The 144,179-nt window shown below is 41.8% G+C and overlaps 1 protein-coding gene across 3 annotated transcripts; it reads left to right on the top strand.

Annotated features, from left to right (window-relative positions):
- Positions 1–32,613: 32,613 nt before the first annotated feature.
- SNX10 (sorting nexin 10) lies at positions 32,614–108,515 on the top strand. 3 transcript variants are annotated; one of them, XM_046670425.1, is made up of 7 exons: positions 32,614–32,929; positions 81,278–81,324; positions 95,171–95,257; positions 98,672–98,772; positions 99,197–99,295; positions 106,057–106,269; positions 106,724–108,515. In XM_046670425.1, exons 2-7 carry the CDS (start codon positions 81,301–81,303, stop codon positions 106,803–106,805), a joined length of 606 nt encoding a protein of 201 aa, XP_046526381.1. In that variant the 5' UTR covers positions 32,614–32,929; positions 81,278–81,300; the 3' UTR covers positions 106,806–108,515. The 3 variants fall into 3 exon arrangements, with proteins under 3 accessions (XP_046526381.1, XP_046526380.1, XP_046526382.1); XM_046670424.1 differs by having other exon boundaries at positions 32,616–32,881; XM_046670426.1 differs by lacking the exon at positions 32,614–32,929 and adding an exon at positions 33,031–33,082.
- Positions 108,516–144,179: the final 35,664 nt, after the last annotated feature.

Genomic DNA, 144,179 nt, shown 5'->3' on the forward strand with positions numbered 1-144,179 from the left:
CTTAATGCAGCCATTTGAAAAGAATTTTGCTGAAGAAACTGGGAAATGTTATGGATACATTGCTAATATAGAACTATACCTACATAGTATTACACTATTTATATATATGTAATACTAAGTAACATGCAATAAAGGAGAAAAAGGGCATGCATAAAATGTTAGTTGTGATTGTCACTTGGAGGTGAGATTATAGGAGAATTTTTTGGTGGGGCAGGTAGAGTAAGAGGTGGTTCCTCATAGGAGAGCTTAATTAGTAGGTTTGGGAGTTAAAAATCCTTGCTGTGTCACTTGATAACTATATAATTTTTGGCAAGTTAGTTAACCTTTACCTCTCTATGCTATAGTTTCTTCATCTATGAAATGAGGATAACGTTAATAATGTTAGTGCCGACTTCACAAGATTGCTGGGAAGATTAAATGAAAAAATGTGGGTAATATATTTAGCACCAGGGCCTGTCATATAGTAAACAAGCAACAAGCTAATAACTATATTCGCTTCGCTGTGCTTTCTGCATTGCACATATCACTTTCATAATAAAAAGAAACAAAATACAAATTGACGTTCCCCTGCCCACTAAACCACCACGATGGCAAATCATAGACAACTGAGAGAATAATGTCAGTGACAAATCAAACGTATAAATATCAAAGTATTAGCAGATACATAACACTACAGCACCTCTACTCATGACTGCATTTTTAAAACTTTCCAGTGATTTTTATTTCATTGCAAGATAGGGACCACATAGACAACTGAGTACTTGAGTTCATGACTGTCTATTTGAGTTTGAGACTGGATTTGTGGTAAGAATGGGGGTATGATATTACAGTATGGTGCTCCCTAGAGTGGAGGGGAACATAATCTGTACAACTAAGCATGTCAGTGAAAAAATGGCAGGGTAAAGGGGCTGGTCCAGTGGCACAGCGGTTAGGTGCACACGTTCCGCTTTGTTGGCCTGGGGTTTGCTGGTCCAGATCCTGGGTGTGGACATGGCACTGCTGGGCAAGCCATGCTGTGGCAGGCATCCCATGTATAAAGTAGAGGAAGATGGGCACAGATGTTAGCTCAGGGCCAGTCTTCTTCAGCAAAAAAAAGAGGAGGATTGGCAACAGATGTTAGCTCAGGGCTAATCTTTCTCAAAAAAAAAAAGGTGGGGTAGGGATGGGGCTGGTGTTATTAATAGGCATTTCTACATGATGGGGCAATCTTTAGAGAAGGTCTTGGAGGGAGTGGGAGTTAAGGCCAGTTCTTGACACAGAGGTAAGTCAAGAGACGCAAGGACTAGGTGAGCCAACGTTGATAGCCTCTTCTAATTATGCTGATACTGGGGCCAGCTCCAGCTCCAGGTACAGAGTCCTGCTTTGCAAGGTCAATTGGTGTGCCCCAATGGCATCATGAAGCCGTGGGTGGTCACTGGACTAACCCAAGAACATGTCTTTTAGGCCAACCCTGGACTTCTAAAAGTAGACAAAATGTTATTAGGCCTGCATCCACAGCAATGAAAACAGAAGCTGCCTGCTATTGATTCAATTCAGAGCTCCTTTGTGCTCCGAGACCGAGGCTTTTAACAGTTCTATTAATTTAAACAAACACTAACAAAGCCTTACTCCTGAGAGTGGTCAAAGAAATGCAACTGAAACAAGACAGAATTTCACAACTATGAAATTGACCAAGATTTTGAAATGCTGTTGTGGTTACAAAGAATCCGGTATATGTACTCATTACTGTTCATTTTGGAAAGCGGGATCATTTCTTTGGATTAATTTGGTAAAATGTATTATGATCTAAAAATGACGTTGTTATTGAAACCAGTAATATCTCTTTGGAGAAATTCCTCATAGGGAAATGATTCCCAAAAAGAAAAAGCTAAATGCACCTGATGTTTATGGTAGTATAAAATTGAAGGGTTGAAAACAATCTGAATGCGCAACAATAAGAAACTGCTAAATAAAGACAGTGTGTCAAGTTGATAAACGAGTATACAGTCATTAAAAATGAAAATTATAAAAAAAATAGGTGCTGACAAGTAGTAACAATAAAAAAGGAGACCAAATGGTAAGTATGCTATAAGCACACCTGTCACAGTGCCTGCCCGCGGGAGGTGCTTCACCCCTGTTTGTTGCTTGTGTACTGGTCCTGTAGTGAGTAGTGTTCCAGGGGCTGGAAAGTCTGGGTTTGGATCTCTGTGTCTCATGACCCAGCTGAGAGACCTTGGTCAACTTTTTATCTATCTTTTCCTCAATTTCATCATCTGTAAATTAAATACCTTATTGTTTTCAGAATATGTAATACTCGGAGAAAGACTTAAAAACCTCATGCAAAAAGATTCTGAAAGCTGGATTTAGGGCACTATTCTGAGCACTGGGAGGCTTGACCAGGCCATTGCGCCAAAACCTCTAGGAAATGAGCTGGGGGGCCTTGGGCACAGTGAGTTAGTGATGGAACTGAGATCAGAATTTAGGCTAGGGCTTGGAGTCACCTCCAGGCTTGACCTTCACACTACCAGACATCTCTCCTCATAGCCATATATTAATTAAACAATGAAGGCATAAAACATTCTATGGAAACCGTTGCCAGATTTTCTTTCACTGACTTAATTTTTTTAAAAAAAGAACTCTTTGTCTCAGAGAATACATAACGACTTTATATTGTCATCGTATACTTTTAAGCTCACTTAATGTCATCTACATCCATGACAAGAGGTTCCAGTGTCTACTTCTGCCGTCACCATGGGAACATGGAAAAACACAAACATAATTGAGAGAAAAATCTCCAGAAAACTGGATTTAATATGAAATAAAAAAAGATAAGCTTGACAAAGTCAATAGCTATTAGCAGAAACAGCTTTACGGTGAGAGCAAAGTGGAAACTCAGCATTTACAGTATGTTATTCAAAGCAAAGCTGGAGGGATTGGTCCCGTGGCTGAGTGGTTAAATGCCCACGCTCCACTTCGGTGGCCCAGGGTTTTGGCAGTTCGGATCGTGGGCGCAGGACCTAGCACCGCTCATCAAGCCGTGCTGAGGCTGTGTCCCACACAGCAGAGCCAGAAGGACCTACCACTAGAATATATAGCTATGGACTGGGGGGCTTTGGGGAGAAGAACAAGGAGGAGGAGGAGGAGGTCGGGGGAAGAGGAGGAGAAGGAGAAAAGATTGGCAACAGATATTAGCTCAGGTGCCAATCTTAAAAAAAAAAGTTTCAAAAAAAGCAAAGCTGGAAAAGTCGTGCTTGGAAGCATTTCTAACAGAACTATTTCTTTCATTTCCAAAGGTAATTTTTATTCATTAAAAAAAGAAAAAAATTGCAGAAATTAAAAAAAATTCACTATGCGAATATTTTTATATTCAATCTTTTTCATGCATACTTTTTAAAATCTTAGAATCAATCATATTAGAAACAAACTCAGCTGTGCAAGAACTAGAACTTTTAAAATTCTTCTATGTAATTGAACTTAATGTTTTTTTCAAACCCCCTTCCATCTAGGAGTAGAAATTAATTCTCAGTCAATGGAATGTCACTCTCCTTTCTCTGCCCAGGGTTGAGGAGGGAAGAGAAGGCTGGTGCCTAGTCTGAGTTCATTTTCATCTATCCCCACTGGGTTCTTCAACTTTTGAATCCTAAAATTTTTCTCTTCCCCTGAGAAAATGACTATCACATACTAAACAGGGAGAGGGCAAATTGTTCTAGGAAATGTGGGGGACCCTTCCTTAATATCTCACAAATCTAATTACACTTTTTTTGGCTGCAAATTATTCCATCATATGGACATTACAATTTATTTAACTACCTCTATCATTGCGCATTTTAATGGGAATTTTTATTTGCTTCTTCAGGACAAATTCCTTCCAGAGAGATTGCAGCATCATGTGGTACGCACATTTTTAAGGATTCTGAAACATAATGTCAAATTATCTTTGTAAAGATTGCAGGAATTTACATGTCCATCAACCACATGAATTCCTATTTATTTGTAAATTCCACACAATATGGTTTTGTTCTTTCAAAATTGAGATAAATCATAAAATTGATACACGTTAATTAAAAAAATTAAACAGTACCAAAGTCCAATAGTAGAAAGTGAAAACCCTGCTTCTACCAACTCCACTCTCCACTGTTTTGTCAATATCTTTCCAGGAATTTTTCAGATAGTAAAGTACAGATAGATAGATGGTAGATGGACAGAGAAAAGAGAGAAAGATATTAATGTATACAAGTAATGTAACACAAGATACACATATTTTTTAAAGACAAAAAATAAGAACATATAAATTTTTATAACCTTTTTTACCTAAAATATTATAAATAGTGATTCATTCAATAAATATTTATTGAATATCTACCATGTGCCAAATATCATTTTATATACTAGATATTTTTCCATGTCAAAAATATAAACCCATAGAATCATTTTAATGGGTCACAGTATTCCATTTTATAATACACCATAAGTAATTAGCCAATCCTCTATTATTATCATTTAAAGCCACATTTAATCCTTCTACAACCATCTTTATGTACTTGGATTATTTTCTTAAGCAAAATTTCCAGAAAGGGAAATGCTGAAGGAAAGGACACGCACATTAAAAATTTTAATACATAGTCCCAGATTGATCCCCCAAAAAGACGGCTAATTTCCCCAATAGGGTATGAGAATTCTTGTTTCTCAACATCTTTACTAAAATTAGTACTCTTTGTCTTTTTAATTTTTGCAATCAGATAGTCAAACAAACAAACAAAAACCCCAACTCGTTATTTTGTTTTGGTTTTAATTAGTATGTACTTCTACATGCAATTGAGAGAGCCCATGAAACTTGTGAGCAGAGAAAGACTTTGCTCATCAACGTGAGGGCTGGAGTTGAGGGAGGAGACCCAGAGACAGGGAGACCAGGTGAGAAGTACTCAGGTCAGAAGCAGGCTGTGAAGGTGGCATGGGAGCTTCCAAGGCAGTCAGAATCCGGTTAAGGTCATTTGGACAAAATCTCAGGGCAATGTGGTCTGATGTGGTTATAACCAAGATAGGTCAAACTTAATCATTCGTATTGTTCTTTAAGAAAGAATTCGCAAAAAGGGATGCTGTGCATGGTGAATTTGGGTGCATTTAATCAGCTCTATGGAGGGGAGAGGGAACCGGGCCCTGATGCTCATGAATGAATGAATGATCTGCCCCTGTGTACCTTGGGGTGGAGGTGGATATTTCATTCAACTCTATCATGACCTAGATTTTGTTTTTAATTCAGCAGAATAATTTTTTTCCCCTGAAGAAAATCAGGCTCATGGTTAAAAAAAAAGAAAATCAAACATTGCTAGTATTTATACAGTGGAAAGCACATATCCTGTCTCCAGATTGCCAGAGTTCGAGACCGATTTCCTTCCTTTCTTGGTCTGATAACACTGATAATACTTCACATATTTTTTAGTGATTACTGTGTTCCGGAAACTAAATTCCCTACATATGTTAACTCGTTTAAACCCCTCGCAACTCTCTGAATATGTTCTGTTTATGATCCTTCTTTTTCAGACAAGAACGTTGTATCTCAGGGAAGTTCAACAGCTTGCCTAAGATTGCACAATTTCTGAGCAGCGGAGATAGAATTCAAACCCAGACTGTCCGGCTTCCCAGCGAGTTTGCTTAACCTAATCACATTGCTTTAAGTCCTTCTTCCGGTAGCATGTTGGAAATTTCTGGACACAAAGAGACAAGGGCCGGTCAAAGGGCTTTGCGTTATTCCCTATCACAGGTGATGCTAAGCAGATTTCATCCACCTGGCCCATGAGCTTGTGTGGCCCCCTGAGTGGTAGGGGTGGACCCAAGCAGTTTCTCCTCAGCTGCCCACTATTACCATTTCTTGTATGTCCCTCCTGAGATATATAAGAATAGGGATGTTATAACTTTTAACCAAGTGGTTAAAAATTCACCTTGGAAGTCATTCTTTTCCAGTTCATAATTAACTCATTCTTTTTTATCAGCTGATATTCCATTTCTTTCTTTACCAATTTCCTGGTAATGGACATTTAGATTGTTTCTAAACAATGCTGCAATGAATATCTTTCCATATAAGTCCTTTGCATAAGTGAAAGCCACGCTATATTCCTAGTAATGAAATTGTCATATCAAAGGGTATAAGCAGGGGCCGGCCCTGTGGCCGAGTGGTTAAATTCAAGGGCTCTACTTGAGCGGCCCAGGGTTTCACCAGTTTGGATCCTGGGTGCAGACATGTCACTGCTCATCAAGCCATGCTGAGGCAGTGTCCCACATGCCACAACTAGAAGGACCCAGAACTAAAATATACAACCATGTACCGGGAGGATTTGGGGAGAAAAAGCAGGAAGAAAAAAAAAAGAAGAAGATTGGCAACAGTTGTTAGCTCAGGTGCCAATATTAAAAAAAAAAAGTTTCCTTTATAAAAAAAAAAGGGTATATGCATTTTAAAGTTTAATAGATTGTCCTTGATTGCCCTTCAAGGTACAACATCTGCATTCCCACCAAAAATGTATGGGAGCATCCTCTTCGTAGGTTAAACAAATATACCTTCAGTCTGACACTCCCTAACCTGCCACAACCCAGGCACCAATTCCGTTCTTCCAGGCACCCTTTGGTCAGTGATTCTGCCCCCCAGGCAGAAAAGGAATACAGTGGATAGAGGACATGACTATCCCGCTCACTGGAAAGTTATGTCCACTCCACTGTAAAATTCACAAACTGACACGATCGTGGTTAACCGAAGTCTGTCTGCTTAACTCTGGGGTATAGACAAAGGCAAATTTCTAGAGCCACAAGTCTGTGCCTGAGACCCCAAAATGCTGTGAGCACACCAAGGCACTGTTCACCACAGATGAGGACTTACACTTTCAAGGATAAATTTTAAAGCTGACATTGACCAAGGGTGTGTGGAGGTAGAACACATAGAGCCTTATAGATCAGTGATGGGACTTTGGCTTTTACTCTGTGGCAAGAAACTATTGAAGGTAAGGGAGCCCCAGTAATAACTGAGATTGAATTTCTCACCAACCTGGTGGGATGAGGACTCAAAAACAATTAGACTGATTCAGAAAAAATTAAGAAATGCAATATTTTGTGCATAATCTTTTTATCTACTTATTTTTTTAACTTATTTTTAAAAATTTCTTTATAGCATTTATGCTTCAGCACTTTTTTAATACTTTTATTGGTGTGGAAGATTAGCTCTGAGCTAACATCTGCAGCCAATCTTCCTCTTTATTTATTCTTTTCCTCCCCAAAGCTCCAGTACATAGTTGCATATCCTGGTTGTATGTCCTTCTAGTTCTTCTCTGTGGGATGCTGACACAGCATGGCTTAATGAGCCATGTGTAGCTCCATACCCAGGATCCAAACTGGTGAACCCTGGGCTGCCCAAGAAGAGCGCACAAACTTAACTAGTACGCCAGCTGGCCCGCCCCTGTGCATAGTCTTTTAGCAAGAATACTGCAGATACTGTGTATTTCTGACTGCATCACATCAGAAGGTCACCTTATTTTGTTTGTTTGTTCCCTTGATTCTGTTTACACAGGATCTAGCTGTGTGACCTTGAGTGAGTTTCTTAAACTTTCCATGATTCAATATTCTCATTAAGAAAATGGGGAAAATAATAGTTGTTTTATGAAAATTAAATAAGTGAATACAATGCCTGGTATGTAGTGTTTGCTGTTATTATTATTATTCTCTATTTAAGTAAGTATAATTTTTATTGTTTCCAAAATGTTAATTTTTGGCTTGACAGCTGAAGCTTTACATTTACACAGTGGTTTACCACTCACAAACTTCTTCAGCACGCATGACTTCATTTTCTCTAGACGGGTCTTTGAGGTGGGCAGATAAGAACTTCTTATTCCTGTTTTAAAGATGGGACAACCGAAACTCAGAGAGGTGTCTTTTTTTAATCTGTCCAGAAGAATTAATTTGTATTTTAAGAGAATTAGTGCACCTGTGAAAGGCTTAACAGATGACATTTTACTACTATTTTACATTTATATTATCCATATTATATTTTATTACTATTATTGCATTTTATTGCATATTATATATTACTTATTATTGTTGTTGTTAATATTATTTTTTTAACTAGATGAGGGGTACATGAAAGCTCATATACTTTTTGTACGTTTGAACATTTCCCTGCTTTTTTTTTGTTGAGGAAGATTAGCCCTGGGCTAACATCTACTCCCAATCCTCTTCTTTTTGCTGAGGAAGACTAGCCCTGAGCTAACATCTGTGCCCATCTTCCTCTGCTTTATATATGGGACGCCTGCCACAGCATGGCTTGACAATTGGTGTGCAGGTCTGCACCTGGGATCCAAACCAGCGAACCCCGGGGCCGCTGAAGTGGAACATGCGAACTTACCCTTTCTGCCAGCAGGTGGCCCCTAATATTATTGTTATAAAGAAATAGCACTGCGGCTGCCCAGTGGCTGAGTGGTTAAGCTCACGCGCTCGGCTTTGGCGGCCCGGGGTTTTGCTGGATCAGATCCTGGGCGCGGACATGGCCCTGCTCGTCAGGCCACGCTGAGGCGGCATCCCACATGCCACAACTAGAAGGATCCACAACTAAAATATACAACTATGTACTGGGGGGATTTGGGGAGAAGAAGAAAGGGGAAAAAAAAGAAGATTGGCAACAGTTGTTAGCTCAGGTGCCAATCTTTCAAAAAAACCAAAAAGAAACAGCGTTGCTTAGGCTGGCAGCTCCAGTCCTGCTTCAGGTCATTTAAAATCCAGTGCAGGGAATTAAAACAGGCGACTTAATTCCATCTATAGTAATGAGTCTTATTTGTACCTGCCTTAGAGTGAAAAAGAAATGAAATCTTGGTCATGCAAAGAAACAGTCTCTCTAGAACTCGGAATTTTGCTTCACCGCAGTTGGCTTCTTTTGGTTCTGGGTTTCATCTTCCCGAGCGCTGCTCTGAGGAGCAGGCGGCCACCAGCAGCAAAGTTCACCGTCAGTCCTTCCGATTTGCTTGTGAGCTAACAAGGGAACAATTCTAATTCTGTTTCCAGTCATAAGACGAAGAGAAAACTCTCATTTCTCACCAATCTGGACCATATATGCCCTTGAAATTGAGAGAGCTGGTCATCACAACTGTTTCACGTCATGATGGTAACGAGTGAAAAAGCACCAGCAGCCTCTAACCTAGGAACAGGTTGTGTTGTAGTAGTTCGTTGATCAGCCAGTTGTTTGGAACTAGGACCAGAATTGTTGTCTCTTTACCTAGAAGAAATGCATGAGACAGACTATACTACTGGGACTTGGAAGAGATGGTAGAAAAATTCCCAACTACCCCTCTTTGATCCTGTGTGTATATTAATAATATCCGTGACTGCTGCTGAAGGAGTTATAATGTATGTTGTAGAGTACATACTACTGGGCGCTTACTGTTGCCCCAATAGTTCCTATCAAACCTTGAGTCCTGAGTCTCTTGGGAATCTCCCAGACCCCCCAATACCTTGTGAATTATCTTAAACCTCTCTGATTTCCCCCTTGGGCCCTAGACTCTGGGTTTCATGAACCAGTTGAGATGCTTCCTAAGTCCTGAGTATGTGTACAGAGTAGACAGAAGGGAACAAAAAAGAAGGGCAGACTAGAATAACCTTTGTGGTATTGAACTGGAATTGAAGGTATTAATGTATCTATGATTTTTAATATATACAGATATATTAGAAATAGATATAGTTCTAAGTGTTTGTGTATACCTACATATATTTCCCGGATCTGTCCACAGAGAGAGACTCGGAGTTAAGACACTCCAGAATCAATGAGCACACCTACCACGCAGGTCTTCATTTCTAAAGTAACTAAATGCCATTCTCCCCGAAAAGGAATCAGGGCTCCTTGAGAAATGACTGATTCCAGGGCTGTGGCAGACAAACAGCAAATGAGTCTGGAACATCTTATTGTGCCAAAAAGTAAGGAAGTGCTCAAACAATTATGGGGTCATGTGAAAAGGTCATAGGAACCAGTATTAAGGGGTTCCCACTGTCAAAGAATTTGTGCTATAAAAATAAATAGTTTTGATTTATATAAGCCACTGTATCAGATTATTATCTACTGAATAGAACAAGAATCCATGAGTCCATTGTGATAAAAATAAATGCATATACAAATGGTGGAAAAAGTAAAGCTTTGCCTTTCAGTAGTATGCCAACAAATAAATGTACAAGGAATGACAGAATTAGAAAATCACCAACTGGTAATCACTATGATACTAATTAATGATTCAGACAAGAATCATCAATAAATCCTAAGATTTATGGGTGAAAGTTGGATTAGGAACAGGTTATTTATATAGTCTAAAGTATCTCTTCACAAATAGTCACTGATTACTTATTAATTAACAGTATAAAATACTTACTAATTAACTTTACAGTGGGAAAACATGGGAGACAAGTGATAAAAGTTAACATCACCAGTAATGGGACAAGTCAACATTATGTAGTCTCTGAGATGTTACATTCAGAAGAATACAGCATCACTTGTGTGTCTTTTTGCCAACGATGCGTAGGTTGAATCTAATCATGAAGAATCATCAGGCAAACCCAAATTTTGGCACAATATACAAAGCAATCAGAATGTTCTTTTAAAAAATGTCAAGGTTGTGAAAGTCATGAAAGACAGACAAATTGTTCCAAATTGAAAAGACTAAAGAGACACAACGACTAAGTGCGGTTTCAACATTGGATTGAATCCTGGACTTATAAAGGACATTATTGGGACCATCAACGAAATTTGTAAGATTTTTTTATTTTTCTTTTTGCTCCCAAAGTCCCCCGGGATATAGTTGTGTATTTTTAGTTGTGGGTCCTTCCAGTTGTGGCATGTGGGATGCCACCTCAGTGTGGCTTGATGAGCGGTGCCATGTCCATGCCCAGGATTCGAACCCACGAAACCCTGGGCTGCTGCAGCAGAGCACAAACTTAACCACTCGGCCACGGGGCCGGCCCCCATCATCAATGAAATTTGAATGGGGGTCTATGGATAGATGGAAATACAACATCTATGTTAATTTATTTTGTTGGTTGTATGTGGTTACGTAGGAGACTGTGTCTTTCTGAAGTATTAATATTAAGCTGAAATATTAAGAGGTAATTGAACTTCCCGTCTGCAACTTGTTCTCAAATTGTTCAGAAAAATCTGTATGTAATACAAAGAGAATAATCAGGCAAATATGATCAAATGTTAACAATTGGGGAATCTGGGTAAAGGATATATGGGAGTTCTTGGTGGTGTACTTGCAACTTTTCTATAAGCTGCAGTAACTTAAAAACAAAAAGTTAAGATAATGTTTAAAAAAAACTCACACCATGCCTACAAGAAAATTTTACTAAGCTTTCAAGGAACAGATAATTACAATTTAATACAAGTTTCCAAAGAATACAAAAGGAAAAAACACTCCTCATTCATTCTATGATGCTAATGCAGCCTTGATACCTAACCTAGATATGACAGTGCAAGAAGGGAAAACTACGGACAATCTCATGCACAAATGTAAGTGTGAAACCCTAAACAAAATATTAGTAAACTGAATCCAGCAATGTGTAGAAAAGATAATACACCGTAACTAAGTCAAGTTTAGCCCTGGAATACGTTTCACCTAACATTAAAGGTTTTATAAGTGTAATTCGTTACATTAAAAGCTTAAAGAAGAAAAATGATATATTTTCAATAGTTGTAGAAAAAGCATTCAGGAAAAAAAACCATTGGCAAGTCAGGAATAGAGAGGAATTTCTTTAACCAAATAAAAAATATCTACAAAATCCTACAGTCAGAATCATTCTTAGTAATAAAACATTAGAAATTTTCTCCCTAAAAATCAGGAACAAGAAAAAGATGCTCACTATTATCACTTCTACATTGTCCTAGGGGTTTTAGCCAGCGCAGTAAGACAGGGAAGGAAGGAGGGGACGGAGGGAGCGGGGGAAGGAGAGAGGGAAGACAGACTAGCGTTAGGAGTGAAAAGAAACAAATGGGTTTTACTCACAGATGATATAAATGTTTACACAGAAAATCCAAGATTCTTCAGACAAATTATAATTAATGAGGTCAGTAAGATGGCTAGATATAAAGTCAATTAAAAAAATCAATTATATTTAGCTATATCAGCCATAAATAAACAATTTCCAAAATGATACCATTAACAATAGCAAAATGGAGACCATAGCAAAAAATTTAATAAAAGACATATAAGGGATTAAAGAAGACCCAAATAAACACAGAGATAGCCATGTTCCTGGATAGGAAGATATTGTCTTAAAGATGTGGTTTAAGAACATAAACTCTGGATCCAGATTGCCCTTGGCTCTGGCACTTAGTAGCAAGCAAGTTACTTAAACTCTCCATATCTCCGTTCCCTTGTCTCTAAAGTGGAGGTGATAATGGCACTTACGTCACAGGGCTGTTAAGAGGACTACTATACATTAAATAGTGCCTACGAGAAGTTTAGAACAGTGCCTACAGTGAAGGAAAGCTGTTTTGGACCACATGGTAATTTCCGGATTGGAAGCCATGCATATTGGAAGAACGAAATAACATCTGGGTCCCCTAAGCAATGCGCAGCCACCATTTTTCAGTTTTTATGTGAGAGACTGAAATACACTTCTCTCTTGTTTAAGACACTCTGATTTGGGGTTTTCTGTCCCTTGTCACTGAAGTTAATCCCAATTAATACACAGTTAACCCAACAGCTATTGCCAAGCCCTTGTCTCTCAACCATTTACGACTAGGCATGGACTTTCCCAGCCTCTCCGAGGGCCCAAAGAGGGAGCCCACGGGACCCAGTTTGGGCCAATAGGCTGTAAGAGGAGTCTGCAGAGGGCTTCTGGGAAAATCCCCCCTCTCCAGTCACATGGAGAGCAGCAGGAAGAGAGACTCTGTGTCGCGGCAGTCACTCACTCCCTTCCTAGTTTGGGTTTCCACAGGATTAGACTCTGAAACAAGGATTTGAGCATCAGCAGTTTATTTGGGAGATGTTCCCAGGAAACATTGGTAGGATAGTGGGGGAAGCTAGAACGGGAAGGGCAAGAAGCCAATAAAAGATGAGTTATCAAGCAAGTTCCCAGCATGGATAACTGAGCCATAATGCCACTGGGGAGCAAGGTAGAACGTAACGTGAAAGTGACCTTCCCCTCCCTAGAGACAAGGGAACAGGATTTACTCACCAACTCCCATCAGCTATTGCTTGATGCTGCTCCAGGAGGTTCCAGCGGCCAGAGAGAGCCCTCAGGCAGGCAGTGTGTATTGTGGGGAAGGTGGGTTTCTCACAGTTTGAGGTTGAGCCTGCGTTCATGAAAATGGTACCTGCCATGGGGATGTGAACGGAGTACTGACACCATCTGCTACAGCCATCTTGCTCCCCATGTTGAAATGGATGTGACAGGATGTGATGCTGGGAGCTGTTACAGCCAACTCACAGCCGTGATGGGAAGGTAGAAAGAATTCAGAGATGCAGACCCTGAACTTTGGTATCAAAGAGACTCTGAACCCAAAGAGCAAGGCTGTACCTCAGGACTTCCGGTCGTGTGAGAAAAAGAAACTCCTTTGTATTAAAAGCACTGTTGGTTGGGCTGAATGCATTCTTAATAGTCATACTTCTTTCTCTGGGTGTTTCACTCAGGGACACTTAGCTTAATCTCACTGGGGTTAGGATTTTTGAAACCAAAGCCAGGAGACTCAATGTTATTTCTGATTTTTTCTTTTTCTTTCTTTCTTTCTTCTTTTTTCTTTGGAAGATTGACCCTAAGCTAACATCTGTTGCCAATCTTCCTCTTTTTTTTCTCCCCAAAGCCCCAGTATGTAGTTGTATATCCTAGTTGTATGTCTTTCTAGCTCTTCTATGTGGGATTCTCCCACAGCATGGCTTGATGAGTGGTGCCACGTCAGCACCCAGGATCCAAACCAGTGAACCCTGGGCCACTGAAGCAGAGCACACGAACTTAACCACTATGCTATCAGACAAGCCACTGATTTTTTCTTGAATGAGGAAAAAGGAAAACACTATGAATGGGGAAGGGGTGGGGACAGGGAAAGGAAGATTATAAGATAGTATTTTAAAAATTTTATCCTGGCGCAGTGGCTCATTATGGCTAGAGTGGAGGGTGTGCAGGCCAGGCCCTGCATCTTGGTTAATTCCCCAGGCCCAGCTCTCACCTTAGCGTGTCTCCTCTTGTCCCTGGCAATTCTCTTCCCAACTACTAGGTAGAGACCTGAGAATTGACCAGAACATCCAGGATTCAAAATAAGTCTGAAAAAGTCCAAAAACAACCTAAGGATATAAGTTGCTTCCCTGAGTATAAATGTTGGGTTTAAACTGCTGTGGAGAAAAATCTCACTCGATGTTGGAGTGTGGAAAGAGACCACTGTGGTCAGAAGGAAAGAGTGCTACATACTGGGGAGAAATTGTACCGCCCTGCTCTTCCTCCTCCCTGACCCTGCCTTGGCGTCTTGTGTTTCCTTGTCAGGATTAACCCTGTGTGTGCCCAGGCTCAGTCCTTCCTGAACTTCCTCTTTTAACAACCGCTGCTTTGCTGACTGGTAGAAATTAACCTCAGCCTTAATAGGATCCTGTTCACTCAGTTCTTCTCGTTCTGTCCCACAATACTGTGTCCATGTGGCCACTGTGTTCAGCTGAGCTATAACTTCCTTCTGCCGTTCTAGGTACTATCTTCAGTAGATTGTTCTGTCTTGAACATTTTTTTTCCCATCTTTGGAACTTATCACCACTCCGGAATCTTAGGGGAAGGAGAATGACAATGTCAGACTTTTGGCTGGGTTTACTCCTGTTACCTTCCCAGCCACCCTGAGAAGATGTCGTTCTACCCATTGTGGGATCGCTAATGGGGATAGTATTTGAGGGGTCCAAGAGGGATTGAAAGACGAGGGTGCCTTTGAGAAGTCATGTGACGGAAAGAAAAGATTCCCCAGATGGAAGGTATGTGAGTCCTCCAAGAAGGGCCAGCAAAGGGGCTGGCCTGGTGGCTTAGTGGTTAAGTTCACACTCTCTGCTTTGGTGGCCCCCAGTTCATGGGTTCAGTCCCAGATGCAGACCTACAAACCGCTTGTCAAGCCATATTGTGGTAGTGTCCTACATACAAAATAGAGGAAGTTTGGCACAGATGTTAGCTCAGGGCCAATCTTCCTCACAAAAAGAAGAAGAAGAAGGGCCAGCAAAGGTTTGTTCTGCCTGGTAGAAAAAAATTGGGGGGCCCCCGAGCAAGGATGCACAAGGTCAAAATCTTTACATGAGTTTGTATTTGGGTCCCAGACCCCCTTCCGGACTGCAGGCTGGGTAGTTTGTCTTGGCTACATGCCACCCCTCTTTCTCAGCCCTGTGTGAAAGGATTAGGTAGCTGCATGTCATTTTCTAGCAGGCCCAGGGCCCTGGGAGCCCTGTGGGGTTGGTGGTACCCTTAGAAGGCTGACCTTTGGCAAATGACCTCTGGGCTTCACCAAAGATTTCTCTTCTCCCCATAAGGCGTGAAAGTGGCAGAACCCTGACTCTGAAACAGTCGGTGGCTTGGTAGTAACTAGGACAGACTGTTATCTGATGACCCAAGGCCTCCCTGGTGCCTTGGCACTACATGACACCCCAGGACCTTTGCCCAACCGCAGCGGAGGTAGCCCCAGGAATAACTAGGATTGAATTTCCCACAAGCCAGGTGAAATGGGGAACCAGAGCCGGATGGTTGGTGTAAAGAAAGTCAAGATATTTCTTGCACACCTGAGTTTGTAGAGTGACATTAACATGGGTTACTTATAAAGAAAGAAATTAAAGCTCAGAGAGGTTAAATAACAAGTCCAAGACTACAGCTAATCGGCAGCAGAGCTAAACATTGAATCACATCCCAGGCTTTTCCCACCTTAAGTTGCTACCTCTCAGGCATTATGAGAACAATATTCTTCTTTTCTGAAATTACTGCCAAGCAAACCACTTACAGTTAACCATGACTGCCCATTTTGCTTTCTAAGTACTTCTCAAAACTTTCCATGTTCTCCACATCCACTGCCAACACCCTAGGCCAGTTACCATCATCTCCTGCCTAAACGTCTGTAATAGCTTCCTAACTGGTCTCCCTACATTCATTCTTCTTCCCACTCCCGTCCCCGTTCCAAATACTATCTATAATGATCTTCTCAATACAGAAGCTGATGATATTCCTGTCCTACCTAAAACCCCTCACTGGCTTCATGATGTTTTAGGATGTAGCCCGAAATCCCTAACCTGGTTGCACATCTCTGCATTGCATATTCTATAACCACTTTTGCAGCTTCATCTCCTGCCATTATCCTCAGCCCTGTCCTTCAGCCACAGGGCCTTTGCACATGCTGTTCCAAATGACTGAAACATTCTCCTGCATTCTTTCCCTACTCTTCCAGATCTCGTGTCAAATCTCATTTTCTCAGTGAAATCTTCCTTGATTCCCCCAGATAAGGTCTCTTGGTTTTTACTTTCATCACATTCAGTACTTTTTCTTCATAGCACTTAACACAGATTATACTTAAAATTAATTTTTGTGGTTGTTAAATTAACATCTCTCTTATTAGATTGTTAGCTCCATGAGGAAAGGGACAATATGTAGGGGACAAACTAACTGTGGACCGACACATAGTAGGTGCTTATTAAATACCTATTGAATGAATGAACACACTTTTTTTTTTTGAGGAAGATTAGCCCTGAGCTAGAATCTGCCTCCAAATCCTCCTCTTGTTGCTGAGGAAGACTGGCCCTGAGCTAACATCCGTGCCCATCTTCCTCTACTTTATACGTGGGACGCTTGCCACAGCATGGCTTCCCAAGCGGTGCGTAGGTCTGCACCCAGGATCTGAACCGGCAAACCCCGGGGTGCTGAAGCAGAACGTGTGAACTTAACCGCTGTGCCACTGGGCCGGCCTGAATGAACACACTTTAAGAAGATAAATACAAACCAAAGCAAGGGCAAAGGAGAGTGTTATGATCATCTATGGTTCTGGGTTTACTCTGATGGCCTTTCTTACCCAGAGGGAATTGCGGAGAACAAAGAAAGACATTTCAATATTGTTTTAAAAGTAAGTATGTGCGGAGGTGATGTTTTGTAACTGGGGTATCGATATACAGTTGAAGTACATTCATTTCTGCACAGGAAAAATACTCCAGGACTCTATGACTGGCTTCATCTGGTCTACACTAATTTCCAGGAAAAGTGAATCATGAACAGTGAGACTGAAGAAAGAGACGTCTTCCAAATGAGCCACTGGGACAGGGCAGACAGCGATTAACTTCTTCTCCTTGCTGCCTCACACAATTAAATGCTACTTGTATTGATTACCAAAGGAACCGAACGTTTCTATTGCTACTTTTATTTTCTCTCAACTGGAAACTGAAACAGGCTCTCTGGATAGTAAAACTTTAAAAAGTTCCAGAACCAAGCTATAATCTCTTTAGGGCTTGACCAAGGTGTACCTGAGAAAGAAAAGAAGAGACTTGTTCTTTGAACGACTCGTATCTTAGGCTTGATGCAAAAATATGGGCTGTTTGTTTTCTTCTCATAAGATTTGTGGGTTTTTTTTTTTTCAAGATGCCCTTTGCTTTGTGGCATAGATATTAGAGGAAAAACTCACATATCCTATCTCTCTTCTCCACATGATTCTGTTATTTCGTTGGAGATGTATTTCTATGGGAAAAAAAGGTTACCCTTATGTGTTAAAAATGTACCCAGGATTTGTTTTAATCAGGTGTGGAAAGACAACAGACATGGATGTGATTGTCACGAAGAAAGAAGTTTATCCTCACAGATCCCTAGCTAAAGGAGGCACACCACGTCACGCCACACGGGGAAGGACCAGGGATGGTCAGGAAGCAGAAGAGTGGGAGAGGGCAGAGCATGGCCCAGCACTTTATTGGGATTCTCTTGGGAAGGAATGGGAGCGGCAGGGTAGGTACACTGAGTAAACTTAGGATGCGACATTTTGAACAATTTCAGCAGGCTCTGGGCTCTGCGGGTGGTCCCTAGTTGTCTGGCGCCTGGCCCTGGGGTGATTTAGGGCAGGGGGAACACTGGCTTGGATTGTGAGAGTTTAATAAAGGAGATGGTTGGGGGTGCAGGCTCTGGATTGGTTGGTTTGTATATTAAAGGTGTGCTTGAAAGGAAGTGGTTTGCTATTTCTAGGAATTAGCTGGCCCTGGGAGGGACAGTCTCTCCAGGGTCAAGGCCCCGAATGCCAGAGCGTCAGGAACACAGAAAGTAAGAAAATATAGTCAATAAACCTTACAGTCAATTGGGGCTTGCATGGCAGAGTTTCTTCAGTGTTCCTGGGTTTGCGTCCTCCTTTTTTTCCTTTCCTCCCTTCATCCCCGCCCCCTTCCATTCTAATGACTATTGAGGACCTATTGCCTGTGAGCCAGGCAATGTGTCTGGCACTACAGAAGTCTACAGGCATAGTCCTGCCCTCAGGAAGCTCACAGCCTGATGGGGAAGGTGGACATCAGCCTTGTGGGGGTGTTGGAACTTCAGGGATCTTTTCACACTTGCTTTCAACGTTTTTCTCTCTGCTTTCTGGTGTTGTGATGTCTACCACTAACATTTCCTGTCCTCTTTGCTTTCTGGGCTACCAGATAGTCAAGAATTGCAGTAAATAAAAGAAGAAGAGGTCTGACTGAGTTTTAAAGATGTCCCTACCTTTGACGTGGTGGGCTTTAGTAATGGGGCTTGTACGTCCTTTATGATAATCATGGAACTTTATTGCAGACAACTGTGCTGGCCAGAATCCTCTAGGTGAGCAGGAGTGTTGTTCCTTTCTATTTTATCTTGTCTGAAAATGTGTGACACTTTATTCTCCAAAGATGTCAAACAAATGAGCTATTACAGAGGCAAAGTAACAGATAACAGGGAATACCTATATTTCCCCCTATTTCACATTTATGTACTTTGACCACTCCCATGGCAGGTGATAGATAGTTCTAGGATAAAGTAAGATGGTATACAAGAACTCCTGGCACATGGGACACCAATTCATGGCAACTGTTTTTAGAGCCAGTGCATTTTCTCAGCAACATCTGATCTTACTGTGGGCCAGACCTGTGGCTGCCTCAAGAACCCTGATCTTTTTTTTTTTTTGTGGGTAGTAAACTCTCTTAGTCTCCATGTATCTCAAATTTTGACCTCATTGTGGAAAGATAACTTAGCTGGGTAAAAAATTCTAGGTTGTCAGTTGTTTTTCCTAAGCATTTCTGGTATCTGTTGCTGCTGCTGAGAAGTCTGTGGCCTGTGTAAGTCATTCCTACAATCTGCTTTTTCTCTCTGGTAGCTTCATAGATTTTTTTTATCCCTGATGTTCTGGAATATCACTGTTATGAGTCTAAGCATAGGTTTATTTTTATTTTTCCTTCTTGGATTTTAGAATGAGTTTTCTATTTGAGTAAAACCTCTGGTTCCTTTTTAGCCTGTCATGGAGGCAGGTATTAGGTTGTAGGGAGGGTATTTAGAGGCCTTTAGTAACACCTGAGATTGATTTTCCCACTAACCTAGTGCAGTGGGGTTTAGAGTCTGATTTATTTGCATAAACAAAATAAAGAAATGAGTCATTTCTTTAACAAATGAGATTGTGGTTGCCACTTTATACCTACTATATGTGCCTTATTTAAGAAAACAAAAATGAAATGGTAATTTATATACCTTTTATAAACTGCCTTTTTCACTACTTCTTTCTACCCTTACATATTTTCTCTTGCTTTTGTTAGCTTCATCTTGTTCATTGTTCAGATTAGCTGCTCCTTCATTTCTCCCATTTTCTCTTTATCTGATTGTCTTTGTTTCCTCAGTGAACTTACTTGTGAGCACTCTAATTTTGTCCTGTGGAGGGAAGCTGGAGAGTGTGCTCCTTCAGGCCTGTCTGTTGCCATGGAAACAGAGACCAGGTGCTACGGGGAGAAGGTTTGTCAGATAGTGCTAGTGCCCGCCAAGGCACTGAGAGGAAATCATGGGTCATGGGGTGTAAGCTCACAGGAAACAACTCTGAAGCTGTCAAGTTGTCTGAGTTCCTGAAATGCTCCTCAAAGCCTGACTGTATTGAGGAAGGGGCCAGGCTGTCTTCTGTGCAGTGACATAGCAGTGGGAAGGTCTGTCTCATGCACTGGAGAGCAACATCTGGGCTGGGTCACATGACAGGAAAGAGACAAAGGCTCTCTCCCAGTTTGGGGCCATCACAGCAACCAATGGGAACTTCCTTGAAGTAACTTGATGGGTGGTCAACAACAATATGTGATTTTTGGAGCCATAGAGGAAGACTATGATGATTCCATGTGGTGACTGAGGCTGATGGGTTTATAGACACACATGAGGACCTCTTTGGGGGTTTCCAAAGATAACTGGGAGAGGTGTCTGGGGAGAGGGAAATTGAGGTTCTACTCTCAAGCAGGTGACAATTCAAAGCCTTATGATTTGGTTGTTAATATGGATGTACCATTTTTTATACTTCCAGATGGAGCTCCTTTGGAGGCCTTCATCTGAGGTTATTTTAAACCCTCATCTGTAGCACATCTATACAAACTAATTACCCAAGAATTTGAGACAAGAGACCTTTGCTAAGGGTATATGTGATGGCCACTCAGAAGAAATAGAACGGATCCCCACCCAAAATTTGGGATGTTGAGGCTGATGATGTCACACATACCCCACAAGGGCATGAAAAGGTGTATGACTCACTAGGGAGAGTAGGGGGCCTGACAAGCAAGTCTGAAGATAGCTTGAGAGAGGAGGGAAAACAGACTGGCATGAAGGTATTATGATGTTTGGGGGTCAGGCCAGGTGAGGATTCTATGTGTGTTTGAACTTCCTGATGATGCCAAAGCAGGGAGCACCAGACTTTCTTATCAGCTTGCCCATATGTGGGACACAAGTGGAAGAGGGAAGTGTGAAACTTAAAACCTGTCAGAAAACATTAAAAAAACAAAAAGAAGAGGCAAGGTCAGCATTATGGCAGAGGGAGCTCTTCCCTTAGTCTCTCCCCCTTAAGATACAATGAAAAGGACATTTTTAAACTAACAGAGAACAATCACACAACACAATAGATACCTGAGAGATTCACACAGCCATATATCTGGCGGTGGGGGTGCTCAATGCCCCCAGGTAGCAGTGGAAGGAGGTAAGGGGATCTCATCTCCCTCCCGAGTGGCAGCAATCTAGGGAGCCAGACCTCATGTGGCAGCTGGCATGTGACACTGAGAGGAGAAGGGGAGAAAGGCAGCCTTCCATGGGAATGCTCCACACAGAGGTGGCTAGCAGTCGTGGGGGCATCCACAGTAAACCAAGCAGCCCAGGCAGGCAGACAGTGAGTGCAGAGTCGGGGCATGCAGGATTGTGCATGCAAAAGAAAGCACCCCTCCCTCCCTCCTGCCTGGCACACCAGCTCCACCAGTTGGCCAGAGCGCCTGTGCCCACGTGTGTAAAGCAGCAGCAGCCAGGGGGCAAACACAGACGGGCCCTGTTGGCACAGCTTCCAACAGACAGGCACATCTGCTAGGGGGTGTAGAGGGCTCAGAAAACACAGTTCCTGCCCCACCCCCAGTGGTGGCAGGTGAAATCTGTTAGCAGATACTACCACTTTATGATGGCAAAAGGCTGCCCCAACAAATAGCATGAAGAGGTATATTAACACTCTAGATGAGAAGGAAAATGACAAGTACCCAGAAATCAATCCTGAAGTCACAGAAATTTACAATCTAAATGACAGAGAATTCAAAATAGTTATCATAAAGAAACTTGAGTTACAAGAAAACTCAGAAAGACAATTTAATGCTTTCAGAAACAAAATCAATGAACAGAGGGAATTCTTCACAAAAGAGATTGAAACCATAAGAAAGAAAACCCAATCAGAACTGTTGGAGATGAAAAACACAATGAATGAGATAAAGAAAAATCTGGAGTTCTTAAACAACAAAGCTGATATTATGGAGGACAGAATCATAATTTAGAGGACAGACACAGAAATGCTACAGATGGAGGAGGAGAGAGAACTAAGACTAAAAAGAAATGAAGAAATTCTCTGAGAAATATCTGACTCAATTAGGAAATGTAACAGAAGGATTATGAGTATTCCAGGGGGAGAAGCAAGGGAGAAAGGAGGAGAGAGCTTGTTCAAAGAAATAATAGCTGAGAACTTCCTAAACCTGGAGAAGGAGCTGGAAGTACATGTAAATGAAGCAAATAGAACTGCTAACTACATCAAGATAAAAAGACCTTCTCCAAGACCTGTATTAGTAAAACTGGTGAAAGTCAATGACAAAGAAAAAATACTAAGGGCAGCAAGGCAGAAGAAAATAACCTACAAAGGAACTCCTATCAGGCTTTCAGAGGATTTCTCAGCAGAAATATTACAGGCTAGGGGAGGAATGATATATTAAAAATTCTGAAAGCCAGAAACTTTCAGCCAAGAATACTCTATCCAGTGAAAATATCCTTCTGGTATGATGGAGAAATAAAAACTTTCCCAGATAAACAAAAGCTGAGGGAGTTCATCAACACAAGACCACGCCCCTCTTCCCAAGAAATGATCAAGAAGGCCCTCATACCTGAAAAAAAGGAAAAAGGTTTACAAAACCTTGAGCAAGGAGATAAAAAGACAGACAAAATCAGAAAATTGCAGCTCTTTATCAGAACAGCTCAGCAAACAGTTATAACATTAAAGGTAAAGGGAAGGAAAGCATCAAAAATAACTATAATTACTTTATTTTAGTCACAAACTCACCACACAAGACAGAGTAAGTTGTGACAATAATAACTTGGTTGGGGAAGAGGAAAGGGATGGGAACTGCTTGGACTAAGGAAGTAAGAGGCTGTCAGAAAGTGGGCTATCTAATCTACAAGATCTTTTATACAAACCTCATGGTAACCACTAAACAAAAAATCAGAACAGAGACACAATTGATAAATAAAGAAAAATGAGAAAGCCATCATAGAAGAACACCAAACCGAACTGGCAATTGGAAATACGTGGGACGAGAAACAAGAGAAATACAGAACCATTGGAAAATGAATGATAAAATGGCAGTATAAAGCCCTCATATATCCATAATTACCCTAAATGTAAATGGATTGAATTCTCCAATCAAAAGACAGTAAGTGGCTGGATGGATTAAAAGATGAGACCCAACAATATGCTGCCTCTAGGAAACACATCTCAGCTCTAAAGACAAACACAGGCTCAGAGTGAAGGATTGGAAGATGATACTCCAAGCTAACGGCAAATAAAGGAAAGCAGGTATTGCCATCTGTATTTTCCACTGATGCTTGTCAGTACATTTGAGAGGCAGTGAAAAGGAAATCACCAAAGACTGAAGCAATGAAAACATACTGTCATGAAAGGGCATCCAGAACCACTGTTAGGTCCACCAGAACCACAGATTTAACTTGAGTTGTTAATCCAGGGTGCATTAGGGTGTAAGGGGAAGACATCTCACACAGTGGAGTGCAGTTTGGCATGTGACCCTCCCTGGGGACCTAGTCCCTGAGAATTACCAAAGTGCTTCAGCCAGGAGCCAACAGTTTCCCATTCCCAAGAGGGAATCCTGGGAAGAACCTGTATAAGGAGCATGAAGAGTTTACAGGAGGGAGATTATACTATATACAGTGGTCTCTTGGCTGGGCAGGGGCTGAGCTACAAGACCCTATGTGTGAAGGGAATCAGATCAGACTCTTTGTTTGCCTCTCTGCATCCATTCTCCATATGTGCCTGTGTGAACACTAGCCAGATCAAGAAATAGAATATCTCATGCCCCTTCCAGTCACAACCTCCCACTGCCGTGACTAATAATGCTACAGATGACTCTTGCCTATTTCGTATTTTATGTACTCTTTTGTGTTTGGCTTCTTTTGCTGAACATTATGCTATAAGAGTCCTGCATGTTGTTGTGCTGAGCAATAGGTGCATCACTCAGTGTAGTATGAATACACCATGATTTATTTGTTGCTCCTGATGTTGATGATCTTTTGGATTGTTGACAGTTTGGGGATGTTATGAATAGTGTTGTTAAGGACATTCCTATACATATCTAGTAAACACATGTGCATTTAGGTTGGACATACCTCCAGGAGTGCCTTTAAGGTATGTGTAGGTTCAGCTTCAGTGGATAATACCAAAGGATTTTCCAAAGTGGGTTATGAGAGTTCCAGTTGCTCTACATCCTCAGTAAACTTAGCATTGTTAGTCTTATTGTGGTTGGCAGTTTTAATGTATGTTTCTTTGATAACTAATAAGGCTGAACACCTTGTTAAATGTCTACACGTTTATTATTCATTAGAATATCATCTTCTGGGAAGTTCAAGACTTTGCTCATTTTTCTTTTGGGTTATCTGGTTTTTAAAACACTGATTTTAAGGAGTTGTTTATATATTCTGGATACAAGTCCTTTGTCAGATTTATACATTGCAAATATCTTCTCCTACTCTGGTTAATTTTTTCACTCTCTTAATTATGTTCTTTGATGAACAGAACTTCTTAATTTTAATGTAGTCCAATTTATCAAATTTTTCTTGATGATTAATTCTTTTTATGCCCTGTTTTTCTTTTAAAGATTGGCACCTGAGCTAACAACTGTTGCCAATATTTTTTTTTCCCCGCTTTTTCTCCTCCAATACCCCCAGTACATAGTTGTATATTTTAGTTGTGGGTCCTTCTAGTTGTGGCGTGTGGGACGTCACCTCAGCATGGCCTGAGGAGCGGTGCCATGTCTGCGCCCAGGATCCAAACTGGTGAAACCACAGGCTGCCGAAACAGAGCACGCAAACTTAACCACTTGGCCACGGGGCCGGCCCCTATGCCCTGTTTTAAGTTCAACAAATAGCATCCTAAATACTCATGCAGAAGCTTACTAGTTTTACCCTTTGCATTTAAGTCTATGATGCATCTTGAAATTATAGTTCTGTATGGTGTGATGTTAATTTGTTAATTTTATTAAATATGTATATATATATTCCCCAAACATTTATAGGCCCTGGGCAGAGAGTAAAATGGAGAATACATATCATATCTCTAAATATTTACAAGTTATAAATCAAGCTGACAAACTGTTAAATGAAATATAATCTATTCTTTTACCTTGACAGATCTACCTTCTCAATGTCAAAATTGAAAAATATGTTCATAGTCATGTCTTTATGTGATTGACATTTAATAAAATATCAAAGATGACTAAATGTAATATTATTGCACATGTCTGGGTGTTCTCTTGATAGACTGGTGATGTTTGCATGAGGGATAAAATAAATACTTTCATAATTCATAAATTATTAAATATTTCATAGTTATTTTTCTTGTTTATTTTAGCTAAATCATTAATTTTATTATTATAATGAAGATTTTTCACATCATTTGTCTTCTATCGACAGTAATGCTCTAAAGAACAAAAAATAAGATATAACTATAATCAAAATGAACAAAATTTGAATATATTTTTATCAGAAGTTTCAGGTGTTTTTCGAAAGTTATTCTTCTAAAACATTCAATATCACTTATTCAAATTAAAAAGCAAAAATAAATTATATTTAATAAAGAAAAATCTGCTAATTAAATTATTTCCATAAGCTGACAATTTTTAATTTGACTTTTTGAAAAATTAATGAAATATTATTTAATATTTTCATACAAACAAAATTCTTTGCAATTCTAACGTTCAGTGCCAATTTAGTTGCGAGTATAAACAATCACTATCACATATCACCCACGTTATGTGTAAACCCACACAGACAGAATTTAATGGCTGTTTGAATTGTGTAATATTGCAAAACGTTCTAAGCTGCCACGAGCAGTTGCTGCAAATGCTTTACCAGTTCCTGGTGCCTCCAAAACATGATTTGAAACATAAAGAGGCAAGAAAATGGATGCCTGGTACCACTGAGAAATGATACTCTGTTATACAAGAATTTGTTGCATTCCTGCCTTCTGAAAGGCAGGATTTGAGAGGTAATTTGTCTTGTCGGGTCCCCAAGCTTTGCTGCTGCTCATTTCTTCACTCGGCAGGAGTAAGTCTATGATGTTGGCAGTGACATACCCCCAAATCTCACTGCACTGGCCTTTGTCCGCTGAAATGTGTTATATGCTAAATTGTAACACATTGAAAACTATCCATGTGGTCAAGTTACCTTATTTTGTATAGACCTCAGAATAAAACTGGACCTCAGTCCCACAGTAAAATGACCAGTTATTACACATAAAGAGCACGTCTTCCAGGACCGCAGAGCGTGACTGTGCAGGTGATACCCTGAACACTCTAGGGGGCATTAATCACAAGGGAGTAAGTTTTTACATTTTTTAATGAAAATTTTCCAGCAGATGATGGGAAATTATCTGGAAGAAAGGGAGCCTTTGAAAAATTCTCACAAAGCTGTTACACGGGCCAGCACCAGTGCTGGGTCTTTCTTCTCCAGGTAACATGTGTTACAAGTTTGAGGCTGTCCCTCTTGACTATATATTCACAGACAGAAATATATGCACATTTATAAACGGAACAAGATTTGTAAGTTTAAACCTCTTTTATATAAATAGTAGCACATTATATTATTTTCTATTTTGCTTTTTCACTTAATATGTCTTGAAACTCTTTTGATGTCGGTGCACATAGACATACCTCATTCTTTTCTTTGATGCATAGTATATTCCACGCTGTCGCTGTGCAGTAGATTATTTAAACATTCCCTTATTGGTGGACACTGAGCTTGCTTCCAGGTTTTGGCTGTCACAAACAACGCTGCAGTGCCCATCCTTGTACACACCTATTCTCAGTCACATGTGTGAGCTTTTCTGTAGGAGAGATGCTGAGAAGTGGCATTGTTGGCCTACAGGGTATGCACAATTTTAGTTTGCTAGGACACTGCCAACTTGTTCTCCAAAACTGTTTTTCCAATTTATACTCTCATGAGCAGAGCATGAAAATACCTGTTGTCAAATGTGATACTCTCAACTGAAAATTTTTGACTAAGCTAACAGTTGAAAAATGGATTCTCCTTTTACAGTTTATTAGCTGTTGGTACTTCGTCTTTCGTGAATTGTCCAGGTCGTTAGTGCTTGTCTCTTACTTTGTTTACATATTTTTGAATGCACTCTATAATATTTGAAAGGTTCAGAAGTGTGTAGAGTGAAAAGTAATCTTGCTCCCCATCTTGCGCCTCCCCTGTCTCCATTTCTCCTCACCAAAGTGTATCCTTTCAGAGATACTTCATACTATACACAAGCTGGTTATTTAACAAAATTTATGCCTGTACATGTTTATTCACAGAAAATTGTATCAGTATAAGCATGTCCTCTTCTGCAAGAGTTGTCACTATGAGATTTGAATGTTAGGCGACCATTTATTTATTCAGGAAAGATGAAATGTGCCTTAGCGACAATAATGTCTGAGTAATATTTACGAAGCTTGCTCTTACTCTGCTGCAGCACTGGGCTAACTTATTTGTATACGTTCTCTCCTAACTCCCATCCTGCTGGGTAGGTATTATTTCACAGATAAGAAAACTGAGGCTTGGAGAATGAAATGAGTTGCCCAAGGTCATCTGGCTGTTAAGCAGAAGCTTTGGGATTAGACTGCAGCTTTTGGCTCTGGAGCCTTAACCACTGCACTCTACTACCTCCACATGGCTGTCGACTGTAACGCACCCAGGATCCAGAATTAGTACGAAGTGCATAAGCATGTATATAAAATAAAGGCTACAGCACATGCAGAGCAGGAACCCCCAGCTGCCCCATCCAAGGGGATAGCTTCTCCATCGGCCTTTCATTCTTTGGTTGACTGTTGGTGCTACTTAGACCATCCAGCGATTTATATCAAAGGCTTAGAAATTAGATGACTTGGGACTGGACTTATGTTCAAGACATGCTCAGTAATGCTAAGCTTTGATTGTTTTTGGTCAGTTTTAACCAACCAATTTATTATTTTTAGTTTGTAATAATAAAATAAAATTTGCCATTGAAACCAATGCTTTGAAAATGCAGTGTTTGATGATGTGAAGCTTTTTTGGGTATTTTCTTTCCTTTTTTTTTTTGTACAGAATGAAGCTATTTTGATAGAGCAGAATAATGAACAGGACATAACCACAGCATGCATCCCATGGGTGGGTCCCGTGGAGTACTGGGCAAGGTGCCCGCCTCTCCACTTGGTGTGTGCTCTAGTCACTTGTAAAAAAATAGGGGGAAAAAAATCTATTGGTCTCTGCCCCCAGTTCTTGGCACAGAGCTCCTGAAAGCCTTGTAATTTCCTAAGTGTTATGAACACTAGGAGAGCTTCTGTTCTGCTATTTGGTCTCGATTTAGAGCACCTAAATCTCTAGGAATTTCCAAGATCCTGGGTGCAATCCCTACTGAGGAGACATTTGGTGGGCTCCTGGAGAGCTTCAGGATGGAGGCTGGTCGCCAGAAATACCAAGCCATGATTAGAAGCTTGAAACTTTCCACTTCATGCTCTGTCCTCCAGGAAGGGGAGGGACTGGAGACTGAATAACAATCGCCCATGTCTGTGTGAGCAAGCTTCCATAAGAACCCTGAAACGAGGGGCTCAGAGAGCTGCTGAGTCTGTGAACACATCTACATGCTGAGAGTGTGGCACAGCCCAATGTCATAGGGACAGAAGCTCCTGTACTTGGGACCCTTCCAGACCTCGCCTTATGTACCTCTTCATCTGTATACTTTATCATATCCTTTATTATATAATAAGTCAGTAAACGTAAGTGTTTCCCTGAGTTTTGTGAGCCATTCTAGCAAATTATTAAACCCAAGGAGGGGATCATGAGAACTCTGACCTATAGCTGGTGGGTCAGAAGTACAGGTGACAACCTGGATCTCGTGATTGGTGCCTGAACAGTGCAGTCTTGTGGGAGTGAACACTTAGCCTGTGGGTCTGATGCTAATTCCAGGTAGATAGTGTCAGAATTGAATTGAGTCATAGGACACCCAGCTGGTGTTGCAATTACTTGATGTGTGGGAAACCACCACGTCTGGTGTCAGAAGTGTTGTGAGCGTGGTAGCAGTGTGAGAGTAAAGCAGAAAGACAGGAGTTTTTTCTGATACAGTTGTGTAAAGACGAGTGCACACACAGCACGTCATAGGGCGATAATTCTCATTATAGACAGCTGAGCACTTGTAAATATCGGTCTTCTTATCTGCTTTTCTATTTGCGATAAAGCATGAGGATGTGCTACTTTAGTGCTTCATCTTTGAAACAAAAATTTCAACTTCTCCTCTTTTAAACTCCTGAATAGTTTAAATCGAAGAAAATCTTAAACTGTTTGCAGACTGTTACTATTTACAAGTACTTCTCTAAGTAAATTAGGATTTTCTCAATGTTGAGCAATCAAATAGAGGAATAAATTAGATGTTAGCCTGATAGGACCTTCTAACAATCATTCACAAACCCCTGATTTCAAACGTTGGTGTTCAACAAAGCAGTTTCTGGTGGGCATGGATTTCTTTCTGAAAAACAAATGTTACAAAATCAAATTCTTCAAATAAATGTACACTGATAAAATACCGTTTTTCTCTATTTTATAAATGGGGTTCATTTGAAGAAAGGATCCCATCGTTAAAAACATGCGAAAACCACTAAATTGGATCACTGTAGAGAGTCTGTTGCAGGATTCTGAGAGAATTGAGAATTTGGACAGGAGATTGGAAAGCAGAAGGTGAGTAACACCAAGATCTGACCACGATGAAAGGTATGAGACTCGGATTTGAGTGGACCAGGGGAATGGAGCAGGTCAGAGGCAGTGCCGAGGTGAGCAGGTTTGGGGTGTTAACTGAGAGACCAGGAGTCCACTAACAGAAACAAGGAAGATGGAGGGGTGGGTAGATGGATGAGAAGTCTCAACCCCTTTATGTTACAAATAGGTAATCAGCCTCAAAACTTTTTCTAGTCTTTTTTTGGGAGGGGTGCATAAGAGAGGTATTTTGAAAAGCACATTAGATTTGATAGTCGAGTGGTTATTTTTATCCACCTTGATCTGCATGTGTTCACAATATTGAAAAAAGATTATGATTGTAAGATCAGAAATCAAAAATCCAATTTACTTGTCATTTGTTTATAGTTTTTTGCTTACATCCCATTATTGGTGGGGTGATGAATGATAAAAACCATCTTCCGTACATTATGAATATCTACCACGACAGTGTTTCTCAAGAAGGCAGGACCATTTATGTAAATTTAGAGAGTTTTTAATGTAGTGTTGCATAGTATAGTATCAGTTAATTACAATATCTGAATATCAAGTCAGGCAACTTCCATTTTCACCGTCTGTGGATTTACTGTCTGCAATTTCCCCAGGAGATGGAGGAGGGGCTTGGTGTCTCCTTACTGACTTTTGAGTTAGAGGCAAGGGGTGGAGGTGGCATTCCTTAATATGACTAACTAAGGGCACTTAGCCTGGAGACGGAAGAGATTAGAGAAGAGGATCAAGTTATAATCACAGTTATAATAAAAGAGCTGTAATAAAAAATAAAATTTATTGAGCACTTACTGTGTACCCAGCACAGTTGCAAGAGTTTTGCCTGGATTATTTCATTTAACCCCCGCAACAACCCTATGGGACTGGGTTGCTATTATTATTACCCCCCTTTTTTAAGATGGGAAAATGAGGCCCAGAAAGTTTATTTTCTCAGGATCACACAGTGGGAGATGCTAAAGCTAGGGTTTGACCCTAGTTAACCTGACCCTAGAAACCACCTTTGAGGCAGGATCTGTCTAGGTAAAAGAATTTCTTCTTGAAAGCAATTTTATGGTGATTTTATCAGCAGGCTAGGGTTTCTTAAGCACCAGAGAGTCTCAGGTTTTTACCTGTCCACTGATGGTATAAGAAAAATGTCAACTTAAAAAGTGTGGCGATCACTTAGCTTAGCTCCATGCCTTCAGGTTGCGCGCTACAATTCTGAAAACCAGAAACACATCCAGCTGCTACCCCGCTGGGCTGGATTAAAACAACCCATTATTACTTAATTCTACTCTGAATTCTTTTCACAGCCTTCCTTTCTGTTAGGGCCATACTTCTAACAGACACTTAAATGACCTCCGATAGACTACCCAAAGGTCTTTTGCTGCTCTATCCACAGTTGTAAGGTCATGCTCTTAATACATTCAGAAAGTTTTTAATTTTGCAGAATCTCTTAGGATCTTAGACACAGGCTGCATTTTATCTTCCAGTCAATGCTTTTCTTTGTGGAGCATAAGGACAAGCATTTTGAAAAATACATTTTAATTTGATTTTCAAAAGTGATCATGTTTACATTCACTTGTGTTATGACTTGGGTGCAATTTTAGGAAATTAAGTACCAGTGATTCAAGATTCAGTGATGTTGGGGCGGCCTGGTGGCGCAGTGGTTAAGTGCACACTTTCCGCTTCCGCAGCCTGGAGTTCGCAGGTTCAGATCCCTGGTGCAGACATGGCACTGCTTGGCAAGCCATGCTGTGGTAGGCATCCCACATATAAAGTAGAGGAAGATGGGCATGGATGTTAGTTCAGGGCCAGCCTTCCTCAGCAAAAAGAGGAGGATAGGGAGCAGATATTAGCTCAGGGCTAATCTTCCTAAAAAAAAAAAAAAGATTCAGTGATGCAAGTTCAGGATCCAAGATGTTAAAACACAACATTGTAGAGTTAGAAGTTTCGTTATGCAAAGCCAATTTAGGTGTGGAGGATAGACGGGCACATTTTCAGTTAGGCTTGGAGTGGCCCTGAATGGTAACTGGCAGCCTGGCTGTGTCTAATGGGAAAATTCATCCTTGAAAAATGAAAAATTAGGCTACGCTTGTTATTCTGTCATGTAATCACCCATTAGCAGTTTAAGTGATTGTTGCAGTTTTCCGGACTGTTAAAAAGGAGACAACAGGCCAAAAATGGAATCACCCAACAGAGACTTAATACTCAACTACAGTTTCTGCCTCTCCCAGGAATGGAAGCTCAAACCAGTCAATCCGGAATTACCTGGTCAGCACCAGTGAGGTCCTCTTCCTGATAGACCCCTGCCATCCCCTAAAGGAAAGTGACCTTGCCACGACCAATCCGAAATTTGCTAGTGTAACTTCCTTGTCCCGCTTCTTTGGACTATAAAAGTCTTTCATTTTGTACAGCTTCTCGGAGCTCCTGCTATCTGCTAGGTGAGATGCTGCCTCATTCATGAATCATTGAATAAGCCAAAAAGATCTTTGAAATTTACTCAGTTGAATTTTGTTTTTTAACAACGCAAACAGCTGGGTCAGACCCAGCTCAAGGTGCCATTTGGGAAATGGATTCCTGATTCAGGCCCCTTGGCAGATCTCATACCTTTTCCCTAAAAGTTTTATTATGAAAGATTTCAAATATACAGAAAAGTTGAATTTTTCAGTGCCCATCCATATGCCCACCACCTACATTCTACCATCCTCGTTTATCACAAAGTCGGGCCAGCGCTCCCTCCCTTCAGCAATCCTCCCCATAACTAAGGGGGCGGGGTTAGCAAGCTCAAGGTGGCTTTCAAGGGCTGATTCCAAAGGGTGCCGCTTGCACATCTTAGCTCGGCGACTGGACACGTGCGGCTACTTCCCCTCCAGCCCGATCTGCGGCCGCGGGAGGCTGTATCCGGGTTCCGGAGCGCCCCGGCGCCCCCCAGCGGCCGGCTGCGGGGCCGCCTCGGCTTCCTTGGGCGGAGGGCTGGCGCGGCCAGGGACGCGGGGCCGCACCTGTGCTGGTGGCTGCGGCGGCGGCAGCGGGAGGCCGGGCGACCTGCTGGGCGCGGGCGCGGGCGCGGGACCGTGACGTGCGCGAGGAGCGCGGGGCTGCGCTCGGGGGCGCTCCTGGGCGCTCGCCGCCGCGCCTTTGAGTCAGCAAACTCCGCCGCCCGCCTGCGCGCTGGCCGTGAGCTGCTCGGCTCTGCCCGGAGGAGTCGCCCGTAAGTGACAGGAGACCGGCTGGGGAGGCCTTCTCCGCGCCGCCGGGGGTGAGGACCGCGACCGGGGGGCGAGCCGGCCGCCCTTTCCTTTCCAGGGGCACGGGGCCCTTCCCGCTGCGCCCAGCTGCCGCTCCCTGCGAGCTGGGAAGAGGTTTGCGTCTCCCGGGAGCGGAGCCGGGAGCTGCCTCCTTTGCAGCCGAGGTGTGCGGGGGAGGACGAAATGGTTGGTTTGCTTGCCAGGGGAGGGCATGGAACATATTGATCCAGGGGGGTCACGGCTAAAGAGACACCCCGGGGAGAGGGTGGGGCAGAGATGGAACCCTGGATGCCGGAAAAGGTGCTGTGGCACCTTACGCGAGGCCGGGTATGGGCGGGTATGTTTTTTATTCATGAAAGGGTAGCTTTGAGTTTAGAAATCGGGAGGGGTGGGCAGGGGTTTTTCGTGGAATTGTGCGATTGAGGGAAAAGGCCCAAGAGAAAATCCACGTTGAGGGATTACCAGGTTTGGTACCACGTGAAAGCAACAGCCTGATTGCCAGTTCTGATGAATCATACATGCGGGTTGTTGAGGGGCATGGCCACGGGGACGTAGAGCATGCTTGAAAGGAAGGGCGTCTATTTCTACAAGAGGCGTTTTCCTGTAAGAATAATGGAATTAGCAATTTAGAGCAGGAAGGAGGCCTTCCCGTGATCCTGTAGGACAGGGAAACTGAGGCCCTGGAGGGCAGTTATTCACCCAGACGGGAGCAGAAGGAACGCCTCGATTCTGGTGGGCTGCTGACTGCTGCTGCAGAGTTCTCCCCACCGCCGGGGACGGGCGGCCGGTGTAGACTCTCTCCTCTACGCTGGGCCGGGGGGTGAGGTGGGTTGGCTCCTCAGTCCCACGGCGGAGGTGAGGAGAGGTGAAGGCTCCAGCCTCCTCGTCCATCGCTTCCGATGATACCTATTCCTAAGGCTTTTTCTTTTTTTCTTTTTAAGGAATGGTAGATTTAAGATTGACTAATGGGGCTATTTGGAATATACAAAAATAAAATACTTGTAAGGACATGAAGATGTGAAGTAACGTGATTAGCACTGGCTTGTGTTTAACTGATCGTCCTGTTTCTTCTGCTAGCCCGTTGCATTCTCACTTCCGACCTTACTATTACACTAGTAAGGAGATGGATGTTGAAAGAATGGGGACTTGCTCATCATCAGGGTTCTCTTGACTGGCAGCCTGCTTCTCTCCCGACCACTGTGGGTTGTGGTACCAACTTCCTCTTCTTTTACTTCTTGGAAGGCCTCCTGGAGCTTGGTATCCGAAAAATAGCAATAAACACCTTCATTCTTTTCCAAATAAAAGTGTATTAATTAAAGACTAACGTTTGTGTTCTCCTACAGCAATTTTCCGTGACTTTGGAGCACTCTTGATATCTTTTCTCAGCCCTAGGGTCTCTACTTTCATTTTAAAGGGTTCACTTTGTTAGTTATGCTATTGTGGGAAATGGCTTCTTTTTCCTTTTGGTGTCTGGGCTGTGGTTTAACTACCACTGGTGAAGGGCTTAGAATTGGTTGGCCCAGGGTCCAGCCTTTTCAGACTTTCATTTCTAAGAGTGGCAAAGAAGGGCTTTTGGCCAAAGTTGTGGTTGACCTCCATGGAGAATACCCCAAATTTTGGACTGTTATCACCGACCTCTTTCTTTCTCTTGGTAGTCTAGTAGGTATGAATCAGCTTTTCTGTTCTCTCAGCCCTGTTCAAATAAGAGACTGTACGAGGTAGTGGTTACAACTGGTTTCAGACTCCTGGCAGTTGAAATCTTGGCACCTAGGAACTATCAGGAGGGCACTTAACCTCTCTAAGTCTGATTTATCCTTTATTGAGAAATTAAAAAGGTAGTGAAAATCCTTGTCTCCCAGAATTGGTAATAATAGCTGACATTTATTGAACACTTATTATGCACTTGGCATTGTGAAAAGAGTTTTTATGTGGCTGTCTCAATCCTCACAGCTAACTGATGAAGCAGATCCTATTTACATCTGGGAAAACTAAGGCATCAAGATATTTGTGACTTCTCTAAACTCTCACCTGAAAATTTTAACCACCCAGCAAATGTGTCTCAGATTTCTGTCATAGCTAATAGTTATTTAGGGCTTAGTGTGTGTCAGGCCCTATTTCAAGGACCCTAGGGATATTAACAATCCTTGAGATAGGTCCTGTTTTTATCCCCCACCCCATTTTTTTTTTAAATGAAGAAACTGAGGCATAGAGCGTAAGTCAGACAAGTAGTAAATGATGGAGCCAAGATTTGCACTAGGCAGCCCGGCTCTGGAGTGAGTGCTGTCTGCCACTCCCCCATGGAGGTATATAAAGGGCACAGCCAGGCCTCCATCAAGGGCGACTCTGAATTGGCACTTTCGTTTGTTTCTCCCTGAGTAGCCACTCCCTCCTCCCAGTCTCTGCAGAGGGGATGCTTTTAGTTCTGTAAATGATGCAGCTTTGCTTAAGGTTTTGTGATTCTGTATACGTTTCTGTTGTATTCTCTGTTATTTTTAAAAGCTTGCGGTAGCTCTCAGTGGTCTTGACCTTGGGAATACAGAGGTGGGCTTTAGGGAGCCTGTGAACCCCCTGACAATGTATGATTTCATTCTTGTGCAAAAGAGCGTTTTTCCTGGGGGAGAGAATCCACAGCTTACTTTAGATTCTTAAGGGGTCACCGATAGTGGAAAGAGAGGTCGGTAATGACTGTTCTATTCCAGTAATCTCATTTTACAAATGAGGCAACTGAAGCCCAGTGGAGAGGCAGAAGAACTTAATTTGAACTACAGAGCTAATTAGAAGTCGAAAGAGGACTAAAATACAGGTCTTCTGACTTCCAGTCTCACATTCTTTCCATCATACCCCAGTATTTCCCTTTAGAATAAATGGTGCCAAGTGAATAAGTTATGAAATGCCAGAAGACTCTCGACTCTCCCACTAGGCTGCCACAGTGTGTGAGAGACCAGCAAAGCTTCCTGGACATGGCTGTCAAACGACAACATCCTTTGGCATGTCATCTTGTTCGCGGAACCACTTTACTATGATTTAGGATCATAATCCACAACTCTGGAATATATGAGCCAGGAGGATAAAAAGTGGGGAGAAGATGAGGAAAGATTCAGAACATGCGTTAGTTGAGGCACAAGAGGGGCATTCTGGCCTCTTGGTAGAATTGTAGTGTTGGAAAGTTTTTGCCGAGAGATTTGTAAATTCAAACAAAATTCCATGAAGTCTGAACTTTCTTGTGTAGTGTGCGAATCACTGGGCAGTACGCTTCCTGGCCGATGGTTGATGCTCCAGTGACTACAGAAGACTAATAGGTTATGAGACCTTTAGTAGTTTAGGCAGCCTTTTAACTTCCACTTAATTTTTACAAACTGATACCGTTTACCTAGAAAAACAGATTTGTACTAATAGGCAATACATTTTGAAATGTATTGTTCAGTCTGACATGAAAATATGTCACGTAGGACTGGGAACAGAAGTCCAGAAATGGTTGCATTGTAAAGATAGGAACTGAGTGTACGATAAAACTGACCGTGGTCAAGTGTGGGGACAGTTGGCTGTCCATTCAGGAAAAAATGAGGTCTATGCCTCACACCATTCACAAAAGTAAATTCTATTTAGATTAAAGATTAAATGTCAAAACCAAAATTACAGATATTAAAATATATACATATATAAGATGTTTTTGAAAAATAACTCTGGAGTAGGAAAGACCTCACCAGGTTTAGTGAAACTCAGAAAACCTAAAGGAAAATAGTGACTGAACTTCATGAAACATTATATTTCTATAAGGAAAAAGATGCCACACACAAACTTAAAAGGCAGATGGCAAAGTAGTAAAACAAATAGTTGCAATATTTATAATAGACATGAACTCTTAGGAATCAATAGGAAAAAAAATAATCCAATGGAAATATGGGCAAAGGCTGTCAATAGGTAATATATGTATATAAAAATGCTTAACCTCATTAATAATCTGATAACCATGGATTAAAAACATCTATGCAACTATTTTGGCTTAGGTTGATAACATTCAGTATTGGTGAGGGTGTGAGAAAGTAGCTTGTCACCAGATACTTTCGGGGGGAGTATAATTGGTACAACATTTTGGGAAGGCACTTTGGCAGTATTTATAACATTCAAAAATTTGCATTCTTTCTGATGCATCAGTTCCATTTCTAGGACTTTGTCCCTCAAAAATACTTGCCTACTTGAACAAAGGAGGAAGTTGCTATAAATGAACTGATATGGAGAATGTCTATAATATATTAGGAAATGAAAGCAAAATGCAGAGCAGTGGGTATAGCATGATCTTATTTTCTGAAAGAAAAAAAAAAAGAGTCTGGAAGGATGTGCCGCTACCTGTATTACCTTTGGGGGGTGGAATTAGAAGGGGAATGATAGCATGGAGGATTTCACCATTAGATTCCTATTTTTTTTAAACTTTTAAATTTTGAAATAATTTTAAACTTACAAAAAAAGTGCCAAAACAATAAATCTTTTATTTTTTCAAGATAATGAGTAGCTAGTACTGAAAAAAAGCAATACTTAAGAATGCCTGTGATAAAAAAAAATGACATAAAATGACTTGAAGTGTTAACAGGGCCGTCCTGCCTCCTGGTGTGGAGGACCCAGTCCTCTGGATTTCCAGGCGACTTTTCTCAGCCATGCTTTCCTAGTTGTTCCAAAGATTTGCCCCAGCCTCCATTCTTGAAGGCAAGAATAGTATATAGCAAGAAAATCGCTCAGTTCAGAAGTTCATTTACCCTGTATTATGTGGTCATTAAGCGTTTAAAAAAATATCAGCATTCATCTCTCAGTTTTGTTTCCTGAATGTAGCGCAAAACTAGTTCTGTTACCCTTTCCTTGGTATTTTCTCAGCATACCCCGCCCCAGGAAATGTCTAATTTGGGCTTTCTGGCTTTGACAGTCCAGGTCTCATATTATCCACCTGTGCAGTTAAAAACTGCACTTAAGAAATATATTCCGTGGTTTAAACCACTAATTCCTTGATGCACATGTCCACAGCCCTCTCCTGTGAGCTTTAGGTTTATACATTTAACGTGGAATTTGACTGTAGCTCCTTGGATGTGTCCCAGACATTTAAATTAACTTGCCCAACGTTGTTGATCATCCTCTCCCCAGTTTTGTAGGGTCTACCACTTAGACAGTTTAGGGGCCCTCTTTAAGAAAAAGAACACAGCATTGTGAATGCAAAGTGAGGTGAGGACCACAGGGGCCGTCTGGGCAGATGCGGGCTTGGAAACTTGAGCTTCTTTGGCTTCTTGGTCATTCCTCCTCTGCTCCCCACTCTCCCTCCCAACAGCTTCTCCTCCAGCCTTCCCTATCTGAATATATTCTTACTGCCATCCACTCATTTGTCCGGGTCAGAAACCTGGGAGCCCTTTCTCGTCTTCATCCACACCTGAGCCATCTCAAGGTTGTGGTTGATTGTCCCATTCTGTCCGCCTGCCAACTCCCCATTAACTCAGGCTGCTGTAAGGCGCTTTCGTGTTAGCTTCGGATCAAGTCTCTCGTCCCGCTTTGCTCCCCTGCAGCCCGATTTCCCAAAGGCGGCCAGAGCAATCTTTTAAAGAACGTAAATTGGAGCATGTCGCTCCCTCGGTTTGCTCAGCCCTGCCATGTGGACTGGATTGTCGCTATACACTGCTGAGACTGATGCTATGGCCGTGAGTGGGGTGGGTAGGAGAGGGTCAGAGTGGGGTTCACATGCACGAGCATGACCTTCTGGGGACCAGTTTCAAAGCACTGGGGGTGTGTCTGGGGGAGGCACAGCCGCATTGTCCACTGCCGCTTGGTTGTTTCAGTCCTAGTTTGTCGCCTTTCACTGGTACAACTCAGATGCCCTGTAAGACCTGCAAAGTGCAAGCAAAATGGGGGTGGCTGTCCCTTCCTTCTTTGCTTTTCAATGTGGTGTTTAGATATTAAATAGTAAAATCAGACTATGTTTTACTAGTTTTGGGGAAGAAAGACACATTCTCTTTTAACCCAGGTGTCATCTGGGGGCCTCCTCTTCGTTAGAGAACTAATTAACCTTGGTGAGAACCGACAGGCCCATGGCCCGGGGAATTCCTCGCCCTCCCAGGTTCTTTGCTAATTCCCCAGGGAGTGGCAGGGGAGGGTTCTTTCTCTTTCACCGTGGTGTCAGCCCTGACATAGTGATGGGGTAACCCCCTCACTGCTGGAGAGATCCACCCCACCACGTGCTTGCTGGATCGGTGGACTTTGCTAGGTTGGTGGAGAAGTCCCTGTGCGGGGCTCCTGACCTTCCACCGGCTCCTGGGTCTCTCTCTTCTCCTCTCAGCCCTGCCCCTCCCCCCTCCTCACTTTCCCCTGAGAGCCACGTGAGCCAGAGTCTTTTCCCTCTATGGCTGTGGATACTCCACCCTTCCTCTCTCAAACTTAGAAACCCAGGGCATTCAAAGTGTGGAGCAGAACAAGGGGCTTTACATGTGGGGAGTCTATGGTCCTTAGAAATTATAAATACAAACACACAAAAAAGAATTTTCTGTTACGTGATAGTTATCTTCCCTTTCTCACAGCAGCCCTTCTTAATGTGGAGTGGCATTTGGAGGAGCTGGGGAGAAGGCAGTTGTTCCCCCAGCACCCCAGGTGGCCGCCTGGGTTGGGGGGTGGTGTTACCATACTCTGGGTTCTGGCGTCTCAGAGTGGGAGACACGGAGCCTTTGTATCAGCCGTCTATGGATGATCAGACTCTGAGAGTCTAGGCTCCTTCTGCCCAAACGCACATGAAAATTCTTACACCAGGAAATCAATTTAATGATGCCAAGGAAGGGCAGACCGGATGCCGGCTTTTTCTAGTTGACTCATTTCCCTGACAGTTGGGAAACCTTGAAAAACTGTGACCTTTGTTTTGAGAAGTTTGCCAAACTGAGTCTGTCGACAGACGCCTGTCACGTGCCCTTGGCTTACAGACAGTACTTCGGGCAAATAGTTTAAGGAATTTTGGCATTTTACTCCCTTGTAAAAGGACTTTCTGTATGTCTTATCTTAGCCTTCTTGGATCCAGGCCAGGCACTGGACATCCACGGGTAAATGATTTGCCCCAGGGAATGGCCAAGGTGTGCGTTTTACATGTGTGGGCTAAATTTCGGAGCATATAGGTTTAAAATCTTCCACTCCTGTAAAGGTTACTATCCCTTCTGACAAAACAGACTTGAAGAGAAAAATCTTTTTAAAGGAATCTGTGATCATGAGGAAGAGACCTCAGCATTTTCCCCTTGGGTGTCTTGGAAAAGTCTAGGGCAGATAGTGAATGGTGACAGCAACTGACACACTGCACTCCAGGCCCATGCCTCCACGTTCCCTCATGTGGTCTTCACAGCAGATTTATGAGGTAGGAAGTTATCCTCTTTTTACAGATCAGGCAACTGAGGCACAGAGAGGTTAAATAATTTCCCTCGGCACAGGGCAGAATAAGAGTTCCCAGCCAGGCTGTTTGGTATTGAACAACTATACTGCTTTTCCCATTCTCTTCCTGCTCCTTTTAGGGGGACACTCCTCGCCCCAAAGTGAAATCCCCCTTCTTGCTGGTCCTCAGGTTACTCTCCAGTCTTCATGTCTGGACTGATGTCTCCTTGGGCAGATTGGAACTGGACCAGTAGATCACAATTTGTGGTGCTGCTGTTCTCGAGAATAACTGAAATTGCCTCCTTGGCGGCAATTCTTTGTGACAGAGGCGGCAAGCTTGGTGGAAAGGTTGTTATTTCCAGTGTGTTGCAAGGCTTTTCCTTTTTGAAAAAGAATTTATCCCTCAGCTTAGAAGAGGAACATTTAATGCCGACTTTTGTCTCTAATTTGCGTACCTGTACCCTTTTCTTATCTCAGCCCCCAAATGTTCTCCAAATGTGTGGAGACTGGTCCGTGTGGATGTCCTACATTATCCCAGCTTCTTCCTAATTGAACTCACCTGCTTTCTCTCTTACCTCTAAAAACAGGCCCCCCCCACATTCCAACTTCCTCGTTCTGCTGGTGACCTGGGTCTTCCAGTCACCTGGCCAGTGAGTCACCCTTGGTTCCCTTTTCCCCATCATGCCCTGTTTCCAAATTTTTCTCATTATATATATATTTTTTATTTTATTTTATTTATTTTTGAGATTTTATTTTATTTTTTCCTTTTTCTCCCCAAAGCCCCCCCGGTACATAGTTGTATATTCTTTGTTGTGGGTCCTTCTAGTTGTGGCATGTTGGGACACTGCCTCAGCGTGGTTTGATGAGCAGTGCCATGTCCGCGCCCAGGACTCGAGCCAACGAAACACTGGACCGCCTGCAGAGGAGTGCGAGAACTTAACCACACGGCCACGGGGCCAGCCCCTCTCATTATATATATTTTAAATAGACTTGATTTTTTAGAGCAGTTTCACAGCAAAATTGAGGGAAAGTACAGAGAGCTTATACACTGCCTGCCTCCCCTCCCCTATGATCAACCTCGGCATCGGAATGGCACATGTGTTCTTACAGTCCATGAATCTATGCTGGCACTGATTATCACCCAAAGTCCACACTTTACATTGAGGTTCGCTCATGGTGTTGTACACTCTATGGGTTTTGGCAAATGTGTGACGTGTCCACCATTACAGTATCATACAGAATAATTTCACTGCTTCCAGAATCCTCTGGGCTCTGTTTCTCTATTGCCCTGCCCACCTTGAGTGATCTCTGCTGCTGGCTGGTGCTTCCCAGCAGGCCCCTGATGAAGCTCCCTGCCTGTGATTTCTCTCCCTGTCACTCCATCCTCCACCCCATTCCCAGATGAGTCACTGCCATCATGTCAGGCTTCCACTTAGGACATTCCTGCCTTCTAACAGGATAGAAGTCTGTATTTCTCCTCTCTTCATTCAGGGACTTCCCCATCTTAGAATGCCCATCAGAGCCTTTCCACACTTACCTCCTTGTGATATTTTGCCAGCGCAGGCCCTTCACTCCTGGGGGGCTGGACTCCTAGAGCTCCCCAAAGTGGTACTTCTTCTTAACTACCCCAGGCTGGCCCTGTTTTCTCTGCTTGTCCTAATGCAAGCATTGAGGCCTTGTCAAGTCCTACCTTCTCCCTGAAGCCTCTCCCTCTCTGTTCTCTTCCTTCCTGTGGCCCTGTCATCTGCTCTTTCTTTTGGCACATACAGTGAGCTTTGCTTTACAAGTGAACTGTTTCATATCCATGTCTGGGCATCTTTGGGTCTTAGAACTCAGGGAATGTTTCTTAACCATTAAAAAAATACCCCTCGTCAGCACCAAACTCAGAACTATCACACAGTAGGCTCTCAGTGATTACTTATTGAATTGAATTGTCGTTGTCCTCTAGTTATTATTAGGGTGTTTTTTTAATAGCTAATGACCCTACAGAGGTCTGTCATGTGAACGCACTACACTTCTCTCAGTATTACCTCCTTTCGGAGGATGAGAAAGTCGTTTCCAGATGTTTGGCTGTTGGCTTTTCCCAGGTTCGTATACAGGCAGAACTCCACTCATTGCTGTGTTTTAAGCATTTATATCTAAGGAGGTAGCTTGGATGCTGTGTTAGATGTAGAGGGTACTGTGTGGTGAGTAAGAGTGTGGGCTTTCCTGAGTCTGGCTACATGGGTTCGGGTCCCAGCTCCTTCACTTACTAGCTGCATGACTTCGGGCACTATTTCCTTATTTTTTAAATTGGGGTAATAATACTTGGCTTGGGGTTTATCAAGGATTAGATGAGATAATTCATGTTACAAACTTTGCACAGTGTCTAGCACATAGTTAATGTTATTTTTAGTTTGATGGCTATTTTTGATTATTAATGGCGTAGCTTTAACCTTAGTCCCCAATCTCATTCTCTACAGTCTAGTGGAGTTTGGTCAGGAGGAAGGCTAGAAGACAAGAGAGGAAGACCTGTGGCCTTCAAGACATTCCACTCTGGGCTGTTGCTGGCTAAAAGCATTCCCAAGGCGAATGATTCACCATGAGCGAGAGGAGGTGGGCTGGCAGGAGAAGCAGGGCCCTTGTTCTTGTGCCCGTCCTCCCAGCCCACATGGCTGGGCTGCTTAGAAGCTTGCTGGTGATGCAGAAATGGAGAAAATTAGCTGGGACTAATTCAGTCAAATTTAATTGACCCAATATTTGTTGGGCACTTCCTATCTGCCAGACACTCTGCTAAGTGCTAGGATTACAAAGCGTGAATGACTTGGACAAGGTCCTTGCCCTCATGGGACTTTTGAGAGGACAGACAATAAACAAGAAAATAGGTTAATAGGTAAGGTAATGCAGACTGTGATAGATTGTAAGGAGGAAGTAAAAGGGTAGAGCTTTGCTGAGGCAGTTTGCTTTAGTGGGTGGTCAGGGAAGGCACCCCTGAGGAGGTGGCATTTAAACCAAGACCTTCAGGATGGGAAGGAGCCACGTTGGTGGGTTGAGTGGGGGAGATGAGGGGAGCATCAGAGGGAACAAGAGGCACAAAGACCCTGAGGTGGGAATTTCAGAACTGACCTGGTTAGGGTGACGGGACATAGAGAGTGTGCAGAAGAATTGCAACAAGGGGTTGGTTGGAGAACCAAGGGAGTGTGGTTTATAGGGGTTGTTCAAAGACAGAGCCTCTCCTCTAGAACAGTGGGTTTCAAAAACTTTCTATCATCAATACACTCTACGGGGCATGTGTGGTGTGCTCCTGGGGTGGGGCTCTTGTGGGTGGGTGATGGGGAAGGCTGGGGTCTGTGTGATTTGAAAAGAGCCCTCCGTAATTTGGATATACCTCACCTTCTCCCCCTCCCCAAATTGTGAAGTGCTGCTCTTCATGATCCACTCAGCAGCCTTGGGGTCTGGAACACTGTCATCTCTTACTTTTCAATTACATTATGCAGTGTTACATAGGCGCACTGTAGGAACATGGAATTCTGTCAGTTGGTGAGAACATTGGCGTGGGCGTTTGAGGATGAGTCACTGTTTGACTGGATCACTGAGTGACCCACTTAAATAAAGAAATACTGTTTTTTGAATAGAAAATTTATTATTCACATTCCTTTGAATTTATTTAGAAATGACTTTGGAGATGTCCTTTGAGATTTTAATGCATTTGGATGTTGTCCTTTTTTTTTTTTAATAAGGATTGGCACCTGAGCTAACATCTGTTGCCAATCTATTTTTTTCTTCTTCTTCTTTTTCATCTCCCTGAATCCTCCCAGTATATAGTTGTATATTCTGGTTGTAGGTCCTTCTGGTTGTGCTATGTGGGATGCTCATCAGCATGGCTTGATGAATGATGCCATGTCTGTGCCCAGGATCTGAACTGGCGAAACCCTGGGCCACCCACCGAAGTGGAGCATTCGAATTTAATCATTCGGCTATGGGGGTGGCCTCAAATGTTGTCCTTTTGTTGAGAGGCAGTGTAGGGGAGAGGAGGGAACAACTTCTGGCATTCTGGAGTCCTCAGTTTGAGTCTGGACCAAACTGTGTGGCTTTGGGTAGCGTTTAACCTCTCTGGGTATTGGTGTCCTCTTCTGTAAAATAAGGCAAATGAGTCCTGTGCTGTGTGCCTCACTGACTGTCATGGGACAGTGCTTTATAAACTGTGGAGTATCAGAAAATGAAAGTTACTTTAAAAAGATTAAATTTTTTTGTATACATTATGGCCAATAACACATTGTGGCCAAGATGTAATTCATGACCATAGAAGAGACCTTTTCACTGCTCATAGATAACTAGTCTCTAGGATATTCCAAAGGAAAATATTTTTATGATTTTGCAATAAGAATGGGCTTTCTAAGTATGGTGCAAAACCTGGAAGCTATGAGGAAAAGATTGATAAAATTCATTACCTAAAAATAATCAGCATAGCAAAACCCCCTTAAGCAAAACAAAAGACAGATTACAAACTGGAAAAATACATTTGTACTTCATGTTATGTATTAAGGGTTAATTTCCCTAATGCATAAAGAACTCCTACAAATCAATAAGGAAAAGAACAAGAACTTTATAGGAAAATGGTCAAAGGATATGAACAGACAATCCATATAAAATAAATTAATGGCTCTTAAACATATGAAAAATACTTGACCTCACACAAAATTTTTAAAATACCAATTAAATGACACTGAAATACACCACATTTCACCTATCTGGGATTAGCAAAGATAAAATTTTTGAAAACCGTCCACATTAGGGAGGATGTGGGAAAACAGAACTCATGCACACGCACTTGGGGAATGTGTATTAGTTCCCTTTGGGGGGTATCTTGTCAATATCTGTCCTAGTTAATAATTCACATGGACTTCAGATCCTAGGCGCAGACATGACACCACTTGTCAGGCCACCTTGAGGCGGCGTCCCACATCCACAAGTAGAAGGACCTGCAACTAAGATATACAACTATGTACGGGGGGGTTGGGAAGATAAAGCAGAAAAAAAAAAATTCACATGGGCTTGCTTGACTCAGAAATTCCACTTATAGAAATTTATCCTTGAGATAAATCCACAGATATTCACTGAACACTTTATAATAGCAAGAGAGTGTCTATCAGTGGGGGCTGGCGAAATGCATTATGCTGTATCTATACAGTAGAATAGTATGCAGCCACAAAAAGAGAACAAGCACAGGGAAAGAGGGAGAGTTTTTATTCCACACTCTTGTATTTTTTACATTTTGAAATAAGTGTTAAATTTTAAAAATTAATAAAAATAAGGGCTGGCCCCGTGGTGTCATGGTTAAGTCAGGCATGCTCCACTTTGGTGGCCTGGATTTGTGGGTTTGGATCCTGGGCATGGACCTATACTACCCATCAAGCCATGATGTGGTGGCATCCCACATACAAAATAGGGGAAGATTGGTACAGATGTTAGCTCAGGGCTAATCTTCCTCAAGCAAAAAAAGAAAGATTGGTGGCAGATGTTAGAGCGAATCTTTCTCACAAAAAACAACCAAACAAACAAAATTAATAAAAATAAAATACCAAGCAAAAAATAGAAAATAAAATAGTCACTGAAGTAGGGATTGAACCCAGTGCCATAGATTCATTAGCATTGTGTTTGATTCTCATGTTATTAAACATCTTTATGTGTTCACCATGTGCTATCACTATCACAGTTTGGGGCTCTGTAAAGCAGAGGCACTTTCCTTCAAAGAATTCTTGGTCAGTTTGGGGACACAAGACTAATGTGCACTACAATCAGAGGCCAGTGGAAGGGCCATATAATCAAGCATTTAGGGGCTGGTGCGGCTGAAATACGATGGGGATTCAGTTCCATACTTGTCAGGGGAACGCCGTGTTCAAGGTTTATGTAGAGAGATTGTGGTGGGTAGAATAATGGCACCCAAAGATGTCCACGTCCTAATTCCTGGAATGTGTGGATATATTTCCTTGCGTGGCAAAAGGGACTTTGCAGATGCGATTCAGTTAAGGGCCCTGAGATGGGGCGATTATCCTGGGTTATCTAGGTGAGCCCAGTCTAATGACGTGGGCTTTAAAAGCAGACAGCCCTTCCTGGTGATGGTCAGAGGGAGATGGGACCACAGAAGAAGGTCAGAGAGATGATATGTTGCTGGTTTTGAAGGTGGAGAAAGGGGCCATGAGCAAGGAAGGCAGGCGGCCTCTAGAAGCTGGAAAAGGCAAGGAAACCGATTCTCCCCAGAGCCCCCAGAAGGAGCACTGCCCTACAGATGCCTTGACTTTAGCCCAGAGAGATCTGTGTTGGATTTCTGACTATAGAACTGTAAGATAATACGTTTGTGTGGTTTTAAGCAACTAAGTTGTTGGCAGTTTGTTGCAGCAGCAATAGGAAATGAATACAAAGATGAAGTAGAAGTAACCCCGAAGCCTTGCTCTTGTGGGCTTTCTAATCTAGGAGGGGAGAGAAGACAACCTAGCGGTCATCACGCCGAGTGAATGTGGAAGGTGGCACGGAGATTTGCAAGGGGCTGGCCTTTCGGGGGTCAGGGGAGACTCAGGGGGAGGCGGCAGTCTGAGCTGTGCTCTGAGAGGCAGTGCAGCTCGCTGGTTGGGAGCAGGGCTCTGGTGCTGACGGTGGGTTTGAATCTTGGCTCTGCCGCTTACTAGCTGTGCGGGCCTTGAGAAAGCCACTTAATTTCTCTGTGCCTCAGTTTTCTATTCTGTAAAGTGGGGCTACTAATAATGCCTCCTCAAAGGGCTGTTGTGTAGAGTAAATAAGTTACTGTGTGTAAAGGGCTTGGAGTAGTTCCCGACCATCCTCGGGGCTGTGGGAGCGTTTGCTGTTGACATGTTGCCCTAATGGATGGGTAAGGCAGAGGGAGGCAGGGGAAGGTGGTGGGGCATCTGGGGACAGCAGCCTGCTGCCAGGAGAGAAGGAGGAGGGCTCTCACTTGAGTGGTGGGAGCACTGGGGGGTGGAGAGCAGAAAATATGGCTCTTTAGGAGTGTGGAGCCAGATGATGCTGGCCTGGGAAGCTGGACTGAAGAGTATCCACTTAGTGCCCTAGAGGATTCAGCAGGTAAGATGACAATACATACAGTAAGGGCACTGGTCAGGTTTCTTTATGTGGGGAGGTGGGTTTAGTTTCTGAGCCCTGACTCCGGAACCTTCTTCCCACGTGCCTTGTCTTCCCTATCCCCTCACCCTGAGCACCCTGACCTCTAGCCAAGATGCTTACTCCTCATTCTCCCTCTGTGCTCCCTGTGCCACCCTGCAGGTGAATTTGGATTCAGGGGCCACCGCCTAGTACCTTATCAGTACTAGGTCATCAGGGCTCAATATCCCTAGAGAGAGAACACTCTGGTGTCTATAGCTGGCTCTCCCGTGTGGACACTCATAGTTACCTGCTTCTTCAAAGCCAGTTTTTGGCCTCTTCTGTGTCCCTGCAGAGAGAAGAGCAGAAACCTTGACTGTGTGGCTCTGGCGGCTAGGCTGATGGCTAGGCCTGGAGGTGAACCTGGCCTGTCCCTCTTGTCTTTCAGAAGCCAGCTCCTTTCTGGCCTTGGCCACATGGGGCCTGTGGCCTCTCAATATGGGCGGCTGGTTCTTGAGCAGATGAGCTACCAGCATCTTCTGGGTTCTTGGAGAGAAAGATCCTGAGATGGGGGCCCTTTAAGCAGAAAGGGAATCTGGATTTTCCAGACCAGCTGCCTCTTCCCTCTGCTTTTTGGAAATCCCTCGTCCCTGTCAGCTGCTCAGATTCCTCTTGCTGAATCTGGGATGTCCCGGGCCTTTCAGGGTTCTGTCCCTGAAATAGGGGACCCCCAGCCAGCCTTCCTTTCTCCCCACACCCCCAAGAGCTTTCTGCTCCTGCCTCTCCTCTTACTTCTGCTTGTATGCCCTAACAATTTAGATGATGGAGCGTCAGTCTTTCAAGGCCTCTTCTCTGCTACGTTATCTGAAAGGGAAATTGTGCAAAGAGACAGGTAGGTGATAACGAGTGGATTTATTATGGTTGTAGGAGAAAATGCCCTGGCCTGTTTGTCCTTGAGCAAGTCATCACCTCCATTAAGTGTCTCTTTTCAGCTGTGAAGGAGAGATCACAACACTTTCCCTGCCTCAGAGGGTTGTTGTGACTAGGATATCATTCATTCATTCATTTATCCATTCATTCATTCATCCATTACATACTCACTGAGTACCTACATACGGGCAGGTACTGTGCCAAGCTACCAGTAAAAACTAGTGATGAAACAGACACCGTGCCTGCCCTGCTCTTGTGGGGACAGATAACAAAAGCTTCTGTGATGACAGCTTGCGGGTTCATGGTAATGTCTGTGACAGGGCCGAGTTCTGATTTTAAATGGTGGCCTTTGGTTTGCCAGGACAAAGGCCTCCCCGGGATGCAGCAGCCTGGCTCTCGGTCTCCTTGGTTCTGGGATGTGGGTGGGCAGATCTGAGAGCACTTTGCTTTTCCTGTCCCTTAATCACATGGTGGGGGTCCTCTTTCCTCTGCCAGGGCTCACCGCTGGCGTCTGGGTGGGGTTGTGCAGGCACCTGGTCTTCCCATGAGCGCTTTCTCAGAATGAGGCCGGGAGGAGTCACTCTCCCGGCAGGTGAGCCTGGCCCCCAGGTGTGCACCCTGGACGTGAGGCTGCTTCACAGTCCTGCGCACAGGAGAGGAACTCGGGCTGTTGCAGCAAATGACAGAAGCTTTGGTCCCCGTCGACTTGATTATAGTTACCAGGAGGAGTAACTGGAGATTGAGGACTGTTGTGAAGAAGTTTGAGTTGCCTAAAATTATATGCAGAGGAAGCTCAAGATGCCAGTGGTGGTGTGTGAGTCTGGCTTTGAATTCACTTCGTTCAAGGTATAGCCCACCCATAAGCCTTAAGATTTTCACATCAAGACTCATGCAGGGCCCTTGAGATCACTGTGGTGGCTTAATGCCCCTTCCTTTCCCTGTGCCATTTTAAAGCTGAGGAAACAGACACTGCGAGCTCTACCCCACGTGGTAGCTGAGTTGGGAACAGAACATCATTTTCTTCTTTTATACACTATGCTGCCTCTCTCAGGAAAGGGCCGAATATTTCCATTAAAATCTTACATGTAGCTCACACATAGGAATTAAGATGTAGAAGTTGACTGGTAAAAGGTGCAAGCAGCTGGGGGGGTGTGTGTGTATGTAGAAGAGGCATGAAGGGCATCTGTGTTTGCAGCATTTGAGGGATCCTGGAATTTCTCTCTCAGTCCTTTCTTTACGGCTAGTAAGAAAACCACTTAGCAGGTACCTGATCATTTTTAAAAAATTTTTATTTTATTGTGGTAAGAACACTTAACATGAGGTCTGCCCTCTTGAACAAAATTTTAAGTCTGCAATCCAGTATTCACTATCGGTACCATGTTGTACAGCACATCTCTCGAATTTATTCGTCTGGTAGACGCTTGATCTTGTTAGAACCTGTAAACTGACGTCTTTCCTCCCCAAGGCTCTTGTTTCACCTGAAGCACTTTTCTTGGTTAAGAGGTTGCTTAACTGGGCTTTTCACAATTGTTCTGCCAGCCTGGGGGGACCTGCTATCTCTGGGACTCTCTGAAAAGAATATTCGGAGGAATTATATACCTGTAAAGACTGCATGTTAGAAAAGGGTTAAATATTTAGGCCTTACATGAATTTTGGGCTCTGCCCAATCAATGTGGCTAAGTTTGTTTTCTCCCCTTCTTTCCTGAATATTTGTGTATCAAAACCCCACCTCCGGCTTGTCTCCACCTTCTCTCTCCTTTTAAAGCTCATTGTCCACTTGGGGCATAAAAATAGAGAACACTGCGAAATCGAGCCTGTCATTAGACTGATGATCAAATCCTGAACCCTTAAGAACCTCAATTTTTGACAGGTAGCAAATACAATTTTCTTTTTAAAAAGTTATTTCCTTTTTGTCTTGTTAGACCAAGATAGCTTGCCTATGGATATGTTTTCAAAAGATAGTTCACTCTCGTGAAGGACTTGATGCTTCTACTGGATTAATGTTTTATATTCTGAATGAGTATAATGTGGGATGGTGCTGTATGGCTTGTTTATTTTTTTATTTTTTTGTTTTTGGAGGAAGATTAGCCCTGAGCTAACATCTGCTGCCAATTGTCCTCTTTTTGCTGAGGAAGATTGGCCCTGAGCTAACATCTGCTGCCAATCGTCCTCTTTTTGCTGAGGAAGATTGGCCCTGAGCTAACATCTGCTGCCAATCTTCCTCTTTTTGCTGAGGAAGACTGGCCCTGAGCTAACATCCATGCCCATCTTCCTCTGCTTTATATGTGGGACACCTACCACAGCATGGCGTGCCAAGCGGTGCCATGTCCGCACCCGGGATCTGGGCCCGTGAAACCCGGGCCGCTGGAGTGGAACAGGTGCACTTAACTACCGCGCCACCGGCCAGCCCAGCTTTATGGTTTGTTTAAAATACATTGAAACCCTTGGCCTTTTCCTGGGACAGTGACGTGTGAAGAAGGGCTGAGATTTAATAACTATTTTTTGTTGTGTAGTTTCCTTTATTTCCAGTTACTTTCAGTTTCGTAGTTGAGTGTTAAGAAAATAGCCTGTGAACAGCACGTGATTCTGCCTAAAGTATTTTAAGAAAAAAGATATTCGAGGAGGGGGTTAGAAAGCGGATTAAAATAGCAGGAAAATCATCAAAACAGACATAGCCATATACAGTGGAAAGAGTCGACCCAAATGAATCAGAAAAGTGATTTATTATGAAGAATGTGTGAATTGGGTTGATGAAGAGCCCACGCTGCCCCTCCATCAAAGGCGACGATGCTGCTGTGTCTCAGCACGGCGAGGTTTGTACTTGCGATCCTCTTCCGGTTCCGAGGACCTTTGGCCAATAAAGCTGTTGGCTGTCAGGGCCTGATACCGCCCCGGACTTACATGGAGCCTGTTGGACTGGGCTGAGCTCGCTTCTGAACCATCTGCATTTGCTCTGCAGTTCTTGTTTTGTTTTTCTGCTAATGTAAATCCTGCTTCAGAAATTAAGTGTTGGGGCTCGGCCCCGTGGCCCAGTGGTTAAAGTTCCACGTGCTCTGCTTCAGCGGCCAGGGTTCACGTGTTTGGATCCTGGGTGTGGACCTACTCCACTCATCAGCCATGCCGTGGAGACGTCTCACATACAAAGTACAGGAAGAGTGGCACAGATGTTAGCTCAGGGCTAATCTTCACCATTTAAAAAAATAATTTTGTTTTTGACTGATCAGAACTGAATAAAAATACAACCTGATGTGTTTGCTAAGGGTGGGAGGAACATCAAACAGTGCTGGAGAGAGGAAGTTGGGCATTTGCTGCTCCCGGCCTGGTTTCCTTTGCTAGGAATTGATTGTTCCTGATTTAGTAAAAGAGTTATAAAGATGACTGTGGGGTTTGTGTTTATTTTATATATTTATATTTGTTTTATGTATCTACATATTTATTTTATCTGTATTTTCAAATCACAAAAGTAATATATTTAAAAAAATAGAAAAAAATACAAGTTGTTAATGTCCAGGAGTGTATAAGTAAAAAAAGGAAGTCCCCCTACCCCACCCCAGTCGCATTCACTTTGGCATGTATCCTTCTGGAGTCTCTTTCTCTGCACCTCCAAGCATAAGTGTATACACATATATGTACACACTTCAACAGCAGAACCACACTATCTACTGTTGTGCAATTTGTTGTTTCCACTTTGTGTATCATGGACATCCATCCATTTCAGCCCTTATGGATTTCACTTCTGTTTTGAACAACTACAAGGTGTTCCATGAATGTGTCTTACTTTATTTAATGATTCCCTTATGAGTGGGTCTTTGGGTTGTCTCTGCTTTTTCAGTTATAAACACGGCTGCAGCGAGCAGCCTCACCCATGTGGCTTTGCACCTGGGTGCTGGTCTTTCTCAAGGGTCCCTTCCTGGAAGTAGTGATGCTGGGTCAAAGGGTGTGTGAGTTCTAGACTTTGTGGTTAGTGACCCCGTATTCTGGTCAGGGTTGAAGTGTGAACACTGGCCTGACTCAGAGGGAATCAGTCTTGTAGCTGTTTTCTGTTTCTGCACAGCAGCAGTGCAGCACACGCCAGAGCCCGTGTCTAGACAGGGCGGGTTCCTGCGCACAATGATCCTCCCAGCTCTCTCACCCTTTTCACACTTATGGAGGTAACAGTTTTTAAATCTAGGCTTTTGCTTCAATCCAGAGGTATTCACAGAGAACTTGAATATGTCAAGTCTGCTCCTGGAATAAAGCCAGTCTGGGTTTCCTTCCCGCCCCCTAGCCACCTGCACTTGTTTTCCTTCTTGGTATTCTGTTAATCTTTGGACTTGAAATCGCTAACAAGATCACAAGAGTAGCTTTCTTTGAAAAAGACTCCCACTGGCTTGTTTAATATGGTCGGTTTTGTGACTCCTTCCCCCGAGCCCTTTCCTGCCCAGAGCACCTTGGCTCAGGTCCCTTTCCAGGTGTACTGCAGACCCTGGATTCAGCACTGACAGCTTAAAGGTTTTGTTGAGGCAGGAAATGAACCCCTCCCAGGAGGTAGTGAGTGAGACCGGCTGACCGCTGGGCACCCTCTGACTTCATTGTCCACCACTTCTCTGTGTTTAGCAACAACTTGTGTTAAGGGGCTGAACAAGCCACTTAAGTTTTTCAGCTCTGCTTTACCAAGTGGTTTCCATACTGGGCTCTGACACGTCTTAGGGGAGGGGCTGTTTTTGTCCTATGCATTGCTCATGTCACTCTCCCTCCTCCTCATCTCCCATCTCCTCTCCACCCTCCCCCCCACGGCAGACGTCACTAATTGATCCATCTTGCCCCTTTCCCACAGAGTGGACAAGGCCTCGAGATCTTTCTTAAGCTCTCCAGGCAGCAGGTACTACCAGATTAGAGCTGGTACAACTGTGGGCCTAGTAAAACTTTCGAGGGCCACACTTGAGAAAGAGGGCGAAGAATGCAGAGTGGTACAGATTTGTGGCATTCTTGGATTACTAAAATTTAAAAAAGAAGGTTTGGCGTCTTGTACAGGATTGCTGACTTTTTCCTTTTATGTAAAAGACATAAAAACCTCCCCAAAACCTATCAGACACAATCCCTGTCATTTTATAAAGAGAATATTTTGATACCCCCAAAGTAAGAAAGGCATAATCTAAGAATAAAGGAGAATCCTTTAAATTCAAAGATTTGGGGTTTATAAGAAGTTCAGTGCATTGTTTTCTTTTTCCCATTTTGCTGTGGACCATTAAAAACTTGGTCATGGACCTAAGTGCCATTTAGAGACCCCTGTTGTGAATTTCAGACTGCTAGAGGTTTTTTCCTGCATATTTTGGGGGTCCTACGGAGCACAAAGTTAATTCAGGTGATAGTGCTTAGTAGTGTTGATGATGTGTACTTGAATGAACATTTTCTTTTACTATTTCCACATAATAGTACCAGTGGGTCATTTTGCAGAATAACAAAAAAGGTTTATACAACTCTGAGCATTAAATAGAAATCTGTTCTCGTAGTGACTCACCTGCTCTCTCTTCATTCATTCATTCCAGTTATTTGGTGCCTGTCTGCTGTGATGTGCCGGGCACTGGGGCGCAGCAGTGAACTAGGCAGAGTCTCTCTCCTCTCGGGGCTCACATTGCAGGGAAAAAATACATATAAACAAGTAAATAATGTAGATGCAGGCTGTGTTAAGTGCCATAAAGAAAATAAAACAGTGGAATTGGAAAGCGAATGACTTCCAGGAGGAAACTTTAGTTAAGGTATTAGAACAAAGATAATTTTGGTGATATTTGAGTTGAGTACACAGCCAGAAAAGATCTAGGGAAAAACATTCTCGAAAGAGGGAATAGCCAGTGCAGAGGCCCTGGGATGGAATGAAGTTGGTGTGTATGAGATGGAGAGAAGGCCAGGGTGGCACAGCATAAAGAAGAGGAGAGTGGAAGGCGGTGAAGCAGGAAGGCAGTCTGGGACCAGACCACTCGGGGCTTCTAAGTCATGGCAGGGACCTGGAGTTTGTTCTTATTGCAGTGGGAAGCCATGGGAGGGTCTAATGCATGAGAGGTGTTTGATCTGAATTTTGCACTGAGGCCGTCCCTCTCAGTGTATGGAGAATGGAGTGTCTGGGGCAAGAATGGAAAGTTATTTGAGAGGCTATGTCAGCAGTCTCCTGAGAGACGATGGTGCCCAGAACTAGGGTTTACCAGCACAGATGGTGAGGAGATCTGGGGTGATTAGGACATGGTGCGAACAGGATGTGTATCTCTATCCAGCTCCTGCCATGGTGCCTGAAGAGAGTGGGTGCTCGATAAATACTTGTTAAAGGGAAGAATGAAAAAGTTAGTTGGTCTAGAAGGGAACAGGGGACTACCTTGTTCATAAAAATGGAATTTGTAAAATTTCCTCCTAATTATAATTTTTTTGACTCTCCCTCATGTAGGTTGGAGTTTCTCTTGAGGTTTATACACTGGTCCTCTAAGTACCCCACAAATTCATGTCCTTTGAAATAATCTTGAAGCAACCTAAATGTTCAACAATCGAGGAAAACTAACATCTACTCAGTGGAATGCAATGACCTATTATCTAGAAACAGACTGATGTTTTCGTTGTAATGAAAACTGAAGAAAAGAAGATATAGGCCTGTGGAAACACTTATGATTATAGTGATAAAAAATATACACATAAGGGGCTGGCCCAGTGGCGTAGTGGTTAAGTTCATACTCTCCACTTTGGCGGCCCAGGATTCGCTGGTTCGGATCCTGGGCGCAGACCTACACACTGCCTATCAGGCCATGCTGTGGCAGGCGTCCCACATATAAAATAGAGGAAGATGGGTGCAGGTGTTAGCTCAGGGCCAATCTTCCTCAGCAAAAAGAGGAAGATTGGTGGCAGATGTTAGCTCAGGGCTAATCTTCCTCAAAAATGAAAAATACGTATGAGGGGGCTGGCCTGGTGGTGTAGTGGTTATGTTTGTGTGCTCTGCTTCGGCGGCCCAGAGTTCGTAGGTTCGGATCCTGGGCGCAGACCTAGACTGATCATCAAGCCACGCTGTAGGGGCGTCCCACATAAAATAGAGGAGGATTGGCACAGATATTAGCTCAGCAAGTCTTCCTTGAGCAAAAAAAAAAAGGAAGATTGGCAACAGATGTTAGCTCAGGGCCAGTCTTCCTCACACACACAAATATTTCTATGTACACACATGAGAAAAAGACAGCAAAGAAAAATACCAAAATTGTGATAATGATTGTTTATAGTGGTAGATTATGGATAGGCTGACCAGAAATAATTTATCATTTAAACCATGACACTTTTGAGTGCTCTTAAAGTGTGTATGTGTGTGCATGTGCACGTCCGTGTGTGCTATTAATAATTACAGTGTGACAACAAATATAAACCAGAACTGTCCTGAGCAACCCAGGCTATATGGTCACCCTAGTGACAAATAAAAATGGCAAGCAATAGCATATATTGGAGTATATGAGGAAGCCATTTAGTGTAAACCTAATTCGGCCTGACCTTGCCTTTCCAAAAGGACCTGACCGTGGCCATTGAGCATGCACTGTATATCTGCTTTAGATATTCCCTATGGCAAGAACAAAGACCCTTGAGATAAAGGTGCAACTTCCCTCCCCCTCCCAACGTTGGCATTCCCTTAAGGATTAAGCATCTTTCCTTAGGCTAGGAACTGATTGCTGCACTCACCTGTGACCACCCAGCTCGAGACAATAGACTTGCCTCCTGCTACGCCCTCCCAGACAGCAGACCCACTACCTGCTGTGTCCATCAAGTGCTGTGCCGACAGGGCAATCTTGTGACTATTGTGGGAGGGACATTTCAATCATATGTGAAACGTCCTGTATGGGGGTATATAATCACTCTGTATACCTCACTTCTTTGGTGCCCTTTCTTCCTTTGGGAAGAAAGGCCCCGGCCATGGTCCTCAGATTTTAGCTCAGAATAAACTCTCCCAAATTTTCATTTATAGATTGGTTATGGATTATTTTCGTTGACACTAGTTATGGGTGATAATTTCACTTTTCTGTTTTTCAAACTTCCTGAATTTTAAATTAAAAAATGTGTAAATTATTTTGCTTTAGAATATTTACCTTTTGAGGTCAGACAACATTTCTTTGGGCTCTTTCACGTAGTACTTAGGTCTCTCCTGCTTAGGTCTTTGCCCTTGACCGTGAGCAATGACCGTGTTGGTCTCCTTCAAGCTGAGAGGTCATCATTCCCCGCCCCCTAGATTCTCAAGAAGGAAGAAACTAGAATAGAATAGCACGTAGAGATTCTAAGATGACTGTGACTGATGAGATTAGGATCCTGGTAGGTTCCAAATGACCTAAGGCCTTGTTTAAATTACTACTTGAGAGGCCTGTTCTCCTTTTCCTTTCTCAAAGCAGTATTAGCGTTAAAGGTTAGTTTTTGAGATCTGCCTTTTAATTTTTTTCTACTGAAGTTTTCTGAATAGAAATTTATATTTGACTGACTTGTGTATGACCTCACAGTATTGAGGTGTAAAGATGGCAATTTATTGGCTCACACTTGCAGTACTATTGACGTGGGCTCGGCGAGCCGAGGAGTCGAAAGAAAGATTTCTTGGACTCTCAAGGTCTGGTAGCAGTGCTCCTTTATTCAGAATAGCATGGGGACAGGACTCATGGGCAGTGAAGAGCTGCAGCATGGGGAAAGGACCCATGGGCAGTAAGAGCTGTAAACATGGGTTGAAGGTAGGGCTAAATTTAAGGCATAGGTATGTGAGTTATCTCTTTACAAGACAAAGGAAAGATTATGTTAAAAAGTCATTAAAATGGTATCAGTGTAGGTGGGGTGTGGTTATTGGGTGGTCCTATAACTTTAAATAAGAATCAGATCGGATCAGGTCAGGACATCCTATGCTTCCCCAGAGGATGATATAGAATCAGTATGTAGGGCAGGACGCCTTGAGCTTTTCTCCCTGGGGCAGCCTTGATCCTCATCACTACGAAACAAAATTAGAGAGAGATTTGAAAAAATCTGTTATGTCAGGGCCAGCCCCATGGCATAGAGGTTAGGTGTGGTGTACTTTGCCTCCATAGCCTGGGTTCACGGGTTCTGATCCCAGGTGTGGACCTATACCACTCATCAGCCATGCTGTGGGGGTGTCCCACATACGACATAAAGTAAGATTGGCAACAAACGTTAGCTCAGAGCAAATCCTCCTCACCAACCCCCCCCCCCCAAAAGTGTTATGTATAATCTTTTCAAACTAAAACTGTATCAAAAATAAATGCCAAGAGGTCAGGGTGCTGATATTTATCTCCACGAACTGTGGGGGATGTTGTTACTGACTAGTTAACAGTAAGACCTTGAACAAATCAATTATTCCTTTGCTTGTAGCTTTTCCACCTTCACATGCAAGAAAACTAAATACCTTGGTTAAGAAAACAGTGAACAGGCTCCTCCAACTGTTCACTACCTTGTAAAAGATGGAGGTACTTTAAATATCAAACAAGGCAGGCCTATGGCCCTGGACCAGGTAACAGGAAGCCGTGTATCTGATCCTATCTTTTCTCTGGAGTCTAACTTTTCACTGCTCCTTCTGATACCATCTCAACACAAGGTTGACATAAGGGAAGCCATATTGTAGGAAAAAAACCATATTGTAACTTTGAATGACCTCTGATTAACTAACCCAGCTGGGTATGCACCCTCCAGGAGATATGCAAGCTCTGTAGATTTTATGGCTTCCCCCGGCTGCAATAAGTTGATAATTTTGTTCTTTTGAGTTCCTTAGGAATGTGATGACCCCTGGGCAAAGAGTCTCTGCTGACAGCCATCATCAGCGACAACTGAAAGATCTGGGTATAGGGTATTGCTCTGGTCTCTGATGCATATCTAATAAAACGAAAGATTATCAGGAACTAAGACCAGATGCCTTCCCCACCTGGAGACCAGCACCTTATACAACTAGCCTGTAGTCTTTGTTCTGTAAGATGGTTCTTTCTGACATTAGTCAGCCGTCTTCGCCTTTGCTAGCAAGCAGTAATAAAATTCTTTCTTTCCTCCCGCCTTGCTTTTGACTATTAGCATGTCTTGCAGTGGGCAGATGATCCCCACCTTGAGCAGTAACACCTCAATCCCAGCCACAATGACCCACTTCCTCTTCCCAATATGACTTGCACCTTCTTGCCTCCCTGCATGTAATCATACTGTTCCCTCCACCTGGAATCCACCTCTGCCATCTTACCTCTGTCATTAAGGCAATACAACGTGAGGCTCAAGGGACAACCAGCATGGACACGGGAGCAAGACTGCCTGAGTTCAAATCTCAATTCTATCGCTTAGTAGCTGTATGACCTTTGACAAGTTACTTGTTAACTTCCTTGTGCCTCTGTTTCTTAACTGTAAAATGGGAATAATATTCATACCTACCTTGTAGAATTTTTGAGGATATATGTAAAGTTCTTAGAATAGTGACTCTTCAGAAGCACTGTGTGTATTGGTTGTTATTATCTTTTGACTGTCCTGTAAGCCTGTGTCCACTAACCAACATGGGATTTGGGGCCTGCAGACCTATGTTTGAATCTGAACCCTGCCACTTAGGAGCTGGGTGACCTTGGACGATTATTTAACTTCTTTGAGTGTCAGTTTCCCCATCTGGAGCACAATACATCACATGGCTGCTGAGTGAGTCATGTGCAAACCACGCGTGAAGGGCCCAGTTTAGTACTTGACAACTGGAAGATGCTCAGCAAGTGTCCGTTTCCGTCCCCCTTCCCTGTAACTCTATCACCTGATGCCTTGCACCTGCTTGGTTGCGTCTCCTCCATTAGACTATATAGTCCTTAGTTTTCTTTGTTTCTACGTAACATGCATTTATTCTTTTGTTTATTCACGATTTCTTCACTCATTTGTTCATGCAATTATTTCATTCATTCATGTACTCTCTGTCTCTCTTGTTTATTCAAAAACCATTTATGAGCAGTTGCTAAGTGTATTGGGCCCTGGGAATCTACCATTATTCTAGCCTAGAGTCCAGGAAAGAAATGACAAGAGCCTGAATTAGGCCAGTGACATTGGAGGATGAGAGAAAGGAATGGACTTGGGAGGTTTAGAGAGAGGATTGTCAAGGCCTGCTGGCCAATTGGATTTGGAAAGTAAGGGAAAGGAGGCAACCAAAGGCAGTTTCTGGGTTTCTCACTTGAGTCGCTGTGTGGATGCTGACACTGTTAATTAAAATGGACAACACACGAGGTGGTAGAATTGGCTAGGTTATGGAAGAGCAGGGAAAAGGTATCGTGTGACATCGGGCCTGGATTGGACACAGTCAGTTTGAGGTGCCTGTAGGACGTCTGCGTGGAGATGTCCACTAGGAGGTGGCTAGGCTGACCTCAAAGGCAGTTCTGATTCTGGACGCCTTTGCATGTGATATGAGCGTGGTAGCGATTGAGACAGAGACAGAGATTGAGTGTAGAGCGGAAGAGAAGAGGGCTGTCAGTGGCCCGTTGGGGAACTACCCTGATTAAAGCGGAAGGTGACAGTGAGTCTGTGGTTTCTCCTGGGACACCATGTTTGGTGCTTCCCTATGGAAACTGCTCACGTCCGCCACCAACAACATACTACTCATTGTCTGTGTGCTTCAAGGTCAGCCCTTGGGGTGTAACTGCAGAAGTGGGGAGAAGAATGCCTTTCCCCCGTTGTAGGCCTCACTGTGTCACCTGCAGGCCCTGAGCTGCTTCGAGTGTCTGTCTCCTTACCCTGCAGCATGTCTCATAGAATCCTTCTCGAAGAGGTGCTATGGCTCCTTTCTTCTAGCAACCATGTATCATCAGTTTCTCTCTCTTCCAATGGATAAGCACAAATAAGGAAGCACGCCAACAACCACTTCACCTCCTACACTCCTCTGCTGCTACTGCTGTGTCTGAGCCACTATCACCTCTGGCCTGCACTGTGTCAGTAGCCTCCAAAGAGGTCTTCCTGCTTCCACTCTGGCCCCCTACAGTCTGTTCCCCACTCAGCAGCCAGAGAGATCCTGTGAAAACATGAGTCTAATTATGTCACTCATTTGCTGAATCTGCTCCAGTAGCTTCCAGATTTTTCTCTGTGGTCCACAGAGCCCACATGGCCAGGCCCCTGCCTGCCTCTCTGAGCTCATCATGCTCATTCACCACACTCTAGCCACACTGGCTTCCTTCAGTTCCCCAGATACTCCAGGCTGGTTCCACCTTGGGGCATTGGCACTGGCCATTTACTCTTTCTAGAGTGCGCTTTCCCAGACCGCCTTGTCGCTGGCTCCCTCTTGCCTTTCAGGTTTTGGCTCAGATGTCACCTCCTCAGAGAAGTCTTTCCTGACCCCCTGAATGTGAAGTAGTCCCCACCAGGTCCCTATAGTCACTCTTGCTCACGTCATCCTGTTTTGTTTTCTTCATTAAGCTTGTTGATTATCTTGTCCATTTATTTGTTTAGATGTTTACTTTCTGTCTCCTCCCACAATGATGTAAGTGAAACCAGGGACCTGTGAGCTTGTTTGTTGGGGAAGGAGGAAGGGACTAGTGAAAAGGAAGAAGTTGGAGTTATTAAAGGGGTGGGATAATTGATGGACCAATGTCTTAGAGGAGGTAAGGGACATAAGACCATGAAGATGGGGAAAGTTTGATGCTTTTCTTTGAAACTGAGGGAAGTAGGTGAATAAATGGGGAGATTTCAAGGGGGCAGAGAACCAAGATGAAGAATGTAAACCTGATGGTCTTACTATTGTGATGAAGTGGGAGGTACGGTTCTCAGATGACAGAGTGGGAGGAGGTAGGAGGCTGGAGGTGAGAAGTAGAGGTCTGAAGCTACTGGGATGAGTGGGAAGATTCCCTAACTCTGGAGTCCCCACTGAAGCTGGAACTCATAACCTGGTGATGGAGCCAGTCACAGAAAAGACAGGATTTCCTTCAGTGGTGGGCAGGACAAGAGAGGAAATGGAGGAGATAGAGGTTAGGTTGATCCGTGTTTGGGGCCTGACTGAAGCAACTGGTGTGCCAATGGAGCAGGAAACTAAGGGTACTAGAGGGAAAGTATTTGAATGGTAGAAGAAAGTACAGTCCAGAGGGAGAGTCAGAAGGGTAGGCTGGAAGTTCTGGTGGCTTTTCATTCAAGTGGAAGTAGATCGGGTGAGAATGAGGAAGTGAGAAAAGGAAGCGTGGGCTGCCATAGTCTGAGGGGACTTTTCTTTTTTGTGTGTGTGTGAGGAAGATTCACCCTGAGCTAACACCTGGTCCAGTCTTCTTCCACTTTGTATGTGGGATGCCTCCACAGCATGGCTGATGAGTGGAGTAGGTCCGCACCTGGGATCTGAACCTGTGAACTGTGAACCTGTGAACCTGGGCCACGGCGGAGTGTATGGAACTTTAACGACTTGGCCGCAGGGTGTGCCCGCCTTGAGGGGACTTTTAGTTTTACATTTCAAAGAACAGTTCCTGGTTGGGATGTGGCCAGATGGTAAAGACATTGCTGGTAAACACGGGGTTAGACCATAGGAATGAGGGAGATAGGCTAAGGCAAGACCCTGGAGTGTTAAGTCTTTACTGATGAATGAGGTCCTCCTTGGAGAGATCAGGGAAAAGTGGGGAAGAACACGAGGAGGGCCCTAAAAATGTAGGATTGAGGAGCAGGAACCTGGAGAGAAGGCAGTCATACCAGGAAGTGAGGAGGAGGGAGTTCATCACATTCCTAGGTTCTAGTTACTTCTCAGTAGGTTATTGTCTGGAGATAATAGTGAACAGGAAAATTTGATTTTCTCCTGGTCATGAGAAATGGGACTGCTGAGGAACTGAGCAACTTTGACTTGGATGGGTTACGAGGGAAGGAAAGGGTGGAGAAGCCAGAGCCCAGCTAAGATAAAGCTGCTGAGATGGCTGCAGGTGTGGGGTATTTGCTGGCTCTGGGCTGAGAGTTCCTGAGTCAGAGTAGAAGGAAGGGTTAGAAGAGGAGATGGCAGAGGAGGGCCGCGGTCAGAGCCGGGTAGAGATGAGAGGACCCCAGGGAATGGATGATGCCTGGGCGACCTTCAGCCTGGAAGATACTGTAGTTTGCAGGCTGAGGGACACTAGGGCCGTGAATGAAATGGGTCAGGCTCAGAGTTCCAGGTAGCACTTTTTAAAAAAATAGCTTGATGAAGATATTCACATACTGTACAACTTACCCTATTAAAATGTACAATCCAGTGGTTTTTGGTGTATTCACTGATACTTGCAACCATCACCTCAGTTAATTTTAGAATATTTTCATTTCCTCATTTGATTGCCCTTTACCCCTAACTTTGACCCCTTCACCTGCCCCACTTAAGCCCCAAGCAACCAGTACAGTCATGCATGGCATAATGACAGGATATGTTCTGAGAAATGCATCGTTGTGTGACCGTCATAGGGTGCACTTACACAAACCTAGATGGTACAGTGTACTGCGTACCTAGGCTGTATGGTACTAATCTTACGGGATCACCGTTGTATATGCGGTCTGTTGTTGACCGAAACGTCCTTATGTGGCGCATGACTAATCTATTTTCTGTCTTTACAGAGTTCCCTGTTCTGGACTTTCATGTGAATGAAGTCGTATAATATGTGGACTTTGTGACTGACTTCTTTCACTTAGCTTGATGTTTTCAAGGTTCATCCAAGTTGTAGCATGTATGGGTATATCATCCCTTTTTATTGTTGAATAATATTCCATTGTCTGGATATACCACATTTTGTTTATCCAACATCCAAATGATGGACATTTGGGTTATTTCCACCTTTTGACTTTTATGCATAATACTGATATTTATGTACTAGTTTCCATGTGGACATATGTTTTCCTTTCTCTTGGGTATATACCTAGGAGTGGAATTCCTGGGTCAAATAGTAACTTTATGTTTAATCGTTTGAGAAACTGCCAGACTGTTTTCCAAAGGGGCTGCACCATTCTATATTTCCACCAGCAGTGTATGAGGATTCCAATTTCTCCACATTTGTGTCAACATTTGTTATTATCTGACTTTTTGATTCTAGCCAACATAGTGGGAGTGAAGTGGTATCTAATTGTGATTTTGATTTGCTTTCCCCTGATGGCTGATGATGCCAAGCATCTTTTCATGTGCGTATTGCCCATTTGTGTATCTTTCTTGGAGGCATATCTATTCAGGATCCTTTGCCCATTTTTTAATTGAGTTATTAGTCTTTTTTATTATTATTTTTCCAGCTTTATTGAGATAATTGACAAATAGAATTGTAAGATATTTAAAAAGTACAATGTGATGATTTGATATATGAATGCATTGTGAAAGGATTCTCCCATCGACTTAACACATCTGTCACCTCACTTATTTACCTTTTTTATTTTCTTTTGGTGAGAACATTTATGTTCTACTCTTTTAGAAAATTGCAATTATACAATATAGTGTTACCAACTATAGTCACCATCTTGTATATTAGAAACTTAAATCTTTATATTATTGAGTTATGATTTCTTTATATATTCTAGATATGAGTCCCTTATCAGATATGTGATTTGCAAATATCTTCTCCCATTCTGTGCATGGTCTTTTCGCTTTCTTGATGGTGTCCTTCGAAGCACAAAGGTTTTTAGTTTTCATGAAGGCTAATTTATCTATTTTTTGTTGCTCATGCTTTTGGTATTATATCTAAGAATCCTTTGCTAAATCCCAGGCCATGAAGATATACCTCTATGTTTTCTTCTAAGAGTTTCATAGTTTTTGCTCTTACATTTAGGTCTTTTATATATGCCATAAAGTAGGGTCCAACTTCATTCTTTTGTACGTGGCTGTCATTGTCCCAGCACCATTTGTTGAAATGATATTCCCTTCCCACTGAATGTTTTTGGCACCCATGTTGAAAATCAGTTGACCGTAGGGTATGGGTTTATTTCTGAACTCTCAATTCTATTCTGTTGATCTATTTGTTTATCCTTGTGCCAGTCCCACACTGTCTTGAGTATGGTTGCTTTGTAGTAAGTTTTGAAATCAGGAAGTCCTCCTACTTTGTTCTTGTTTTTCAGAATTGTTTTGACTATTCTGGGTCCCTTGCAAATAGATAGGAATTTTAGAATCGGCCTGTCAATTTGTACAAAGAAGTTAGCTGGGATTTTGATAAAGATTGCATTGAATCTGTAGATCAGTTTGGGGAGAACTGCCATGTTGACAATGTTAAGTCTTCTGATTCGTAAACATGCAATGTTTTTCCATTTATTTAGATCTTCTTGAATTTCTTTCAACAGTGTTTTGTAGTTTTCAGAGTACATGTTTTATACTTCTTTTGTTAAATTTAATCCTAGGTATTTTATTCTTCCGATGCTATCCTTCAGGAAGTATTTTGATGGCAGTCATGGTAGGACTTCTGCAAAGTCCTCATGCCAGGGGGAGGGGTAGAGTGAGCAGAGAGCTGAAAACACGTCTTTCCACTTGTTGGCAGGAGAGAAGAGCAGGGCATTTTCTGCTGTTCTTCAGGAGGCTGTGTTCTCAGGTCCTTCGTGATTCTGTGGCAGGGCACTGAGGGATGTGTCAGCCTCTAAAGAACTCTATATTCCAAAGTACCAATGGCTTTCCCTCTCCCCTCCTAATCAAAACTGTGTGTAGTGGTAGGGGAGGGGGAGAGGATGGGGAGTGAGTAGCTGAAGATAGATAGCTCTTGGTTAATAGGAATGCAATCTGATTGGACTAATTTGCACTAATATTTAAATTACTAGTACCCCTCCCCCAACTTCTGAAATTTATCTCCTTTTCGAGAAGAGGGCAAGAAATAGCCTAGATGCATCACTGGTTAGGAGAAGCTTAGTGGCATAAAAAGGGAAGGAGACCATTTGGGAAGTGTGAAAAATATTTTTGGATTCGATCTGGGAGGTTAGGGTTGTTTTGAGGAATGAGGATGTCACGAGTTATGAAGTCCAGTATTACCTGTGTGCCTGCTCCAGTGCTCAGCTCCTCTCTCCTACATCTGCTTTTTATGGACTTTTCCCTTCAATTCTGTTTATTCTAGTCATGTTTCACTATTCCCCTGGTGGCTCTCCTTAGTGCGTGTGTGAGGGGAGGTAGAGGTCAGGTCCAACACGCACATGTCTATGTGTCCAGAGCATCTCTAAGTCTAAAGTAGCACTCTTCCTAAACACCACCAAAATAATTGTGAGGTTAAAATTATATATATATATTTTTTTTTCTTATTCCTGGATTTTATTTATTTATTTATTTTAATTTTTATTTTTTATTGCAGTAACAGTGGATTATAACATTACATAACTTTCAGTTGTACATCATAATATATTTTGAATTCTGTGTAGATTACATCATGTTCACCACCTAAAAACGAATTATAATCCATCACCACACATGTATGCCTAATCCCCCCTTTTGCTCTCTCCCCTCCCCCATTCCCCTATGGTAACCACCAATCCGATCTCTGTTGCTATGTGTTTGTTTGACGTTGTTTTTATCTTCTACTTAGGAGTGAGATCGTATGGTATTTTACTTTCTCCCTCTGACTTATTTCACTCAGCATAATACCCTCAAGGTCCATCCAGGTTGTCACAAATGGCCAGATTTCATCATTTCTTATGGCTGAGTAGTATTCCATTATGTGTATATACCACGTCTTCTTTATCCATTTGTCCCTTTATGGGCACCTAGGTTGCTTCCAAGTCTTGGCTATTGTGAATAATGCTGCAATGAACATAGGAGTGCATGTATCTTTATGCATTTGTGTTTTCAAGTTCTTTGGATAAATACCCAGCAGTGGAAAAGCTGGATCATATGGTAGATCTATTCGTAATTCTCTGAGGAGACTTCATACTGCTTTCCATAGTGGCTGGACCAGTTTGCACTCCCACCAGCAGTGTATGAGGGTTCCCTTCTCTCCACATCCTCTCCAACACTTGTTGTTTCCTGTCTTGTTAATTATAGCCATTCTGACCAAAGTGAGGTGATATTTCATTGCAGTTTTGATTTGCATTTCCCTGATAGCTAATGATGTTGAACATGTTTTCATGTGACTGTTGGCCATCCGTATATCTTCTTTGGAGAAATCTCTGTTCAGATCTTTTGCCCATTTTTTAATTGGGTTGTTGGTTTTTTTGTGGTTGAGACGTATGAGTTCTTTGTATATTTTGGATATTAACCCCTTATCTGATATATGGTTGGCAAGTATCTTCTCCCACTTGTTAGGTTGTCTTTTTGTTTTGTTGATGGTTTCCTTTGCTGTGCAGAAGGTTTTTAGTTTGATGCAGTCCCATTTGTTCATTTTATCCTTTGTTTCCCTTGCCCGGTCAGACATTGTACTTAAAAAAATGCTGCTAAGACCAATGTCAAAGAGTGTACTCCCTATGTTTTCTTCTAGAAGTTTCATGGTTTCAGGTCTTACATTCAAGTCTTTAATCCATTTTGAGTTGATTTTTGTGCATGGTGTAAGGTAATGGTCTACTTTCATTCTTTTGCATGTGGCTGTCCAGTTTTCTCAACACCATTTATTGAAGAGACTTTCCTTTCTCCGTTGTATGCTCTTGGCTCCCTTGTCAACTATTAGCTGTCCATAAATGTGTGGGTTTATTTCTGGGCTCTCGATTCTGTTCCATTGATCTGTGTGTCTGTTTTTGTGTCAATACCATGCTGTTTTGGTTACTATAGCTTTGTAGTATATTTTGAAATCAGGGAGTGTCATACTTCAGCTTTGTTCTTTTTCCTCAGGATTTCTCTGGCTATTTGCGGTCTTTTGTTGTTCCATATAAATTTTAGGATTCTTTGTTCTATTTCTGTGAACAATGTTGTTGGAACTTTGATAGGGATTGCATTGAATCTATAGATTGCTTTAGGAAGTATGGACATTTTAGCTATGTTAATTCTTCCAATCCAAGAGCATGGAATGTCTTTCCATATCTTTGCGTTGTCTTCAATTTCTTTCAACAATGTTTTATTGTTTTTGGTGTACAGATCTTTCACCTCTTTGGTTAAGTTTATTCCTAGGTATTTTGTTCTTTTTGTTGCAATTGTAAATGGGATTGTATTCTTAATTTCTCTTTCTGCTACTTCATTGTTAGTGTATAGAGACGCAACTGACTTTTGTATGTTGATTTTGTATCCTGTGAGTTGACTGTATTCATTTATTATTTCCAAAAGTTTTTTAGTGGATTCTTTGGGGTTTTCTATATATAAAATCATGTTGTCTGCAAACAGTGACAGTTTCACTTCTTCTTTTCCAATTTGGATCCCTTTTATTTCTTTTTCTTGCCTAATTGCTCTGGCTAGGACTTCCAATACTTTGTTAAATAAGTGTGGGGACAGTGGGCATCCTTGTCTGGTTCCTGTTCTTGGAGGGATAGCTTTCAGTTTTTCTCCATTGAGAATGATATTTGCTGTGGGTTTGTCATATATGGCCTTTACTATGTTGAGGTATTTTCCTTCTATACCCATTTTATTTAGAGTTTTTCTCATAAATGGATGCTGTATCTTGTCAAATGCTTTCTCTGCATCTATTGAGATGATCATGTGATTTTTATTCTTCATTTTGTTAATGTGGTGTATCACGTTGATAGATTTGCGGATGTTGAACCATCCCTGCATCCCTGGAATAAAACCCACTTGATTATGGTGTATGATCTTTTTAATGTATTGTTGTATTTGATTTGCTAGTATTTTGTTGAGGATTTTTGCATCGATGTTCATCAGTGACATTGACCTGTAATTTTCTTTTTTTGTGTTGTCCTTGTCTGGTTTTGGTATCAGGATAATGTTGGCTTTGTAGAATGAGTTAGGAAGCCTCCCCTCCTCTTCAACTTTTTGGAACAGTTTGAGAAGGACAGGTATTAAATCTTCTTTGAATGTTTGGTAGAATTCACCAGGGAAGCCATCTGGTCCCGGACTTTTATTTTTTGGGAAGTTTTTGATTATTGTTTTAGTATCTTTACTGGTGATTGGTTTATTCAAATTCTCAACTTCTTCTTGGTCCAGTTTTGGAAGGTTGTATGTTTCTAAGAATTTATCCATTTCTTGTAGATTATCCAAATTGCTGGCATATAGCTTTTCATAGTATTCTCATTATCTTTTGTATTTCTGAGGTGTCTGTGGTAATTTCTCCTCTTTCATTTCTGATTTTCTTTATTTGAGCCTTCTCTCTTTTTTTCTTCACAAGTCTAGCTAAGGGTTTGTCAATTTCGTTTATCTTTTCAAAGAACCAGCTCTTGGTTTCATTAATTTTTTTCTACTTTTTATTTTTTTAGTCTTTATTTCATTTATTTCTGCTTATTTTTATTATTTCCTTCCTTCTGCTGATTTTGGGCTTTGTTCTTCTTTTTCCAGTTCCTTTAGATGTGCTGTTAGATTGTTTATTTGGAATTTTTCTTCTTTGTTGGGGTCGGCCTGAATTGCTATAAACTTCCCTCTTAGAACTGCTTTTGTTGTAGCTCATAGATTTTGGCATGTTGTATTTTCATTTTGATTTGTCTCCAGGTATTTTTCGATTTCTTCATTGACCCAATCATTGTTCAGTAGCATTTTGTTTAATCTCCACATTTTTGTGGCTTTTCTGGTTTTCTTCCTGTAGTTGATTTCTAGTTTCAAACCTTTGTGGTCAGAAAACATGCATGGTGTTATTTCGATCTTCTTAAATTTATTGAGACTTGTTTTGTGGCCTAATATGTGATCAGTCTTAGAGAATGTTCCATGTGCATTTGAAAAGAATGTGTATTCTGTGGTTTTTGGATGGAATGTTCTATATATATCTACTAAGTCCATCTGATCAAATGTGTCATTTAAGGTCAGTGTTTCCTTATTGATCTTCTGTTTGGATGATCTATCCATTGGTGTAAGTGGAGTGTTAAGTTCCCCTACTATTATTGTATTCTGTCTATTTCTCCTTTTATGTCTGTTAATAATTGCTTTATATATTTAGATGCTCCTATGTTGGATATTTACAAGTGTTATATCTTCTCATTGGATTGTTCCCTTTATCATTATGTAGTGCCCTTCTTTGTCTCTTGTTACAGTTTTTGTTTTAAAGTCTGTTTTGTCTGATATAAGTATTGCTACCCCCGCTTTCTTCTCTTTGCCATTTGCATGGAGTATCTTTTTCCATCCTTTCACTTTCAGTTTGTGAGTTTCTTTAGGTCTGAAGTGTGTTTCTTGTATGCAGCATATATATGGGTCTTGTTTTTTTTATCTAATCAGCCACCTTATACCTTTTGATTGGAGCATTTAGTCCATTGACATTTAAAGTAGCTATTGATAAGTATGCATTTATTGTCATTTTGTTAGGGTTTTTTTCTGGGTGTTTTAGTAGTTCTTCTCTGTTCTTTTTCTCTTGCTCTCTTCCCTTGTTGTTTGATGGCTTTCTTTAGTAATATGTTTGATTTCTTTCCTCTTACTTATTTGTTTACTTGTTATAGGTTCCTGGTTTGTGATTACCACGAGGTTCCTATATAATATTCTATGTGTATAGCAGTCTATATTGAGTTGATAGACTCTTTAGCTTGACCTCTTTCTAAAAGTTCTACTTTTTCACTTCCCTCCTCCCACATTTTATGTTTTTGAAATCATATCTAATCTCTTATTTTGTGTGTGTCTATCCATTACCCTCTTATCGTTGAAATAGGTAATTTTAGTACTTTTGTCTTTTAACCTTCATATTATCTTCATAGGTGGTTGATCTGCTACCTTTACTATATTTTTACCTTTACCAGTGATTTTACTGCCTGTTTTTTTTTTTTTTTTGATAATTTTCTTATCCCTATTTGTGGTCATCTCTTTCCCACTTAAATAAGTCCCTTCAGCATTTCTTGTAGAAGTGGTTTCTTGGTGATAAACTCCTTTACTTTTTGCTTCTCTGGGAAGCTCTTTATCTCTCCTTCCATTCTGAATGATAACTTTGCTGGATAGAGTATTCTTGGCTGTAGGTTTTTTCCTTTCAGCACTTTAAATATGTTGTGCCACTCTCTTCTAGCCTGTAGGGTTTCAGCTGAGAAGTCTGCTGATATCCTTATGGGATTTCCTTTGTATGTCAATTGTTGCCTTTCTCTTACCGCTTTTAGGATTCTCTCTTTATCTTTAATTTTGGACATTCTTATTATAATGTGTCTTCATGTGGGCCTCCTTGGGCTTATCTTGTTTGGAGTTCTCTGTGCTTCCTGTACTTGGATGTCTGTTTCCTTCCTTAGGTTAAGAAAGTGTTCAGCTATTATGTCTTCAAATAGATTTTCTGCCCCTTTGTCTCTCTCTTCTCCTTCTAGGACACCTGTAATACAAATGTTAGTGCACTTGATATTGTCCCAGAGTTCCCTTAGACTGTTTTAATTCTTTTTTCTTTTATCTGTTCAGCTTGGGTGATTTCCTCTAGTCTTTCATCTAGCTTGCTGATCCATTCTTCTGTATCATCTACTCTGCTATTGAGTCCCTCTAGTGAATTTTTAATTTCCAGTATTGAATTCTTCAATTCTGATTGGTTCTTTTTTATATTTTCCAATTCTTTGTGGGCAATCTCACTGTGTTCTCCCAATATCTGTGAGCATCCTTATGAGTTTTTGTTTGAACTCTTTGTTGGGTAGATTGCTTATTTCTGTTTCATTTAGTTCTTTTTCTGGGGTTTTGTTCGGTTCCCTTGTGTGGATTGTATTCCTTTGCCTCCTCATTATGCCTCTTTCTCTGTGCTTATATCTATGTGTTAGGTGAGTTGGCTATGTCTCCTGATCTTGGAGAAGTGGCCTTATGTAAGCGATGCCTTTTGAGGCCAGCAGTGTGCTTCCCTCTTGTCACCAGTCAGAATTATCCAGGAGTGACCCCTTTGTGGGCTACTTGTGTCCTTCTGCTGTGGCAGGGTTACTCTTACTGCAGGTACTCAGGGACTCTAGTCTTTCCCTCCCTGGCCAGCTGCTTGTAAATCTGGTTTGGAGAGCCTCAGCACTCTTGGCTACAAGGTCTAATAGCACACTCCTCTTGCAGTTTACCTGTTAATTGGGTAGGTACCCAGTGTAGCTGGTTGCTAGGCTCAGGGGCTTAAAGTTGCTGTAGGCCTCAGGTCTGCAAGGCTGTTGTCAGCTCTCTTAGGAGTGCAGCTGAGTGAGGCTGGCCCTATGCACAGAGCACCTGATTGTTTCAGGCTTTGGAAGGTGGGGCCAATCCTTTTTATGGCTATTTGTGAAGCACAGGTCTTCTGCTGCTGATAAGCCCCACCCCCCACTGGTCCACACACACTGTTAACACAGTCCTGGTCCGTGTACACTTCCCGACCTCCTGGAGCATACCCACTAGCCCCACTGCAGAGTCCCCCACCTTTCCACCAGTGCCCCCCACAGTTCACCTGGACACAGGCCCTGCCCCACAGAGGTGGACACACTCGCCTATCTGTAGAGGATCAAGGCAGCCAGTCTATGCAGGCCGACAAGTAGCCTGAGGGCTTGCTGTTGGGTGGGGCCATTTCCTAGGGTGGGCTGCCTGCCCTACCTGAACTGGATTAAATCTGCACTCTAGTGGGTTTGGCAGACCCCTGGGCTAAAAGGCCAGGGGAAGAACTTCAGTGGCGTCTGCCTGTCTTGTCAGCACTCCTGGACTAGGTGACAACAATGGCCACCACCAATGTCTCAGTCTCTGGAGAGGTCTCTCCTCTCATCATGATGTACCCAGAGGCTACCAGGTGAGTCTCTTTTCACCAAAGAACTGTGCAGCCTTCTTTCTGGTGATTTTAGGCTGCTCTCTGAGACGGGTGAGTTTTTACATGGGCCCTTTAAGAGCCAGATTTTTTCGGTTTTCATCTGATAGCTTTGCTGGGGGTATTCCCCACTGCAGTTAATAGCGAGTGAAGCCAGATAGTAAGACCCTCGTCTCAGTTGTGCTGAGTCTGAAGGATGCTTATAGCAGTATTGGCCCCCACTCAGGACCTCACTCCTCCAGGGAGGGCTGCGTACCTTAGGGTGGCTCCCACCCGGCCGGCTGTGAACTATGCTGCTCATGAAGGTGGCTTTTTATCTCTCCAGAAGGAATTTCTGCCTCTTCCACCTCAGTCAGGACTGTCCCTTGTTGTGGGGGTTCTTTTTATCCAATTTTCAGTTTTCTATCCAGGGTAATTTTTCCAAAAATAGTTGTAACCTGGTTGTGTTTGTGGGAGGAGAGGAGTTCAGAGTCTGCCTACACCACCGTCTTGATGAGATCTCCTGTTCCTGGATTTTAAATCCTGAATTTGGCCTAGTATCATATTCATGACCATAAATGGAACCTGTATGTTATAGAGATTAGTAAGTTAGTGGTTTCATTGTTTTATGCAATATGAACCAGTATTTTTTTAGATTGCTAATACACCTTAAAAAGAAATGTCTTATCCAGTTTAATATATTTTTTTCTTTTGTGATAAATGGTGGAAACACTTAAATGGTACCTTTAATTGTGTCTCCAACTTTAACTGATTTTCACGTTTCTGCTTGTTTTTCCATTTTCGTTTGCCTTTTTTAAGTTCTAAGATCAGACTGTGGATGAACACCTCGGGCCTGGTTGACACAAAGTTCTGCATGCTCTGCCGGCTCCCTGCAAAGTACATGGCTGCCCCACTTCAGTCCAGTTTCCATGTTTGGGTTCAGCTCTTTTTTCTTTTTCTTTTTAGTTGAGCTCTTTTGATTGCCCAAGTTGGGATCTCCCTCAACCTACCTTGAGTAAAGGGGAGCATGGGAACGCAGGAGATGTTGGACACTCAAACCACCAGGAAAGTCACAACTCTGGGCGCTGGCACTGGCTCCAGGCAGCCCTGCAGACATCAGCAGCTGAAGCCAGCTCCTGTAATTCAGCCTTCCTGGTGGCCGGTTTCCTTAAATCTCACGACATCTTTTGTCTACATCATGGCTTCTTTTAAGCATAAGCTCTGGGCCCTCAGAACTCTAGCTACGACCTCATTATACCGCCAGTTTCTCCTTCATCGTTTGTCAGCCTCAGATCCCAGAGAACTGCCAGGCCTCTGGTGTTTCCTAGTCCAAATAGGAGGAGGGAGCCCGGGCTCAGCCCTTCCTTCTTTTCACCCCAGGCAGTGCCTTAAGCAGCTGACTAAGCTGTGTATTGGCTTCCCTGGAGTCCGATGTCCATTATGATGCTGTCACCTGTGTCTAGGGAGGGCCCCCCCCCCCAGGTGATACAAAGCAGGGCTATCTGTAGAGCTGCCCTCAAGCAGGATCATGGCCAAGAGCTTCCCCCTAGAGGAGATTGGGAGGGCCACGACTCCCATAGACCTGCCCAATGCAGTGCAAAAGACATAAGTAGTACCGGGAGCAGGTCTGAGAAAAACGGGCACTAAATTAAACTTTGAATTTAAAATAACCTCACTGATAGCATATCCTTATGAGATGAAAGTAAGAAGTCAGCGATTTTTTTTTTTGTTGAAACAGGAAAATTGCCGAACATCATAGGAGGAAATGAAACAAACATGGAAAGTGAAATTAACTTAGCTGTTGGGTTTTTTTGGAGGGGAGGATGATAAAAGTAATCGAGTACATTAAGTTTTACTTTTCTTTTTAAAAATATAGTTTCTGACTTTAAAAGTAACAAATGCCTTGTCATCTTTTGGAAAAATACAGAAAAGAAGGAAGTAAAAATCAGTCAGAATCTCGCTTCTCAGAAATGACCCTTGTTAATTTGTCATATGTAGGCCCCAGTTCTTAAATAAAAAGTAAAGAAATAAAAACACACTTAACTCACTTAACAATACTTCTTGAATAGTCCCTATTATTTAATATTCTTCAATAACATAATTTGCAATGACTACAAGGAGATCTATTATGCAGCTCTACCATAATTTGTTTTTTAGAATCTACTAATTATGGATATTTAGGTTTCCATTTGATTTGTTTTTTTTAATAAACTGCATTTTGAACGTTTTTTCATATAAACATTTTTTGCACATCTGACTCATTTTTTAAGTTGATTTCCCAAACATGGAATGATTGAGTTCCAAGAGCAGAAGCAATTTAAAATGCTTTTGAAACATAGACCAATTGTGTTTCAGAAGTGTCAACATCACTAACGTTCCTACCAGCAGCATTCAGTCCCATTTCTCATGATTCTTGCCAGCAGTGGATGTTATCATTAAAGAAAACTTTTAATTTAATAGACAAAAATATGGTATTTTATCTTTATTTGCTCTTCTGTTTATAGCAAGGTTAAACATTTTAGATAGATTATTGACCTTTTTTCAAATTTTTATTTTAAATTTTTTATTTTTTTGCTTGAGTAAGATTGTCACTGAGCTAACATCTGTGCCAGTTTGCCTTTATTTTCTATGTGGGATGCTGCCACAACATGGCTTGATGAGCAGTGTGTAGATCCACACCCGGGATCCAAACCAGTGAATCCTGGGCCACTGAAGCAGAGCATGTGAACCTGATCACTACGCCACTGAGCTGGTCCCTCAAATTTTTATTTTTAATTGTGGCAAGAAACATAAAATTTACCATTTTCCCATTTTCAATAGTGTTAAGTATATTCACGTTGTGTAACAGATCTCCGGATCTTTTTCTTCTGGCCAAACTGCAACTCTATACCATTAAACAAGAACTCTCCATTTCCCCTCCCCCATCCCCTGGCAACCACCATTCTATTCTCTGTTTCTATGAATTTGACTACTTTAGAAACCCCATGTAAGAAGAAGGTGGAATCATAAAGTATTTGTCTTTTGTGACTGGATTACTTCACTTAGCATAGTGTCCTCAAGGTTCGTCCATGTTGTAGCCTGTATCAGAATTTCCTTCCTTTTCAAGGCTGAATAATATTCCAGTGTATATACATAGCACATTTTGCTTATTCATTCATCTGTCAACAGACACTTGGGTTGCTTCCATCTCTTGGCTATTGTGAATAATGCTGCTATGAACATGGATGTGCACATATCTCTCTGAGATCCTGCTTTCAATTCTTTTGGATATATACCCAGAAGTGGGATTACTGGATCATATGATAATTCTATTTTTGATTTTTCAAGAAACCTCCATACTGTTTTCCACAGCAGCTGCACCATTTTACATTCCTACCAGCACAAGTGTTCCAGTTTCTCCATAGCCTCACCAATATTTGTTTTCTGCTTTTTTAATAGTAGCCATCCTAATGGAAGTGAGATGATAACTCATTGTGGTTTTTCTTTGCATTTCCCTAATGATTAGTGATACTGAACATCTTTTCATATGCTTGTTGGCCATTTGTATATTATCTTCAGAGAAATGTCTATTCAATTTCTTTGCCCATTTTTTAGTCAGGTTATTCATGTTTGTTGTTGTTGAGTTTGACCTTTATTGTTTTTGTTTTTTAAGTTGATTATTGATAACCTTTTCTCACTCTTCTACAGAAATATTCTTTGGTATAGATTTGTAAGAACTTTTCATAAATTAAGAAATATTAATCCTTTGTCGTGTATATTATAAATATTATTTTTATTATATAACATTTATCTTTAAATCACTTTTGAAATGTACAACAAGTTTAAATTTTCATTTGGTCATATCTATCACTATTTTCTCAAAACTTTTTGTATTGTTTTTATGTTTATGTGAGATTGGGGAGGTGTTTACTAACCATAGTACTAGGATCAGTTCCTCTGGCTGTCCCGGAGGACTCTTTGGGGCCTTCAGTGCCCTAGGCCATTTCACAGGGCAGCGCAGTGGCCACACCATACCTGCCTGCATGGCCAGCCTTTCTTTCTCCTGCCAGGCAGGGAGCTGGTGAGACACAGGTGTGGACAGAACACAACTTCCTCCTCTGTGTGCACTGGCAGAGCCACAGCTATAGGACTGGGCGCAGACCAGAGGAGGCTCTCCTCCTGAGGGGTGGGCGATAGCTTTTGAGAACCCCAAATCAACACAGCTCCTGGGTGCCCCTGGGAACAGCCACCCCTCTCCTCTCACCTTCTTAAATCCCTCTGAGACTGACCCTGGCACTTCAGCCAACCCCGACTTGGGCCTTCTCAAGTGCTCGCTGGGGTTCCTACCTCACACCCTTTTCCCTCAATACCAACTTCCTTATGAAATAGCCCTCTCTAGAAGCCGAATTGTAATAGGAAACAAACTGGGTGATTGATGCCGTTTCCTAAGCACAACTGTCCCTGAGTGGGGTCTCTGTAACACTAAAAAGGTAAGATGTTGTTATGATGGCTCTAAGACTAGGGTGAAAAGGCATTGGAGGAAGCAGTGTCAAAGCAAGATGGTGAGAAACGGAGAGAAATAATAGAAAGATGGCATCTTTTGTACTTATTTACTTCCTCCACACTCCCCCCACCCCCACCCCCCTGCAGTTTGCTGGCCTGTCCCCAGCTTCAAGCTCCCAGCTCTTGGGACCTGGCCACACCTCCAGAAGGGAGAAGAGATTAAGTGTATTTTATTCGAGGGTTAACTACTCCTTCTAACACAGCAAAGAAAAGAAAGATACAAAAGTTATTCCCTATAAAAATATCCTCATACCCCACCCCCTACTCGTAGAAAGGCCTTGCCCACCATGGAGCTAGTTATGAATCTACCTACACTTTCTTCTAGGAGCACATGAGATTTCTCCTGGCTTCTGTGTTGGAAACACAGAAAAACATGCATATTTGGTCTATGAAATTGTATATTGTTACAGTGGGTCAATAACCGTGTAGAATTTCGATGAAACCAGTTTCATTCAGTTTAAGATGTCTTTGTGGCCTTGATATAAATTCAGATCTCATTCCATGATTAACAAATTTGTTGGATTAATCAGCCTTTGACATGGGATGGAGGAAAACCCCAAACTATGCTACTTAAATCTCAACTCCCCATTTTAATTTTAAAGAATGATATAAACCATACTTATTGTTCCTTATTTTACCATTGGAAAAAGCATGTAATCCTTTCTCACTCAACCCACATACGTAGTCTGCAGGCTCTCCATCAGTTGTTTGCTTGTCAGAGAGGAGACCACCCAGAGGTAAACAGATCAAGCTTAGGATCGCACGGGTTTTTTCCTGTCAATCTAAGAAAGAGTTTTATTAAGGCATAGAATTGAAAATGCAATACTTGACTGCTCCATAGCAGGGGTCTGCAAACTACTGCTGCCTGTTTGTGTAGGTAATGTTTTACTGGAACATAGCCATGTCCCTTTGATTACTTATCATCTGTGGGTGCTTTCTCACTACACGTTGCAGGTTTGAGTCATTGCAACAGAGACTGTATGGCTTGCAAAACCTCAAATCTTTACTGTCTGGCCTTTTACAGAAAAAATTTGCTGACCCCTGCTCTATAGAATTCTATCTTAGTTTCACAAACATTTTGTATTTTATAGAAGAAATATGCCAAGGTGGAAAATGGAGGCAGTTTTCTCCAGAAGTTTCTGGTTTTGGCAAATCATACTCTCCAGGTGGTGATAGAGTTGTGAAGACACACGCTGAGTCTCTCAGATGCGTCTTCATAGCTGCCATGTTTCCCAGTAGGGGGACAAACCTGTCTGTCTGTCATCTGTGTGTACCCAACTCTAACCTTAACAACAGGTTGGGGAAATCACCCTTGTTGTTTGGAATGGTGGTGAGATCTAATAATTCTTGCAAGGAAGGCTGGTGCGAAGGAGAATAAATCTCAGTGGGTAACCATCCGGGTGTGTTGTGGTTCCCTGGTGGTGTTGGGGAGATAAAATGCTCCAAAGGCAGCCTTGTTGATCGTCACCTGGAGGCAGATTTCCATACTTGTTGGCATAAAAGTCTCAGTGAAGCGACAATTCTCTATGTACATTATTATGACAGACACATGGGCTAGTCTGGGGAATTTGGAAATCTAAACAAATCTAAAATATTATAAGCCATCAGGAAGGCTTAGTTTTTTCAGGGGGCAATTTCTGATTAGCAGCTTTGGTTTGCTAAATGATAGACAAGTGCCCTTTTATCTCAAACCATACTATTGTGCTATCGTTTAAATTCCTCATCTCCATCAGTAAATGCTATGGCAAGGTCTAGTACCAAATAACGTTTTCTGTTGTTATAAAGATAGCATCTCTTCATATGTTTGCATCTGCTATTTATTTTACATGAGATAAAAATCTTCTGTAATTTATGTTGAGTCCCTATTTCTTCTGAATAGAATTATGATTAATTTATTTTAAACAATTGTTACTTCAAAAAGTATAAAATTAATTTGTGTTAACTGGAAAAATTCAAACCATATGAAAGTGTGTGGAGTCAAAAATGAAAGTGTCCCCTCCTCCCCATTGCACTATCCAGATTTAAAATATTGAAGATTGACCATGTGGTTCTCTGGGATGTTTTGGAACAGGTTTAAACTTTTCAGTTTCCAACCTTCATAGTCTGACTTGGTCTGTAGCATTTCAGGTAGCCAACACCCTATTAGAGTTGCTGAGTCCTGCCTGAGTGGGAAAAGCTCAAGCGCTTGGGGAGAATTAAGACCCAAACTATGAACTATTTGCTCATATCACACAGGCATGGAGGCAGCTTCGGACAATGGAAGGAACAGGCTTGGGAAGCAGACTGGCTTGAGTTGAAACTGGACTTGAGCTCTCTCGCTTGCTGTGTGATCTTAGGCAACTTAATCCATCTGACCTTCTGTTTTCTTAGCTGTAAAGTGAGGACACTCAAATCTCCCTCACAGAATGGTTGTGAAGTTTCATTACACAAGGAAACACAGATCTGCTGTGTTGGAGAAATGTAGTCAATTGGGGGAGACAGAGAATATAAAAATATTATAATGCTAGTGAGGTTGATGTTGACAGGGAACCATACAACACACTGTATAAGGGGGCGGAGAGCTGGGTCAGGAGAGGGGAAGTGATTTCTGAGCAGAATCGTGGAAGAGGAGTGGGAGTTTGCAGAGGGATCTGAAAGGGGTGAACTTATGAGGGCAGAGGACCCACCTGATCAGTGTTTTGGCTGTGTGGAGCACCGAGGTGTGTGTAGGAAACACAGCCTGATCCTGAGATGGAGGCAACCCATGGTCTAGCTTTCATCCGATGCAGGAATCCCTTCAATAACCCAACTCTTGATCTGTTCCTCCTTCCAGCCTCTGCCCCTTTGCACCTGCCAGCCCCTCTGCTTATGTCTGTCTCCTTTTGCTTTCCTGGCTAAATTACACCATCCTTTAGGCATCAGCTTAAGTGCCACTTTTTTAGTAAAACCTTCCCTGACGACAGTCTTCCTCTCTCCCCCTAACCCCCATTTAGTCTCTCTATTCATATAATAGGGTGTCCTTTCCTTTCGTATTATTTCCACAGTGTTATTATGAAGTCATCTTGTAAGCTCTGAGTCTGCTATGCATTCCACTGCGTGTCCCACTCCTAGTCTAGCACATGGCACATCGTGGAAGCTCCATAAACATCTGTTGAGTGAATGCATGAATGAATGCATTCCCTCCTCCCCAATTATGACCCCAGACTATCTTTCCAATCTAATCCCCACAAAGCTTCTCTGGATTAGCTTCCTGTGGCTGCCATAAGAAATGACCACAAACTCGATGGCTTAAAATAACAGAAATTTATTCTCTCACAATTCTAGAGGCCAGAAATCCAAAATCAGGGTGTCAGCAGGACTGTGCTCCCTCTGAAAGCTCTCAGGGAGAATCCTTCCTTGCCTTTTCCAGCTTCTGGTGGCTCCTGGTGACCTTGGCTTGTGGCAGCATCACTCCAATCTCTGCCTCTGTCTTCACATGTTCTTCTCCTCTGCGTGTGTGGTTATTTTCTCTCTTCTGTCTCTTATGAGGACTCTTGTCATTGTCCTCAGGGCCCACCTATATGCAAAGACCCCCTTTCCAACTAAGATCACATTCGTAGGTTCCAGTGATTAGGATGTGGACAAATCTTTTTGGTGGCAACAATTCAACACACTCCACTCTCCATGAACCCTTTCCCTCAGCTGAGCTGGCCTGGTCACCCTCTCTTGACTCTCCATCACGATTTTTTCCATTGTCTGTGCATGCCATTGTCACACCTCTGTTCCTCTTCTTTTCGTGAACATGGAAGTTCCCCTGTTCTCCGTGGGTCTCCTGCCCACTCCAGGTGAAAGGAACTTCTCTCCCCTTGGAAACCCGCCTGCTGCTCCTGGTGTGGTTTGCTCACCTCCTGCAGGACCTCCTTTCCTCTGCCTGCGATGGGTTACCTCCTCCCCGACGCCGTGTGGGACTGGAGGCCGGAGCTAGTGCTCTTGCTTCCTCCTATTCCCTGCAGTGCCAAGGACCTTAGCAGAGACTCAGAAGATATTTGCGGATGACAATAATTATCTGGAAAATGGGGTCAGACTTATATTATCAAGATAAAGGCAAATAGTAGTGACCACACAGCCATAGCCACTTTTCAGTTGCAAGAATGCATACGCAAGCATATAGTCAGGGGGTTTTAATTTTTTTTGTCAGGGAGTAGGTGTCAAGTCCAGCGGGCTTCCACAATAAATGAGGGTTTAAAGAACAATAGACAACCCCAGGGCATGTAGGGCCTGGAATCAACCAACAGGCTGACTGCTCTGACTGGGAGGTCAGAGGCAAGGTCCTGACCTTCATCCCTCTTGAGGCCACGCTGCCTCATATCTCAGCTCTGGAGTAGTTTAAATATCACAGGAATGACCTGTTCCTCGAAAGTTCGGGTTCTTGGTAAAACGGTCAGGGCTGTTCTCATTGGTGGATCTCTCTGGGCGTCTTTTCCAGTCTCTTCGTCTCACTGCCAGCCAGCTTCCCCTACTGCCCCTCATGGCCTCTCTGCTCCCCCACATCTGCAGCCTCCTCTGATTCACCAAGGCTCCAACTCCAGCCTGACTCTGCTGGCCTTCCAGTCTGAGGGCCTGCCATCATCTAACTGCCTTAGACGTGCCGTGTCCCAAACTGCCAGTGCCCAGTGAGGACCGATGTTCGCCTTGGTCTGGTCAGCAGTGGACAGAAGGGAGGGCGGAGCAGAGGCTCACCATTCAGAGACTGTGGGCGGGCCGGCTCTCTTGGGGAATTTGGGTGGGAGGCCAGGAGAGGCATTATCTCCCTCAGTATGGAGGTTCCACATCACTGAGTATTGGTATCTTATTTTTCAGATTGATCGTGTCCTGTGCTGAAGATGTTTCCAGAACAACAGAAAGAGGTATGTCATCACAAATCCAAAAATAAATAACCCATGCGTTTTGACTCACTGCAGATTAGTTCTTCGTTCCCTAGCCATAAATCTGTGGTGGTGAGTCAAGATACTGCAGGGCTCCTAGCGGAGCACTAACGGGATGCCCGCGCTCCTGCCCCACTGCCGCCATGCCCCCACGCCCCAGCCATGCAGCATCCTTGGCCCTTGTTCTTTGGTTCCAGTGTCTGAGCTGTCTCTCAGCTCACTCCCACCCACTGCTTATAAAACTGTCTTTTTCCATGACTCGCAATTCTCCCAGGATCTACCTCCCACCCTTTGCTTTGAGCAGCCTCCCTCCGACCTGCTTTCTTGGTTTTCTACTCAGTTGCCTCATATCTGAATTCCCCTCCCTTTGGTAGTAACCCAGGGAACTGTCTGCCATTAGTTTCAGTTTTGCCCTGCTTGTTCCCTCTTGGATCTCCTGGTTTGGTTGCACACAGTCAGGGAAGGCTGAACCCGGCCTGGCCTCTCTGGCCTCCAGTCGCAGCTTCCTGAGCTTCTGTCTCCTGGGTGGAGGGCAGGACAACCACCACACCACCCCTTTGTTGAGAGGCCCTCCCTTGGAAGTACCCGTTTGTCCTGCTCTGCCTGCTGATGGACCACACAGGTCGTCACTAGGTGAGCCTAATGAAACTGAACAGCAGCACACGGGCCTTTGTAGGGAGTGTGCACACACGTGTACACACACCGACAGGCACAGACACAGTCACACGGCCACATGTCCGTTAGCTTACCTCGCCCAAATTTAAAGCACTAAAACAATCCGTTTCAGAGAATTCATCCAGAAACTTCTTTGCTAGATCTCACATCCCTTCTTTCAGCCCTGTCTTTGGGTTCAGGTTCTCCTCAGTTGTCCAGCCCACTTCCAGCTTTTAATTCCAGGCTGGGCTCCCCTATTCTTGAATGCAGTGTTTTGGTTTGTTTGTTTTTTTAACTTTTCTAAATTGGGTACAACATATGTACCATAAAATGCATAAAATGCCGTAATCTCAGTATATTTTCACTATGTATATATCTGTGTAACTAACACTTGGATCAAGGTATCAATGTTTCCAGCACCCCAGAAAGGACACAGCACCCCTGTGTCCCTTTCCAGTCGGTCCCGCTAACTTCCCCCCACAGAGGTGACCCCACACAGTACCAGACCAGGTATACTTTTTCCCTGCCCCTGTGTTAAACAATACTGGGACCACACTGTTTGCTTCAGGAAATACCTTCTCTGTGAAGTTGGCCAAACTGCAAGCCCCCACAACTGCCCTCACTTCTGACACCAGTTACAAGTTTGGGTTCCCAGAACCATCCTCCGTTTTGATAATTCATGAGAAAGACTCACAACTCACTGAGAACTATTATACTCACGGTTATGGTTTATTACAGGGAAAGGATGCAAATTGGAGCCAGTCAAAGGAAGAGACGCACAGAGAGGGTTGGGGAGGGGTCCAAATGCAGAGCATTTGTGGGTGGTTCTTTCCTTATGGAGTTGATGGAGTTACCCTCCGGCATCAATGTGTGACAATATGCATGGGAGCTTGCCCGAGCCTTTGGTGTCCAGAGTTTTTACTGGGGCTCAGTCCTACACTGCCTGTGTGGCTGACCTTTCGTCTCCACTCCTCCTGGGATTGGGCTAAGACCTTTAGTCTCCAGTTCCTCCAGAGGTTGCAACTGATACAGTGTGGCCCTAAGCTCCTGTCATTTTCACATTGTTAGACTGTCCAGTGGCCATAAGCCTAGGCAACCAAAGATACTCCTGCCAGGCAGGGCATTGCAGGGACCTAGAGATCAGTTCCCAGGAGCCGAGGGCAGAGGGCAGACCTCCCTTTGGGTAAATTGAATTCTTCACTACACACCTGCATCAGTCTAACCACAGACAGGCTGTGCCGAGGGAGCGGGATCTTGGCAATTGCTGGCACTATTCTAAAGGCACTTTTTTTTCTTCTGCGGAAGATTGACCTTGAGCTAATATCTGTTGCCAATCTTCCTCTTTTTCTTGAGGAAGATTGTCACTGACCTAACATCTATGCCAATCTTGCTCTATTTTGTATGTGGGATGACACCACAGCGTGGCTTGATGAGCGATGTGTAGTACCACACCTGGCATCTGAACCTATGAACCCTAGGCCACTGAAGTGGAGCACATGAACCCAACCACTACACCACTGGGCTGGCCCCTCCAAAGGCACATTTTGGTTTTTTTTATGCTTGTTTTTTTTTTTTTTTTTGGCGAGTAAGATTGGCCCTGAGCTAACATCTATTGCCAATCTTCCTCCGTTTTTTTTTTCTCCCCAAAGCCCCAGTATGTAGTTGTATATCCTAGTTGTAGGTCACTCTGGTTCTTCTATGTGGGATGCTGCCACAGCATGGCCTGATGAGGGGTGTGTAGGTCTGCGCCCAGGATCCAAACCGGTGAACCCTGGGCCGCTGAAGCAGCGCATGCAAACTTAACCACTTGGCCATGGAGCCAGCCCCTAAAGGCACATTTTAAAAGTTGTTCTCTTGGGGGAAAAAGCTGCCAATGAAAGCAACAAAGACGTTTTTTAATGAGAAGAAGTTTTTTTTTTCTTGATTGGTTTAATCACTTGATTTTTATTATAAACTCATTTCAGTTAATAAAAACTAGACACAAATTTTAATCAACTACATAAAGAAAGCGTTTTATTGACCTTGCAAAAGTCATTTATTATAAATAACCATATAATAATATTACAACATTAAGGAATTTTAAACTGGAAAGTTCTTCAACTGAAAAGGGAAGAAAATACCATAAGGAGAAAGAGGTATAATGTTTAGAAATTTACTCTGTCATCAAGAAATAAGCATAGCGAGGCTAGATTCTGGATGTACTGTAATAAACTACTGTTTGTCACCCATCAATCCATCTTCTGTTTAGACGCTTCGTATGATCTGCCCCTGCTTCTTTCTTTAGGCTCATTTTCTACTCCTCGCTCCACCCCAGGACACTTCTCATTCCTTATTTTGGAGCTTGTTTCCAAGACTTGAATGCCCTATGCACTCTTGGCCCCTGGGCTTTCACGGATGTTTTTCCCGCTGCCTGGAATAATCTCTCTTCCCCCAGCCTTCACACGTTGACTGGCTCACTCCTCCTTAGCCTTCAGGCCTGAGCTTACAAGTCAAGAAGAGGCTTTCCTAAAGCCTCTATTATGAAAGGTATTTTTATCTCACCGCCTACACCTACACCGACAGCACCCTGTGGTCAATGCCAGTTAGAAGTGGAGGAGGTTTCAGTTGAGCTTTTAAATATCCTAGTGGCTGGTTGTTGGTTAGTGGAAAATATTTCGGGTCCCACCAAACTGCATATGTAAGGGCTGAATGCAATATCACTGATTGTTCTAGAATCCAGATCAAGGGGGCGGTGTGTGTGTTGCAAGCTTTTTCCACTCGGTGCCCACAGTAGACATTACTAATTAATCATGAGGGTGGCCCATGAATTGAGACCTATGTACCATTCTTGTACAAGATTTGGACAACCCAGGAGTGACATCTCAGTTCTCTCTAATGGGTAGTACCAGCCTAGGAGTTTGGTAATTTTTTTTTTTTAAATATTTGGAGAGTGAGGAATCAACCACAGTCTCTCTTGTTAAAATAGCTTTATTACTGTAATAAATCTAGACCGAGGAGAACAGGGAGTAAGAGTCTCCCTTGTTAGTTAAACATGTTCCATTTGCACATTGGCTGGAATTCCCGGGAGAGCAGTATCCAGGCTGATGGATCTTCCCCATAAAAAGGCCTTGGCATTGGGCCATTGTAAAATTAAAATGAATCCAGATTCATTCATGCATGCAACTTTAATTTACAATTAAAATATTATGGTTACATATTTTAATAAGAACAATTAGATGGACCCAACCGAATCAACTCTTCTGTTTAATGAGACAGAACCCAGAACCCTAATGAAAAGGCAGGTGGCTGTGACAGGAAACACGTTTCAGTGTCTTTTGTGGAGTCAGGCATTTCTATTCTTTTTATATTCTAATGTCCAGCGTGAGCAGTTTGATTTTTCTACATTACTGAAGACCCTTGCCTCCACCATGTTGAGCTCATCTTCTGTGATGTGTGAATAAGCAGTTTCTTCCTGCCGGACAGTCTGTTTCATGGAGTCTGACATGCTAGATCCTCTTCCCTCCAAGGCACAGAGTTACCTGGTGTAAATGGGACAGTCCTACCTGTGTGATGTAACTGGAAGGGTGGGCTGAAACCCGTTTGTGTGTGTGTGTGTGTTGGGGGGGGTGTATGTCTCCCCCGCTTTCCTAAATCGTGATGGCTAGATTCTACCTTTAGAAACTTGTATGTTTAGGATAAGGGATTTTTCTCCTTCAAAATGTTCATACTTCATACTGGATGTAACAGCAGCTACCAGTCATTCACACCTTAGTGACAATAAACCCATCAGCTCCAGGGGCAGGGGATACCCTGAGTAGAGCAGACCCAAGGAGGCCCGGGACAGCTCTAGGCACCAGGAGGACCCCAGCACCCAGGGAGGAGACAGATCCCTCCAGGGAGCGGTGGGAGGGATGTGCTGCTGTTTTGGATGTGTTGGCTCTAAGCTTAATACTTACGTGTTCGAGATATGCTTATGCTGACTGATGGTGGCATTTTGATTTGGGGCTTGCTCTAGGAAAGCATGGTTTTGATGTTGGGAAACTGATTGGAAACTGACTAGGCTGGAACCAAAGAATATCGTTAAAGAATATCCCAGAAGCAAGGCTTCCTCCTAGTGTCCTGCGATGCTGGGGACTTTGAAGGGAAGTGACAAGACAAGACAAAACACTCTTATCACTCCCCGAAACTAAATTTGTTCTTCTTCCTTCCTCCTTCCCTCCCTGCCTATGTGATGTGTTGTAATAATCGGGGAAACTGGGTGTGGGATATATGGGAATTCTCTACTATCTTCACAATTTTTTTGTATATTTAAAACTGTTCTAAAACAAACTGTTTTTAAAACAAATAATGTTGAATTATGTATGCTCACATATAAAGATTTCTAAAAGATTGTGCAGTGAATAAACGCAAGGTACCAAACAGCACTTATAGCATGTTCCCATTGTGTTAAAAATTATATGTGCCAATTATATATATAATATAAAATATGTATAAAAGTTCTGGATTGGTGGACAAGAAACTGGATGTCCAGTAGGAGGGGAGACTGTATTTGAAATTTCTCTCTCTCTCTCTTTAACCGCATATGTTTTATTTTTATAATAATGGAAAAATCGTATTTTTTAAAGGTAGATAAATATGAAGATATCATTATGTTAATGGTATCAATACATGTTGAACAAATGGTTAACATTTTCAGATCCATATTTCTGACATACTTTCACTTTCAAGTACCACTTTGTCCCTTTCATAAAGCAATCTGCTTGGGATGACTTCCCTCCCTCCCTTCCTTTCTCACTTCTTTTCTTTTTTCTGGTTTTACCTTTTTATTATGAAATTTTAAACATACACAAAGTAGAGAGAATAATATAAAGAGCTGTTATGTACCTAAGCGTTCAACAATTAACACATTATTAATTCATGACCAAGCTCTCTCCCCTCCCCCACCCATTTCCTCTTGCTACCACGTAGTGAATTATTTTGAAACAAATTCTAGACGTTGTGTAATTTCTCTGTTAATATTTCAGTCTGCATTTCTAACAAACGACCCTTCTTAGAAACAAACCACATTATCACACCTTAAATAATTAACATTAATTCCTTCATACCATCAAATATTCAGTCAGTGTTCAAGTTTCCCTGATTATATTGGAAAAAAAATTATATATTTGGTTGTTCCTATGATGCCAAATAAGGACCACACATTGCATTTGGTTAATATATTGCTTAAGGTCTCTTATTCTGCCATTTTCCGCTTTGCAATTTCTTTGTTGAAGAAACTGCATCTTTTGTCCTGCAGAGGTTTTCACATTCTAGATTGTGCTGATTGTCTCCTTGTGATGTAGTTTAACACCGGTTGGCAATTATTTCTCGTTGCAAAAGATGAGTTTTTTCCACTGCACTTTTCCTAATGTATTATGAGATACAAAAAGGTAACTCTCCTTAATTTTGGACATTACTTGTATAAACAAACTTGCGACATCACAAACTATTGTAAGTCATGTAAAAGGCGGGTCTAGCTGAATCTCATCCACAGTTATCTATCCTGAAGAAGGAAAAGCTTTCTTAAAAACCATCATTCAAAACTGCCAGAGCACGGCATTTCAGCCCACTCCAAGTAAGAAAGTGGCAAGGAACATCTTTTGTAGTATGTCTTTTAGGTTATTTGTCATAACTATTATTAGAAAATAAAGGAAGATTACATGATGGATTCCTTCTGCCTTTCAAGCTTGTTATTTGTAAAGAATGTAGTGTGTAAAACAGGCTAAATTTTAGTTTTGAGGTTGTTTTGTGGAAGTCCTGACTAGAACCCTGGTGAAGAGGACACTGGTTAAATTCTGTCGTCATTAGCTGGGTAGAACGGGGCCTGGCAGAGTCGGTGCTCAGTACATTTTAATTGAATGAATGAATGAGTGAATCTCCAGTTTAAATACATAAATATGTAAAACTACTTTAGAATAGGGAAAAAAATGTCCTGAGAAAGTGAGCACAAAATGAAACGTTTTCATTTTTGTGATAGAAAATTCTCATCAAGGCTACAGAAAATTAAGACTCACTAACACCCAGAAGAGTCTGCTTTATTAGCTTTTGTCTCTACTCATCTTATTGTAATCTGAGTAAATATTTTTACAATTAGCACTTAGTTATGTTTACTATAAAGATTAAGCTAAACTACAGTGGAAATTAGAAAAGTACATCTATCAAAATGGCTAAAATAAAAACAGTGACGGTAGCCCTGGACCCTGTGGTGGGCGTGGTGTGATGGAGCAGTATGGTGCTCATTTGCATTTCTCTAATGGCTGATCAGGCTGCACTTCTCCTCAGGTGCCCGTTTGCCAGCTGAATGTCCTCCTTGGTGAAATGTCCATTCATGTGTTTTGCCGATTTTCTAATTGAATTCTTTGGTTTTGTAAAATGTTGAGTTTTGAGAATTCTTTGTATATTCTAACACAAGTCTTTGGAAGGGTGAGTGATCAGCAAATATTTTCTTCCAGTCGGTAATTTGTCTTTTCAACTTCTTCACAGAGCCTTTTGCAGAGCAAAGGTTTTTAGTTTTAGCAAGGTGCAGTTTATCACTGTTTCCTTCTGTGGGATTGTCCTTTTGGTATCAAGTCTGAGAACTGTGCACCTGGTCCTAGGTCCCAAAGATTTTCTCCTGTATTTTTTTCTAGACGTTTTATGGTTTTATGTTTACATTTAACTCTATGATCCATTTTGAGTTAGTTTTTGTATAAGGTGCAAGTTTAGGTCGAGGTTCATCTTTTGGCCTGTGGATGTCTAGTTGCTCTGGAACCACTTGTTGAAAAGGCTATCCCTCCTCCACGGAATTGTTTCTACCCCTTTGTTAGAAATCAGTTGGGCACGTTTGTGTAGGTCTGTTTCTGGGTTTTCTGTTGCGTTGATCTGTGCACCTCCGCCAGTCCCACACTTTCTGGATTACTGTAGCTGTATGGTAAGCCTTAACGTCAGGAAGAGGGATTCCTCCCACTTTGTTCTTTTTCAAAATTGTTTTGGCTATCCTAGGATCTCTCCCTTTCCATGTGTATTTTAGAATAAGCTCATCTATGTCTTCAAAAAACCTTTCTGGGACTTTTACTGGAAATTTATTAAACCTATAAATCAGTTCGGGGAGAATTTCTCTCTTTACTATGTTGAGTCTTCTAATACATGAACACAGTATAGACATATAAGACGTAGACAGAGAAGTATATTTCTTTCAATAGCATCTTGTAATTTTCAGCATATAGAACCTCTATGTCTTTCATTTTTGAATCTTCTTTGTAATCAATTGGTTAATTAATTCTCAAACATTTCATGAGCACTTACTATGTGCCTGATGCCAGAATTATAAAAATGAAATACAAAGGCTTTGAGAGGCTAGTGGGACAGAGTTTCAGAGGAGCATGTTGTTTGACCTGATATTTTAGCTAATAGCAAAGAAGATAATTTTTTCCCCTCCAAAGTAATGCAGTTACAGTGAAATTGGAAATTACCTGAGATTTATTATTGCTAAAAGAACCGCTAGACAGAACATATTTGAGAGCACGGCTTTGGAGCAAGGGGTACCTGAGTTTGAAACCTAGCTCAGCCTAGTGGCCATTTGTCTTTGGGCCAGTTGCTTAAGCTTTAGAAGTCTTATTTTTCGTATCCGTAAAATGGGATGATAATATTACTGACCTCTTAGGATTGTTGTAAAGATTAAAAGAAAACATGTAAAACACATATCACAGTGCCTGGCACGTGTCATTGCCCTGTGCAATACAGTTATTTGTATTGTTAATTTCATCTCATATCAGGGCTAAGGAAGAACAGACGAGGTGGATGGATAAATGGATTAAGGGTGAACCCAGCATGGGGGTGGGGAGGAAAACAGGGTACATTGAAATCAAAGACTGATTATTATAAGAGAACACAGGAATTAAATTTTCAGTCTGGCAGTCTGTCTCTCGTCAGCAGCCTGTTTTCACGTGGAGAACAGTAGGGCTCAGTTAGTTTAAATTTTTAATTCTACTCTGCCTGGCTTCTTCCTTCATACTAGATATAGTCATTAGGCCCTAGAAGTCATTAAAGTGTTTAATAAGGTTATTAAATTGACTAACTGCTGTTGCTGAAGCAATTTTCATAGGAAATCCATATGATCCTAGGTATGGAACTCGGAGCTGTCTGCTGTGGCTGACAGGCTGTCAACATTCCTTTGAAGGATGGTGGGCAGCATCATGAGGGATGCGTCTAATTAAGAGATTATAGGTGAACCTTGGCTTCCTGTGTGTGCTGTTTGTGGCTGGAAGTGCGGTGAAACTTCACTAATTCCTACTAATTGTAGGGTGGGGGAGGGGAGGCCCATCTGAACTGTAGAATATTTTAAAATAAATGTACTTTTATTACTTTCAAGTACATATTTTAACTTCAACTAGGCAAACAAATTGTTGTCTGGTATAAGTCTTAGGGGACCCAAGTTATTGAAGCTATCAGAATGATTTTCAATTATTTCTACGTAAATAGGTGCTTCTGGAGTTCTTTAGGGTGTCGAAAATTGTTTGTTCTCATCGATCTTAAACATGGCTCTCGTAGCCGTATGCTGTTGATTGGCACACCCTTAGAGGAAGGGATTTGTTCAATTAAGATAAACTTTAGACCAGCTGCTAAATAACTTACCGTTAATTCATGGCATCTAAGAACCTAAGTGGATGAGGTTTTTATTTCAATTGAAGTTTGATCTCTTTTTTCCTGAGAGTGGTTCGTGCGTTCCTACAGGCATTCATTTATTCATTAAGTGATATTGATGGAATGCCTTGGATGTGCCAGGCACTCAGGTCATAGAAGACAGCCTGAGCCACCCTAAAGGAGCTTGGCATCTGGTGGAGGAGGCCTGCAGGTAATTACAGTACAGTAAGGCATGGTGGGTGGGGACCATACCCAGGGTCTGCCCAGAGGCATCAGGGGCATAGAAGAGGCTCAAATTAATCAGACTGGGTGAATCGGAGGATTTCCAGAGACATTCCAGAAGGATTTCTAGAGACTGAGTTGCATTTTGAAAAACGAATTGGAGGTAGCAAAAAATGAAAGACGACAACGATGATGAAGAGAAAAGCAGAAAGTGGGGTGGGGACAGCAGTCCAGGCAGAGAGGCATGGAGGTGTGAAATGGCATGGTGTGCGTGGGGACCTAAGCTTAGCCTTTGGAGATAAGTAGAGTGAAAATCATGAAAGGCTATACTGTGCTACCTAAGGAGTTTGAACTTGATCTTGAAGATTATGGGGCAGGTTTTGAAGGATTTTCAGCAGGAAAGTGACATCATCTGATGTGTTCTTTGGAGCCATTCTTGTCTTCGTGTGGGGGGTGAATTGGATACAGGCCCAGAGATCAATTAACAGCCCTTGCATTAATGTTGGGTAAGTGGTCCTTGAAGCAAAGCCGTAGCAGAGGGAGTAGAGTTGTGGGTGGTTCAAAGGAGGGTAGATCTGCAGGACGTGGTCATTGCGGATTTGGGAGGTAAGTCAAAGAGAGAAGTCTGGAGGAACTGGCTCTCTGGCTGGGTTTGGGGGATGAGATGGGGAGCAGCGTGATGTGGGAAGGATATGGCTCTGTGTGCTCGTGGGACTTCCAAGTGGAGCTGTCTAGGCAAGAGGCTGGATATGTGGAGAGATGGCTGAACTGGGGTGGAGATGGAATTATCAGCTCCTTCTGGGCGCTTGAAACCATGTGTTTGCATGCGGTCACCCTGGAATTGCAACAGGGTGTGAAGAACAGCAGCCTGGTTGGCTCTCAGGGCCACAGCAATGTTTAAGAGAACGAGAAGGAAGAAAGATCGCCATCCACAAAATAGTGATATTTAGCACTCCAATCAAGTTAAAGATTTTCAGGATTGAAAAAAGATTTGGAGTCTTAGCACCATAGTTAATTTCAAGTGTGCATTTAAAATGCATTGCTGTGTTCTTAGAAGACTTTTTTTTTCCAGCATGGTTTTGGAATATGTATTCAGGGCCAGCCCTGGTGGCCTAGTGGTTAAGTTTGGCATGCTCCACTTTGGCTCCCCAGGTTCGGTTCCCCCAGAGTGGACCTACGCCACTCATCTGTCAGTGGCATGCTGCAGCGGCGGCTCACACACAAAAAGAGGAAGACTGGAAGTGCATGTTCACTCAGCGCCAGTGTTTCTCAGCAAAAAAAAAAAAAAGTATATATTTTACATACCCTTCCCTATGTAAAGATTAGACTTAATGAGTAATAATAATGGTAGAGTCTGAGAATTCCAACCCACTGAGATGAAAAGATTCTTTACTGTAATTTGTCATTGTCCTTTTACAAATATTATGAAGGGCTTGCTCTGAGCAAGTACCGTGACATCTTTAGGTCACTCTGCCTTTTGCTGAAAAATTACAGTGTTAGAGTGTTTGCTCCTGGGTTCCTAAATTAATAATTTGTACTTAAAAAAAGATATACAGTTGGTTTAGCTTTTTTTAATTATTACCAATGGCTGTTGGTAGACTTTAGTGCTTTGGGTTAAAAGTGTTTCCCTTTCTATGTAATAATACTTTACATTCATGTAGCACTTAAAAATTTCCCATTGCTTTCACGAGAATTTTCTAATTTGATCCTCCCAACAAACGGCTGAGATAGAGTGGGCAGATGTTATTCCCATTTTCCAGATGTGGAAAGAGAGGCTCAGTGAATAAGTTCATAATTTAGGAAGTAGGTGCGCCAGAATTTACCCGTGTTCTTATGACCGTGATTTCAGTGCTCTTTCCATGAAAAGGGACATGTTACTGAAAGCGTGTAGGTTAACAGTTGGGCAATCACAAACAAAACAGGAAGGCAAAGCCCTGATTATTTTCAGAACTATTTGTTATTGCTACCCTCATCGATTCATGGTATGTTGAGTGATCAGAGGGTATGTGACACTGTGGTACTTTATAGTTTTAGTTCAGAAGTCTTTTTTTTTTAATCACCAGTTTGTAGCAAATTGACAAATATGTTTCCTTGTCTTTTTGTTTTTCTTTAATCTGTGGAAAGGCCCATTATTTCAGTAACAGGTGCATGTCTTCTGTTAATATGGAACATTAAGCTACTGGAAATATTTAATTTCCCTTGGTGTATTGAAGAACTTCTGTGTCTCCGGTGGAAAAGTGGAGCTGCCAGCACCTTGTGAGGGAGCGTGGCTTACATGTGACCCGATGACTAGCACCCTTCTGGCTTAAGGGTGGGTGGGCAGGAGAACCTTGTCAGCTGTAGCCAACATTCTGCCTTGCTTCTCCATTAGGCACGGTGCCCAGGGCCCATCACTCCTTTTAGGGGCCCATGAAAGTGTTTTAATTTCTTTTAAAATTGAAAAATAAAATGAACTTTTAGGTCAAAGAAAAGGTTTTAATGTATAATATTAATATATCCATCTTTACACCAGTGCATTCATAGAGTATGATTTTTAGTATTTTTTTGTGAAGGAAAAGGCCCATGAAGGCAAAAGTACCCAGGGCCTGTGAAAGTCAGAACGCAGCCGTGAGTGTGGGGGCGGATTTGGAGGGAGATGTGGTCTACTCTGGGCTCTGGTCTCCTCTTCTATTCCGAACCCGTTTGTCCTTCTGTTCCTTGATTCACTGATGATTGAGTCATTCCTTCTCTCTCTCTCTCTCTCTCTCTCTCTCTCTCTCTCCCTGTCTCTCTCTGTCTCTCTCTGTCTCTCTCTGTCTCTCTAACAGGAGACACGTGTACAGACTAAGGAACGATGCCTGCGTTTTGTTTCGGTTTCCATCTCTGGGCGGGGTCTGCTTTATCCCTAACCCCGTCACGGTACGGGTGATGAGGGGCTGTTCCAGATACTTTGCCCTAACCCTTGTTTCTATAGTCCCTCTTACAATTTAGAACGCACTTTCAGAAATCATGGGCGAAACGTTTAGAGCATCGCTCTTTTTCTTTTCTTGTTTTTATTGTCTGCTAAATAACTTAAAAAATACCTGATGAAAAGATTTTAAACTAAGACTCTGTGGAACTTGAACTCCTAATGTGTGCGTGCCGAGGGCGGCAGTGGGGCAGAGGTCTCCAACGCAAGAACCGTCTGTCCTGTCGTAGAAGGTCAGATGGGATAGGTGGCAAAGTTCTTTTCAGGGAACGTGGACCATTTTTTCTCCTTGTTATAAATCCTCTATACTGAAAATTCTCATTTTATTATCTGCATAACAGAATGGAGGTGCTCTGTCCAGAAAACCCCACAATCTCACTTCCGCTTCTGCTCTAGAGCATCGACAGCCTGCCTCTCAGAGGGGCCGCAGCAAAGCAGTAACGATGCCTCTAGCTTCAGCCTTGAAGCCCCCTTTTTCTAACCAAAAAGTTAATGTATTTAAAATTAAATTCAATTAGTACATTTATAATCACCAAGTGAATAAATTATACTTTACAGTTTATCATGCCAAACATAATACTTTTTTGTTATACCTGTTTTCAGATTTTTAAACTAAGCTTATTTAGTAAAGAGCACTTCTCTGAAAGTATTGTGTTTTAAATTTTACCCTGGATTCCCTATTATTGTTCTTTAAAAAGGAACAGAATTATCGACTATGTATTTTTTTTAACATCTCTTTTACCTGTAACATGAGGTTCCTATGAAGATGAAATGATGTCCTGTGTGAGAAGTATGTTTTAAAAGTAGAAAAAGTGTTGTGTGAAAGGTGTTCATCCTTCTATTAATAAGTTATTACTGCTTATTCTTATGAAGCTGGGTGCATACACAAAATCGTTTTCAACTCTCATCGCTTGCTATTCACGTGATCTTTGTTACTCTTTCTTATTTGTGTTCTAGGAGGTGATTTATCAGGCAGAGTCTCTACTTTTAATTTAGAGAGATGAAGAAAATAAGAAATGACTGTTTTTAAAATTTGAGAAAAATGTGAGCCTATTTTTCATAATTAAAAATCAAAAATCAGTTTTAGTGTATCCTTTCTTATTGTCTTCATGTAGCTTGTAAACCTATCTAAGAGTGTACTCAGCTTGGTTTTGCATTATTTAAGAAATTCCACTGTGGCAAAAGTGTTTCTTGAACTTCCTATGGTACATGATTCATTAACTTTACTTCTTGTTTTTTAAAGCATTACAACCAGACTGATTAAAGCTCATTTCAGTTTTGTTCTAGTACAGTCATTTCTCTCAGCTCTCTCCAGCCCTTCTTGCAATTCTGAAACACATTTCTTTTTTTGTGATGCCCTCACAGGAATTTGTAAGTGTCTGGGTCCGAGATCCTAGGATTCAGAAGGAGGACTTCTGGCATTCTTATATTGACTATGAGATATGTATTCATGTAAGTATGCAGTCAGTAGTCCGTAGAAATCATAATAATTTTTAGGTAGCATACATTTGATGGGACACTGTGATTTACTTAAAACTGAAATTTGTAAAACTTTTCCTAATTTGAAGAACTGAATTCGAATGATTACAACTAATCCTTGTATCTTAAATGAAGTAGTAAGCTGGTTCCTGAAACTGAAAAATTACTTATTTGAATTCCTTATTGCACCTTTGTTAATATTAATATTTTAATATTTATTGCCTTCATGTATGAAGATGTGAATACATCTAAAATTCACAGTTAAGGAGTATTTATAGCTCATTAACAGTATTTCTTTGTGATCGGTTATAGCATATTTCTGGATAACATATTGCCTGGTAAATCTTAAGTCTTGAGAGGATATAGAGTTCTCTGGAAGAGAGATATGTAATGTTTTATTTATAGAATAAGAAAGCAGGAGATGAATATGTGCAATTGTTTTGCCTTTGTCTAGATTCTGAGTAATTAGCATAAGTAACTAGGAATGATGTACTTTATTTGGAAGTAATACTCTATCATAATCTCTTGAACAATGTCGTATGGTGTGTGATCTTCTAAGATCATCTTGAAAAGGGTCAGCAAACTTTTTCTGTGAAGGGCCAGGTGGTCAATGTCTTCAGCTCTGTGGGCTTTGTGGAGTCTCTCTTGAAACTACTCAATTCTGCTGTTGTAGGATGAAAGCAGCCGTAAACAACACATAAATGAATGAGTGTAATTTTGTTCCAGTAAAATGTTATTTGCAAAGACAAGTGGCGGGCCGGATGTGGCCTGCAGGTTATAGTTGATTGGCCCCTGATCATGAAGATAGTCACTTTTCTCATCTGATTTAGTCCGGAGTTCTCTTGGGAGCATAGAAACAGGCTCAGATTTTATCGATGACTACGTAGCACAAGTGAAGTAAAATTTAGCCACCTTTAATCTTCCCGTGGAAATAGCTAAATTGGTATATTAGACACCCAATCACCAGCCAAAACTTTTAATTTTTTTCCTCCTTTTTTTCCTTTTTTCTTTCAAGGCTCCCCAACTTAGAAAATAAAGTAAAAACTCAGAACTGCTTTTTTGATGATTGTATTGAAGCCCCTTGCTAGGATATGCCTTGCATTTTGGTTTTATTTTGGTTTTTACTCCTAAAGTCACACCAGACAATGCATTCTGTGTGGAAAATTATAACGTGAGTATGTAAGACTAAGCATTTGAAATGGAATTCTTTAGTTGCCTTTTAACTTCCTCTAAAAAATTTGTGCATCCTTATCACACACTTTATGGTAGGCATGAAATTTAATTATCCTCAGGGAATTAATGAAAGCATCAGGTTTTCTCGGCTACATAAATAACATGATGTGAATTCAGAAATGTCCATCTCCAGCCAGAAATGATGGTTCCGCAAGTACTATTTGGTAGTGTTCTGGCGTTTCTCTGAAATGCTAATAAATTGACAGTGAATTAATCTTGGCTTGGTAGATAGCAGAAACAAGCAAATAGATTTAGAGGAGCTTAATAAATTAGTGATCTCTGGGTAGTCTGATTCTGAAGAGGCTTCCACCTGTTGTACGATTAGGAGTGGATGGAGTAACTGCAGGGTTTGACTCGCTTCGATGCTATACCCATAGAGCTTCTCAGGTAGAGAAGCTGGTGTTTAACCCGCTTAAATTAACCTCAAGGGAAATGCTATCAATCGACTCTAAATCTTAGCATTTACTTGGAATTTTAAGCTAGTGGACTACAGAGGTGGGTAGTCGATCGTATGTACTCGCCTGAACTTATCCTGCAAATGAAGGACTTCTGGATAGACCTGTGGCTGGTGTATGTACCAGATGGATCTCCCGTTATTGACATCCACAGTGATTCTGAACAGAGAAATGAAAGGGAGTTGAAATTGACCTCGTGTACCTGAGGCAGCAGGAGTCCCTGCAGCGGCCTGCTATGCTCTGGGGAGAGAGCCTGAGGATACCCGCCCAAGCCTCGTTAGGGCACCAGTTCTGGTGTCAATGGCCTGCTGTCTTAGTCCCCAGGGATCACATTAGACTGAGGCCCTCGTGTGCTTTGAAATCCACACGCAGAGTGTTACTGTGCCACAGTCTCCGTCCCCACCACATTTTGCTGCCATGTTGTCAAAGATGACGGGATTTAGACCAATAGCTACTTTGGGGGCAAGTCGCTTAACCTCTCTGCATCCTGAGGTTTTCTGAACTTTATAAAGTTCGAGAATACCAGGAACTGTGCCATACATTTCATGGGAACAGTCTAAGAACTCATGCACATAATCACTTACATTTCCCAAGGCAAACAATTGCTAGGTGCTTATTAAGTGGTGGAATAATAACAATTTTGAAATAATATAAATTTGAGGGGCAAAAAAAATTTCTCATTGACAATGTAAAGATCATGAAATAGAACTTTGAAATGAATACAGAGAATAGAGAGCTTCTTGCAAAGCCAGTAGACAAATATTTGCAGGTCTCTTGTTTTACCCAAAGGAGAAACACACAGATTTACCAGCTGTGTTTACCCAAAGGAGGAGCCTTGCCATTTTACTTAGGATGGAACCTCTCTTGGTGGCTTTTTCCAAGTCTGCCGTAGGGTAGCTGCAAGGAAACCAACATCGAGTAACTAGGAATATCAATAGATAACATTTGCCAAGTGCTTATTATCACTCCTCACAACCACGCTGTGAAAAAGATACCTACTATTTCATCCCCGTTTTACTATTCAGGAAACTGGCGTTTAAGTGACTAGCTCCATACCAGAGCCAGGACTAGGATTTGGGTCCCCCGTGCGGATGCTTGTCCCCGTGCACTGCACGCCTCTCTGTAACTTGGATTACTCTGCCTCGAATGTCTAGTAGAGGAGGGGGAGGCTCTTCTCTTGTTTAAAAGTGATTTCAGGATTCCTGGTCATTTGCGTGATCTGTAATGATGGCCACCTCAGGGACGTGACGGCTTCTGTGATGTCATGTCAAGGGCCACAAGAAGGTGTGTCTAATCCCCAAGGGCTTCTCCAGCTACATGGATGGATAGAGGGTGTTAGAATGCAGTAGATGACCCTGAGTTCTTATTGGTCATTTGTGCTTCAGGACTTGTTTAATTTTTATGATTTGTCTTTGAAAGCAGCGCTAATAGGTGAGCAGAAGGCTACTTCAGGACTTGGGGAGTGGCTGGGTCATGCCTTGTCCCAGGACAACACTCTTCATTTTTGTCATGCCAGCTGTCTTCAGGGCTGTTATATTGGTGGGTTATGTACGAGATTTGAGTCAAGCATAATGCAAATGTATTTTTGTTTTTTTAAAATCGTATTTAGAATGAATATTGGGGGCATATAGTGAGTTATAGATATGAGAAAAGCATTTTTCCTTAAGTGAGGCTTATATGTTTCTTTTTCTCTAAACAGACCAATAGCATGTGTTTTACAATGAAAACATCCTGTGTACGCAGAAGATATAGAGAATTTGTGTGGCTAAGGCAGAGACTCCAAAGTAATGCATTGCTGGTGTAAGTGATTTAAAGAGTATATTGAAGAGTCTGTATTATTATATTCAATACTTAAAAATTTGATATGCATTAAGATATATAAAAATGAAGGATTTTATAGACTTTCTTCTTGATTGCAATATATAGCTTTAGTTAGTTTTGTGGCTACTGCATCTGAATTCAGTATTTATCACTTGAATTCCACCAACTTTTATGAGTATTGATCGTGAAAGGCCACAAAAATGTTTAAAATGGGGTTTTCTTTAAATTAATTGATTTTCTCATACCCTTACTATATAATATATATAATACATATATCATTATATAATAGTTGGATGATAATTATCATTCATAATTTGCTTTCACTTTGAGGGATTTCTCTAACTGAACCACCTTGATCCACCTTGATGTGATGATTAAAAATTTTTTTTTTCTTTCTCCTAAGACAACTGCCAGAACTTCCATCTAAAAACTTATTTTTCAACATGAACAATCGCCAGCATGTAGATCAGCGTCGTCAGGGTTTGGAAGATTTCCTCAGAAAGTAAGTGTGCAGAAACTCTTGTGGCCACAGGGGATGTGGAAAAGCACTCTGCAGGAGTTGGGTGTCCTATGATGATGTGGGGGAGAACAGTACTATTTCTGAAAGGCTCTAATCCGTTGAGAGCCGACCTCAGTAGAAGTTCATTTCCTAGATTAGAGCGCCATCTTGTGGCTCACATCATATGCTGCGTATTCGGTACCAAATTTAGAAAGGAAACAACGAACTAATTGAATCAGATAATAAATATATGGCCCCTTAAGCTGTAAAACAGAGCCAAATTATTTGGGAGTTTAGCTGACAAAAGTAAAATTTCCCAGGAAACAAATGTGCTTTATTAACAAAGAGCTTCTTAAAAACTGTCTCTATTTACAACATTTAGGATTGACAGAGCAGAGGCAGCTCTACGCTGGGCTGCTAATACCCTTATGGCTCCTCTAAATGAATAGTTTAAGTCTATTCTTTGGAGAGAATGTTTATAAGGGGGTATTTACTGGTGTGTGAACAGTCTCAGGGGGTTATTAGCTCTGGCTTACTTGGTGATGGTGGGCACTGCAGTGAAAGCGACTTGAATTCACACTACTCTCATTTCCTTTCACCACTCTGGAAAGCGGGAATATCCGTCCCATGAGACAGCACGTTGCTTTGCACACAGACTCTGAGGCCAGCCTTCCTGGGTTCAGATCTTAGCTGGGGGCTTGGGCAAGTCTTTTACCCGCTCTGTGCCTGTCTTCTCATCTAGAAAATCAGGTTAATAATAGTACCTACTTAGAACGTTGTTGAGAGGATGAAACAAGGTAACGAGCGTAAAGCACTCACAACAGTCTGGCGCATAATGTGTGCCATCTAAGTATTGGCCATTATTATTTTAATATGCTTAGACATGCAATAGCTTTGAGCTAATTTTCCTAACTTCCAGTTTTTTAGAGCTAATTTTCCTAACTTCCAGTTTTTTAGAGTCATATGACTACTAGTAAGTGACAGGGCCGTGTCTCCTAAGCTCTCTTTCTTTTTCTGCTGGCTTCACGACCTGAAGTAATCTCCTTCTGAGTCCACTACCTGGCACCTTAGAGCTGGCCTGCAGTAATATACTGCCTTCGCCCCAGATGGCTCACTCATAAAGGGTTTGGGTATTAAGTATGCACATGAATATTAATATTTATTTCTGTTAGATTGATATAGTGCCTTTCCTTTGAAAGGGTCATGGAGGCATATAGAAACATCCAAGACTATAAATTGAGGGAGGGCTGGGAAAGCTAAAGAAGCCAGAGGAATAAAAATGACAAGAGACCAGAAGAACCGATGAACCGAGCCAAGTCCTAGAAAACGTACAGTGGTATTCTTTTGCCTAAATCACAGGCGGGACAGAACAAAGAACTGGTCAAGTTTTTTCCCAAAGGGAAAGGGATTTTAATTGTTGTCTCTATGAGACCCAGGTGGCTGATGGCCTCTCCTTTAAGATGTGGTCCCTGCAGAACAAGTTTGCAGAGTGGCCTGTCGCTCCAGATGCTGCTCAGGGAAGCTGCAGACTGGCCATCGCCCGTGAGGCCTGGACAGGAACAGCCGATCCCGCAGTCCCTGTCAGCACTGGGGAGCGGCTTGTCTTCTGTGGAAAGTCTCCTTATTTCAGGTCAAAGGACGGCACGTGTTTTTGTATTTACGTTGCTAGTTACGTGAGGGCATGTGTTTGGGACAGGAATCACTTCATTGTTTTGAACACGACCTCCTCTCCTGCAGTTGATATAACAAATTAATGACTGAGTGAGCGCCATTTGGCTGCAGTGGGGTTGTGCTTGCACTTGGTTATTTTTGCACACTGTGTTGTTTGGCTGTTTGGTGGTTGAATTTGATGCAGATGTCATAGTGGAATGTGTCTGGATCAGGAGTTCGCGGAGCTGGGTTCCAGGTCTCCCATGAATGTTGGCTCCTGCTTTTTTTCCAGCTATATGACCTTGGAAAAGTCACTTAATTCCTTTGAGCCTTGGTTTGCTGTAAAGAGTGAGATAATGTAACACAGACATTGCTGACCTCACTGGGTTGTTGTGTTGTTCAGATAATGCACCAGAAAAGGCTCTGAAAACCCATTTATTAAGTGGCTGCTTTGGGCCAGGCTGGGTACTGGGGATGCAGGACTGCGCAAAATGGACACAAATCCTTCCCCTCGTGAAGCTTCCATTCTAGTGGGGAGGCACTATCTACCTATTGGCATGGCTAGAATAATTAAAATTGCCTCTGGATTTTCATCCAGGCCTCAAATCATAGAACAGACACCAAGTTCTCTTGGGATGTTACTTGTTTCACTATGGGATGTGAACATTAGTCTCCAAGTTGATGAGTTTCACATTAAAAATGAAATCTAGTGTTTCTGTGTGGTCTGAACTAGACAGAAGCAAGGAGTCCAATATCCTACCATTGGGTTCAGGTCTGACCTAAGTGACCTGAATGCTGTGGCCCCTCCTGACCGTCCCCACCCTCCTTTCTGAGTCCCTCACATTCTGATGCATAGCTCTCCTGTTCTTTGTCCAGTTTGTGCAGAAGTAGCAGCCTTCCGTGACTTTGCCCCTGGTGTCTCCCCAGCCCAAGCCCGCTTTGGGAAACTGAATGCCACATGCAACTTGGCCATCTCGGCACTGTGTCCTGACCCCAGCCTGACGTCCTCTGAGGCCCCGTTGGTTACCCATTAAGTAGGGCCACCATCATAGCCTGTCTCTTGTTTGTCTGTAGAGCACTTTAGGAACCTGAAAGGGAAGACACCGCAGCATTAAAATGTGAAATATGCTTGCGTTGTAGATTGTTAGCAAGTATTTTAAAAATACGGTTTTTATGTAAGTTTTGAAGTTATGAACCAAGAGCACTATATATGTTCAAACCCTCTGAAACCAAAATGCTGCTGTCTCTGTGCCTGTGTGGGTATATAGAATATAAATATAATATGTTTTCTTCCATTTTAAGGTCATTTGTGAAATAACACATATTAAATAGCAAAGTACACATCCAGGCTAGTCTTCATAGAGGGATTAGAAAGTTGTTTCTTTGACTAGGTGCCAAATAAGAATAATTTATGCCATTTACTGAACACTTACTATATGTTTAGATTTTTACATGTTTTATCTCAATACCTACAACAGTATTAGGAGATGGGTATCATCTCAATTTTATAGAGAGGAAATCATAGGAAAGGTGGAGACACTATATTAATCCCAGGAACTGGCAAGTTTATAATTAGCGAAACTCTTAAATGCTAGCTAAATTTGATCAGTGTGATTGTGAGATTTTTCCCTCAATCTTGGCTATAGTCTCTTTTTTGGATTTTACCCCTGGCTAATTATAAATAGTGAGTCACTTCTGTAATTAGTGATGGAAAAAGAAAGTTATAGACTAAAATGATAAACTCTGTTGGTAAGTCTTCAACTGTGAAAATGGCATTCCTGCTAATTTTTTACACTGGACCGATGTCACCAACAGCAGCCAGCCTTCCTTCTTTACGGAATTCATCCCATTAATATATCTACATTTCCCTTACAAGGTAGACTTTTGTATTACAGTTTTGTATTTCTTAGAAATTTAAGGAATATTATAGTTTTTACAAAAGGATACTGTGGAAACACTACAGCTGGTTTTATACAGACACACACACACACACACACACACAATGTTTGTGTCTTTGTGTTCAATAGAGGGCACCACAGCACAGATCATGAATGTCTTCAGTGAAGATTTGTAGGTTTTCTTTTTTTCTCGTGGTAAGAGGTAATTAGGCTGAATTAATTTTTTTTTTTCCTACATCAAACCGCTAACGTTCCACATGCTATGCAGATGTGTCTATATGCTATTACATTGGGTTCAGGAGACCCAGGCGTTCTTAGTAAGGATGAAATGGTTTTGCACAGCTATATATTGTTCCTAACTGAACCAATATATAAGGCAGCTAATAAAATCACATTGAGGAGAACCAGAGTGTCAACTGCATCCCATTCAAGCGAAAACAGCTGTTGCTTTGTTTGGTTTGAAGTTGTTATGGGGAAAGGAATAACTTTTGACTCATGTTGTAAATATCTTCTCAGAAATTCCTTTAAAATTCTAGAGGCTATTTTTTGTTCCTTATATAAAAGCTTGAAAATTGCATACATTTATTTTTAAGGAAGCTTATAAAAATGACATTTTATAGACTGTTTTACAAAGTACTCTTCATATTAACTTTGAAGTTGATTTTCTGCTATTAGATTTGTTTGTGGGAAATGTGGCACAAATATGACTAAGGTAAAAATAGAATTTCCTATTATGTTGATGGCGGTCGCAACACGCTCTGATATATAGTAAACCAGGTACTACTTTAAATGAACTAGTTATGCTCACCAAACCAGATGGGAAGACACCCTAAAAATTTTGTGGTTTTAGTTTTGGAATGAAATCTCTGACTGAAAATAAAAATCATAAATATTTTTAAAAAATTATTTTTGCTTATTTAAAACTCATACCCATGGAGCACAGTGGCATAAATTTATCAAGGCACAAGGAATTCAAAAAACCAAAACTGCTTAGAGATGTGCTGTTTTTGAACTCTGGGCCTGTGTGTGTGTGTGCAGATGCTCCCTCCCCAGCCACATCTTTTGCCTACTTCAGAATTCTGAGCTGGAAGTGTTGAGCTCCCTCTCGCCTTTCACCTGTGTGTCCTCCAGATGGCAGTATTGAGCAGAAAAGACAAGACTGGGAAATAATGAGTCTAATGTACAGTAAAATTGGAAATTGAATTATAGCTCAAGAAAAAGGACAGTAGCCTTGAGGTCCCGATCAACCTGGACTCTGATCACTTTTGTTTGCTGTCCCCATGTGTTAGGTTACTAGCGAGTTAATAACAGCGCGTGAGCAGTTCAAGGCCCAGTCGAATTGCTTTAGACATGAAATAAAGCTAAAATGAATTTGTGTCCAATATCATTGGCATTAGTGCTCATTACTTTTGTGGTGTAATGCCTCGAACCATCTAAAATCAATTTTAAAGATTACCCATTATTTTATAAAGAAAATAAAACACATTTCCAACAGAAACAAAGCAGTAAGTATAATCCCATAAACAGTTACTTGTACCATGGCTGGCAGGAAACCCCTGACAGAAGGACACAGGAAACACTCTGTTCAAACTTCACAGCAAATGCAAGCTAATATTAATGGGTCGTTGCCATATAAATCTTCTCCTGATTTGAAGTATTTAAAACAAGAGTGGTAAACATTTGTAAATGTAGAAAATAAATCTCGAAGAGTAGTAAAAGGGATTTACTACTTTACCACTCGTGCTTGGTAAATTAATCCTTATCATGTGACGTGGTCATCTTCAGAGAGAGCCTGGGGCAGTGGACAAGGAAGGAGGGGAGAGGTTTAGCGGCTGTGGTTGAAATTTTGCCTTTTAAAAAGCACAAAGGTTTTATTTTTCCTTTTTGTAGGCCGGTAAAGAATCCTTACTCAGACTACCTTTGTAAGCCAAGAGGATGGCTAAATTTTGGTTTTGATGCTGTGTACTTTTAGATGTTTGCCTTCTTGAAGAAATAATTCTATTTTGAAGAAAAAGGAAATATTCTAATCACCTTGGATTTTAAGTACACTGATACGAATGGCCAAAAGAGACTTACTTTTCTAATTACTTGTTTAAAAATGCAGAATATAAGATAAAGTTCATTTAGTCTGAAATACATAATCTATTTTTTATAGACCTCTACAGGAAAAATCCCATGTTGGGCAAAATTGTACTGGGGTTTTAGTGTTTCACTTTAGTTTTGTCCCCTACGTCTGGTCTTAGTGTCTTGTGTTATATCATTATTGAACTATTAAAAGAGATTAAATGATCAAACATCAAAATCTTTGCTAAAAAGATAAAAGTTTTTATTTAAATATAAGGGTGTACTTTGACTTAATTTCCTGTTCTCAGACGTGCGTTTCCAAAAAAACACATTCACTGACAACACGAATTTGAGCATGTGTAGACTTTGTTCCGGGGGAGATTTGAACCCTTCATGTGGTTCTCATGAATAGTTGAAATCTGTACTCTCTTTGTAAACTTTGATCTTTCATGTGGGAAAGCTAGTGTATACTTATCACAAAATTATTATACTTTAATTACATATGGTAAAATTGGCTGGCAGCAATTTTATTTGGTGGTTCATTTTAACAATGTAGATACACAGCACAGCTGAAGATTTTGGAGAAATTTCTAGTCAATCTTAGGTATTCAAACAAAGCCACCTCTCAACTGAGCCCTTGTAAATGTGTACATAATAAGCATACTTGTAAAGTTTTAAAATGTAAAACATGCTGAGAAATGTATTGACTTTTTAATATAATTTTTAATAGCAGTTGAAAGTTTTGATGTTTCATGACAGCCTAGCCAATAAAGATCACAGAATTGACATGCTGGTTGGCAGTAAATTTTTTTTAAGTAGAATAAATTTCTATGACTATATAAGCAAAATATTTCCATAATTAATCCACATGGTCATAACAGATGGTTAAATTGAAGAAATGTCCTTGAAGTTATTCTTTTAACAGATGTTCTTAACTATTAGCTTCATATTTTTACTCACCTAAATTTCCAAATAATTGAATAAAAGTTAACATATGCTTTCATCTCTTTAATAAGCAGAGTCCATAACAGATGCAAAGTTTGCTATAGTGGAGAAATTACTTGGGTGACACATTTCTAATGTTTTCCTCTCTCCTACCCTATAATTGCTCATCCCTGTTCACCGATGATTTCTCCTTTTTCTTTCACCTAGGGTCCTCCAGAACGCACTTTTGCTCTCAGATAGCAGGCTTCACCTCTTCTTGCAGAGCCATCTGAATTCGGAAGACATCGAGGCGTGCGTTTCTGGGCAGACTAAGTATTCTGTAGAAGAAGCAATTCACAAGTTTGCCTTGATGAACAGACGTTTCCCTGAAGAAGATGAAGAAGGAAAAAAAGAAAATGATATAGATTATGATTCTGAAAGGTATTTCCTTGCATTTTGATTTAACGTATAAGTATTTATATAACACAAAGTGCACATATGCGTGTGTATAGATATATACACACACTTCACTTTTTTGTTGATGTAATACTAAGATAATGAAAAAATTAATTGACTGAGATTTTATTGAGCTGTGACAGCTCATCAGAGTAGTCTTCACACACACCTCCACACTGAATTAATGAATGCAGTAGAAATTCAATTATCTGCATTCTGATTATGTGACTTTCATTTAGTCAGACTTGAATTATTCGCGTTTAAATTATCTAGCTAAAAAAATATCCAACTGCACTCCAAATGGCTAATTAAAAGTCCAAATTTCCTGTCTCTCTTTGTGACTGGAGATAATTAAAGTTCTCCTCTGTTACTCAGGCTTTGAGTGTGTTGTGAAAACCAATTTCCTCTTTTTATTATTTTCCCCTCTCTTCTTTTCCAGTTCATCCTCTGGGTTTGGACACAGTAGTGATGACAGCAGTTCACATGGATGTAAAATGAGCCCAGCTCCGCAGGAATCCTGAAAAATAATTCTAATGTTACCATCTTAGGAATAGCCAATTATGTCCAGTCATAGAGAAGAAAGCTCGCTAATAATATATTCTTACCTAAAGCTCACTGTCATGATATTAGGTATTTAAATTCTTAAAGATGTTGGGTTGTGTATTAGTGGTATTTTTATGTTGTCTTATTTTGGCTAAGCTTCTGTAAAAAGCTAAAAGCCTGTGAATGCAATACTCTCCTTTATAGGCAACCATTAGTGGTAAAGCTAGAGCCTGCCCTCAAATGACATGATTTATCTGTTTAAAAAACCTAGTTGGGTTTTATTGAATTTTAAAAGAGAGGTAAATAGGTAGCATTTAAAATCCAGATAGAGCATTCCTTCTCGTATCAATGGGCAGTGTTCCCGTAAACACAGCATGTATGATCTTAACCACTGTGAATATTGACAGCGTGGACCATTCTGCCTCTTTCAGACATGCGGCTCGTGTTTTGTGGGTACCTCCCCTGCACTGGGAAGACACTTTGCTTTTGGGTGTTTGCAATATTTCAAGAGTGTTTAACATTTCCAGTATTCTATTGCACACTTAGATGGAAAATGTATCTCATGCATAGAGACTTGTTAAAATAATGTTTACATCTTAGGAAAAAAGAAATAGTGTTAGTAATTGTGCTTATACTTGCAATATATAGATTCAGAAATACATTTTCATCATCCAAAATCAGCTTTAACACATGGTTTCTGGAAACAAATCATTTGTTTTCATTATCATTGTGTAATTAGAATTACAGGTTAATGATTTATTTTCTGACTAAACGTGCAATTTCTTATCACTAGGTAACTTTCGGTGTCATGGTGGTTACTTGTTACTTATCTCTGAGTTAGAAGTAGGATCTTATAAAAATTAATAAATTTGACCAGTAAATGTTCCCATAATTTAGAAAAGGATATCAACTTGCTAATTTCACAATTAAATATTCATTTTTAAAAAGCCCTTTCTTTTTAGGCATCTGCCTGAGGATTGGCATAATTTAATAAAATATCTGTTTTTTCAGTGGCCCAAAAATACAATGCTTTGATAAACTACATTGAACTTCAAATTTCAGATGAGGCAGCATTTTCTTGAGATAATTATCGAAGTTTCTTCCTTGTTGAATGATACAAAATCTCTCTGAAACTAACAGGAAGGTATTTTTACATAACTGGGATAACTTGTTGCTATAATTGTTACCTCACCTCATTTTATTTTAACTAGTAATTTAAAAGTTATTGTAAGTCCTCGAAATGCTTGTAACTGAGAACCAACAGAAAAAAAGTTAAATTTAGAATAAGAATGATTTCCTTCATTTTCCCTTCTTGTTTTCGGTTGGTCATTGAACTTTTGTAAAATTTTGATTTAATGTATCTTGGGTCCTGTTACTTTATCATCTAAGACTCATTATTTTAATGCAGGAAAAAAAAAGATTTAGCAATTTCTTTTGGTCTAGCTTACATGTAAAGTATGCCATCCAGTCATTTAAGAGCCATCCCCAACTCCTCGGCAATATGTATTTGAATTCACATTATTTCTGTTTTACAGCAGTTTTGAATAGCATATATTGTGTCACTGAGTGTCATATTATTTGTAAGTGATGTAACATAGCCATCAAAATTGGTATCAAGTAATGCCTAATACTGTGGGATGTAAACTTCACGAGATCATCGTTTCACATTAAATATGAAAAAATCAACTTTAGTTTGTTGGGTCATTTATTTTATATAAGAGAATGTATTTCTTCTGATTTAGACCTAAATTCAGCATGTTCTTGAATGATCAGTAATTTTTAATGGAAAACTTTAGTAAAATTTGGTTCAGTATTCACTATAGTTGTCCACGTTTGAGGCGTTTAGCCTGGGTTTGGCTGTTTTTATATCTAAGCGCTGGCTTCTTAAAACTGATTTCCTGCAGCTCAGATATTTAGATGAACTTCAGCCTTCGATGGCTTTCTTGATTTGTTCAAGTCTCTTATTTTTCTCTGGCATATTTTTATAAAGCTTTCTTTAGGAAAAGAAAATTACTTAAGTAACCAAATAGAATAGGTGTTGACTTAAAACTATTTTTAATGTAACAAATTTAAAGAATTCTAATCCTGGATGCTTCATGATTTACATACAACAAAACTGTATTTCTGGGGCTAATTCTGAAAGGATAAACGGTTCACCTATAAAGCCAGTTTATGTGTTTTGTTTGAGAACTGGTTTTATATATAACCCAAAGGTGTCAACAATGAAAGTCAACAACCTGTTACTTAGGGTTTCTTTTAAAGTCTCACTTGGAAGTGATTTAAATTCTAGTTAAAATTTCAAGTTTTAAAGTTACTAAGGAAAAACAGAAGTGTTTAAATAGTTATGTCCCTTAAGATATTAAATATCTTGCAGGAGCTTTTCAAACCTAGTTCACATTTTATTGAATAATCACATACAAACAAGTGATATGCAATAACCTTACTATATTAAGGTAAAAAAATAACATTTCTTTTATGGCTGTTCAGAACTTAAATTCATTAGCCTAGCTACAATAACTGTTATATCCAACAGTAAATTGAATGTTGTTTTGAACTCTGTTTTTTTGGTGCCTTAAGGATTCATTATTATTGAGCTACTGTGGTACAAATAAGGTTTTCGGTATTTCAGCTGTAAAGGAAGACCCTTTTTGACAAAAGGCCTCTATAACTTTAAGACAAAAATAACAAAAGCTTATTCTGTTTCTAAATAGTTTTCTTCTTAATATTTAAATTACTTAGTTGGTACCCTGTGAATACAACGCAGCATCTTTTCAGTGGAGGAAACAATTTATTTCAATACAATTTTCTGCTTTTGTTTGGAATACAGACCTTTTCTTTATTATATATAAACACATTTTCAAATACAAAATGCTGTCTGAAATTAGTTATTGCAATTTGACAGTCAAAGCATGGATAATTTTCTTTGCAAGTAAAGGTCATAAGAAATTAATACATTTTAATAGAGTGGAGTTCAAAAATTTTAGGATGTAAATAAGCAACAATTTCTTTAAAATTTGAAGTATTTACAAAGGATCTTGGCTCTATTCTTTGTCATATGCATCTCACAAACGAGTCACCATTGTCGCTTTAAGTCAGACACAATTGCTCTTCACTCTTGCTGGAAACTTTTCTACATCATTGTTATGAACAGTGCATTGGACACTAATTTATTTTAGCGGCGCAAACTCTGGTAGTTAATGACCCTTTTCTCCTCCAAAATTCCAAAGACTTCTTTCCAAAAGATAATACAGTAAAAGAGAAAAAAAAATTAAGCTACAATTTTCTGCTGAATGTAAGCTCTGGTCTAAAGACCCTATATGCAAATAGCTTATGCTAAAGAGGAAAATACCCTTTCTCCCCCGACGAGAAGTACAGATTCATCCCAAGTCCCGCACCGCTTGTCTTTGCTGCTAGAGGCACAGCACGGGCATAACTTGTGGTTGTGTTTTTGCTAGTTTCTTACCTCTGGGCCTTCTTTATAGCTTTGCCCCCCACCCCGCGGGCGGTGCGGCTCCCGCGGCTGCCCCTCGGCCGCCCCTCGGCCGCCCGTTGGCTGCGGCGCCCCGGCGGCTCGCGCACACTCCCCGCGCCGCGTCCCGCACACGCGCGCTCCCGCCTCCTCCCGCCCGGGCAGCTCCGCCGGCGGCGGCGGGGACTGGGTGGCAGGTAGCGAGCCAGCCGGCCTCGGTCCGGTAACCCATGGCAACCGCCCTGGTAACCCATAGCAACTGCGCGGCGGAAAGAAAGGAAAAAAAAAACCCAACCCGGGTGGAGGGGGGCGGTGGATGGCGAGTGGGAACAACAACCGCAGAAAGACCGCGATTTACGGCGCGGACCTGCGCGCCCTCTCCCCTGCCCCACCTGCCTCAGACGTGCGCCCCGCGCGGCCCCTGCCCGGTGTTAACATGACAACTCCGGCTGCTGGAAAAGTGCTAATAAAAAATTAGAATGCAGATGGGCCTTGGGGGTGGGTTTGGTGTGGGAGAGAGCCTTGAATACCGATGCCCCCCGGGCCTCCGGGTTCAGCCGTCCCCAGGGGCCCCGCTGGGTCTGTGAGCGCGCGGGGAGGTTTGCGGGATGGCGGGTCCGGGCTGGTCGCGCCGGAGCCGGGGGAGGCGGCGGCGGGATTCTGCAGCCCAGGGCTGGACCCGAGCCTTTGTTATGCAGATACGCGCGGCGCGGCGGACCTCGGCCCCGCCGCCCGAGCCTGGGTGTGGCTAAGGCCTGCGGGGACCCGCCAGCGCCCCGGGGTTGCGGCCGGGCCGGGGCGCAACCCACGCGTTCCAAATGTTTCATCTGCGCACGCCCGGCACAGATTAGCTAACGTCTTTTCCCTCTAGTCTCCCCACGACCCTAAAACCTGCCCAGCGGACGCGCCGTCGCCTTAACCCGCCTCCTCCTGTTTGGAGAAAGAGGGGACAGTCGCCTTGGCGGCGGGACTGGGCCGCTGGGGTAGAAGCGTGTGCCCCTGTGTCCAGAAACGACCCTGGGTCAGGGTTTAATGTGTGTGTTTGGGGGTAGGGGGGCGGGCGGGGAGAGACAAGTCCCCCACCGCACTATGTTGCAGGCTCAGAGGTGGAGCTGTGTTCTTTGCCATGGAAAAAAGAAGCGCGCGGCCGGTGGCATTCCGAGTGCAAAGCGGCCGGAGGACGGAGGGGGGCGCTGCCGGGCCAGCGCGGCGGCTGCAGCATCCAGCCGCGGAACGCGCCGCCTCGGGTCTGGCTAGTTGTCTGCGAGGCGCGGGTGGTGGTAGGGGTCCCGGGTGGAAAGACCCTGCGCCTAACAAAGATTCCACTCTGCTTAGGAGCGTCTTCTGCTCGCTCCTGTGTTTGCAGAGCCCCCAGGCCGCAGTAAGATGATGCAGGAAACACAACGGGGAACTGGTTCCATTCGATGTGGGGCACCTGGGTATACAAGCCCACGCCACAAGGAAATGTAGTGGGGTGAAGAGAGACCACCCTAGGAATCTGGAAGTCGACAGTTCCAGGTCTCATTCTAACAAGCTGTGATTCCAAGCACATTTTGATGTTTTAAAAAGGCGAAGGTTTGACCTGGATGATTCTTGAAGTCCTTTGAGATCTTAGTCCTCAATTATTTCTCTTGGGTAGATGTGTACCAGTTACAAGTCAAATAGCTAAGCCGTCAGTAACATTCTTTTTGAAGGCAAAGACTGCTCAAGAAGAACCTACACACTTTTGTACGATATGGTTTCCTGAAGAGGTGATTAGATCAACAGTGTTTTATGTATCGAATACTTTTACTGGTAGACAAAAGGGAAACCGGCTATGTAAAGAATCCTATTTTAATCCTTTCATAAAGAAAAGAATCTTCTAAATATATATTTTTGCTTCCACACATCTTGGGCAAACTTGGTTTATTTTCACGAATATGAACGTTCTGGGTTCCCCTGCTGCTGGACACCTGGTCCAGAGGAGATTGTGAACCGTTAGAGGTAAAAGCTAGGTGCTGGCCTGCCTTGGCATCCGTTCAGTCTACCCCCAGCCCTCTGCATGGTGGTGTACTGGGAGCCCTGTGGTTTAATTTAATTTTTTTTAACAAAAGCAATTACAGAAAAGTGCAAATTTAACGTGTGACATTTAACATTTTGCCGTGGCAGGCAGCCTCCACTTAAATGGGGCCTTTCTGCGGAACAACAGGAGCCAAAAGGCCTTGTGTCATGGAGTAATGTAAGACACAATCTGGGCTGCAAACGCACAATGAATCGGGAAGGATTTATGTAATTAATTGACCAGTCTTAACCTGTTATCGTGATGTAAGGAATTTGGAACTCATTAATTTGGGCTCTGACAGATTTCATATTAGAGCTGGCAAATATGGATTGAGCCTCTTATTCTTGTAGCAGCTGGAATTTCCATGACAGTGAGGATTAGTGAAGAAGACCTATTGCTGGAGTCAAACTGCCTCTTTGTAATCAGTAGCCCTGCTCTGCATTAAAGGGATAATGAAAAAAAAAAAAAAGGGAAAAAGCCTATTACCTGGCCGAAGGAGTGGAAGGGGCTTCTGCTCACTCTGCTAGCATGTGGATTGCGCTCAAGCCTTTGCAACTGAATGAAAACATTAATTTCAATAATAAAGTTAGGTGATTTCTCAAACACCTTGAGAGGATGAGAAGGTAGAAGGGTCTCAGGGTCAGGTTTGGTATTGTTATCAAAGTTGAAAGGGATTAAAAGACCGAGCCTGTGAATTCCCTCTATTGCACACAGACACTGTATGAAGAAGGAAATAGAAGTCTTGTGAGGGGTACCTTTCTTGTACCGTCATGTCCACAAGTGAGCAATTCAGAGCCTTGAAGGAGAGACTGGCTTTCTCAGGAGCCACTTATTGTCTCCTGGTCAGAGCTCCCTTGTGGACACCACGAAACCCAGAACTCACATAATGAGCATTTCGTCGATGATCTAATCTTGTCCTCTCACAGTATACGATGTTTAATGAATCACCCATTTGGAAATGTCTAGTTTCTTCTTGAGATTTTAAGAAAACCCAGTAAAACTGTAACTTTCATGTTGCCCTCCTTGACAATCAGAAAATTGCTAGATTGAAAAAAAGGGCTCAAGATTAAACTAAATGCTTTTTCTTTTGCTTCCTTTTGCAATAGGTTTCTCTGATCGCTGTGCTGTGTGATAAGGCTAATACAACAACTGCCATAAGGATCATTAATGCAGGAAGATAAGCAAAGTTGCTGTTTAAAACATTTTCAGGGTATCATTTGCCTCCTTCTGCTGATAAAGAGGCCTTTGGTAACAAATGCGGAATACAGGCCCTGAATATTTAACTTTTTAGACAGAAAGCCCCATTGATCTTTCCTAATAGGTTGTTATTCATAAATACTCTTCAAAGTTGGATATTGACTGCTCTTGACATATGTTTTTTAATTTGTATATTACCTTTAAAAAATTTCCAGTCGAGCATAACAAGTTTTAATGTAACAAATATTGTTATGATATAAATCTTTGCAAAAACAAAAAGATTTCCAATCCCCCCCCGACCAGCTTTTTTCGGCTGTCTTGATTCCAACCAAATTCCAAAGGACAGAATTTTCTTTGCAGTTAGTGATAATAGGGTTTGATCTAACAATGAAATACTTGGTACAAAGATTTGTTTTGTGAGTATCTTGTTAACGAGTGATTTCTTCAGCTTTGGTTCCATTTAAATGAATGCATTAAGATAAACGCTAGAAATTTGCATCCATATATTGTTATCCTTCACTTTGAGAGCAAAAAGAGAGCTAGTGCTTGTTATTGTTATTATTATTTCAGTGGGAAGGCTGTGAAGATAAACAATTGATATCGGCAAGACTTGGATAACTAGTATAAACCATGACAAGGGCGATTAATAGTGTATATAAACATACTTCAAATTTGTATACACCATCTCAGCTCTCACCTGGGGATTTCTTTGTATTTTTTTCAAAGGGTAATTTGTAAGTTGACAATTACAAGGTTATCAACTCGTGTGGTGTATGTACTGTTTATGTATTGGAGGTGTGGGATGTACATCTTGAAGTGTGATTTCCCGGAGAGAGTGTTGACAGGGAGGAAGTCTGGTGAGCTGGGTTGTGGGTCTGCCTCTAGCACACACCCAAGGTGGCTCCTGGCCTCTCTGAACGGCAGTTTCCTCATCGGTCCAATAAGAAGGTTGAATACCGAATGTCTTTAAAGGTGTTAGTAAGTGTTACTAAAAAAAAAGGGAGGTAGGGTGGAGGTTGCCATGGTCGATTACTTTTCAGACAGTTTGGGTTAAAGAAAGTTTAACATTAATTTTCTGCAGGACTTCTCAGTGCCTTTCATATGTTAGTATATACTGTGAATCCTTAAGTGAGAGTGTGTGTGTGTGTGAGAGAGAGAGAAAGAACTGTATGCAGTTTTCTTAAATTGATTCGAACAAAACAATAAAAAATTCTATGATCTTTTAAATCCATGATACTTTGGATTCCTTCCCAGAATGATTAAGGGACACTTGGATTCGCCCTAGGCGTTCTTGAGGTCAGAGCCTGAGGAATGTGTGGACATCACTCAATGAGAAGGATTCCCTTTCATACACCAGGTTCTGTAAAGAGGCAGTTTAAATCTTAGTGTCACTGCCTAAAGATGAGTGCCCCCAGGTCACTCAGCCTTTTAGAGTTTGTTTCTTCATGAAGATAATAATACAACCTGAGAGCAGGTGTGAAGTGCTAAAGAAATCACCGCCTGTCATGTCCCCTGTGCTTGGAAGGGTCTTTTCCTTCCCCCTCCCAGTGCCTTGCTTGGCTAACTCCCACCAGTTGTCCAGGCGCTGATGAAATGTCTCCTCATGCTGATGCCTACTCTGATCGCACCCACTATGAGTCAGTGGTTCCCTGGCACCACCCGCCTCACATTCCCATGTGCCTTTCTGGCAGCACTCATCCCCCTGCCCTGCATGCTTGGTCACCGTCTGTCTGTCCCTTCTTCAGGCAGTAGCCCCTGGAGGGCGAGAACTGCATTTCATCTCTGACCCCGCACACCCAACCCCAGCACACAGTTTAATGTGGAGCACATGCTAGAGTCAGTGAGGAATCACTGTCACGTGGGGCGGAAGGCCTGCAGACCCTCCATAGAGCCCCTTTCCTGTGGCAGAACCAGCAGAAGTAGCAGAAGAGCTTGGGGAACGGTAGCAGGTAATCCAGAGATGTTTGCCTCCTTGAATTTGAAAACTTTGGTCATCCTGAGGGTGAACAAGAACCCTCTGTTATGTTGCTGCGTTTCCCATTTCTCTGTGGCAGGAGACCTTGAAGTGGTAATGTACCTGTCCATTCGTGGGGGCTACAGGGCAGTCATTAAATGCTTTGCTCGAGGTTATGCAGAGAGACCATCCAATGAAGTATTTTGGTGTATTTTTTCTTTTGGTCAGCTTGTTTCTCATGACGCTGTGCCCAGCACCGTGTGTATATAGTAGAGTGACATGCAATAAATAGTTGATGATTAAGTTGAAATATTTGACTATATGGACAGGCAGCATTTTCTCTAAATGTATGCTGCTAAGTCCTACAACCACATATAATGCTGAAGTCCAGTCTGACTTTTAAAGAGTAATTGAAAAGTAATTTAAAGTTTTACTAATTTCTCCTTAAAAAACCCACAGGAGTCTAATTTTAAGCCCCAAAACTTTCTTAGAAGCCTCTGACCTCTTCTCTCTCTCTCTCTCTCTATACATATACACCTCACATTCCATGTCAGCTTCTTTTCAAACTCCTGACAACTTTAGCCTCTTTCCAAACTTCCAAATCCCAGCGCACACTGGCTCTTGTCTTTCTCCCTCTTTTCTCTGACTGTGCTTATCTATTCCTTGCTTTTCTCCCAGCACCTCTTGGTGTAAATCGGTCAAGACAGTCTCTGATCGTCTTGGTTCCTGCCCGCACTAATTCCAACCTGTGCAGCCATAGCTCAGGAACTAGTCTGGCAAAGACAGAATTCTCCTGAGGAGCAGGGGCAGGGGGTGGGGGGGGGGGGGGGGGGGGTGTGGCGTATGCTGGGGGCAGAGGGTGGAAGCAGGCCGGCAGTGCTCACAGGTTATTATTTTTCCTGTTGCAAAAGCGAGCAGAGTGAAACCTGCAGTTGAACCCTGCAAATAGAACTTCCTGAAACTCCTAATTTTGTTTAGTTTCAATTAATAATAAGCACTAGTTTGCACCCCATTTTTGCTTTCCTCTTTGTAGGTTGACCTACCAAGTTCATCCTCGGACCTTCAGGGGACCTCACCTAAATCCATTGTGTGAAAATCAGCGTTATTTCTAAGGACCGTTGGAGAAAGAACCTATGACCTTCTTTGGTGATCCATTACAAGGATTAACAACTCCTTTTAGAAAATTATTTTAGCCCACGCGCCTCATGCGACATGTTAAGCCCCATCTCTGGCCAGATCACTTAGGCCTCAGGGTAAGTGTGCAGGGAGCCTGGTGTGAGGCCGCAGGAAAGGAGGAATCTCTGCTGGACTGGAGAGGGTGTGCTCTCTACACACGCTGAAACTCAAAAGGCCTGAAAACACTGCTGGACTGTGCCAGACCCGGAGCGGGGAGACAGGTTGATGGCTTAGAGGCTGCCTGTAGGGTAGTTTAGAAAACAACCATATTTTATGAGAAAAAAATTAAATTTTTTCCTAAGTTTTTTTTTTGCTAGTTGAAATGTTCTCAACATTGCTATTTCATCCTAAGTTTTACTGTAATAATTTATGATTCTTTTCTCCATCAAGTTTGTCCATAACTATGTTAAATTGTAGACCTCTAAACTCAAAAAGTGACATTTTTGTAAGGGTTTTGACAGTGGGTTGTATTGTGAACAATTTAAGGTTGTCTGCATGCCGTCTAGGTATTTGTGTAGCTTGTGGTTCAGCCTGAGGAACAAAAATGTGACCATAGTAAACATGCATTGAGTTCTAACACTCTGCTGACCTCCAGGAGAGCCAGAGATGAGTAAAGGGATGGCGAAGGCAGTGAGCTTATACTGTCTGTTAGAGTGAAGGAGACTGTTTTGAAGTAGAATGTAAGTAAGGAGCTGGAGTTATGGAGGGAACTCTCTAACTATAACAGAGACCCCAAAATGCAATGGCTCAAATGAGCAAAAAACCAATTTCTCTTACAATAACTCTCCAAGGCAAGTGGGAAAACCCCACTCCCAGGAAGTCATTCAGGGACCCAGTCTGGTGGGGTGGCCCTGCCATCCTCAACATGGGCTTTCCAAGGTTGCTCCAGTCATTCCTATTTCCAGCCAGGAAGAAGGAGAGGAGAGAAAACAACTGGGGCAAGCACCTTTTAGTCTATTTTTCAATAGAAAATTCCAAACACATCCATACAAATGTAGCGACAATGTATTATAATATATCCTCATGTACCCATCACTCAGCTTAAAGTTATCTTCACATGGCCGAATTTATATCATTATATTCCCCAAATATGCCCTCCCTCTTTGCTGGATTATTTTAAATCAAGTCGCAGAGATCTTTAAGATGATGACCTGGAAGTTGCACACATCACTACGTCGCTTGGTAAGAACTCAGTCACATGGCCACCTCTAGCTGCAAGCAAGGTGGGCAGTCTCTACCTGGGCAGCTGTACCGCATTGAGATTACAGGATTTGAGGGGAGTCCTTGAGACAGGCCACAGAGATTGAAATTAAATTACTCAAGGAAAGACTAAGGACGTTTCTACACTGCAGTAAAATCCAAATGATGGCAACTGCATACTGATGGCTTGTGAAAGGCTATAGTAAGTCTCATGCACTTGAATTTTCAGCAAATACAACATTTGCTAAACAAAAACAGACCAGCAAAATGAAGTGGCTTAAAAAGGCACCACAGAATCTTGAGCTTTTTCTAACCTGTGTAAAATTAGCTAAAAGAACGATTTCAGAGGAGAGTCAATAGTGACCCTAACTCGAAGCATAATTTTGAGGATAACTGAATTACTGTATGTGAAAGGCATGTATATATGTGAATTATTACCATTGTTACTGATTTGCAGTGAGTAGAATAAATATATAAGAATAAAGTCATGCAAATTTGTATCACCATTATTATTTGAGCATAATTGTTTTCAAGACAAAACAAAATACATGATGATTCTTGCTGTCATTTTCAAACACCATGTACATTAGTTTTGAAAGTGAGCGCTTTGTGTTTATGAATTTGAATTTGGGGCATTTTCTTCATCATGCCAGTTTCCAGTTTTCCATGCCCCTTCTTGCCCAGGCAGTTTATGCAAATACACAACCCTGAAGCCAAGAGGCAACATTTCAGTCCTCTGATGCCTGGGCTGGAGAGCTGCACGCGGCCATTCCCTTCTTCCGCTCCCTCCCTGAGCATCTTCTTTTTCAACCTCTGTAGCCAAGAGGTTGCATGTCTGGTGTCTTTCTAGAAAAATCACTGCTTATATTTATGCATTAGCCTTTTATGTAGTCAGTTTTGAGTTAGATTTAGTCCCAGTGGCTGAAAGTTCAACGTTTTCTGAATATTTTCCTCCAAAACCACAACCGTTTTTGGCAGCAAAAAAGCTGAGGGATGAATAGGCTTCCATGTTGCTTGGTTATAGATAGGGAGATGCTGGCAGGAATTTGCAAGCATTTGCATATATACAATTGTCTGTCTGATGCTTGCTGCCATGCTTGCTCTCCTCCTCGGCCCCCTGTTCTCTTTGTGCAGTGAATTACTAATACACATACAGATAATGAAATTTCTGATCCCAGCCTGCAAAGCAGACACACACTTTGGAAGGTATGTGGGGAAAATGGATAGGCTCTCTTGATCTTGTTGCTTATCCAGACAAGAAAACGAAGAGGAGAAAGTAATTACAAGGACTTGTCTTTGAAGGTAGAATGAGTGGCACTGACAGGATTTCTTTTCAGAGAATCTTGTAGAGATGGTATTTTCTTGTTAATACCAATAGGTATTTCCCTGGAAATAGAGTTTACTTATTAAAAAGTGTGTTCAGCAGATGGGATGCTGTCCACAGGAAGCAGAACAAGTTCTGTTCTTGTGGCTTCAGAACAGAGTGGGTCCAGGGGCAGGTGAAATTTGCCCCCAGGATGCAGGTATTCCCCAGGGAAGCCATGATAGTACAAATCCTAGAAGCAAGAGGAAAAGTGTGTTTGCCCTGGAAGCATCCTTCGGTAAACCACTGCTCCCACATACTCAGAACCACCAGTTTCTTTCTTTCTCTTTCTTTCTTTCTTTCTTTCTTTCTTTCTTTCTTTCTTTCTTTCTTTCTTTCTGTCTCTCTCTCTCTCTCTCTCTCTTTCCTTCCTTCCTTCCTTCCTTCCTTCCTTCCTTCCTTCCTTCCTTCCTTTTCTTTCTTTCTTTCTTTCCTTCTTTCCTTTTTTGCTGGGGAAGATTCACCTTGAGCTAACATCTATTGCCAATCTTCCTCTTTTTTTTTCCTCCCCAAAGTCCCAGTATGTAGTTGTATATCTAGTTGTAAGTCCTTCTAGTTCTTCCATGTGAGCTGCCGCCATAGCATGGCTACTGACAGATGAGTGGTGTGGTTCCGCACCTGGAACCGAACCTGGGCCACTGGAGCGGAGCACACCAAACTTTAACCTCTAGGCCACCAGGGCTGGCTCAGGAACCACTGGTTTCCTAAAGCGTAGTGTGATTTTCTTGGGCAACTGGAGGTGGTGCCTCAGCATCCCTGATTAGATGTCAGTCACAACAGGAATGCTCAGCTTACCTGGCTCCAGAATATGTGCCTATTAGCTACTAGAGAGTTCCCTGGAGAAAAAAGCTGAAAAGCAAATTTAATTGGAAACTTTCTAGGGTAACAAACATTTTCTTTTATCTCTCCCTGCAATGGACCATAAGTTGATACTCTGGTAAGTGAGCAACTGAAATTAAGCTCATGTTTTCTTAAACAAACAAGCAAATGAATAAACAATGCATTTTAATTGTCAAGGTAGTATATAATTTGTGGCATAACATGATCAACTTTGGTTCCAAAAATGCATGTCAGCTCTTTATTTCTTTTTCAATAAGCCTTAATTTTACCTGTTGTTGACCTTTTATCACGTCATGTAGTAAACATCAATTCTGTTTGTCTGAACAGTTTTCTAAACAGCCCAAGTTTGTCCTGACAGCTTGTACGAAAAGAACAAATATTTGCTTTTTCTTTTATGTAAATACGTGCATGCTGTCAAATGAGACAAGCTTAAAGAGACTAAGATTTTGTCTTTCATAGCTCACTAAGGGGCAGCTAATCTATATCAGAAATAATTCTAGATATAGGACTGCAGAGTGGAAAATATAGACCTCCCACTGGTTGCAATGACATCAGTAAAAAAAGGATTTGGCTGAAAAAGGTTATGAAACATTTATTTTGTCATGCAGCTTAAAATATGTTGAGAATAGAATATAAAAAGAAAGAAATGGTTTAGAAGACTGTTCTAACAGCTATTGCTCTATTGGAAATTAGTTTAGTGGTATTATAACACTTTAAACAGACATATATGAAATGATATAACTTTACATTAGAACAGGGTTAAGTCAAAAACAGCAATAGTAAGGGCCGGCCCTGTGGCGTAGCAGTTGAGTTCGCGTGCTCTGCTTTGGCAGCCCAGGGTTCGCCAGTTCGGATCCTGGGCATGGACCTATTAACCACTAAGCAAGCCATGCTGTGGTAGGTGTCCCACATATAAAATAGAGGAAGATGGGCACAGATGTTAGCTCAGGGCCAATCTTCCTCAGCAAAAAAAGAGAGGAAGATTGGTGGTGGATGTTAGCTCACGGCTAATCTTCCTCAAAAAGAAACCCCCAAGAAACAGCAATAGTATTATTCTAGATAAAGTAGATTCATTCCTTGAAATTACTAGTATTAAAGAACTCATTGGGTGATAGCTGGGTTCTTTGCTTTTTTCAAGTCTTTGGTGGCACAGCCTTTATAGCCCATGATGAGGTAGGTAGAGGTACACTGTTCTAGCTGCAGTTTTGTGGCGGAAAGTGAATGAAATAAAATTTCTCTTGAAAATGAAAACAGTGTTCATCCTAATGGTGCTGTTGGATTAGACACTGTGGAGGTTTAAGTTCGTATGTGAAATTCGTTTGCAGATATAGTGGACACCAATCTGAATAAGGAATATTCATTATGTACCATATTGCTTCTGTTTGGATTCACGCTGCCTGCCATTTTAGGTGGGCTTGTTGACTGATTTCTCCTCTGACTATTTCCTGTTTCACCATGCCGACTGTGCAATATTAGTGGGATATGTCAGCTGTGGAGCTACCTTACTGGCGTGACTGTTGTCCCCGCTTTCCTTTATACAATGAAGAATGAACTGTTCAGGTACTGCCATCTGCCTTATACAACACACTTTATAACACAGAAGGAGAATTTTAATAAGCCCTCCAAGGGGCCTGCTGCCATTTTTAGAGGGAAGGTTTCCTACAAAGGAAGTGCATGGAAACTCCCAAGAGAAAGCTGTTGAAAACACCCCCACTGAGAGGAATTGGTGGCATCCTACGTTATTGTCTCCCTGTCATCACAGCCCTCGCACGATTCTGACAGGCTGCTCTTTTCTCGTGTAGCCAGTGCTGCTTAATGTCATTTTCTTGGTCGAACATCTTTATTTCTGACTTGTTACAAACCATTAACTAGTTTCCAGGTTTCAGTGTCCTGGGTACTTTTGACTAGTAAGTCATTTGGCATAACAAGGTTTCCCTTTATCTTCTTGCTAAAGAAAATCCCTACGTGAAATGATCAACGTTCCAATTTTTATGAATCCTAGCAGATAGGAAGTGCCTGTCATCGGATGCAAGGCGTCTTTTCTGAAAGCATATTCTAGTTCATATAATAGAACTTGACAGACACACTAGGTAACTGTTACACTGTTTGTAGAAGACGTCAAACAATTTAGGTGAAAGGCAAAAAATTTTACAAATATACTTACTTGTGATGGTTTCAAATAAACATAACATCATTTTTAATTAGATTTCCTAGATGAAGTGTTTTCAAACATAAAATTCTTTGAATATATTTTGAAAAGCATTCAGTAGTTTAACAGTTGTCAATCTCTATAAACACACTTTGCAAGCGTTACTTATACGTAGCACTGCTCAAATGCTTTGGACATTGATGTTAAAAATAATACACACAGACGTGTGCTTGATGACTACCGCTACAGCATTACAAACAACTTAGACTTCAGTTTGCTTTTGCATAAAGCTGCTCACACATGAAATTCACGTAACTGGAAATTTTAGATAATCTCTTCGTAAATTACTCCATATTGTTAAAGTTTTAAGAGCATACTTAAAAAAATGCACTTAAGTGTTATGAGCAAATCTATTAATAAAAAGTTGTAATATTTAAATTCTAAACAGGAATATTTGTTGATTCTTGCCTAACTAATGGATTAGGGAGATTTTAAAAAATCAGTTACTCGCCTAGCAATTCTACTTCTAAGACTGAGTGAAAAAAGGAAATTGCAACACAGTGTGTAAAGTGTGACACCATTTTTGAGGGGCGGGGGACTCTCATCACCTCCTCTATCTTGTGTGAGCACAGAACCCAATCTGGAAGGATACACACTAGACCACCTCTGGGTGTGAAGGTATGGGGGAAATAAGAAGAAAGACCTATCTTTTGCTTGAAAAACCTCCACGTTATTTGAATTTAGATTCTCTAATGTTTATAGACACTATGAGTTAACTTGACAACCTGATTAAATAATTTAAAAAGGAAATCTCGTGTCCTAGAAAGGATAGGATGAAAAGAGATAAATGTAGCTACTTGAAATTTCTAACAAAGAAGCGTGGCTTCCTCCCATTCAGTTAACTCTGGCACCTGGAGCATTTGCGTCTCTCCATGTATTTTAAGAACAGAACCTCAAAATCTGGGTGCACATGCTGTCAACCCTGAGTGTACGTCAGTCCAGGCAGCAGCAGTGGTCCACAGTTGGTTTCTTGGTGCTGTATTTCAAGTCAGCTCATAAATTATTAATAGTACATGTGTAGGTCAGAGACACACTAACCCTGACAATCCTTCTATAATATTCTCTCTTTAGCATTAGAAGAGAAGAGAAGGGAATAATCAATATGCCACATCAGAGGTACATTTCACATAGATATGGTATATGCACTTCGAAAAAAAGAGTCAGATCTTTACAAAAACCTGTCAGCCTGGCATTAATCTTGTATTATGAATAATGTGGCTATCTATGAATCTTTAATATTTTTTAAATGATGAAATTGTATGGTATGCTCTACCAAAGCAAATTTGATAAAATGTGAGAATAGTTTGATCAATGAAGATGTTGATATACATGAATAAAAAAATTTAAACCTAGCTCATTAAAGCAGAAAAAGCAACAGCTATACTTTGACCTCCGGGTAAATTTTCAGCCCTAATAAATTTAGTTCTAGCATGATCCATAATGCCTAGAAATCATTCTTTAAACAAGTTATAAAATAATAGTTTGGTTAAAACCATCATCCCACTAGACAAGAAGCTCTGGTAATATACTACTAGCAACCAATATGTGCTGACTTTTAGTTTATAAGAAAAACCGTGCTTGAAAATTCCTAACAAACACACAGATTAATGTTTCATATATAGGAATATGCTAATCCTTATATATGCATTTCTCAAGCAGTGCTTGAGAAAGATTACGAATCCAATGGCTTGTTAGAAATACTGTTATATTCATTTTTTTTCCCATGAAGTAACCCTGGATTAATTTGTTCCAGGTTTAATTTTCAGTGAAAGTAAGAAAAGTAGATCAAGAATTTTGCTTATGAAATTTGCCTAATGAAGAAATTTTAATCAGTGCTTGTTGAACTGAAGATAAAAATATAGTTTGTTTCTACAGATTTGAGGAGAATTAACACGTATCTGACTGTTAATATTTGATTCTTGTTTAATTATTTATGATATCAAGGAATGAATCTGTCAAGTAAATAATGAAAGGCGTACATGCAGCATATGTAATTAGGTTAGGTGCATAAATCCAAAGTGTTCACTTTATAGTTGTCAGTGTAAAATTTATTAATAATGAGAAATGTTAAGTGAAGAAAATTCTTAACACAGTCCACCTCATTAGAGAGGATTACGGCCATTGTTGGCTAAAGAAGAAGGGAAGCCGAGGAGGAGGAAGAGGGGAAGTCAGGCTTCCTTTTCTTAGTTGTGCTTTAATTGTTTAAAAAATATTGGTGAATTAGAGCCCACTTTCCTTTCTCGTGTTTGCAAATAGATGTTTTGAGCAAATGAGTTGTGGGTTTGAATGAATGCCGCAAATGGCATAATTCCATGTTGAAAACATACAGGCCCCAGGGGTTCTAAATCCAAACAATTACTTAATGGAGAAAATTCAACTAACATCTGAGAAGTAAACACCTACTTTTGTGACTGAACCGTCAGATTCTAGTCTTAATTTTGGCTTTAAATTCACTGTGATGGTGAAAAGATGGCAAGCAATGTGTTACCTGCCCCCTTCCATTTTTCCCTTTCTGCACTAGCTGAATGGGAGGGGAGGGGGAAATACCTTGTCAACTACATTCCTTATGCCCTGGGTTTACTCGGGCTGCTGGGACATGTAATGAAACCGTAGGTACCTGTGAGTGGGGCTGGATGGTCTGTAGTGCTAGGTGGGATCTCTGGATATGATGAGCTCGAGGTTAGAGGACACACTCTGTGCCTCTGAGGATATAATGTGAACCCTGCCCCTGCAGGGACCTGGCTGAGAGAGCACCATCAACTCCACATTAAAGAATTTGACTTGATAACCTGGTTAAAGTTAGTTCTGTCCTTGATGCTAATCATTAACAGCATTGTGTAGTGTAAAGGGCAATCAACCAGAAAACAAGATAATGAGATCCCGCACTGCCACTAACTAGCCTGGAAGCTTCCAGAAAGTTCTCTAAACTCTGGGGCCTCACTTTCTTCACCTATCAAATTAGAGGGCTATAATTCTGGCTTTAATGGTCTACGATTCAGAAAGACGATGTTGAAATACATCAGATTTTGCGCAAGCAGTTCCATGAGCTTCTTGAATAAAAGAGGGGAGAGAGGTGGTATTATAGGCACATTCATCATCTGACTGGGTTTTGTTATAGAGGCAGTTATACATTTATTAGAAGATGGAAGATATAATCACAAAAGGAAGTCCACGTCTTATTTTAGTAAATGATAGGCATCTAACTATAGCCATCACTTAAGATCTTTCTTGCCTCACATATATAAGTTAAAAGAGAACTAGAAGGCTTACTTAGGATAGGGAAGTGACACTACAAAACAAAGAATGTATGTTGCAATTTTCCTACCTGCCCTGATTAAAAGAGGGAGATTTTTATTTAATCGTTTTATCTTCAAAAGCTCCTGTGGTTTACCGGTTTCCAAAAGGGTAGTATTCTGATGGTGAGTAATCCAGTTATCAAATTATTTGCTAAATTAAAGGAATTATTTGCTATCCTCCTGAACTTAATTCTCAGATGTCTACAAACTAAAGGATTTAGGGCAAAAATGGCTTAATTCAGTGAAACATTAATATTGTTAAAGGAGAACCCCTAAGTGGAGTTCAGAATATGACTAGTTGTTTAGGAAAAAGCAGAGCAAAGAGCAGAAGTGATTTTCCCACCTCCTAAGAAAATTACCAGATGAATTCAGCCAATTTACCATTGACTAAATCAATATGTACCATTTTTAACACATATTTTGTAGAAAAGACCAATACAAGAATAAGCTAAATATGACTCGTTTTGACTTTCAAATGATAAACCATCCTAAGCTGCAGAGGGACACCGGCAGTTGCTGCTCAACCGTCCTCCCTTCTTCCTTGAGAATCCCTCCCTTCCCCCTCAGTCTAGGTTCTTGAGAAGAATAACTTTTTTAAAGCCAATATGCTTTGGGATGGTTTGTCTACAAGAACAGATGACTGGGGTACTAGCCAAAATTCGGCTTTTGTTCTGATATTGCCTGTCCTATTCCCTGTCTACCCCCACTACCACCCCTGAATATGACTCAGGGGTAAATCCTGATTAGTTATTGGTGACGATCATTTCATCTCCCTTGCCAGTGAAAGTTTATGGATAAGTATGTGACCTAGTTCTGGCCAATGAAATATGAGAAAAGATCTTCCAAGAAGTTTTCTTGCATAATTTCCCTACTCTTAAGAAGAAATTTAAAATAGAACAGTCTCACTTTTTTTGGCTGGACTTTATACCATGTCTTCGAGTGATGCCTAGAACGATGGCAGCCATTTTGAGACCTTGAGGAGAACTAGCTAAGGACAAGGTCAACAAGCTCAGGATGGCAGAGTGGAAAGATGAGAAGAACCTGGGTCCCTGACAATGTTAAACATTATTGAGCCACTAAATTAATCAACCCCAGCACCTGCTACCTTGAGACTTTCTCCGTGAGATACTACATTTTCTTTGATGTTTAAGCTAGCAGAGACAGGTTTTCTATTACTTACATCAAAGTTACCCTAACAGAAATGAGAGTGTAAGAAGCTTTATTTTATCACATCTAAGAGAACAGCTCATCCTTAAATTGGGAGTGAAGTTTATACATTCTGCTGATAACATTTATGACCCATTTTACTTATTTGCATGGTGATATTTAAGTCCTCCACTATTTGGACATGTGTATTATTTACTGGATATCAATAAACACAAAACATATGCTGAATATTAATGAGAAAAAATACTAGCTAATTCAATATTTTGTGTCACTAGATGTGAGGAAAGGGAAAGACTTCTTGGAAGAGGTGGTGTTTAATCAGTGGTGTTTGAAAAGTTGGAGATGAGGTTCAAGGGCATTCTAGAGAGTGTGGGAACCCAACGTGCTGAAATATATGTGATGGGAGAGGAAATGCGGCAGCGTGACTTTGGGGTGTGTAATGGTACAATGGATGGGGTGTGTAATGGATAAAGCTGGGGCTGGTTGGGTGCAGACTGTGGAGTGTCTTGAAGGTCTTGCTAAGGAGTTGGGGCTTCCTTTCCCCAGCGCCAGGAAACATTAGAGATGTTTGAGCTGGTCACCACTTATTGATTCTGGATGAATTCTTAAAGCATAAAGTACATATTTTATATAGTTTTCTTGAATATTTTAATGAAAAGTATGCATGACTTTAATGAAACAATAAAAATCAATTTTCCATTCTAATTTGGAGTCTACGTGTGAAAGCAGTTGCCAAAAGAAACTAGTAAGTGATTAGTTAAGGAGCCACTGCTTTCCAAAAAGTTCAAAATCAGATACCAGTTCTCCAGAGAGACTACTTGAAGGCTAGCAAACAACATTTCAAAGGCAGTCACCTCAGACACCTGGGTGTGCGCGTGCGCAACAGGTGGAGGGAGGATCTGATAACCTGGGAGGGAAGAGACACGTTACCTGTGAAGGCAAAGAGATGTTGTCTTGATGGAAAAGGGAGGTGGGGAAAAGCTGCTTAGAGCCTTGAGACTGAATGAGGTTGGAGGTGAGGGCCCAGGAAGAGAATCGGGAAGTGTGAGGGTCCATTTTCAGTGCCCAGGAGCAGATGCTGTTCATTCATTTTTCTGATGAAGAAACAAAAATAGAGCAGGGAAGAAACATGACCAAATTTCCGGAGTTTTCGCTTGTTTACTTCTTTATATTTTCTCTCGTTCCGAAAAAGAATTATCCTTAAATACAACCGTGAATAAATATGAGGCAGCATGATTTCGCTGCCAGTAGAGGTAGGACTAGAAGGCAACTTTCCTAGACTTTAGCCCTTGCATTAAGTGTAGTAAATCTTGCAAATTTGTCTCTGCAAAGAGTAGCTTTGCTGGCTGGCTCCTCCACAGTTACCAGGTGGTGGACACTGTCAAACTGCACACAGCGCGAGATACCATCCAGCAGAAGAAATGTGTCCCTTTTTTAGAGCAAGGAAGCATTTCCCAGAACCCCCCAGATGTCCCCTCACATGGTGTTGGCCAGCACTGGTCACATGCTTTTTTCTGAACCAAACCCGGAACAAAAGAAGGGGGTGATCATAATAGATTTGGACTATTTAGGATTAATTCTTGGGCCACAACGGAGAGGGAGGAATGGCTTGTGGGGAGGAGTAGAAGGAACAGGTTGCTGGACAGCAGCTGCCAGCTGCAAGAAAGACCCAGAAAACTGTGGAATGTTTGCAAGCACAGGCCCGGCAGGGAGGCAGGCCTGCTTTCTCATCGGTGCTCCATCCCTTCCTAGCTGGGTTAACCTGGCTTTGCTAAGCCTCAGTTTCCAGAAGAGCAATAGAGTTGTTGTGGCAAAAACACTCTAGGTAAAACAGTTGGCATAATGCTCTGTGCATAATAAGCCCTCAGCAGATGTTTACTATTATTCTTGTTGCTGCTGTTGTTATTATTACTAAAAGCGACCTAGCTCCTGTCCTCGAGGAGTTCACAGGAGTCCATATGTAATAACCAGAGCTGTCACAGGCAAGAGGTGCCTTCATGGCAGAGAGGGAGTTCTCTCCTCTTTCTCTGTGCCAAAGGAAGGAGCGAGGCTCCGGAAAGACTGCTTTTCCTTCTGCACACGGCTTGCCTCCATTCCCATAGGGACTGCTCAGCTAGGCAGGGACCCGGGAGAGGGCTTCTGCACAGCCGCACAGCATAGTCCTGGTGGCGGCTTGACCCGAAGGCCTGGGGCCCAGGGAGCAGCACACCCCTCGCTTGCTTACTCAATAGGCGAACAAGGGGCGCTGGGGATGCTTTGGTCTAATTCAATCACCATGGGCGGGGGGAGTCAGGGACCAGTGGGGTCCAGCCTCCTCCACCACGGTTCAAGGTTAGGAATCCGACCCACAGAGTACTCTATTTTCCTGATATTTCCATACATTAATTGGATGATAGTTAACAGGCAGGGGATTTACTTAACATTCGCAAGCAAATCTTAGTGGATAAGCAGTTCTGAGCCACCCCCAAACCGTCTCCGCTCTGGCCCTCGGAGCCGGAGCCGGGGCCGGGGCGCGGGGCGCGGGAGGAGGAGCGGGCCCGGCCCGGCCGTTCCCTCTGTCGGGCGGCGGGCTCCCAGGGCCTCCGCCCGCAGCCGGCGGCAGAGCGCAGGCAGGCGGCCGAGACCGGCAAGCCATTTGCATTTGCCGGCAGTCATTTTTATAAGCGGAGGTAATGAAGTTGTCAGCGGCGCCCCGAGTGTGGCAGAGCCTGATATTCAAATGGCCCTGCCCGATCCGCCCGCCTCCCTCCCGGCGCCCGCCCGGGGCCGTCCCGCGGAGCCCAGACGAGCGCGGCGCCCCTCGCCTCCCGGCCGCCGCGGGCGCTTTGTCTGCCGCGGCCCCCGCCCCGCCCCCGCAGCCCGCTCTCTGCTGTCTTCCCCCGCGTCTTTGTCTCTGTTTCCCTCTCCTCGCACCCCCCGCCCCCTTTGTGTCTCTGCGAAGACTCAGCCTCAGATACCAGCGACGCTACCCGGCCGACCGCCGGGGACCCCCGAACCCCGAGATGCACGGCCCGCTGCCCTGCTGACAGCACAGCTGCGGGAGAAGTTCGTGGCAGCGAGGCCCCCACCCTCGCACTTAGCGCCGCTCCCGCTCTCTTTCCCTTTCCCAGCAGCCCCGTGCTCTCCTCTACACCTCCACCTCCGAGAAGGAGGACCTGGTACTCCCACAATCGCTTTTGCCTAAAGTAGTTTTCTCTCCTTTCTGAATGCACATTTGTGGTCCTTTTTATGAGTACAAAAACCAAAACATACCCACCCAGTCCGGCGGCTAAGAAAAGGCAGTTTGGCAGGTGCAGTCCTGGCAGGGAAATGAGGTGGAAACTAGGCACACACCTGCCTTGAGATGGGCAGTTGACAGAGAACAGCGAACATCGAAGGACAGCGAACATAGAAGCTACCGGCCTTCATTTTCCTAGGCCGCCCTCGCCGTGCTGTCCGCTGGGGCGGCCACGGGCCACACGAGCAGGTGAAATGTGGTTGGTCCAAATCGAGATGTGCTGTTAAGTGTAAAATACAGACTGGATTGAGAAGACTCTGCATGAAAAAAGAATGTAAATTGTCTCATTAGTCATTTTAAAATATTGATTGGATATTGACATGATAATATTTCGGATATATTGGGTGAAATAAAATATATTATTAAAATCAATTAAATCTGTTTCTTTTTACCTTTTAAAAAAACGTAGCTACAAAGAACATTTAAAATGACATATGTGGCTCACATTATCTTTCTGTTGGACGGTGCTGGTCTAGAGGCTTGAGACCCACAGAGATTTCCTCTAACCCTCTTACCTAACTGCAGGTGCTTTGGAACAGGTTAGGGAGAGATGAATGTTCTTGATCTTAAGCATCAAACGCCCAGGAAAATAAGGGGGAAGTAATTGGGATTATATGGAAAACCTTGACAACGCTGAGCAGAAGCAGAGGCTTAGATTCCCTTTGTTCATGGTAAAGAAAAACCCCTGCGCCCACCACGGTTGTGCCACAATTCCATGGACCAACCATTCATGTGTGAAGTTGGGCCTCTAGGAGTGTTTTGTGCCTTTTAGGAGTTATTTGTCACACACTAAACTTGCTGACATGCCGTTTAGAAGAGTGAATACTGTGTATGCACCATAACAACTATTTCATAAGTATTTTTGGTGTACATTGTTCCTCAGCACGCACAGGCCGCCGAGTAAGGGCTCCCGGAGTATGCATTGACACGATGCGCTGCAAATGATCCGGGCATGGGGGAGTCCCCGAGTGTGCATTGATTCCACACACGCCCACGGCTCCTACAGGGCTTTTATGGCGCAGCTTGCCAATGATCCGTGCATTAAAGACTCCCCAAATACACATTGACACGATAGACTGGAGTTGTTTGGGTCTACCGTGGCAATGATCCGGGGATAATGGCGGTGTCTCACGCGCTTTCGTTGAGCTTGGAGCGCTCATGGTCCTAACGGCAGAACCAGAAATGCCCCAGTTAAGCCCCACTGTGACACCTGGTGCAGAGTGCATGTGTCTTTGACCTCCTACATCACGACACTGTGGCATTGTTAATGTTCATTGATGTTTTCATTGACACAATTGAGTTAACATTTTTTTTCCACATGTACTTTTTGTAATTCAATACCTGGATTGGGGAGTCCATGTACTGATGGTTTCATCTGGTTAATAACCAGCTTGACCTTGGAAAGGTCATATTTAAAGTGAAAAAGTGATTTAGAAAGAATAAGTTTGGGAGATGTATATGGGAGATGTATAGAGAATTAATATGGAATAAATAACCTTAGTCCTGAGAAAAACTAGTTGGCTAAACTGAAACAGATAAAACAAGAATGTGGTTAAGAAGATGGAAGATACTTGTAGAAATCATAAAAGTAATATATTCAGTAGTAAAATAATTCAAACACTGCAGAAGTGTATGAAATAAAAAATAAAATTCTCCTGTCCCTTACTCTCTTCTATGTTGTCCACTGTTACAATCTCTGTTAACATTTTTTGTGTATTCTTTAAGTAATTTTTAGTACATGTACAAATATCTGTATTTATTCTGTGTTTACACAAATGGTTATTACCAAACATTACTCTTCAACACCTTGTATTTTGAATTAATAATATATTGAATATCTCTCCTTCTCTGACCGGTTAGATCTATTGCGTCCTTTGTAATGATTGCATGTATTCCAAGGTATGAATGTAACAATTTTTAAATTTATGCTATTTCAATCATTGCTGCAATGAACATCCTTATACATTTGTAGATTTGTTCAAAAATGTTCATAGGATAAATTTTTAGTAGTGGAAATGCTGGGACAAAAAGATGTACATTTAAAATGTTGATAACCTGTTGCCAATATTGATCACCAGAATGATTATACTGCTTTACCCTCCAACTAACAGTATGTGTGCCTATTTTCCCACTCCAGGCCAACATAGCATTTACCATGGAGGACCCTTCTAATGTGTGTGAGTGAATTTTCCCACCATGTTTTCTGCACCGCTTTATGGTGAGAACCCAACCCTGGGGGCTGTGATAAATGCAGTGAAGTGTGGAAGTCAGACTACAAAGTAGGAAGTCCTGTTAGTCAAGATAAAACACAACTGCTCCATAAAACACACTGAGATCAGCTGAATTTTGGTAAAAGCCTATCAACATGGGAATATTGGAATTAGATCACATTAATTCATCATTCAGCAGATATTTGTTAAGTTATAGGTGACTTCTCCAGTGAACTGTAAGCCCTTTGAGAGCAAAAGTTTTGTCATTTTATCTTTGTGGCTTCCATAGAATTATGGAATGGGGCCTGGCCTAAAGTTGTTTTTATTGTTCTTATCGTTTATTTGCTTGTTTAAACAATTTAGTTTAATTGTTTTAATTTGTCCACTGTATGCCTAGCTCTACCTGGAGCTGGGGTTTCAAGATGGCTGACATTTAATTCTTGCTCCCAGCAGCTCCCAGTAGCTCCCAGTGGGAGAGACAGGGCCCTGTAAACCAGTCTGAAAATTCACATAGTATGGGCAAAGTGCACAACGAGCAACTAACTGTAATGGAGTAAACAGTTTACCCAAAGTGCGGTAAGTTGAGCTGGTTCTTGGAAGACGATTAGGGAACAGTTTCCAGACCAACAAGGAAGGACTTCTAGACAGAGGAAACCACAAAAGAGGGGTGGAGCTTTGTGGGATGCTGGTGTGAATGGCTCACAGGGGTGTGTGTTGGGAAGAAAGGGGAGCAGAAGTGGAGCCACCACCCAGTTATGAGGAGGCATTGAGTCAGGCATCCTGGAGCATCAGGTATAGGGAAGGAGTGGGGTTCTCATTCGCACTGTATATCTGAATTGTAGTGGGGCATTCAGAAGTCGTGGGAATCCTGTAGCTTTAAAGGGCCTCATTTGTAAAATGGGACATATAGGCTAGATAATTTCTAATACTGTTATCAGCTCAAAAATTCTATGGCCTTTGAGCTGTGGGAATTGGACTTGCCTGCAAGTAGTTATCTTTTGTTCTGTGTGCCCATAAGCACTGTGTGCTATCTCTGGGCGTTCCTTTAAGATGGCAGTAAATGGCTGGTTATAATTTACTAACTACCACAGCCACTTATGGTGAGCTCAAAGACTGCATACAGATTTTGGCAGAAAAAAATTAAAAAAAGATACTAATGAGGATGAAGAAGAAAACAAAACAACAGCAGGCAGTATAAATCTTTTGATAATTACTCTTCATATGCAACTAAATTCTATCTTCACTGAAAGTTGAACAGACACCCTTTAAACGGTTTGTCTGAAGTATATTGCAGAGTTGGGTGTCAAGTGTCCTGTTTCTTGGGATTGACATGCTGAATGAATTTCATCAGATTTGATAAGCATGCCATCCAGGTCCTCATCTGTGACGGAGGGAAACATTTTCACTGAGGCAAAGAGAGACAGAGACAGAGAGAGCCCTGTGGCCTGTTGAACCTCCCTCCAAGCTGACACCAGGACTCTTTCAGAATTATTACGCAGCCCATCTTCCCCAAAAGAATCAGGAACTTGGTTTAAGTCTGTGCTGACTTCCAGATGAACTTTATGTAATTTCCCCAATTTTTAGGCCCAGGGTTTTCCAAGTTGTATTTGAGCCTGTCCAGAAGCAAACAAGATAAACACCAGCAGACTTCCCACAGGACCAAACAGGTGCCATAATAACATCTCTTGTGACCAGTGACTCTCCTAAGATCAGGGAGTTTTGTGAGATTATTGAAGAAGGATGTCTTGCCAGCCCTATTGGTCACTGTTCAGAGTTTCAAATTTTACAAATGAAAGCAAGAAGTCTGAGAGGCTGTGCTGACCCCTCACAGAGTCCAGCCATCCACCCCACACGTTGATACTGGGGATTTCCAAAATAGCTTCCTATGAGATCATCTCGTATGTGGAATCCATGGCATCAACCTCCAAGAGGGACTCCTGTTGGAACCAAATTTGATGTTTTTGTTGGCATGAAGCAAGGTCTTGGCACTGAGAATTAATTTTTAGTTTTCTCAGAAATCAAATGGCAGGGCAAGGGTGTTGAGAATATGAAGAGAGAGAATTCTCACTGCTTGGGTGAGTAGGTGGTAATCCCAAACACTGTCAGGACTTCGGGGCATGTAATCCTTGTTCCAACAGCAGAGTCTTTCATTGATGGTCCATTCCCAGATTCAAGGAGGAGAGTAAAGATTGTTTTGGAAGAATAGCCATTGTGAGTGTGTTCCTTAACTGGTATGAGGTAGAACAACTGACAGAGCATGTCATGTAATCATTGAGTGTCAGGAATCTTACATATTTTTACACCAGTGAAGACCACGAAGTCCAAAGTATCCATCTGGGGACCTTGAGCAACAGATGAAAATAATGCTAGTTGTTAGTCCCTGACTGGTAAGACATCACCCTAAAATTTTTTCTTAGTCATTAATTAAGATTATTGAGACTAACTTCACAGTAGTTGTATAGTTGTTATTTCTGGAGCTATGTGTGATTGTGAAGTTTGACTCCTTGGGGAAGCTCAAGAAGGAACAAAATTATATCACTCAGAATTAGTGTCCAAAAATTCTTATGATCTAGCAAAGTAACTAGACCATATCTAGGTGCTCAAGAGGAACTGATCAAATAATGAGTGAAGAAGAAGGAAGGAATGACCCAGTGTTAGATAAACAATAAAAGGTAATGGAATTGTTTTCAGCTAGTATGATTATATTGATGTATGAAGAGAGAAATGACTACAAGGCTAAACATGTAGGTGGTAGGACCTAACTACTCATCACTAAAAGTTGAAAAAAGAAAAAAAAACAATTAGAAAAGATGATCAATTTCTAAAGCCTTCACATCCTTTGAAAAACCCAATTATAGGAAGATCTCTTAAAGTAGACTGAATTTAAATCTAGAAATGTCATCAACTGACTTGAAAAGTTGAGTTTCTAATCCAACAAGATAGCTTTGAGTAGGTCATACGTACTAGTGAGCTGTACTAGTGTCTCAATACTTAATGCCTGTGAAGCTCCTAACACTGAAGTGAAAACTGAGGCAAGAGAAAAGAGCCAATAGAAACTTGCAAAGGTTATTCCAAGTTTATGAAAGAATCAGATTATCAAGATGAAGCAGGAAAGTTCCAGCAAGGAATCAGAATTTTTTCACCTTATAAAACATACGTGGCATCTTCAGTAAATGAAATTCGGACTGCACACAGAAGATTGAATTCCTGTAAGAGTCATTTAACTGCCAAAGACAGAGCCTCCACACTTCACATCGTGGAACTGCAGACAATTCAGTGTCATACCCATAATTGTCCTCCTGGCATAAAATGTAAGAGATCTTGAGGATAAAGCCTAGATAATAAGTTTCATTTGGCACCAACATTTTAACATCAGCTCTTAAGGGGCCATCAAAGCTACAGGCAGAGAAAGCAATTCTTCAACGGCCAAGGTAGCTGCTTTAAGAAGCACTGGATATTTCTATATCTCTTAGTAAATTCAGAGATAGTCTCTCAGTGTATTTTTTGGCAGGTTAAAATGTTCTGTGATTGGATATGCTAATACAATAGTTTTCAAAGTGAGGTTAGCAGGTGAGACACATCAAGATGCTTGTTAAATTTTAAAGGCAAATTCCTTTACCCCTGAAATCAGCTGTGAAACCCTCCTGGATGATTCTTGAGTGCATCAAACTTTGAGACCCCCTGTGGTCAGGGTTGCAATGATGTGATCTAAAGTTATTGGTTGGTTCCTGTAAAATTTGGTGGTTATATGCTGGAGGAAACAGGTGTGGTTAAACAAATATTTCTTTTAAAAATAAAAACAGCTTTGTTATTTTTCTCAGTAGAAAAATGGGATATGCTCATGGTAAAAAAGTCAAATAATGTTGGAAAGTATAAAGAAGAAAGTATTTTATATACTCTTCTTAGATTAGTGATATTAATTCTTAAAAAATCATATTTGTTGCAAATATTTTTCAGTTTGTCATTTGCCTTTTTAAAAATTACAGGGGTTTTATATTTTTTTATGAAATAAATTTATCACATTTTCCCCTTTCATTTCTGCCCTTTGACTCATAAGAAAGACTGCCATTTTCCCTGGACAATAAGAATCTTCATCTATTTTTTCCCCTATTACTTTCATGGTTCCAATTTTTACATTTAAATTGTTGATCCCTCTGGAATTTAACTCAGTATAAAGAATGAGGCTGGGATCCAGCTCTATTTACTTTTTCCAAATGGCTAGCTAGTTTTTTGAAGATCATTTCTTGAATAATTTATCTTATTCCCACTGATATAAAATGCTACTTTTATTAGGTACTAAATATCCATATATACTTTCTGGGCTCTACCATGGTCGTTTGATCACTCTGTGCATTTCTGTGCCAAGACCACACATTTTAATATCTCGTTACTATTCATTGTTAGAATTTCCCTGGCTATTCTTGAATGTTTATTTCCAGATGAATTTTAGAGTCATTTTTCAAAGTTTCAAAGAAAATCCTGTTGGGATTTTCATTAGCATTACTTTTAATTTATAGATTAATTTGGGAGGAGAACTGGCTTCTTCACAATTCTGAGTCTTATGTGAGAATGAGACATGATTTCCCAGTTGCGCAAGCCTTTGTTTGAATGTCTCTGTGTGTGTGTGTGTGGGTATGTGTGTGTGTATGAAGAATAGATTTGGCCTATTTCTTGTGAAGTTCGTTTCTGGGTGTTTCACAGGGTTTTATGATTAACCGTATGGTTCTTAGGTATGTGCTTAAACAGGCTACCTGCCGACCTGGAATGTAAGCTTGGAGCTGGACCGCTGTGTTTTAAGGAGTCGCTACGCAATAGAAGCCTGAGTTTTGGAGACAAACCCAAGCGGATCTATCTTTGACATAACTTCCAGGTTGCCAGGAGGCTTTGCATGGATTTTGCTCTCTAAGCATCTTCTCCCCCTCCACAAAACAGGAACCTTGCAGGGATTTGTAAGCATCTGCGATGATACTTGAATCACCTCGTATAGGGCTTAGCACTTAGTGAGCCCCCAGGTATGGGAGCTGTTTGAGGGCCAGGCTGAGTTCATTTCAACATTCCTTATAAGATTGAAATTCCTTGAAGCTTTCAAAAACGTATTCATATCCAGCAGATATTTTAAAAATGCTCTTAATAAAAGCACTGCTTTAATAGCCTTCCTTGCCCTCTCCCTGCCCAGGGACGTGAATGAAGAGATTGCATCCGATGACTGTCTGCATCTGAGCACCATCACTGCGGAAAGGTTTAGTCCCAGCCACATCATAATGGGAGGCCTGCTTCTTTCTTCTTACATTGTTAATTAATGGTCACTTGGGGAATTGGGGGAGGGGCTTCGATGTGTTAATGGCTTAGAAAAATACATCTGAGGTACACAGGCCATTGGAGTACCCAGTTAAGAATGATTTGCCACTTACAGGAGAGCTTAAAGATGGCTTTCACAAACATGGGCATTCAGCTCAACCAACAGTTAGCCCCACATTCTTAATGGCATAATCACCAACGTAACCAATTCAGCATAATGGCCTTTTAATACTGAAACAATTACTTTGGATAATAAAATAACACTTTTAATTTGCTTGACACCAAATTCAACCTGTGTGCATCATCTGATGGTGAGGTGAGGGGAAAGGGAGTCTGTTGAGTTCTAAATACATTATAAAGTGATAACATGTAATGTACATAATGCACTTCAGGCCTGAGACGTTTTAAACGGCTTGGTGGAAATAGAAAACGCTTCTCAGAATATACTATTGCTTTGAAATTTACCAAATGCTTCATAATTTATGTTTTGATTTCCACAAGTTTCCTTGGGCAGAAATAGTTAAACCTTGACGTTGATGCACTTTGATTAAATCTGTTTACTTTGAACACCTACTGTGAGAAGTGCTATGGGAGATAGAATCAACCAGCAAATATTTGTTGAGTGAAAAATAATGCTGTTGTGTGGGGAGGAAAATGTAAAGTAAATTCATTGCTCCGCTATAGTAATATCTTTATATCTATCTTTCAGATATTGTGAACTGTTTTTATTCTGTGTGTGTGTTCTTTATTGTTTAAATTTTCATCAGCGTTTTCAAATTCTTTTAGGACATAGGTGAGTTTTAGATCCTAGACAATTCCAAAGCCCCCACATACATACCTCTTCAGTGCGTGGCAAAGGCAGCCATCTATATTTTTGGTCTCATGGTTTGATAGCAGAGGCAAGGACTCTTGTTTTTTCATTTGGAAGAAGAAGAACTGGGACCGAGCCTGTGAGGCACGTGCCATATAATATCAGGGATTTCAATAAGCTTCATCTGTTGCCTGATTTCAAAGTAACATTCCTACTGCATAGCTGATTGAAATCTGACAGTTAATTTCTTTTAGCTAATTATGTCTCCCATTAAAAGGCAAGTACCCCCTGGGAAATATTAGAAGTTATCAGTCATTTACACCTTAGTAAGAATGAATTTACAACAGTTTTTTAAAGATAAGTTAAGGAGATATTAACAAGTATGAAAGGAAAAAAATTGATTCTATCCACTAGCTAAAATAATCTACCAAATTACAATTAAGGGCAAGATAGTTCATAAAGTCCTTTCTTGATAGCAGACTTTGATATTTTAGAGATGGAATCATATTGTATATACGATTTTGTATGTTAATCTTGTTTTCTATTTAACATTGTCTCTCTCTCTCTAGTGGCTGTATACTGTTCTAGTGAATGGCTTCACCAGAATTATTTTTCTGTTCTTCTACTGTTAGATAATTGCATCTTATGGGTTTATAATATGAAAGATTCTTTTGGGTCTGTGAACTACCTTTTTACAAATGTCTTTGCTTCTTTTTTTTTCCTTTTTCCTTTGGATTTTTAAATGCTGGGCTTTCCTTTTCTGAGATGTCCCTGTATATACAAACACTAATCGTTGTTCAGTGGCTCTCTTGCCTTTTCAGGATCAGGGGGCTGCAGGTTATGTGTCCTAGAGCAGTGCTGGGCAAAGTGCGGCCTGTGGACCAGTGCCTTTCAGTGAACTGGTTGCTACTGGTCTACAGTGAGACAAACACAGAATCTGGGGGGAAGTGTTTAGAACTGAAACCTTCATAGTGATTTGATGTTGCTGCACCATCCAAGAAAAAGTAGTCAGAGGATGGTCTCTCGGATATCCAGCAGGCTGGGTTATGAGTCTTATGTGGTGGAACTCTGTAGGTATATTAGAACTTTGTATCAGTCCCTGGAAAATTGGACTAAACAAACAAACAAGCAAACCAAGCAGTCCTTCCCTTTGGATAGGCTGAGAAGCTCTGTCCTAGACCCGAGTGGAGAAGGCAAGCACACAGGGCCTTGAAGTTCCACAAACCTCATAGAGGGGAGCATAGAACAGTACTTAAAAGACAGCGTTGGTTCAGATCTCAGTTCTGCCCCTTATTTGTTCTGAGACCTTCGACAAATTACTAAAACGCTTTGTGCCTTGGTTTCCTCATTCTGTAAAAACAGGAAGAACAATAGAATTCACTTCATAATATGATCCTACAGAGAAAGGACTTAGCACACTGTCAGGCATGTATCAAATGCTCAATAAACGGAGGCCACCATCATTGTCACCAGATAGCACCCCATGCAGAAGTTTTTGGAGAGATTCCTTTATGTGTTGTTATTGCAAAACACATAGCTCTCCAGTGAAGCAGAGTCCTTCCCCCTTTTTGTCAGCCTATCTGTGATCCAGGAGCTGTTTGTGTTTATCTTGTACACAGGGTGGAGCCACATCCCTTGCAGGGCAGCCTGGATCAGAGTCGACAGGCCAGGAAGTCACAGACCCTTCAGAGTACTCATCTCCGCTCCTTCCTGCACTGTCACCAACTCCTCAAAACTCTGAGTGTTTATCGCAGTTGCCAGATGTCCATCTGCTCAGGAGTGTCCTAAGCTTTCCTGCCTTGCCCTGTTTACTAGCCTCACAGGGCACACAATGGCCTGCGTTGGTCTGAGACCAGGTAGGACACGTGTATCCATGACGTGTCCACATGCCAGCACACCAGGATCCGATGAGTCTCCAGTGCTGCGACTGCTGTTGACCCACTCGCTACCCTGCAGGCTTGTTGTAATGAGAGAGAAGAAAGAGTGTCAGGGTTGGTGTTGAAGATCTGGATTCCTATCTTGGCTCTGCCACTTGTCATCTCTGAGCCCCAGCATCCTCATCTGTAAAATGGGGCCATAACACCAGCCTCACCATGCAGCTGTGGTGACTGACCGAGATAGCCTTTGTAAACTGTTCTGATACACAATAGATGCAACTTTCCTCCCATCCTTCCCGCACTGGATGCCTTCTCTCTTCCTACTTCGTGCTGTGCTAAGTGTGTACGCCATCAAACAAAGTAAATTCCCCGCTAGAACATATGTTCATAAAGGCAGGGATTTGTCTATTTTATTTATTGCTCTATCCCCAAGTTCTAGAAAAATGCCTGGGATGCTGGATGCTCATTTAATATATGTTGAACAAATTAATTGAAGTGAATTATACAGTCACGTTTCCTACTGTCTCCTTTAGGATTCTCTCAGCTCTGAGCGACAGAAAACCCTGACTCAACTTGCTAAACCAGTGAGGAGATCTATTATTTCGCACAATCAGCAGCTTGGAAGGAGAGAGTTTCTATGGTTGGTTAATTTGATGACCTGGCCCAGGTCCTTCTCATCTTTCTGCTCTGTCATTTTCAGGCTAGCTGATCTCATAGTCATAAATGCCTGCTGCCGGTCCAGGCATCACATCTAGACATAGTGACATCCAACAGAGATGCAGAGAGCTTCTCTTTTCCTTGTATATCTTTTCATACAGAAACCCAGAAACCCTCCAGCTGACTTTTGCTCACTTGCACACACCTAAACCAATCACTGGCTTAGATTAATCCTGAGTAATGTGTGGGAGGGGGAGGGATCTGAACAGACTCTGGCCTTTGCCAAAAAGGAAGAACAGAGGAAAGCCAACTGTGTCAGATACACCTAGTCTTCGGAGTCTTAGGAAAAAAAGAATGATTCAGCAAAAATTAAACAAGTGCATGAACAAGTAAGTGTTTATCTCACATGCAAATTAACGGCTGGGGATAATAAGTGAAGAGAAAATTGCATTTTGCGAGTTAGAGGAATGTACGCTACTCAGCTGCCTGATTCAAGTACAAGTACGTTTAGGGTTGCCAACTAGCTATGTCAAAGGGGATGCTTAAATGCAAGATGAAGTAGAGTCATATATTTTGCGGTGTTGCAATGTCTCACGGATTATGTTAGAGATTCAGACCCACCGTGATTGTTGCAGGATAATCTCACTAATGCATCCTCCATTAATTCAAAGTGTGCACTAGTTCACTCGGCCAGGCTAGTATTTATTCTGGTGTTTTCAAGGGAGAAATCATTTGCAAAGGAAATGAATAGTCCAAGTACGAGTATAGGGAGTTTGTTAACAAATTATTTTTAATATTCTGGCACATGAAACCTATTATGCAAATAATATATATTCGTTTATTTAAGCAAGTCCCTGGAACCTATACTTGACACTTAATGGCTTGTGGTTGAATCACTATAAGCATTCAGAATTAACCAAATCAGTACGTTCTAAAATACTTTGTAATGCAAATTCCCTCAATTCAGCCATTGCCCTCCCTGCAGTTAGGTTGGATTTGTGAGGTTTGCTGTAGGTACTTAGGGTGCTCAGACCACAGTAAGCCAGCTCTTGTTTCTGGTGCTGCTACTGTGAAGCTGCTGAGGGTCAGCTGTAGGCCCACATTTAGCGGAAGCCATACAGAGCACAGAAGCCAAGTGTAAAAGCCTGGGCAGCCAGACTACCTGTGTTCAAATCCCAATTTGGCTACTTATCTGTGTGACCTCAGATGAGTTATACCATCTCTCCATGTCTCGGTTTCCCCATCTGTAAAATGGGAATGAATAATAGTAGTACCTACCTTAAAGTGTTAGTGTGATGAATACAGGAGTTAGTGTATACAAAGTTCTTATAAAAGTGCCTGGCTTACAGTAAGTATTATAAAAATGTTTGCTATTTATTATCATATATTGAGTATATGAATTCGATATGAATAGATTGAATCATATATATTGTGATTTAAAGGATAATGTCACTTTCTTTCCAGATCCCTTGAAATGCAACATCTTCCTCAGTGCAGGGGCAAATTTTGTCCAGTATGTCTCTGATAGAGCAGCCATATCATGACTGGGTAATGTTTCTGTGGGTTTCAACAGATTTTAATAAAATTAAATACTCATTTTCCTCTCAAGCAGTTTGCAATGATTTCATTCCAACGTATACTGATGGGCATTCTCACTTTTGCCTCTCACTGAGTTAAACAGAGTAGATATTGAATATATACTTCCAGCCAAGATGAAAATTCTTGTTTAGGCTTGAACCTAGTTGACTTACTTTTGTTATCTGTTTGGAAATCGTCATTACTTTGCCACAAGAGCCAGAAAAAAAATTGCATTGAATAGCAACCTATTTAGACAGTTTAAATTTAATTCTGCATGAATTATCCCAACAGAGGTTAGGATGTGTCTGAATTTGCCAGTGAATTGGGTCATCCTCTATTTGTGTTCATGGGTGTGGACTTCAATACTCTGCTCAGGCTGTTGATCTCATGTGGCCATGTGAGTCACACGTTGAAGTACTATCCATATACTTCTGAGTAGCTTGAAGCTTGTGGGTAGTGGAGAGATGCTTTATCTCCTATATTCAAGCTGGGAGAGAAGGGAAAGCAACTGACTTCTTGTCAGCTCCTGGAATTCTTTCTACCCATCCATGCAGCAGAGCATTGTCGCATCTTAAGTTCTGGCTTAGTCTGCAGTAAGAAATCAGTCACACATATAATACCATTTATGGTGCTCTTACCCTGAACTTTCTGGGAGGAGCAAGGAGCTTAGAGTCTTAGGAGGATATTGGCATGGAGGCTCATTTCCAGCTCAACATAGCTCTGTGGTTATCGATGAATCGATTATTTTTTGACCCTTTCCAGAGTGCATTTGAAAGCAGGGTCCCCTTAAAGCCCTGCCTCCAGGGTTACAGTGCCCCCAAATTTTGATTCTCTATTCCTCTCTGTTACAGACCTTCTACACTTTCCCATGGTGCTTATCACAAAATTAGTGGTCCTTTGTGTTTCTTTTCCTGGCTGTTTGCAGGAATGAGTTAGATATCTCTTGTAATATATGAGGAGCTTGGAGGAAAATGCTGTTATTTTAGGAGCTAGCCAGGAATTCCTTTCAGGGAGGAGACTGTCTACCACCTTAATGGAAGCATTTGGCGATGAAGATAAGAGGAGATAGTCTGGACAGTCTGGAGCTAGACTAAGAGAGAGAAAATTGCTCTGTGGAAGAAGTTTACAGGAATTTGGGGATGGGGAAAGCAGAGGAGAGAAAAGGGAGGAGGGGGATGAAGTAACGGAGAAAGAGAGATGGCAGCAAGTGAAGGGAACTGATGAAAGACTTTTAAGGAAATAGAAAATTTGCTCCAAACAAATACTTTACTGGAGTGGTGTTTTGGCAGAAATCAAGTGAAAGGAGTTAACTTCGAAATTTAGGTTGGCGTGGGGCAGCCATAGGAGATGAGAGACAGGGAGATCAAGAATTCAGCCCAAAGAAGTCATTGGAGAGAGACAAGTGATTATGGGAATATAAACTTTCAGGAATTCTCAGAAATCTAGGGGAGAACATTGGACTTCCCACAGGATGTGGGATAGAGGCTTGAGCCAGTTTTTATTTAAATTTCAAAGGAGGGAGTGACCTCAGCTGACAGCCTTGTTACATCTGTACCAGGGACAAAAAGTGTGTTTGAGTTAAAGAATTTTTGGAATACTGCTGTAGAGATGAACGAAACCTTAAAGTAAATTGTATGACTTATGTGTCTCATAAAAAGAAAAGCAGATCAGTAGCATTTGAAAGAGTTATTTTAAAGGATTTCTTTATTCTAATGGATAGAGATTGTCTTCG

This window comes from Equus quagga, chromosome 8 (assembly GCF_021613505.1).
Source record: "Equus quagga isolate Etosha38 chromosome 8, UCLA_HA_Equagga_1.0, whole genome shotgun sequence".
NCBI lineage: Eukaryota > Metazoa > Chordata > Mammalia > Perissodactyla > Equidae > Equus > Equus quagga.

Bases quoted from the DNA above. Each gene is read 5' to 3' on its own strand.
- SNX10 (XM_046670425.1), top strand. From the start codon at position 81,301: ATGTTTCCAGAACAACAGAAAGAG. The intron at 95,258-98,671 runs GTAAGTATGCAG...TTCTCTAAACAG, and splicing joins ACTATGAGATATGTATTCAT to ACCAATAGCATGTGTTTTAC. The intron at 106,270-106,723 runs GTATTTCCTTGC...CTTCTTTTCCAG, and splicing joins ATAGATTATGATTCTGAAAG to TTCATCCTCTGGGTTTGGAC.